This window comes from Erythrolamprus reginae, chromosome 1, assembly GCF_031021105.1.
Source record: "Erythrolamprus reginae isolate rEryReg1 chromosome 1, rEryReg1.hap1, whole genome shotgun sequence".
Classification (NCBI taxonomy): Eukaryota; Metazoa; Chordata; class Lepidosauria; order Squamata; family Dipsadidae; genus Erythrolamprus; species Erythrolamprus reginae.
In genome coordinates this window covers 180,748,932-180,893,110 of record NC_091950.1, presented here as the reverse complement: position 1 = coordinate 180,893,110, position 144,179 = coordinate 180,748,932, and the positions used below count along the sequence as shown (strand labels likewise).

Sequence of the window (144,179 nt, the reverse complement as noted above, 5' to 3'; positions counted from 1 at the left end):
GGACTACTTGTATTGGTAGTTGATCATCAGAGTCTACTTTAAGTAAGCTCTTCTGCAAGTATTTTACTTGTTTGTTTCCTAGAGGAGTAATACCTACTGAGAAGGTGTTGGGTGTACTGAGGAGTAATTAAACAGAGGTTGGGTGGCTAGGAGGAAAACCTTGTTGAACAAGCTTTGCATTTATCAGATCTAGCCGTGCCTCTGTAAATAAGGACTAGTAAATTACTGATAATTGCCAACTCTTTTTCCTTGCGCTTCCCACAGCTCAGCAGCTACTACTACTTTTTAAGAGCAGCCTTTAAAAAAAAAAAAATCCACCTAACTTTTGATAGCCTCCCCCTTCTAGAAAGCCAATTCTGCCTATGAGTCATGGATCAATGGTCTGTTAGGAACTTAACAATGCTGTACACCCTGTTTCAGCAGGGCTAGGATGGGCCGGAGCAAAGGGATAAACTGGTCAGCCACCCCCACTATCAGGTTCCTACCCGGTAGGGGCCACACTGCACACTGGTAGCGAAAAGGAGCTGCTACGCATCTCTGTGTCTCCGGCATGTGTGCGTGTATGTCCTTGTGAGATTTTGCTTCTGGACGTGCACAGAAAGCAAAATCTTGTGAGGAGACCTTGAGCTTTTTTGGAGCAGGGGAGCGCAGCTATCGTATAACAGACACTTATTTATTTATTTGTTGGTTGGTTGGTTGGTTGGTTGGTTGGTTGGTTGGTTCATTCATTCATTCATTCATTCATTTATTTCTTTGAGTTGAAAGGGACCTTGCAGGTCATCAAGTCCAATCCCCTGCTTAAGCAGGAAATCCTACAGCAACCCAGCCAAATGACAATCCAATCTCCTCTTGAAAATGTCCAAAGTTGGGGAGTTCACAACCTCCGCTGGCAGGCCGTTCCACTGGTTGACCGCTCTTACCGTCAGGAAGTCTTTCCTTATTTCTAGGTTAAATCTCTCCTTGGTCAGTTTCCAACCGTTGTTCCTCGTCTGCCCCTTTGGTGCCTTGGTGCCCTGAAAAACAGCGTGACCCCTTCCTTTCTGTGACAACCCCTCAAGTACCTGTAGACTGCTATCATGTCCCCCCTGGCCCTTCTTTTCTCTAGGCAATCCATGCCCAGTTCCAGCATATTATTATTATTATTATTATTATTATTATTATTATTATTATTATTATTATTAAAATTTGTATGCTGCCCCTCTCCGCAGACTCCTCATTGCAATGGTAGCAGCAGTAAGTAGCAAACACCGGCTGGCCATCCCCAACAGGCAAGCTCCTATTCACAGGTGAAAGAGGTCTGTTTTAAATCCAGCTGAGGGATCTTTGGTGCTCTGCAAACTTGGTTGTTTTCTTGCAAAACTTTTATTACCCAAAGTAGCTACTCAACCAAGCTCAGAGAATACCAAAGACCCATGAGTTGCAAATATTCCCATTTATTGGTTAAATCCAGCTTGCAGACCTCTCTTTTTTTAAACAGTTACTAAATATTCCAGGCAGATATGAAAAAGAAAAATTAATTTAAAAACCAATATGCGCCAGCTAAGAGTAGATCATTCTGTCAGTTCAGATTGTATTAATTAAGCAAGTGTCACTGTGGTTCGCATGGGAGAAAATGACAAGGAAATATAGAAGACAAATTCCCACTTTCTCTGTATTATAAAGCTGGTATCTTTGGCATTTGCAGAAGAGTGCCCAAAGCAAGCACAAATTACGAACTTGGGGTAGTTGGATTCTTGCCTTCTCTCAAACCAAAGCAGTAGCAATAGTACTTTAAGTGGTCTATATTACACCCAACAATTTGAGTCCTCATTTTACCGACCTCAGAAGGATGGAAAGCTGAGTCAACCTTGAGCCTGGTCAGATTCAAACCGCCCAATTGCAGTCAGCTGGCAGTCAGCAGATATAGTCTGCAGTACTCCATTCTCACCACTGCGCCACTTAAAACCAAGGCCTTTTCCTGAAAGACAATAACTAAGAAAAAAAGGAATAACTGTTGTGATATGAAATTTCTTAAAGAGAATGATTCCGCAACCATCCCAAAAGACTTGTAATCTTGTATTACAGGCCATATTTCAACGGAGAGTATTCCTTCAGTTCCCAATTTTTTTTTGAATGAGGCACATTACTTAGATCCATTCATAAATGCTGGATTTTATTTTAATAATAGTGCACTGCTTGCCTCCTTCACTTGATGACTGATGCTTCCTGCCTCTGCTCTTTTTCAATCAGCCTTTACCAAGCATGACTCAAAGCTGTGACACTTTCATCTAAACAGCTTGAACATTCCTCCTGCTTGTATCTGGAATGTCTCCAGAATTGAACCTGGCAGGACTTCCAGTAATGATGAAGAGATTCTTCTAGAACCATCCAACTACCACTACACTGGCAAAACATCAATGAAAGCAAGGTTTACGTTGCCTCCACAATGTGTGAATCATTAGCAAGTACAGTGGTACCTCAAGATACAAACCCCTCATCTTACGAACAACCCGAGATACGAACCCGGGGTTCAGAAAATTTTTGCCTCTTCTTATGAACTTTTTTCGTCTTACGAACGCCAAACCCGAACTTCCGGGTTCGGCATTTGGGAGGCCGCTGGGAAGCCCCGCCGCCTGGCTGTCACCTTTCAAAACAGCCGGGGAGCTTCTCGGAGGCCTCCCGAATGCCGAACCCGGAAGTTCGGGTTTGGCGTTTGGCTTTGGGAGGCTGCTGGGAAGCCCCCCGGCTGTTTTAAAAGGTGACAGCCGGGCGGCGCGGCTTCTCAGCAGCCTCCCGAACCCGAACCTTTGCCGAACTTCCGGGTTTGGTATTCGGGAGGCCGCTGGGAAGCCCTGCAGCCCGGCTGTCACCTTTTAAAACAGCCGGGGGCTTCCCAGCAGCCTCCTGAACACCGAACCCGGAAGTTCGGGTTTGGCGTTCGGCTTCGGGAGGCTGCTGGGAAGCCCCCCCAGCTGTTTTAAAAGGTGACAGCCGGGCGGAGGCATTTTTTTTGCGGTTCCCCCCCCCTGCACGGATTAATGGATTTTACATTGTTTCCTATGGGAAACAATGTTTCGTCTTACAAACTTTTCATCTTATGAACCTCCCCCGGAACCAATTAAGTTTGTAAGACGAGGTATTACTGTATATGGACCATGTTTTTGTGCTTCCCACTATTGGCAAGATGGTATCATTTTCTAGTTCAGTGCTTCAAACGTCTTTTAGACAAGTGGAATTAATGTCTTTAGAGCTGTGGTGGCACAGTGGTTAGAATGCAGTATTGCAGGCTAACTCTGCCAACAGTCAGTAGTTCAATCCTGCCAAGGTTGGAAAAATGAGGACTTAGATTGTTGGGGTCAGTATTCTGATTCTGTAAACCACTTAGAGAAGGCTGTAAATCACTGAAACTGTATATAAGTCCAAGTGTTGTTGCTTTGGTGTTGGACGTATCATCTCCACCTACCAACTTACTTCTTTCATGATGTGGTATAGAAGAAGAATCACCTAGTGTCCTACTTTCTGTCTTTATTCTTCTTATGGAAATTTTATATTGTTGTAAGCCACCCTGAGTCCCTCGGGATTGGGTGGTATAGAAGTCAAATTAATTAAATAAATAAATAAATAATTTCTTTCTCTGCTATATACAGTAGTACCTCTAGATACGAGCTGCTCTACATGTGAGTATTTCAAGATACGAGCCACGAGGGGAGAGAAATTTCTGTTCTATTCCCGAGCTCAAATTCGGGATACGAGCCGAGCGTCCACTAGGTGGCGCAAGAATCCTTGCTTTTGGTTATCTCGGAGGGAAAAACAACTTGTTCCAGATACGAGTTGCCTTGAGATACAAGCTCCCTTATGGAACGAATTATGCTCGTATCTAGGGGTACTACTGTATTTAAAAGGGTTAAAGTTGGAATAACCAAAAACCCCTTAATATTATTTCCAGTGGTTCTGGAAAGTTCTGTGCCTTTTGATTGATCATATTAACTCAACTTTTTAATCTTTTGCTTTGCTGTTCACCTCTCTTTCCTTGGTTTTGTCCTGTTGTGCCAAGTAACTGATTTTGAGGTTTATGTTTAACAAACAAACAAAACCATATTTTTCTGCTAGCTGAGTTGAATCTATGCTTGCTCTGATTGAATGTAGAGATTCACTGGGAGCCATGCTGCAAATTTAACTGGAAACTGCCCACGGAGATTTTCAATCACTTATAATGTCTGCAGTGGCAGAGAATGGTTTTTTTCCCCCCATTTGTTAAAGTCTTTTAGACTTTTTCCTTACCATTCTGCTGAGTTCCTTTGTTAATGGATTATTCTTTAAAAGAATGTGTGGATTCTTTGTGTTTTAAAGTCCTTGAAGTTAAGATATTTCTGTTCACAATAAAAAATGGTGCTTAGACATTTAATACTTTTTACTTATTATTCAGATTTCATATTTTTAACCACCTATTTAAGGAGGGGCTCTGGGTGGTGAGCGAGGCCTGTACTGTACAATAAATACAATACAATTTTTAAAATTAATGATACTTTTTAATATAGTGTTATTACCTATACTTTGATATAGTTTATGGTCTAATATACTGGGCTGTATCATGGCTTCTTAACACACGTCATGTCATAGTTTATTACTAAAGTCACAAATGGGCGAGTTTGCACAATCTACAAAGCCTTACGAAGCTCAGTAGTGGGTTCCTACCAGTTTGGTAGGCAACTCTATTGTGATAGCAGTTGCCAGATTGTGCTATTTGTACATGACTGCTCCAATGACGGTCTGTCAGGTGATGCCATCTTTTTCCCTGAATTTCTTTTGCTTTTTTGCTTCCTGTGCACGCACAGAAGCAAAATCTCACGTGCATGAGATTTCAGCAATTTTTTGCTTCCATGCAACCTGCCGCTTCTTAAGCTATATTTACAAACCACAGTGGTTGGGTTATGGAATATGCTAAAGCAAAACCCAGCAAACCACAGTGTTCTGCCTGACTGGCTCAGCAATGTGTAATAGTCCAATGAAAAGAAATCAAACACACACGTGCTTTGCTAAGCAGCAAACTTGTATTAGATAAACAAAAATAGCTAACTCAAAAAACAGTTCTTAATGTCCGAAAAACAATGCAAGGCTTTCTTCAGCTGCATACAAAAAAAACCACAGGGAAAAACAAACAAAGACAACATGGAATGAACAAAGACGTTTCAGGAGTCCTTTTGAATCTTTGGAAGCGACCAGCAAGTCCCAGAGTTTTCACCTCCCACTTGTCTGACAAAGCTGGGTTGAAAACTCCAACGGCACAGAAACTTCGAAGCAGGAACCACAAAACAACACAGATAAACAGCCACAGTTTGCCTTGGCCCCTGTTGCCTTTTTTATCCCTTTAGCCCTCATTAAGGGAACCACACCCAGCCCAGGTGCTCCTATAATGACTTATAATACTTCTTAAAGCGATCCCTTCTTTGCAAAGCTCTTCGATTACGTAAATCAATATATTGCTCTGCAGACGAACTGAGTGAGGACAAACTGTCCGAGGGACTGCAGGCCAAATCCCCTGGGCTGTCTGCTGAATCCTCCTGGCTGGCTGCCACATCTTCCTGGCTGTCTGCTACATCTTCCTGGCTGTCTGCCACATCTTCCTGGCTGTCTGCCACATCTTCCTGGCTGTCAGCCAGGCTTTCACATTCACTTTGTACCACGTCTCTCCCATCTGTGGGAGCAATGGCTGGCCCAGGCCCAAACACAACACCACAGTATGTCTTTGCTGCTGCCCGGATGGGGAGGGGGAACACAGTGGGGTAGTGAAAATGGAGCTCCACCCCAGAGCACCCAATTTGCACTGAAAGATGTTGAAAGAAAATGCAGGGCATCCTGTATAAGCCCGCCAACAGTGTGGTAGTAAAAGAAATTGGTAGCCCTTCACTGGTGTTTGCTCAATATGGATGAACTCAGAAGTACACATCAGTCTATAAACCCAACCATCTTTTCTTTCCTACTCAGATATGGAAAAATGTTGCCACCTGGTGCTTAGGTGCCTGAATATAATTCTGTAACACTATCAGTGTTTGTGACGCCGTCTGCATGGGTTATCAAAGTTCAAGACAGTCTTCCTGCTCTCTAGAATATCCAAAGTCACTTCAATCAGCTGCCAATATTGGTAATTTTTGTGATATGGGGGAGTAGAGGAAGGGAGGGGTGGGGAGGGGAAATGAATACTTTGGAACCATTACTCTAGGAAGGAGGGATTTTTTAAAATTGAAGTCATAGGAAACTCTCCCACCTACTGATGAGTCTAATAAGAAAAAAATAAAAAATCAGAAAGAATAGTGTGTGGCTTGAACGCCTCCATCCATACTGTATGTATTATTCCACTGCTACAACCAGCCAGCCACCTACAAACAGCCTAACTTCTCTGAGTGGCTGGTGGCAACCATAGCAACTATTAGTTTAGATACCAGATCAGATTTTGTTCTCTGATTTCATCACTGTTAAATGGCTTAAAGACATTCCTCATTTAGGATTCCTCATTAAGGATGTGTGTGCCTCACCTTGCTAAAGGTGGCGGGCGGGAATGGCACCCAACAGTCGCAGATCTGATCAAAGGCATCAGACCTCCATTTTTGAGTTCTGGAACCATAATAAAATGGCAACAGGGAGACAAATAATGTTTCATATTCTTTCTCTCTCTCTCTCTCTCTCTCTCTCTCTCTCTCTCTCTCTCTCTCTCTCTCGTGTGTGTGTGTTAGTCTCTTTCTCCTTTTCTGCTTCACACCCACACAGACGGAAATCCCTGCTTCAGATTTTCTCACAAACAACTCTTCTGACTTCCACACCAGTTCTTGTCCGTGGGTTGACACTGCCTTTGTGATACATATGATTAACTTTAGAGCAGTGCTTCTCAAATAGTGGGGCAGGGGCCCCTGGGGTGCACGAAACGATGCCAGGGGGGCACGTGTGACCCCAGGGAATATGTGTGGTCCCTCTCAATTGATTCCCCTAACCAAAAACAGGCTCCACTTGGTTCTGTGGGACTTACCCCCAGGTAAGCCAATAGTTTTCTTGCAGCTTATAATAAGTAAAATAATAAATATTTAATATTTAATAAATATTAAAAAGTGCCACTATAATATTGTTTTTATCATTGTTGTGAGCCACCCCGAGTCTTCGGAGAGGGGTGGCATACATATCTAATTAATAATAATAATAATAATAATAATAATAATAATAATAATAATAATAACAACACTAAAATTCCATTGGGGCCCATATCAGAGAGTTGGGAGGGGGGTGCATAGTGTATACTTTTTCCTGGGGAGGGGGCATAACAAAAAATAATTGAGAAGCACTGCTTTAAAGCAAGACATTGTATGAAATAGGCCTATTATTATTGAATGTTTATTGGTTTTGAAACTTTTTGTACATGAGGATTCTGGATCTATTTCCCTCCTCTCTGTTAGTAAAAACCACAAATTGTGAAAGGCCGAGATTGTTAAATGAATTGTTCCTGATTTATTCAGTAGTTGCACTAGGAGGAGTGCCAGAATGGAAGCAAATATTTGACAAATGAATTTTTCCTGGTTCACACAGCCACATCTTCTTTGCCTCCCCATTATTATTCTATGCAAATCTAATCACTCATGAGAATATACTGGACAATGCCTCCTGTTCTTAAATAAACCCTTATCTTTTTTTTTCTTTTTTTTTTCTTTTTTGTACTTTTGGGCCACTCTTGACTCCTGGCAACTGTCTAGACAAGTCTCTGAAGTTTCTTTGGCAAGGTTTTTCAGAAGTGGTCTGCCATTGTCACCTTCCTAGGGATGAGAGTTAGTGATTGGCCCAAGGTCACCCAGCTGGATCACCCAGGACTAGAACTCCTCATCTTCCAGTTTCTAGTTTGCCTTTACTATTATACCAAAATAGCTCTTACCCTGATTTAAAGTATTGTTTCAAACCATTCATGGTATTCTTTTAAAAAAACTTCAAATCTCTTTAGAATCTGTACTTTATATGGAGACCAGATTTGCTACATTGATATGCTCTCTCAATCATGAAGAGAAGATGATAATAGGGAAAGATAATACTGTTTTTGTTTTAAATAGATTTACATTCCTGGAAAAGACACCAGGGAACAAAGATAAGGGGACTTTTTCATTCACACAGAATCAAAGCCAAGGTTTTCTTAAAGATAAGAGAATATGCCCTCAGGTATCCTGCAAACCCAAGATGAAAAGATCCCTAATGCTTATCAGTTCCAGGAGCAGATCCCTCATATCAAGCCAACTAGAAGCATTGTTGAAGACCAAGGAGATCCAATCTTAGCAATTTTAAGACCTATGGACTTCAATTCCCAGAATGAGGAATTCTGGGACTTGAAGTCCAAAAATCTTAAAAGTTGCCAAGTTTGGAGACTCCTGTTTTATAACATATGGAGCTCAGAAACAGGTGATGTCCCAAGAAATAATTAATGTGTGTTTGGCCACTTTTTGTATCATGGTAAAAACTTTCCCTCCACAATAAATGCTTCTTTAAAAAAAATATTGATTTTTATAATAAAATAATAGTAAAACAAATACACACAACACGAAAACAGTGCACAGTGAAATGTGCTTCTGCCACCCAACAACAATCATTCAATCCCTCCACCAAATGAGGGTGTACTGATTTATAATGTTTTAAAACCGGGAACATTAACATGTTTACAAAGTATAGAGTGATTCCAATTTGTTATTTATAACTCGATCTCGAATTCTACTGGCCATAAAACCTCTAACCCTATCCCATCTTTCCATCAGTTTTTCCACTTTATTTTCAATGATCATATTCATTTTTGTATCCATGATTTCAAATTGAATGTGTTCCACCATGTAACAATACCAACACAATAAAAGCTTCTTGACGATAGAGCAGCAAATAGTTGCCCATTCTTGGATCAGGCATTGCAAAGTTATGCTGACGATTGCTCAGAAGAGCACCAATTTAGGAATGTATCCTAAAATGAACTTTAAATGTATTTTGATAAGATGGTGAAAGCTAGCCAGTGCTGGAATTCTCTGCAAGAGACTCATGTAAGAAATAATGAACTGTGAAGTGGTACTTTGTCTTCTGACTCAGCATTGCTTTGGAGTTTTGGAAGCATCATTTTTGGATGAAAAATAGGATTCAGTTCCTGACCATCTGTGGCTATTTAATATTCCATGTTGTTTTTGAGTAGTGAGAGATAGCTTAGCAAAATGCCAGTATGGTTAATTATTAGCTTTCTGCCTACTTAAAACTTACAGACCCTTTAATGCAAGCTGAATTACGCTTGAGTTACAATGTTTCTTCCACAGCAAGAAATGATATATGATTAAAATAATTATTAAAGTAGTCATTGCTGTTGTTTAATGGGAAATTAGTTTAAAGAAAGGATAATTCTGGATGGGTAGCCCTAGCGCTTCCAGCTAAAAAAGATATTAGCTGGTGTTTGGGGGATTTTTTCTCCCTAAAGTAAATGGCTTATGTATTTATTTATTATTAGATTACATTACATATGCTTTGAATTTAATACTAAGTGACAATTGCCTGCATTAATATAATCCAAGGTTTAGGACTGGTTCTGCAGCACAATCCTGCAACTGTTTGGGGATTTGCAGACCAGTGCTATGTGTGTGCAGGAGAGACTTTTTTTTTGCCTTCGAATCCAACACTCTACACAGTCCCAAACGCACTACAAAGTCCATTTTGCAAATATGATTGCTGTCCATCCCCCCCCCCCCTGCCACCAGAATGATGATTTGTGTAGCTGTACTGAAGCATTATCATCTCATATTAATATATTAGCCTGTATAAACTTAGGGGGCATGCTGACTGGGAGATTTCTGAGAATTGAAATTCTCTTTCCCTTTACTGAGTATATGGCACTTTTCAGTTATATCTGATATGTTAATTTCCTAAGTTTAAAAAATCCTAAAATGTCACAAAATAAATCATCCCAATGTTATTAGGCTTGCTTCTAACAATAGTAAATCAACAATTAAAACTCCCACATTAAATGAGAATAATCAGAGTTATGGCAATTATATCATTGTTTTGTGGCTTCTTTATTTATTAAAATTACAGTCAAGGACTGAAAGAACATTTGTAGATCAAATAATGTAAAAAACAAAACCCAATGTTCTATTTTCCAAGTCATATTCTCTTATCCTCTACCATTATTTTACTATTTTTACTTTTATTTTTTATTTTATTATTATTTATTTTTACTTTTATTTTTTGAACGGGTCCAAAGACGGGCTACAATAATGGTGGAAGGTCTTAAGCATAAAACGTATCAGGAAAGACTTAATGAACTCAATCTGTATAGTCTGGAGGACAGAAGGAAAAGGGGGGACATGATCGAAACATTTAAATATGTCAAAGAGTTAAATAAGGTTCAGGAGGGAAGTGTTTTTAATAGGAAAGTGAACACAAGAACAAGGGATCACAATCTGAAGTTAGTTGGGGGAAAGATCAAAAGCAACATGAGAAAATATTATTTTACTTAAAGAGTAGTAGATACTTGGAACAAACTTCCAGCAGACGTGGTTAGTAAGTCCACAGTAACTGAATTTAAACATGCCTGGGATAAACATACTGTATATCCATCCTAAGATAAAATACAAAAAATAGTATAAGGGCAGACTAGATGGATCATGAGGTCTTTTTCTGCCATCAGTCTTCTATGTTTCTATGTTTCTACTTTTCTTTTACTTACACATTCTCTACTCAACTACCATTACTTTTAGTATTATGTGATTATACAAAATAGATTATTTATTTTGGAACTTTTCAGGTAGCAATCCTGATAAGTTTTGATCACATACATACAAAGGTGAGTCAAAAAGCAATGCCATTTTCTTTATTTCAGGTGAAGTTTTTGATAAGAATACCTGAATTTTTGCCCAGTTCTAAATGATTATATCATTTATGTTCCAAAATATCTTGTTTCTTACTTTTCAGGTTTATAGACTCGCAAGGAAAATTCAAAATGGCTGCCCCCTTAGAGTTGCGTCAACAACAAAGAGCAGTGATTGAATTCCTTGTTGCTGATCTTGAAAAGTGTGCATGTCCAGAGTTTGCATAGTCATTGTCAGAAAATGACAATATCTGTTGCAATGCAAACTCTGCCCTTTTATTGTGTTATGACATCATACACAAGTACGGGACATACTTGTATGCAAGTATACGTGTACACAAGTATGGGACACAAACTTGTGTATTAGTCTGGGACATACTTGTATACAACAGAAACAGACTTGGCATCATGATCTCTTGATTTTGTTAAAATTTGGGCTTGTTGCTAACTCCCTTGGGAAGAAGCCAGATGGGAGCCAGCAGGCAGCCTTATCACACTGTGTTGACAGAGTTAATGTCCTGACATTAATTGATCCCCTCTTCCACAATTCCAGTGGATAACTCTTGGTTATACGCTTATTAGGCAGCTTACTTCTGTTATGACAGTAATGAATGCTCCTCAGAGGCATATAAAAGGTCAAATTGAAGACAGATCACTCTAGGGAGTCTCATTCCATGTAGTTGCTCAGACCTGATGCCACATAATCAAATCAGGCATTTTACTCAATTGAAACCATTCAGCCTAATCCTATATACCCCATGTTTAATCAGAAGAATTGGAATTGGGGCTTATTTTGAAGTATTCACAGTATTTACTTTTGTGAATTTATGTCTGGGGAAGGCCTATATGCAGGTATCTATGTAGGTGTGTGTGTGTGTGTGTGTATGTGTGTGTGTGTACAGGGCCGCCGATAGACGGGTATTACTGGGAGGGGTGTACCGGGCCCCGGGAAATTGAATAATGGGGGGGGGCGGTGCTTCTCCTGCTGAGCCCAGCTGCTGCGGCTGGAGGCGCGCCCGCTCTAGTGTTCCTTTCGGCCGGCCGCCGCCTGTGCAAAGTTTGGCTGCGAACTCGGAAGCGCCATCCCGCCGGCTGGCTGGCTAGCTGCTGCCTGGCCCCCTCCCTCCCGGAGGAGGGTCTCCCTCCGCACCACCAGCGGCGCTCCCCCCGCCCGCCAGCCAGCCAGCCAAGCCCCGCGCCCACCGGAGCCGGCTCCTCGCTCTCCCCCCACCGCCCGCCGCGTTTGCAGGAGGTGGGGAGGATCGGGCGGCCCGCCAAGGCCAGGAGGGACGCCGCTGCCCCCCCTTCCCTCTCTCCGCCCGCCGCTGCGCCTCCTTGACGCCGAGAGGAAATGCCCCGGGCGGGGGAGGCCGGGGGGGCTCGGACCGGCCACGGAGCCAGGCCCCCTCCGCCCGAAAAGCCGCCGTGGAAAACCACGGAGAAGGCAGGCTAACTGAGGAGGGGGCTGCCAGGTGTGGGATCCCCCTCCCCTCTCCCCTCGCTAGAAAGCACATGGTTTGGTCAACAAGAAGGGAGAAGTGCCAAGGAGCCGTAAATAGGCCTCGCTCCGCCTGACCGATGCCAGGATCTTTCTTTCCCTTGTCACTCCCGCTTCACTGGCTGGGGAATTCTGGGAGTTAAAGTCCAGATATCTTCAAGTTGCCAAGGTTGGGAAACACTGGCCTATGGGACCGCCTCGCTTGGCGTGAAGCAGGAAATGATCCCCGGGGGATGGAGTGGCTTGGCGACTTAAAATAGTTTTAAAATGGCGGGGGGGGGGCAGACACTTAGGCTGTATGGGGCCCCAAAATTCCTGATGGTGGCCCTGTGTGTGTACGAGGGTGAGTCAAATAGTAATGCCATTTTATTTAGGACAGGTATAATTACCAACACAGGACAATGTAGCATACATCAAAATGAAGCTGGTCCTCTGTGGATCACATCCCTTTGTCTCAACTTAGACACCATTCCTCTCAATAGCAATGTTCCACCTTCGAAGGAGAGCATCTCTGTTTTGTAAAAAGAAGAGGATGATGGCCAGAACAGGGTTTATCGGCTACGCTCATAGTTCCCACCTTTTCATCATTCAGACGACAGGTCCACCTCCATACATTGCTATAATCTAAAGCCGTGTCCCCAAACACATTTTGTAATTGTCTGTGAATATTCACAGGCGTTTCCCGATCAGCAACAAGGAATTCAATCACTGCTCTTTGTTTTTGACGCAACTCTAAGGGGGCAGCCATTTTGAATTTTCCTTGCGAGTCTATAAACCTGAAAAGTAAGAAACAAAATATTTCAGAACATAAATGATATAACCATTTAGAACTGGGGAAAAATTCAGGTATTTTTTAATCAAAAACTTCACCTGAAATAAAGAAAATGGCATTACTTTTTGACTCACCTTTGTATGTATGTGATCAAAACTTTTCAGTTTTGCTACCTGAAAAGTTCCAAAATAAATAATCTATTTTGTATAATCACATAATACTAAAAGTAATGGTAGTTGAGTAGAGAATGTGTTAAGTAAAATAAAAGTAAAAAATAAAAATAAAAATACTAAAATAATAGTAGAGAATAAGAGAATGTGATTTGTAAAATAGAACATTGGGTTTTGTTTTGTTTTTTACATTATTTGATCTGCAAATGTTCTTTCAGTCCTTGACTATAGTCTTAATAAATAAAGAAGCCACAAAACAATTATATAATTGTCATAACTCTGATTATTCTAATTTACTGTGGGAGTTTTAATTGTTGATTTACTATTGTAAATCTGCTGGAAAACCTAGGCAGATTCAAGGTTAAATAAATGGAATAATTAAATAATCAGTAAACAAATTCTAGTCAGACGCAGGCCCTTCCTTTTTACCCATTATCAAAAGAGCCTTTGTACTACCTAGTCATCTGGAATTTACCTTTAAAAAAAATAATAATTACAGTACTAACAAAAAAAACCCTGTGCTATGCAAACTTTTGTCTGCATACCTTCAGAGTGAAAAGCAAACAGGAGGAGTGAAGATTCCTTCACCATACTTTGCTTTCCTGGAGAATAATATAACTTAACTCTAAAGCTAACTATCATGACATGTAAACTACAGTTAAGGCCCATTGGTTTAAAGCAAATCATGCAAACAAACTGTGGTTGGTTAATAGTAATTTCACCTATGGGTTTGTCTCAGGTAATGCAATAAACCCATCCCTGAAATTATGTCTGAGATGTACTGTATAAGGCTGCCTGACTTTCCTGTGACTCTGGATGGCAGACTTAATTAAAACAATTTAAAAATAACAAATGAAAGAACAACAGACATCCAGCAAAAAAACACACACACACAAGATGTGAAAATATCCACACATAAAGCCTGTGTCTTCTTTAGCCCAAGGCCTGGGTGAAGAGCCAAGTTTTACAAGTTCTTCGGAGTAAGATCAGGATGGGAGCTGAATACATTACAAGGATGATGTTTGATCCAGAGATCATGCAGTCAACCAAAAAAATCTGTTTCCTGGATCCCATCAGATGATAATCATTTTAACCAACAGCATCATCACTATTGACAAAGTACCAAATGGCTCTATATTATCTGCTCTTGTCCCTTATCTTGGCAAGGGAGCTCAACACAACAAGCACCCCTTATTTTAAGTTTTTCAAGAAAGCTTACAGGGCTGTTTTGGAGTCTAAAGCTATTCTGAGATAGATAGAATTCTTTATTGGCCTAGTGTGATTGGACACACAAGGAATTTGTCTTTGGTGCATATGCTCTCAGTCTACGTAAACGAAAATATACATTTGTCAAGAATCATGAGGTACAACACTTAATGATTGTCATAGGGTTCAAATAAGCAATCAGGAAACAATCAATATTAATATAAATCATAAGTATACAAGCAACAAGTTACAGTCATACAGTCATAAGTGGAAGGAGATGGATGAGAAAAACTAATAGTAATAATAATGCAGGCTTAGTGAATAGTTTGACAGTGGTGAGGGACTTATTTGTTTAGCAGAGTGATGGCATTCAGGAAAAAACCTGTTCTTGTGTCTAGTTGTCTTATCTTTATCTGGGAAATAAGACTAATACTTGATTTGGTTTGTCAGGTTTAAAAAAATATTAAAAAGGAGGAAGAGCAAGGAGTCTGCTGAGTACCAAGAGCAATATACATCAGGTCCTGGAACTCCTACACAGCACATCAGGATTCTAAGATTATTGAATTAATATTAGATACCATGTTGTGCTTTTCTAGGTATAGTGTCACAAGTAGGGTGTCCTTTTGCCTTTGTTAAATATGCTGATGCAGCCAGGCTACATATCTGAGAGATATTTATTGTAATTAAAATAACAATTCATTAAGTTAGCCACACAGTTACTCAGAGGTTGGCTCTTTCATCAGAGTTCTTGGCTTATGATAGTAAGATGATTCTGCTGTGCTGACTTTTGGCATTCCATATATCTTCTCTTAGTGCCTTATTATGAACTCAGTTTCCATGCAACTTAGCAATGCTATTTTCAATGCACAATGGTCCTTGTGGGGGAGAAATAACTACTTTTCCTGTCCCAGAACTCTAAAAAGCTCACACTAAAATTGGTGGTCCTCTAGATTATGATGTGTGGTAGTTTAATCATGTTTAGTTTAATCTCTTAAACTCTTACCTGAACTAAATTGTTATATAGGAGTCTTGTTGTTAATGCTTGTTAATACTTGTACTTTGTTAGTACAATTGGTAGAAGTAACAGAAGGATTCCAAAGTGATAGGTAAAAAGTTTCAATTTTTAAAAGTTCTCCACCTTTAAAAAAAAATCATTTCTGCAAGTAAAAAAATAGCACAAGGAGACAGAGTTCTTCCAGGAAGAAACTTATTTGGAACTTCTAGCTCTTTTGAATAACTATTCTATTTACTGTTTTCCCCCCCAATTATTTGGGCATCATAAAACAGTCAGCTTAATGCTTAATTTTGTGATTTTAGGCTTATCTATGGCTGAAACATGTGAGCCGTTTTAGGTTTTCTTCTCAGAACAGAGTCAATTTGAAATGTTCCAAAGCCTGTTTTATTCTGAACTTGAAGCAAAATATATTTCCTGTTTTGTGAACACGCCTAAAAATAATTGTTGCTAAAATATAAAGTCCTTTTGTCCAGGCAATTCGGAGGATTCATAAATCAACAATAACATATTATTATGTTAAGGATTTACTACTTTTATCTGGTTGAGGTTTAGGCTCCCGGAAACAATAGTGCTGTATTTGGGGGGGGGGGGGGGAGACACATGGTAAGGACATTGTAGTTGTTTAAGACAGTGATTTTCAACCTTTTTTGAGCCGCGGCACATTTTTTACATTTACAAAACCACGGGGCACATTGAGCGGGGGGGGGGGGAAGTTTGGACAAAAGAATTCTTTCTCTCCCTTCCTTTCGCTCTATTTCTCTCTCCCTCCCTTTCTTTTTTCTCTCTCTCCATACCTCTTTCTCTCTTCCTTCCTTCCTCTTTTTTGCTCTTTCTCCCTCCCTCCCTCCCTCCCTCTATCTTTCTCTCCCACCTTCTCTCCCTCTCTTTCTTTCTTTCTCTCTCTCTTTCTCTCTCTTTCTTTTTCTCTTTCTTGCTTTCTTTCTCTCTCTTGCTTTCTTTCTCTCTCTCTTGCTTTCTCTCTCTCACTTTCTTTCTTTCTCTCTTTCTTTCTCTCTCTCTTGTTTTCTTTCTCTCTCTGAGCTTCGCGGCACACTTGGCCATGTCTCACGGCACACTAGTGTGCCGCGGCACACTGGTTGAAAAACACTGGTTTAAGAACATAGGTAGTTGTTCTTAAACCTGCGTTCATCATTAACTATCCAGAAGCCCAACCGAGCTCCCAATGAAATGAACAGATGCTGCCTGACAGTCACAGTCAGTGAATCTTGAGCAATATTAGGACAGGAGTAAATTAATTCACTTTTCACGATATGGCTAAATTGGATGTTCTTTGCTGGCATGGATCAGAAGCAAATATGGCAATTAATTTGCATTCAGCTGTGCTCCTTGCCAGCAGGGCATTAATAATGTGTTTTAAAGTGAACTTTGGAACCTAAATGATTTTTCTGTTTGAGGAGACGATCAAGTGCAATGTTCAAATGCTAGATGGCAGAAGCAGTAGCCAAGGAAAGTATTTCCCCTAGCCAAATTGGAGGAGGTATGAGTGGAAGTAAGCCAAAAGAATCAGTGATGTATAAACATCCCATGGTTAGCTGGCTAGGTGGGGGAAATGCAGAATATATACAGGAGAAAACAAGGTGAGGACAATGGCATTCTGGTCAATGCCTTTCCCCCCCTGTTTCTTTTGGGGATTTGATTGTATATATCAGTGTTTCCCAACCTTGGCAACTTGAAGATATTTGGACTTCAACTCCTAGAATTCCACAGCCAGCGAATGCTGGCTGGGGAATTCTGGGAGTTGAAGTCCAGATATCTTCAAGTTGCCAAGGTTGGGAAACACTGGTATATATGCTGCAACTGATGTGGGATATTAATGCTACCAGTGTTTCTTATACAATCTGCTCCTGGCAAGGTAAAGTGAGAGCATGCAACATCCTTTCTGCCCAGAGAAGTCATGTTATCTTTAAAAATGGCCCGAACAGAACAGAATTTTTTATTGGTCAAGGGTGATTGGGAAACCCAAGGAATTTGTCTTTGGTGCAAATGCCCTCAATGTACATAAAAGAAAATATACATTTTGCTGAAAAATGCTTCTTTCCTATTACAGCTCTCCATCTCCATTTGTAGCAGCAAGCATTTGGGTGGGAGTGTTTTCATACGGCACAAATTATGACTCAGATGGTTCTAGGCAAAAAAAGTAATGTGCCCAAAGGTGACTCTCCCCAAATTTAACACAATATGAATCTGAATTACTCACGAATATTCACATGACATGAAAATATTTTCAATTAAAAACAATTACCAAGAACACAATAAGTTAGTTTGCACTGTGTAAATCGAATCTATCTATCTATCTATCTATCTATCTATCTATCTATCTATCTATCTATCTATCTATCTATCTATCTATCTATCCATCCATCCATCCATCCATCCATCCATCTATCTATCTATCTATCTATCTACCTATCTATCTATTTTTTTTTGTCCAATGCACAATAATACACAATGAAGGTTATAGAGATATAGTAGAGAAGAGATACGAGATATAGGAGAGACTATAGGACAGGGAACGGAAGGCATTCTAGTGCGCTTATGTACGCCCATTACTGACCTCTTAGGAATCTGGAGAGGTCAGCCATGGATAGTCTAAGGGTAAAATGTTGGGGGTTAGGGGATGACACTACAGAGTCCGGTAATGAGTTCCACGCTTCGACAACCCGATTACTAAAGTCATATTTTTTACAGTCAAGTTTGGAGCAGTTAATATTAAGCTTGAATCTGTTGTGTGCTCTTGTGTTGTTGTGGCTGAAGCTGAAGTAGTCTTTGACAGGCAGGACATTGCAGCATATGATATTGTGGGCAATACTTAGATCATGTTTAAGGCGTTGTAGTTCTAAGCTTTCAAGACCCAGGATTGTAAGTTTAGTTTTGTAGGGTATTCTGTTTCGAGTGGAGGAATGAAGGGCTCTACTTGTGAAGTATCTTTGAACATTTTCAGGGGTGTTAATCTCTGAGATGCGGTATGGGTTCCAAACAAATGAGCTGTATTCGAGGATGGGTCTGGCGAAAGTTTTGTAAACTCTGGTAAGTAGTGTGAGATTTCTAGAGCAGAAACTACGTAGCATTAGATTAACAATTCTTGAGGCCTTCTTAGCGATGTTGTTGCAGTGGGCTTTGGCACTTAGATCTTTAGTTATTAGTATTCCGAGGTCCTTGACCGAGTGGAGATTCTTTCCCAACCTTACTTTCCAAATACAGGTAGTCCTTACAACAGTTCACTTAGTGACTGTTCAAAGTTACAACAGCACTGAAAAAATGTGACTTTTGACCATTTTTCACAGTTATGACCTTTGCAGCATCTCCATGATGATGGGATCAAAATTCAGATGTTTGTCAACTGGTTCCTACTTACAACCGTAGCTGTGTCCCAAGGTCACCTTTTGCAACCTGTTGGCAAGCAAAGTCAATGGGGAAGCCAGATTCACCTTACAACCAGTTTACTAATTTATAAACTGCAATGATTCACTTAACAACAATTATGGCAAGAAAAGTCATAAAATTGGATAAACTCACTTGACAAATGAATTTGCTACTGAGATCAGAGGAAATACAGTAATCTTCAATGCAGTAGAAACTAAGCCTGTCCCTTAGTTCTCCTTAGTTTTCTTGCCTTAATCTCCACTAGATGAGGGTATGGAGTAAGATTAGCAAAATTATTAATATTTACTTCAACACCGAAGAGATAACATTTGCAGAAATGATTGTTGGGGAAGGAGAGGGAGAAATAGGCAGTTATTTTGTGGTACAGGGTAGGAAAGAAATGACACAATTGAACCAGTATGGTTCAATGAAATACAGCCCTTTTTTCAGTTTAAGACACATTTTAATTTTGGATATCATGGATATCAGCAACCATTTGACCATTTTCCACAAAATGGGTTCGACCAGACAGTAATTAAAAATCCACACTCCACATTTCTCGTTCATAGAAACATAGAAACATAGAAGACTGATGGCAGAAAAAGACCTCGTGGTCCATCTAGTCTGCCCTTATACTATTTTTTGTATTTTATCTTAGGATGGATATATGTTTATCCCAGGCATGTTTAAATTCAGTTACTGTGGATTTACCAACCAGGTCTGCTGGAAGCTTGTTCCAAGGATCTACTACTCTTTCAGTAAAATAATATTTTCTCATGTTGCTTTTGATCTTTCCCCCAACTAACTTCAGATTGTGTCCCCTTGTTCTTGTGTTCACTTCCCTATTAAAAACACTTCCCTCCTGAATCTTATTTAACCCTTTGACATATTTAAATGTTTTGACCCCTTTTCCTTCTGTCCTCTAGACTATACAGATTGAGTTCATTAAGTTTTCCTGATAGTTCTACGTGTTTTGGTTTAACACTGATTTTGTCTCCAATGATTGATATGGATATCCAAATGTGTGATTACTCACTGCTGCACACCTTTGGGAACTTTGTCAGTCATATGACCATCCCCCAGGTTTTTTTCACCATGCATCATCCAGTAAGTGGGATAAACACTTCCTCTTAATTTCAAACCCCACCCACCCCCATTTGCAAAACAGAATTGTGTCATAACTGATGAGGTAGTCTTGAAAACAAAGGAGAACAGTAAATAATTCACATTGTTTCATTAAAAGTTCAATAAATTAAATTATATCTGAATTAACAAAAGAAACGCCCCGTAGCAATGGGCCAAATGCCAAATAGCCACATTTTGTTCTAAGCTTTCAAGTAAGGATGGTAAAGGTAGATGAGTTTAGGCCCCACCTATATGTGCATAGCCATTATCTCAGCTTTTATAATGTAGACAACAACAATAACACCTTCTTCCTGGAAGAATAGAGTTGATTAAGCATTTGTAAAGTGGATTATCTTCAAAGGATATTGGCAAGGCTGTGGGATCCCAGAGTTGTAATTTTGCATCACTTTTGTCATTGATTTTCCAAATGCTACAAAGGGCTGCTGCCAAGAAACAGATGCCCTCTTACAATTCACATCAAAATCTAAATGAGTTACATTCCAGGGATGTGCATATCACAAAAGTGCTCTGCGGCCAAGGGTTCCTTCAATCCAAGCTTAAATCTCTCTGCAAAGTAACATAAAGAGCTCTTCAAAAAAGCCTTTCATCAATTATGTAATCCTTTCTTGATGATTACCAACCCTCCTTTCCCACTGCCCGCCAAAAGAAGCCCCAAATCACCAAGCTTCCCATTTTAATAATAAATTTTCTTTCTCAAAGAAAAGATTCTGTCACTTTAAAAACAATCAGTGCCCTGCTCCAGAAAACCAGAACAAAAAACACAAAAAGTGATTTTGCAGTTTGGGTTAAGTTACAAGGGAAGCAGAAATAAGCATTCATAAAGAAAATGTCTGCAGCTCAGAGAAGTCCTTTTTCCTCCTAAGTTTCTTTGAGTTCATTTGTTTGCTTTCCTATTCTTCTCTTTCCTCAGAAATCTCCAAGGCTGACATGAGGAGAAATAGGTAAGAAATGGCAGCCTACAGGTTACACATTATTGCTCCTAATTCTGCCATTCCTTTGTTCCAAAACTTCCTCCCTCCTCCCTCCCTTGCAAAATGTTCTGGGGGATTTTTGATTGTTTTTGTACAACATGTTGAAACTGAAGCAACTTATTGAAATGCAATGAATCAACATGGCAGCAAATCACACTGTTCAGCCTTGGTCACAGACTATTTTGAATGCTACAAAAGAGATATGAGTGAGAAAGAGAGAGGGGGGGAGTGAGTGAGTAAATCAGATGTCAGCAAGTATGTTTGGCAATCCTACTGGGCATCTTGCACCTTTTTGGCAATTTATAAGATGACAGCAAGTACAAAGTATGGACATTATTGAAAAGAACATCACATTGTCTATGTTCCACATCTCTTTCTCTCTCTCTCTCCCACCTCTCTCTCACCTATCCATTTGTTTCTTACTATGTTTTCACTAATTCAGCTGTCACAGAATGAAAGTAGAAGGTACTGATGGTTAGAGTTGTATCGATCTCAATAAATCTGGGCCAATGTTTGTTTGCTTTTTTAAAAAATAGAGACTATTGGTTTGATTTATCCCAAAGAATTGTATCTACCAGGAGATATACCAAAATATTTCAGTATAAACTTGCATAAATGTTTAGATCCTTTAGAAAAAACTAATTACACTATTTTAAATATTACATTTCCAGCTGAATAGATTCTCATATGTCAATTAGATCACCTTTCTTTTTATTCTTTCCAACCCAATGCAATGTTGTTGTTGGCGGGCTACAATGTAAATTTCTCAGGAATCCATCTGGTTGCCACAGGATAACTCTTCAAAAACTAAAAAGAATTGGACCATATTTTGTGTGGGAGGAGAAGCCAGCCTGGAAAAAAAAAGGTTCAGGTTCAAAACTGGTTGGGTTTTGATGCTTGGGAGAATTCTGGGGAGAATTCCAGAAAAACTCCCTAAAGGCATCTCTATGGAAAAGGCTGCTAGATTATGGCTGGGAATATTGCTGACTATTCCATCCTAAGACACTCCTCCATCCACTTCTGATCACATAACCCAGAGTAGAATGTACACAGAGTAGAATGTACACAATATATAAGGAGAAAGAGGAGCACTTACACAATTTTATACATTATTCAGAAGAGGGAAAATAACTCAGATACCACCATGGGCATTGCTAACACAGGCATTTGGGGGTGGGGGACATTCCAGAAGCTATATACTGCTTGTGTTTGCCACATTGTTTATGCTATTAGGATTATAGGCCCGGCCATGTCTTTTCACAGAAGTTGTATGGTTAATGATCACTTTCAACTGAAATCTAAAATGATCAAGACAATTTAATGCGAGAAGAGGACCAACTTGTTCATGAAACGTTGGCACCAGATCCCATTAAAATAGTAAAAGTAGAAGGTGAGAGTGGCATTGTAGATATTCTCCACCATGAAGATTTTAGAAACAAGATCCTAAATCCTGTAGTTTTCTTGGCAAGATTTCATGGCTGGCCATTTGTTGTTTCATAGGGTTGAGAGAGAGAGAGAGACTAGTCCAAAGTCCTTTGCACCTTAGGTATAATGAATTCATGGTCTTTTGGTTCTCCACCTAATGCCTTAAGCACCCAACTAAACTGGCTCTTTAGGTTATTTCTCATTTAAAAAATAATATATCTATTAGAATAAGTCCAGAAAATTGAATAAAAGAAAAATCAAAACAGAGATTTTGGAGAAAAATATCTTATAAGACACTGCATTAGCAGAACACAGTTGCCTTTCAAAATCTAGTGTGAGATTTTGCTTGTACCATTGTTTGCTTTTGTCACAGGAATCATTAAAATGTTTACCTCTCGCTCCTTCCCCCATTTTCGTATTCTATTATCCCAGAAAACAACTCTCTGCGGGAGCTTTTAGCTCTACAGTTGAGGTTTTCCACCATTCTTTTCTTTCACAGAACTCTGTACATTTCATTCATAAAATCCAACCTTTCATTCTAATCATATGGTGCATACTTCTTATATCCTAGTATTCTAAGGAAGTGGTGCTTCATACCATGAATTACTGAGAGGAGGCAGAATCTGTATGTTTTGCCATCTTTAGCAGAAATAGTATTCTTTGGGAATTATTTATCTTTTGAAAAGAACCATTATTGGCAACTCAACTTGTGCCATGGTCTATGAAGTGGCTCAGGAATAATTTACTATTAGTACAGTTTCTAAGAGACCCGTCCAAGTGCTCTTAAGAGGCAGTATTCTTATTGAGTTCAGGAGTGCTAAAGCAAGAATTATTAAGTGGAGGCTATTTGAATTCATTGGGGGATGCCAATTTTGAAAAAGCAAAGAGATGTTCCTGTGAAGAACTTGCAACTTGAGTACAAAAAGGGAGACTTGGGTATAACACAATTGTACAATGAATGCATTGTAGTTTATGCTTTTGGAACTGTTCAAAGGTATACCTCAATGTGGTAAAGTCCTCTGTTTTGCACATAGAAGAACAAACCCCCCCGAAAAAGTATTTGTTAGAAATGATTTAGTAGCAAGTAATAATAATAAACTGAATTATCATGGGATCTTCCCACCCATGTGATCATTGTACTTATTTTAAGTGAAAGCACTTGTTAAATATACAACAAGCCCCCCCCCCCCCCCCAGCATCTAGACAATGGACAAAGATATTATTTAAAATAGTATATTCCAGCCCTGGCAATTTTATGTTATGTGGATTCAATGTGCGGTGGGTTGCTCCCAATTTGGCGAACCAATAGCAGTGGTTGCAGTAGGCTTCATCCATCTGCCCGGGATGCTTCTGTGCATGCATAGAAGCATCACACACAACTGCACATGCAAACCAGTAACAATGGGTTTTAGAACCTACTACTGACTTCAGTTCCCAGAATTCCCCAGTGCACATGGGCATTGGTAAGAATTTTAGGAATTGGAGGGAGCACATCTTAAAGTTGCAATGATTGGGAAATCTTATCTGAAAGAGTTCCTCATATGCAAGAGGATAGGATAGAATAAAAATTGGAAAAACAGGGAACAAAGTTCTAAGATGGAATTGATGTGTACTAATTACAGGAACAATAGAGATTCTAGGGGGGAAAGCCTATGAAAATTTTAGAGTAGATAAACAAAACAAGAATACTGTATAAAATAATGCATTCATCAAGAAAGTAGGATATACAGGTAATCCTCAATTTATAACCATTTATTTAGCAATCACTGGAAGTAACCATAGCACTAAAAAGGCATCTACAACTGATCCTTGCATTTATGACCACTACAATATCTCCATGGTCACATGATCAAAATTTGGGCATTAGAAACCAGCCAGAGGTGGGTTCCTGCTGGTGTAGTCTGGTCGGCCTGACAATGATGCAATTTTGGCACGATGACTCCAGTGCTGTCTGCTTGATTGCGCGTGTCACCATGTTTTTCCCCAAAATTTTCAATCAATTTTTGGCTCTCTGTGCATGCGCAGAAGCCAAATTGCACAAGATGTGCGTGCGTGCATGAGCATAGCCAGTGCAAGCAAAATATTGCGATGCACACTGGTAGGAGGAGCTAAGCAACCCGCCTCTGAAACCGGCATGTATTTTTGATAGTTGCAGCACCCTGAAGTTGTTTATTATTATTATTATTGTTGTTGTTATTGTTGTTGTTATTGTTGTTGTTGTTATTTAGATTTGTATGCCGCCCTTCTCCGAAGACTGTATGTTTTGCATACAGTCATGTGATTGTCCTTTATGAGCTTCTCAGACAGTATCCAATAAGCAAAGTTAATGGGAGAAGCTGGATCTACGTAAGGACATGATTCACTTAACAATTGTGACAAAAAAGTTTATAAAATTGGGCAAGACTCACTTAACAAGTATCTTGCTCAGCAACATAAATTCTGGTCCCAATTGTGGTCATTGCTTGAGAACTTCCTATATGTATGTGTGTGTGTATATGTGGTGCATATACAGTGAAGAGCTACCAAAATTATTATTACCACACTGTGGGCATGACTTATACAGGAAGCCCTGCAAATTGGGTGCTCTGGGGTGGAGCTCCATTTTTGCTACCCCACTGCATTCCCCCCCCCCCTTGTCCAGGCAGCACCTCACCCCTGTGTATATATATGTGTGTGTGTGTGTGTGTGTGTGTGCGTGTATGTATGTCTGTATGCACGCACACACATACACAATCCTTATAAATAAAAGTCTTTATAAATAGAAGAACACTGATATCCCTAAATCTGCTGAAGATGTTACCTAGCCTGGTAACAAAGCGTTCAGACTCCAACCCACAAGCTCAGAGAATGAACCTTTACCCTCATCCTACACAACTTACATATATTCACCGCTATTGCAGAAAAAAAAAATATAGGTCTGAGGAAATTCACAGAAAAACAATGAAACTAATGTTTAAAATTATAGGCAGCATAAATAAAGTGAATTGATAAGCAGAGTGATACACAATAATTGATGGGAATAGAAAACTGCATATAGAAGAGGTAAGAGAGTAGCCCATGATATAACAGGAAAATATTAATTTTTTGTTTTCACATGAATTTTCTTGTATTCTTCTTATAAGTTCAACATGCATGTCATGTTTGCCTTTACACTACAGATGAACCAATGACAATATCCCAAGAATTTATATGGATGAGACTATGATAGAAGTGTACTATAAATCAGGACATATAAGAAAACCAGAGGAAATTCTGCAGACAAGTATTTAATGGGAGAGAGAAAAGACATCCCATTGTCAGTTACAATAAATGAAGTGTTATAATAAAAGACATTTACAGTATTAAGAAAGGGAAGAAAATTGATAGCCACTAAAATAGCTTAATCCCCAGAGGACTAAATGAAGACATTTAATATGCCAATTTGAATCCTGGATGTTTTTCCTCCATCCCAACTCCCAAACTTCTCCTAAGTATTTACCACAATAACATGGTTATCTGTACTTTCCCCCAGGCTTATTATTTTGTTCAGCCAGATATATTAAATTCAACTCCCTTTGAAAAATAGAAAATTCCCTTTTTCATGTTAGTCCATCATTAACATTGAAACAGCTGTTCCTTTTCAAGGCAAGTTTGCTAAGTAAAAGTATTGCCTAAAATAAACCTTTTATCTCTTGCTTTATTCTTAATTAGAAAAAAGAGCAAAACTTATTAAACAGTTGTAGAAATTGTGGGTTTGGATTGTTTTAGATGATAAGAATATAGTAACAAAAAAATGAAGCAAAATGTTTTGGAAGCGTCAGTTTAATCAGCTTAATTTTTCGGCCTTAAAGGTGGACTCACTGGTGTGAATCAGCTTTACGTTTTTCTACAAGTAGAATAAAATACTGTACTTTTTATTTATTATTTATCTTTTATAATTTTTTGACAATGTTACGTGAAAATATTTTTTCCAGGGATGAAATTACATCCATCATTAATATTGCTTGCTTTAAAAACAAAACAAAACAAAAAAAACCCTTGCTTGGAGCTCTAGCACAAGATTATTTCCTACTAGCATTTGACTGAGTCTCCCCCTTCACGTCCCGCCATTTTGTGTTTGGGTTTGAGTGCTTGTACTTTTTTCCTTCTAATGTTCAACACGCGTGAATTTGTAGGTTGCATGTTCACACTTCGGCAGGCAAAACCTCGAGTCCTAGGAGATATTTTCTTGGAAGTGAGACAATATCTATCTATCCACCCACTCTTTCTCTTTTGTTTCCAGTCACGACCTGCTCCTATTCTGGAGCGACAGACTGTCTCACTCCCAAGAAAACATACCCTAGAACTCGGGTGAACATACAAGCTACTAATTCACACGCGCGCGCGTGTGTGTATATATGTATATATTTAAACAAGTCACAAGAGGCTTCGTGGAAAAGACCCAGACCGCCAGACACCCACCCCTCCCGCCTCAAAAAAGCACCGGCGGCGCTGGGGCAAAAACAGAACGTCCCTCCCCCGCTCCCACGCGTGTGGGCGGGTCGCGTCGCGCGGGGAAGAGGATGCGGTGCCCCTTCGTCCCTGCAGGGGGCGAGGCGTGGCGGCTTAGGCGGCGCCTGGATTTGCGCCGGGAGGAAATGATGTGCCTGCCGCCTGGCTCATTCCAGCTCCCGAAGCCCATTGGCAGAAGAGGGAGCAGCCACTTCCTCCTCTTTCTCTCTCTCACACACATATATACACACACACTGCAGCTGGATTCCCGGCTGAGTAGCCCCTCCTCCCCCCCTCCCGTCGGAGTCTGCCTTGTGTCGACTCGCCCGGCTGCTCGCTGGGAACTTTGCGGTCGGCTCAACCTTCCCCCCTTTTGCCAACTTTTCCTCCGTCGCCACTCGACGGGAAGTTCTTCTCCCGCCTTGGCGCCGCCGCCGCGGGTAGAGCTCGGATCCCGCCGCAGGTGGGAGGCGGCCCGCTTGGGGCAAAGATGCGGTCGGGGGACTGATTAGGAGCGCGGGGCTCCGGGTTTGGCCGCCGCCGCCAGCGCTGCAGAGCACCTCGGAGCGGAGCGGTGGTCGGCGCCGCTGCGGCAAATCGGCGGAGGAGGAATTCTCGATGCTGCCGCTGCTGTTTCTGTATGCTGCTCCTCCTTTAAACTGCGCCTGAAGCTCCCGCGCCGCCCGCTCGGCTGCCTTTTTTTTTTTTTTTGCCTTTGTCTGTTAACAGGGCGAGAGGTGAGTGGATCTCTCTGTCTGGGAGAGAAATGGCTCTCTTGGCTCCCCCCCCCCAAAAAAAAAACACCGGGCAGCTTTCTCTCTCTCTCCTCCGGGTCTTCAAACGAGGGGCTTTCTCCTCCATCCCCCCACCCGCACTCCTTCTCTTCCTCCTCGGGGGGGGGGGGCAACCTACCTTTCCAAACGGGGGAGAGATCGGTCGATTTTCCTGGTTTAACCTTGGTCTTAAATTCCTCCCCCTCCCCCCAACCTTTCTTGTCTGGACGGGAATCTTTTTTAAAAAAATATTTTTTAAAAAAATGCACACAGCGATCGGAAAGGGAACCCGTGTGGGTTGCTCGAAATAAAATGATAAACTATAATACAAGCAAGCTCTCAGACATGGGCGTTTCGGACGTGCCTTTACAGTTCTCCGAGCCAAAGGGGGTGGAATAAAAAGCGGCAGCAGCTCGTAAACTAATGCTGCCATCTGTATGTCCTGCTTCCAGCGGTGGCTTTGGAAAACTTTAGGAGATGAAGAGATGGAAGTGGTGGGGGGGGGGGGGAGGTAGAGACATCTTTTTAATCGCTTCAGGGAGGCCGCCTTCCCTGAAAGTGGGGTTGGTGGGGGAGGAGAGGCTGTGTAGAGAGGAAGGAGAATCTGTATAAACTTTCCTTGGCTCCCTCCTCTGGCTGGCGTCTTCAGGAGCATCAAAGGAAGGAATTGCCCACGGGGCAAGCTGTGGTTACAGATGTTACTCATTACCCTGCCAAGTTGAAACCCGCCTCCTCTGTGCTGTAACTCTTGTAGTAGGGAGGGAAGGGGTTTGTTTGGGAAAGTCAGCTGTGCAAAATGAAAAGGTGATGGCTAGTTTTGATGGGAAGGAACAAAGGAAGGAAGGAAGAAGGAAAGGAAAGAATTCTTTATTGGCCAAGTGTGATTGGACACACAAGGAATTTGTCTTGGTGCATATGCTCTCAGCGTACATAAAAGAAAAAGATACATTTGTCAAGACTCATGTGGTACAACACTTAATGATTGTCATAGGGGTCTAATAAGCAATGAAGAAACAATCAATATTAATAAAAAATCTTAGGATACAAGCAACAAGTTACAGCCATTACAGAAAGAAAGAAAGAAAGAAAGAAAGAAAGAAAGAAAGAAAGAAAGAAAGAAAGAAAGGGAAATCTTGTTACCTAACACCTGTCTGGCTTGTGAGATTCCCTGTGCCTATAAAGCAGAGGTCCTTCAAACTTGGCAATTTTAAGACTTGTGGACTTCAACTCCCAGAATTCGCCAGCCAAGCTATGCTATGAGTTGAAGTCCACAAGTTGCCGAGTTCGGGGACCCTCTACTTAAAGGATCAGGGGAAAGAAAGAAAGAACAAGTTGGGACTATTGTTTGTTTGCTTGGATTCTCATTTCTCTATGTCGGGATGTGCAATTGTCATAAAAAATAAAATAAAGTTGGAATGTGACTGGCAGACTTGGCTTGTCCTATGGTGAGGCTAACCAATTTTTTCAAACGTCAGAGCAATGGTGGGTATTTAATCCATTCTCTGAAGTTCATTTTTTGGTTGAAACAGCCCTTTGTTAAAAGTAATTTGGATTGCTGTCTTCGGGCTACAAACACATGCTTTTTGATTCGTTACAGAAATAGTTATGCCAGCCTGATTTCCTGGGCAGAATCCTTTTCTAGCGTTCCTTCATTTAAACTGAGATCTGAAATACTTTTGATCTCAAGAGAAATAGCTGTGCAAGTCTATTCCAGATGCTGTCATTGAGTTCTGAAGGCTTTCGTAGTAGTGGGATTCACAACACATCACATAATGCAAAGATGTAGAATGCTTGGGTTTGGTTCAGTGGGTGATATGTATTCCAGAGGGCATAATGGCTCAGTAGTTAAAGATGATGCTGAACTTCTCAGGTGGAAAGCTGCTAACCTGGGTTCAAGACCCAAGTGCAGCATACTTTGGGGTGAGTTCCTGTAAGTTGTTTCAACTCCTGCCCAAAACCATGCAAATGCGAGCAGATTAATAGGTACCCCCTTTGGTGGGAAAGTAACAGTATTCTGTCCACTCCAATGTATAGTCATGCTGGTCACATGACCATGGAAAAAGTTTCCTGTACAATGCTGGCACCTTCAGATAAGAAATGGTGATGAGCACCACTCCCTAGAGCAGCAGTTGGCTCTTCTTTGACATGTGGATTATTGGCTCAGGAATTCTGGGAGTTGAAGTCCACAACTCATAGAAGAGCCAGCTGTGCCTACCCCTGCACTAGTGTCAGATATGATTGACCAGAGGAAAACTTCATCCAATGCTTATAACCATTGCTCATAATGCATGATGTGAACAAGGACATTCCCCGACCCTGACAGCTGGAGACCATGCATGCAGCTTTACTTGTGCAAGTGGCGGGCTGGCAGGCATTCCTGCACATGTGCGCTGACCCATTGTTCATGCAAGTTCAGCTGTGCATGCACACTGGCCTGCCATTCATGTAAGGTCTGCATGCATGTGCACTGTCCCACCACTCGCACATTCAGTTCTCCCCCCACACTGGCTCACCAAGCAGCAAAGGTTGGGAATCACTGCAATAAACCATGGTTAAGTGCTACCTGTCCTATATCTGAGGTTAATGCACCATTTTTCATAGTAGCTAACAGTTTTGTGTAATGGTTAAGGCAGCAGACTCAGAAAGTGGTAGATCCATAATAGATCCATGAGTTCTAGACCTCCTTAGGCACAAAGCTAGCTCTCTCCAATAGGAAGGAGGCCATGGCAAATTGTAGGGACTTGTCTAGGTCAGGGATTGGCTCTTTTGTGACTTGTGGACTTCAACTCCCAGAATTCCTGAGCCAATCATGCTAGCTCAGGAATTCTGGGAGTTGAAGTTCACATGTCATAGAAAAGCCAAGTTTGCCTACACCTAGTCTAGGCAGTCGCTAAGAGTCAACATTAATCTGAAGGCACAACACCACTCACCACATGTTTAAGCTGAATTTGAAAATTAAGGGAGACTAGGATAGATCTATTTCGGCCTTATTTTGGCCTCATCAGCTAGCCATACCCACTGGGACTTGAACATGTATGTATGTATGTATGTATGTATGTATGTATGTAGAATGATGAACACACACCCTCCCAAAGCAAAGTGTATTCTGGCCATTCTAAAGGTTATGAATTTCCATCAGTTCTGAATGTTTCTTTTTCTTTTCCATGTCTCTTGTTCTAGTTTAAAAGTGAGGTGAACATTTTGTTGACAAACACTAAATAAATTATCTCTGTATGTTTGTGTGTGTGTGTTTGTGTGTGTGTGTGTGTGTGTAGGTAGAGGATATATAAAGTGCTCCTTACTCTTAGCATTGTTTTCTGTATGGTTGCAACATCATTCGCTTCTGGACAAAAAACTTGATAGCGTACTGAGGACATTCCTGTCTTTTACCCTTAGTGGCTTTCAAAAAGTTTGTCATAGCTGCTGCCTTTGCTAAACCCTTTAATGGAACAATCAGTTGCTGCGGAGTATAATTTGAGTCTTTTATTTTGTAGGTTGATGGGTTTTATTTTATATATTTATTTTTGTATTTATATGTTGGAACTGACTTGCTCAGAAAAGTTCAGGTTTTTTTGACTGATGGTTGAAGATCACATGACAAAAGGAAATATACATACTCATACATACATACATGTGTACAGTGCTACCTCTACTTAAGAACACCTCTACTTAAGAACTTTTCTAGATAAGAACTTGGTGTTCAAGATTTTTTTGCCTCTACTTAAGAACCATTTTCTACTTAAGAACCTGAGCTGGAAAAAATCTCCCAGGAAATTTGAGAGGGGCACAAAGGCCTGGCCAGTTTCCTGCCATTCCCTCTTCAATCCCGGCCATCTCGGGCGGCCAGAGGAGCCTTTTGGTGGTGCTTCAGGAGGCTTTGGCAGTCCAGAGCGAACGAAGCATTTTCCTTTCTCTGGGCGCTTGGACAGGGAATAAACCTCTGCCAGCGCCCAGGGAAACGAAATGCTCCCTTCGCTCTGGGCAGCCAAGGAGTCACCACAGTGAAGGACAAGCGCCGGCTACAAAGCCAGTGAGCGAGAGGAGAGGGGAGCCCTTCAACATGGGAAGGAAGAGGCAGCAGGTAGTAGCAGCAGCAGCCAGTGTATGGGAAGCAGTGTATGGGAGGCAGCCTCATGCTGGGTGTATTGGAGGTGCGTGCCTCAGAGTCCCTCTTTTTTTTTAAGCCTTAAAGTTTTGGATTTTTTTGATTCCCCTTACCTCACCTTCTTCCTTCAGCAGAGACTCTCCTCCTCTTCCTCCTCCTTCTCCCACCCAAATTCTGAGCTTTTATTTCTTTCCTAATGGGTTTGCACACATTATTTGCTTTTACATCAATTCCTTAAGAACGTTTCTACTTAAGAACCTGATCATGGAACAAATTAAGTTCTTAAGTAGAGGTACCACTCTATATCCATGTGTATGTTTGTGTGTGTGTGTGCTGCATATTTTTATTTGGGTTACATAAAAAGGAAAGTCAGTTAGTGATAAGGAGTTTGTGAATTAAGGATTCAAATTCCAAAACGGCTAGTTTGAGGATTCCAAAGAACCATATTCTGGAATTGTTGGGGTCCTGAGTTCAGATCAAATTGGGATATATTGTTCTACATTGCTTGGAGTGTCCTTATAGCTTGCAGTTAACTTCTGTTCTTAAAATTTCTCTAAGTCAGGGGTGTCAAACTCGATTTCATTGGGGGCCGCATCAAGGTTGTCTTTGACCTTGGGGTGCCAGGATGGGCTTGGCTAGCTCTACATCACTGGTGTCAGGGGTGCCTGTGGTGGCCCAAGTGCTCTGCTAGTGAAAATGGGCTCTCAAGCTCATGTTTTTGGCTGCAATGGCTTCCTGCAACTTTCTGCCAGCAAAAATGTGAAGCATCATGGGCTGGTCCATTGCTATTTCCAGAGTGGCCCTGTGGGCCAAATCTAAGCACTCCATTGGCCGAATCTGCCCCCCCCCCCCCAGGCTTTGAGATTGATACACCTGCTGTAAGCTATGGAGACTTTTAAGAATACCGTACATTAGCCAATATTCCAGTAGACTTGAAATTTTAGGCTTGGATAACCTTGAACTACCCCGTTTACATTCTGACCTAAGTTTAGTACACAAGATCATCTACCTTAATGTCCTACTTATTAAGGACTACTGTACTTTAATTTGGACCGCAGTAACACAGGAGCTATCAATGGGTACAAATGTAATCCGCTCTAATCTTGATTGCAGAGTCTACGGAGAGGGGCGGCATACAAATCTAATTAATACAAATTAATTAATAAATAAAATACGACTTCTGCAATAGAGTAATAAATGTCTGGAACACTTTACCTGATCCTGTTGTTACTTTCTCTAACCCCCATACTTTGTACCTGTCTATCATGGACCGTATACATTTCTTAAGAGGTCCCTAAGGGGGCATGCATAAGTGTACCAACGGGCCTCCCTTCCCTGTCCTACTGTACCCAGTTGTATGTATTCATTTTATGTGTTTATGGCTATGTTTTGCTTCTTTATATCTATTTATTTGTGCCATTTTTTCATTGTGATCTGTTTTCTTGTACTTGTTGACAAATTAATTAATTAATAAAAATAAAAATAATAGCAGAGCTAAGTTCTCTCCTTCTTGCTGCTACCATGTGAAGGTGAGTTAACTCCTGATGTAGGAGGTAGGTGAATTTTGGACAGGGAATTTAGAGGTCATGGCTTATATATAATCTTTTTGTGTGTTCTCTGTACATTGTGTCTTTTTCAGGTAGATTGTTAGCAACTGCACTTTACAGTATCTGTGCTGGTAAGGTTTCAGACATTTGGGGTGTACTGCTTTGTCTGAAGTTACCTGTATTTGCTGAATGCAGAAATGTTATAGTGACTGTGCATTAGGAAGAAAATTATGGCCATGGCAATTTCCCCCCCCTACTGTTAGGGGTTGTGTTCTGGAGTGATTCTATTATGTTTTCTCTTTGCTGGGCTAATTTCTGCGATTATTTGTGCAGACTGGCTGTAAAAGAAAAGTATACCCAACTTGTTTACTCTAGGAATGTTTAAATATTTACAGACCTTAAAAAAACCCTTTTAGTCAATGTAGTTATAGTTTGAGCAGTAGACAGCAGTCAGCATGGGCTGCTGTTTCACTTACTTTTATGGCCTGATGATGAAACGCAAGAGGCTTATTTTATGTTACCATTGTTCCCTGTGGCAGAGCACTTAAAATGTTTCAGGTTTTGTTCTGTGGGATCACAAAGCACTTCAAAATGTTTCACTGTAACAATCAAACTCCCTTGATACAAGTTTGTACCAACACTCCCCCCGCTCCCCGGTTTAACATACCTGAAGTGGGATTGCATATCATTGATTCATTTGGCCTCTTCATAGATCAGTGGTTCTCAACCTTTCTAATGTCACAACCCCTTAATGCAGTTCCTCATGTTGTGGTGACCCCCAACCAAAAGTCTAGCGGCATTTCGCCCAACAGAACTTTAAACTGATTGGCAGGAAAGTCAAAAGGACACCCCCACTAAATTCCTGATTGGTCGGATTGTAAATATATATTTGCTGATGAGGTCAGAATAAGGCCGAAATAGATCTATCCTAGTCTCCCTTAATTTTCAAATTCGCTCAAAAAATAAAGGGAACACTTAAAACAACACAATATAACTCCAAGTAAATCAAACCTCTATGAAATCAAACTGTCCACTTAGGAAGCAACACTGATTGACATGCTTCACATGCTGTTGTGCACATTCAACTTTGTATAGAACAAAGTATTCAATGAAAACATTTCATTCATTCATATCTAGGATATGTTATTTGAGTGTTCCTTTTATTTTTTTGAGCAGTATATTAGTTAAAACAATTAAAATCTCATAATAAAAACCAATAATACAATAAAACAGTAATGACATAAAAAAAACCCATACATACTTGCAATCAACCTAATTCATGTTCTTGCAATCAACCTAATATGTTCCAAGACGCCAGAATAGAAGCTTTAGTTCCTAACACCATGGGAAATTTGTCTTTTCCCATGGTCTCAGGCGACCCCTGTGAAATGCTTGTTCGACCCCCAAAGGGGTCCCGACCCCCAGGTTGAGAACGACTGTCATAGATAGATCACCAGCAGTAGGCAATTGAAAAATTTCTTTGCACTTACATAGTAATTGTTTTTGCTGAATCTGCATTTGAAGAATGTATTCTAGAGCACTTAGCGCAATGATAGTGAACCTTTTTTGGTTTGCATGCCAAAAGGGGTGTGTGTGCATGTGTGCCCACACTCATAATTCCATACGCCCCTCCATGCATGTGTGCCCTCTACCCTGATGGCACACCTGTTTTTTGCTTTCCCCAGGCTTCAGAGCCTTTCTAGAAGCCTGGGGAGGGTGAAAATGGCCTCCTGCCTCAGAGGTCCTCCAGAGGCCAGAAACGTTCCGTTTGCTGACTTTCAGTTGAATTGGAAGTTCCATTTTTTTGCTCTTGCCAGGCTTCAGAGCCTTTCTAGGAGCCCGGGGAGGTTGAAAACGCCCCCCCCCCCTCCCCAGCCTCTGGAGGCCACTTGTTGGGAAATGAACCATTTCTGCCCTCTGGAGGGCCTCCAGTGGGGGAAATACAAGTTCTCATAGCCCAAGTTGGAATGCATATGTCCTAAATATGAAATGGGAACAAACCTTTGGACTTTCAAGTACAGTGGTACTTCTACTTATGAACTTAATTTGTTCTGTGACCAGGTTCTTAAGTAGAAAAGTTTGTAAGAAGAAGCCATCTTTCCCATAGGAATCAATGTAAAAGCAAATAATGTGTGGGTTGTGGAAACCACAGGGAGGGTGGAGGCCCTGTTTCCTCCCAGGAGATTCCTAGAGAGGCTCCACAGAGGCTTCTCCCCGCCTTTTCTGGCCCTGTTTTCTCCCAGGAGATTCCTAGAGAGGCCCCACAGAGGCTTCTCCCCGCCTTTTCCGGCCCTGTTTCCTCCCAGGAGACTCCTAGAGAGGCCCCACGGAGGCTTCTCTCTGCCTTTTCCATTTCCAGTTTCGGAGGCTCAGGTTTGTAAGTGGAAAATGGTTCTTGAGAAGAGGCAAAAAAAATCTTGAAACACCCGGTTCTTATCTAGAAAAGTTCGTAAGTAGAGGTGTTTGTAGGTAGAGGTACCACTGTATACTGGTATTGCTAAGTTTGTGTTGGCGAACCAATGGCATGTGTGCCATAAGTAGCAAACAGAGCCATATTGTTGGGCATGCGAGCTCAGGTCTGGCACATGTGTATGCTGGCAGCTGATTTTCGAGCGTTCTGGGCCCAGGAATCAGGAAACAGCCTGTTTTCAGCCTCTGGAGGGTGTGGGGAAGGCCTGTTTTTTTGCTCTCCCTAAGCTCCAGAGCCTTTCTAGGAGCTTGGAGAGTGCAAAAATGGCCTCCTTTAAACTTTTCATTGTAGTTTGAGTCATAGAGTAGTTGCAGTAAGGGTGTGTTGAGCTTATATTTTGCCCTTTAGAGCAGTGTTTCCCAATCTTGGCAACTTGAAGATATTTAGACTTCAACTCCCAGAATCCCCCAGCCAGCATTCGCTGGGGGATTCTGGGAGCTGAAGTCCAAATATCTCCAAGTTGCCAAGGTTGGGAAACACTGCTTTAGAGAACATGTATGGAATATCTCTGAGGTTTATCTCTAAATCAATGTATGTGTTCCAAAGTAGATTGGATTCAGGTTGCTTTATAATTTTGAAATTAATACTTTTTCAGCTAGGGCAACGGCTCGTGTGCCAGCAGATATGGCTGCATGTGCCACATGGGGCACCCGTGCCATAGGTTCACCATCACTGTCCTAAAACAAACCATGTCTTATTTATTACCCTCCCTTGAGCACATACTGAGTTTTTTATCCATGTTAATTTGTGCTGAAATCTATTTCGTGGTGTCATACCTTTCTGATCCGATGGATGTTTGATATTACTGGATATGATGATGAGAAAAGAAAATGACAAATTTAACAAGAACTGGTTGTGTGGCCTCATCTCTCAGTCATTTTCTCAATTCCCGCCAAGAGTTACTACGGGCAGTTTCAGTAACTGCTTTAAGCAAGAACCTTCCCTGAAGAGGTTCTTGCCAGGTCTCAGCTTTCAATGCTGTTTCATCACACTGAGAAGCTTACAAATGTCTGAGTCATATACCTGAGCACAAACACTGAGGCCTCACTTTTATTTGCTCTTTCGCTCTTGAATTAAATGTTTTGAGTAGGAATACCGTATGCTGCCTGCTTCAGGATTGCAGAGCCTACTTCAGAAAGGAAATGTTGCTGGATTTCTGGAAGTGGTAGCTTTCTTTGCATTCCAACTCTTGCCTCTTAGGATAGAAATGTGTAAAAATCTACAGAATTTAAGAAAGCAATTTCCAATAGTTCGTTTCCCCTTTTCTTTTGATATGAAATTACAAAGTGTGTAGAGATCTTCAATATTTACTTGAAATAACAAATGATATATTTTTTAAAATCTCTAAAAATATACAATATCAGTTAAAACATCTAAGCAGTATGAGGGAAACCTTTAAAACTTATACCAAAATGAGGAAACATCCAAAGTCAATTACTGTTCGTTTTAAAATAAGTTTCTTTTATTTACACAAACATTAAAAACATTGGACACTTTGTGATCATCCTGTTTGGTCATTTCATTGTATAATATTTACAGAAAAATAAATATTATTGCTCAATATACATTGCTTTTATTTTTTTGTCTTGCATATGTATCCCTCGTCATTGTTTATTTATATCCGAACCTTCTTTCAATTTCCCTTTTTCAAATTTTTACATTCTATTTTTTTGATTGTCTTTTCTTTCTATCCACTGATAAAATTTATCCCATATTGCATAGTATTCTGTCTCCCCCTTGTCCTTCATTTCCAATGATAGTTCATCAATTTCTGCCCACGTCAATATTTTCTCTATTATTTCTTCGTCCGGTGCAGTTTTCTCATTTTTCTAAAATTGTGCATATATCAGTTATTGTTATATGTAGAATTAAGTATATTTGTGCTTTTTCATTTTTTTTAAAAAAAAATCCTAATACTGTAGAAACAGTTCTGGTTTCATTTCTGAGTCCTTACTTATCATCTCTTCTAGCCAAATCTTAAACTGATTCCAAAAATTTCCTTGCTTTATTACACAGCCATCACAATGGTATTAAGAGCCTGTCACCATTTTACATTTCCAACATTGTGCTAAAAGGTTTTTTTATCCATTTTTGCTACCTTCCTTGGTGGAATGTGCCACTTGTAGAACATTTTGTATAGATTTTTTAACAGGTTGCAGCAAAAGTCAATTTTCTAAGCACTGTTTTTTTCATTACTAAAACTTTTGAAGATGATATTGTTTTACCATTGTTTAAAAACTAATGATGTGGGGGTCTAATTTCTTTGAGATGCCATTACCCCTAGGATTATTTTCAGTATCATAAGCCTCCAGATCAGTGGTTCTCCGTACTGAAGGAGCGGGTCCAGCAGTCACATGGGTTGCTCATGTCCAATCCGGTGGAACTGAGCCTAGTGTTAAAAAAGCTTGCTGGATCCGCCCCTTCCCCAGAATTCGCTCAGTTCGCATATCCTGCGGTTGTATTGTGATAGCTCGTTCAACATTCTAACACCTTCCCTTCGATCTTTCCTTCAAAAGTAGTAAGAATTGTTTATCCTTATTTGTTTACTTGCACTAATAGCGCCAGCCGTTTGTGGCTCGGCTTTTTTCCTTTGGGAGAAGTTGCGGTTTCGTTTTCCCCCGGCTGTTTTGCCGTTTACGATCCCCGCTGCCGCTTGTGGATTCCTTTAATCCTTTGGCCTGGAGGTCTTGGTGCAAGTATTGCTTCATTGATTTATTATAGTATTATTGTTAAAGGGCTTAAGAAATACCTCCTGCGGAGTGAGACGCTTGTTTTAGTCTCCTGGACTTAGTCGATCGCTTCCCCTTTAAGAATTCTATTACGGAGCGATTTTTCGGCGCGAAGGCCTTCGCGCCCTTTTTAAATTTAGGCCTCTCGTGTTGGCCTTCTGCCAGCCGCGTAGGCCTCAGTCCACCGCTTGGATCCCGGAGTGGGCTTTGGGACGCTCAGGCTTAATTCTCCACCGGCTAAGCCTCCAACCAGAGTGCCTTGGTTACTTTAATTAAAGTTTAGGGAGGCTGGCCACGCTGTATTTGGGGACACGAACTCTGGGTTTGCCCAGATTGCCCTCAAGTCTCAGCAGCTCCGAGGCCTCGGAGCAGGATCCATTCCTCTTGGGAAGTCTTTGAAATTCTTCTCCCTAATTATTCAGTTATTGGCTCAGCCTTGTCTTCTGTTAATTGTCAGACTATGGCTACTTTTCCCAAGAGAGGCACCACTCAAGGTCCCAGAGAGGCCAGGCCTACAGGCGATGAGATTACCAGTATCCCCCAGGCCTCAACCTCCTCTTCTTCAGGGGCCCGCCCCTCGACCAAAGTCACCAGGGCCGAGAAGAGAAGGGACCTAGCCCTACAAAAAATCCATGACAAATCAGCAAAGCGTTTGAAAGTACAGGCCCAAGTACTCAGTAGTCATGACCCCCCAGAGGCTTCTAATCTGCCTTCTTCTGGGGTCACTGTGTTATCTCTGGATGAGCCAAACCTAGACAGACCCCAACCTAACCTATGGGGAGTAGTTCCAGAGGAACCAGATATTATTGAAGATTCCTCCCAGCCAGGATCCTCCCAGGCCTTCAGGGATTCTTCTGCCATTCCTGCTGATATTTCTAGTTTACCTCCTGAATTCCAATCTATTTTTTCTGTGTTATCCAAGGCCATTGATGCTAAACTCTCTACCATCAATGCGCTTCCCTTACCTCCTCCTCCTCCTCGTCCCTCCCGCCCCTTGGGTTCTTCCCCAACGGTTAGAGCTCCTATTCAGGATGAATCAGATTCCTCTCAGGACGAATATGAGGATATGGAGGAGGATGAGGATCCCTCTCAAGGCCTCTCAGATGATGAGGAATCCCAAATAAAGGTTCCTTCTCCAATTACTATTTTTCCCTCTCAATTGTTCAAATCTCTCCTCCTCAAAGCTAGAATTTCTACGGGATTGGCGGCCCAGGTGAAACAGGCCTCCACATCCACTGATCCCCCGGAGGAGAATTTACCTTACTTCACAGAGGAACAGGAGGATAATGAGGTAATTCCTATGCCTAAATTGTTTAAAGATGCCTTACTTAAGCAGTGGGATTTCCCAGCCTCTGGGCTCAATCCCACAACCAAGGACAAAAAGTTGTACAAACTCTCCTCTTCCTATGAGGAGCTCCTTTCCTTTCCTAAACCGGATGAACCTGTCAAGATCCTTCACTCGGCGGCTGCTGTGCCAGGCGAAGCAGAGGAAGTCCTCCGCCCAGAGGACAAGCGGATTGAACAGATGCTCAAAAGAGGATTCACCGCAGATTCCTGGGCCATTAAAAGTTCTGCAGCGGCTTCCTTTTTCTCCAGAGCCATGCTTCTGTGGCTTCGCCAACTTCAACAGCATATTCCTCCCGATGACTTGAGAGGTCAACAAGACTTCAACAAGGTCTTTGCAGCTGCTCAGTACGTGGCTGATGCCACTTTACAATCTACTAGATTTTCTGCTAAGTCTATTGCAGCTTCTACAACGGCAAGAAGACTCCTATGGCTTCGCCCTTGGCAAGCAGGAGTACGTCAGAAGTGGCAGTTATCTCTGGGACCCTTAAAGCGCGACCTTCTTTTCGGGGATCTTCTGGATCCACTCCTCACGGAAACCACGGACAAGAAGAAAGTATTGGGTCCAACCACCAAAAAGGCTACCAAAACGCAGTCCTTTCGTCGCCCAGGGCGTCAGCAAGATCAAGCGGCTTCCTATCAGAGATCTCCAGGTCAGTATTCCCCCCGCTTTCGTTCCCAAGGTAGGAACTCCAGGGGCAGAGGTTTTCGCTTCCAAAGGGGAGCGTCCTCTAACAGGGCTTCAAAAAAACCTAGATGGTAGTTTTTCCTCGATTCCCATAGGTGGCCGTCTAGCCCATTTCGCCTCTAATTGGCGTCTCACCTCCAAGGACCCCTGGGTCATTGACACTGTTCAAACAGGCCTTCTTTTAGAATTTACTTCTCCCCCCCCGAAACGTTTTATTTCCTGCCCTTCTCCCAGGTCCTCCTCAGATTGTAACCGTATGGAGGAGGCCATTTCCCACTTATTGTCCATCAGAGCCATTCAACCGGTTCCCCCCGGTCAGAAGGGTCTAGGTTTTTATTCCATCCTATTTATGGTTCCAAAATCCTCCGGAGGTTGGAGAGCTATTTTGGATTTAAAGAAGCTGAACCTATTCATCAAATATAGGAAGTTTAAGATGCACTCCTTATCATCCATTTTGGCCGCCATCCACCCGGGAGATTTCATGGTCTCTTTAGACCTCACTGAGGCCTACCTCCATATTCCTATAGCCAAATGCCACAGAAAATTTCTACGTTTCTCCTTTCAGGGCAGGCATTTCCAGTATAGGGCGATGCCATTTGGCCTTTCCTCGGCCCCTCGGGTCTTTACAAAGCTCTTGGGGTCTCTGGCGGCCTATATCCGGGCGTCTCCCATCCACATTTTATGTTACCTTGATGATATTTTGATTCATGGGAACTCCCTAGAGAAAGTGAAAACAGACCTTTCTGTCACCATGTCAGTTCTACAGGACCATGGTTTTTCCATCAACTTTGACAAAAGTCATCTCCAACCTTCCACATCCATTTTACACCTGGGATCCGTTATTAATTCAGAATCCTCCCAGGTCTTTCTCTCTCCTGAGAGAAAAATCAGTATAGGGGAGTTAATTTCATGCATTTTATCTCAACCTTCAGTTTCCATAGTATCCCTGTCTTCCCTTTTGGGGAAGATGGTGTCATGCATAGGCATCATTCCCTGGGCTCGCCTTCATGCTAGGGAACTACAGTGGCTCCTATTACCCTTTCAGAGATCGGGGCACAGCAACTCAAGCCGTCGCATTGTCATTCCACCAATTGTTCGCAGATCCTTCAAGTGGTGGAAGTCTCCGGCCATGGACAAAGGATCCCCTTTCAGGTGGCCGGATCAATTTGTCATCACCACAGACGCCAGTCTATCGGGATGGGGCGCCCACGCCCAGGGGATGATAGCCCAGGGCACGTGGTCCCCGGAGGAAGCTTCCAAGCCAATCAATTGGCTAGAGTTAAGAGCCGTCTCCCTGGCTCTGAAGCAATTCTCTCCTCGCATCCCCAACCGGCACGTTCTCATTCTCACCGACAACATCGCCACGAAAAGCCATATCTGCAGACAGGGGGGCACGAGATCCAAGGCCCTCATGAGGGAGGCCCTCAAGTTAGGCCTTTGGGCGGAAAAACATCTTCGGTCGCTCCTAGCCGACCACATCTCGGGGAGCCTCAACGTCCAGGCGGATTGGCTATCTCGAGCAACGATAGACCCCGGAGAGTGGAATCTCCATCAGGACCTGTTCCATCAAATCAGCCTCAGATTCGGCCTACCAGTTCTGGATCTCTTCGCGACCAATGCGAACGCCCAACTCCCTCGCTTTTTTTCCAGATTTCCATCCCCGGGAGCGGAAGCAATCAATGCCCTCCGGAGCCCATGGCCTCCAGGCCTACTCTACGCATTCCCTCCAATTCCAATTCTCCCGGACGTGATTCACAAGGTCCTCACCGAGAGGGCCCGAGTAATCCTAATCGCCCCTCATTGGCCCCGCCGGCCCTGGTTCGCGGATCTCCAACAGTTGTCCGTCCAGGACCCTTGGCGACTCCCCGTTTCGGGGGATATGCTGCGGCAGGGGGCCTCATTCCATCCAGACCCGGAGTGGTTCCACCTCACCGCCTGGCTGTTATCAGGAGAGACCTAGAACTGCGTGGACACGACCCCGATACAGTGGAGGTCATCTTAAAGGCCAGAAGGGGTTCGACCAATCGAATCTACGACCATACGTGGTCCAAGTTTCACCAGTGGTGTCTACAGGAGGGTCTCTCTCCCCTGTGCATCCCCATACACAGGATCATTTCCTTCCTTATGCAAGGTTTCCATAAAGGACTTTCCACCAGCACCCTCCGGCGTCATCTGGCGGCCATTTCCTCTGTCCTAGCGGGGCCCCGCAGACAGCCTCTCCGTTCCTTTCCAGAAGTTCAGGAATTCCTCAAGGGTATAACCAACCTCAGACCTTCCAAGGTCCACAGGTATCCATCCTGGGATTTGCCACGGGTTCTCCATTCCCTCACGCAGGCACCATACGAACCCTTAAAATCGGCGTCCCTCAGGTACCTATCCTTTAAGGTGGCATTCCTGGTGGCTATTACCTCTGCCCGACGCATTTCGGAGTTGGCTGCCCTCTCAATCAGGCAGGACCTCTGCCAATTTCATCAGGACAAGGTAGTCTTGCGACTGGACCCCACCTTCTTACCCAAGGTCAGTTCCATGTTCCACAGGACCCAGGATATTGTCTTACCTTCCTTCTGCCTCCAACGGGACCACCCCTTAGCAATTAGATGGCACACCCTGGATCTCATTAGAGCGCTGAGGATCTATATCCAACGCACAGGACCCTTTCGGAGGTCGGAAGCACTTTTTATAGCCTATCATCCCAGAGTCATGGGGGCCAAAGTGTCTTCTACAGTGATAGGCCGTTGGATCAGAGGGACTATATCTAAGGCCTACGAATCGGCCGCCCTCTCAGTTCCAAGGAACATCACAGCGCATTCCACCAGGAGCGCAGCCACCTCGGCTGCTTGGGCGACTCAAGCCCCGTTGGAGGAGGTCTGCAAAGCAGCCACTTGGGCCTCGCCAAATTCCTTCATCAGGCACTACAAAATTGATTCTTACGCCTCAGCGGACGCTGCCTTCGGCAGAAGGGTACTCCAATCCGTTATCTCTCACGATAGCAATCTAATCCCACCCTAGGGACCATCTATTGGGTATGTCCCATGTGACTGCTGGACCCGCTCCTTCAGTACGGAGAATAGGCGTTGATTGCTTACCTGAACGCCTCTTCTCGTACGGTGAGCGGGTACAGCAGTCACTTCCCGCCCTTGTATGTGTCTTCTTTACCTTCCTATAACCTTTCTTCCTCTAACAATGAGAGTTGAACACTACAGAGCTTCACAGCTGAGCCTAGTCTATGGATTCGCGAATTCTGGGGAAGGGGCGGATCCAGCAAGCTTTTTTAACACTAGGCTCAGTTCCACCGGATTGGACATGAGCAACCCATGTGACTGCTGTACCCGCTCACCGTACGAGAAGAGGCGTTCAGGTAAGCAATCAACGCCTATTCTCAACCTTTCTAAGGTCGCGACCCCTTAATACGGTTCCTCGCGTTGTGGTGACCCCCAACCATAAGTCTAGTGCCAATTCTCCCAACAGAGTTTTGAGCTGATTGGCAGGAAGGTCAGAGAGACGCCCCCACTGTAAACACCTGATTGGTCAGATTGTAAAAATATGTTCCAAAATGCCAGAATAGAAGCTTTAGTTCCTAATACCAGGAGAAATTTTGTCTTTTCCCAGGGTCTCACGCGACCCCCGTGAAATGGTCATTCGACCCCCAAAGGGGTCCCGACCCTCAGGTTGAGAACCATTGCTCCAGATTTTCCCAACTGGCACAATAGATTTATCAATGCAGTATCCACACATAGTCTTAAAAGACTGACTGAAATTCATGGCTATTTGTACAGTTTAAAAATTCTGTTAGCGTTAAGCAGTTCTTTTGGCCATGTGACATTTTCGAAATTATTTTTTTAATGTTCAACTGACTCTGGTATATTGATTTCTCCCCCCCCAACCCCCCTCCCCCGCTGTACATTTACAACTTCACAACCGACCTGGGTGGTTTGATGGTTGCACATCCTATGCCTGAGATATTTTGATATTTAATTTTATTCAGATATGAGTTATGGTTGGCTGTCGTAGCTTCATTATCTGTTTTTCAGTTGCCACATGCAGTTACTGTTACACAATTTAAGGCTGTATTTTTTTGCCTTTGCAGAACTGGGATGGGTGTGGCCTACACATGATTCATCTGGTCCACAGGTTGCGGTTTTTTACACCCCTAAAGTGAATGAATTTCTTCCCTGAGAATGGTCACCAGTATGGTCATCAAATATTTAAAATTAAATCAGTTTGCTCCTTTCCCTGTTTTTTTGACTGTTCTATAGTATTACATCTACAGTAATACCCCGGTTATTGCGTCCCCGACCATTGCGAACAGGGTAATTTGCGATTTTTCAACCCGGAAGTCAAAACACCATCTGCGCATGTGTGCCCTTTTTTTCTATGGGCACGCATGCGTAGATGGCGCCCGGCAGATCAGCTGCTGGGCGGCTTCCCTGGGTCTTCCCCCTCTTGCTGGCGGGAGGGCGAGCAGCGGGCATCAGCAAGGAGTTTCCCCACCGCCCACGCAAACTCCTCGCTGCCGCCCGCCCTTCGCCCGCCCACGCCGTTCATTCTCGCCGCTTTCGAGCTGAGTCCTGAAGCGAATTCGCTCCGGGACTCAGCTCGAAAGCGGCGACAGCCAGCGCGGAGAAGCCGTTCGCTGGCGCTGGCTGTCGGCGCTTTTGAGCTGAGTCCCGGAGCGAATTCGCTCCGGGACTCAGCTCGAAAGCGGCGACAGCCAGCACGGAGAAGCCGTTCGCTGGCGCTGGCTGTCGGCGCTTTCGAGCTGAGTCCCGGAGTGAATTCGCTCCGGGACTCAGCTCGAAAGCGGCGACAGCCAGCGCGGAGAAGCCGTTCGCTGGCGCTGGCTGTCGCCGCTTTCGAGCTGAGTCCCGGAGCGAATTCGCTCCGGGACTCAGCTCAAAAGCGCCGACAGCCAGCGCGGAGAAGCCGTTCGCTGGCGCTGGCTGTCGCCGCTTTCGAGCTGAGTCCCGGAGCGAATTCGCTCCGGGACTCAGCTCAAAAGCGCCGACAGCCAGCGCCAGCGAACGGCTTCTCCGCGCTGGCTGTCGCCGCTTTCGAGCTGAGTCCCGGAGCGAATTCGCTCCGGGACTCAGCTCGAAAGCGCCGACAGCCAGCGCGGCGTGGCTGTTTTAAAATGTCGCCGCCGGCATGGGGGGCTTGCCAGCACCCCCTGGACCCTCAACCCGGGTTTGGGGGGCTGCTAGGAAGCCCCCCATGCCGGCGGCGACATTTTAAAACAGCCGCGCCGCCCCCAATCTTCGGCTCCTCGCTAGCGCTGCGGGAGTAAAAACACCATCTGCACATGCGCAGATGGTGTTTTTACTTCCGCAGCGCTACTTCGCGAAAACCCGCTCGTTGCGGGGGGTCCTGGAACGGAACCCTCGCAACGAGCGGGGGATCACTGTATTCTGGTTCTGAGATAGGGAGGAATAGTGAACTGGGCAGGTCATTGAATTTGCTTTTTTTATATCTTAAGTTCTCAGGAGGCACTCCTTGTACAAACATTATGTTCATCCAAATATTCATACTCAAGAATAGTCTCTAATATTAATAATATGTTCTTATAGGGTATGTATAGACTAGGCTTGATGCCTAGGTGAATTTTTCTGCGTTGAGAATGTAGATGGGAAAAGTTCGATTTGATTTGACAGTATACTAATTCTAACTGGCTAATGAACAAAGTAAATATATCTGGGTACACCCAATAAACTAAGCTGTAAGTTGTAACTTGTCAGCTATTGGTGGTTGACCTTAGATAAAATACTAAGCCCAAATCCATCATGTCATGCAGTATTTGCCTGTGCTCTTTTGGGATGATGAGGTTTCTACTTTCTAGTACATTTGAAAGGCACGGATTTGTGAAAAACTGTAGTTGGACAAGAAGATGAGTAATGCTTGGGTATTTTTGATTGGCACATGACAACAAAAATAGAAAAACTACTAATCATTTGATGTCAGCAGTTTAAATTGAAGAGATAAGCATCAGTGATAATGCTTTATTGTGTGTAGAGGTCCATTGTTCTCTCTTTTAAATTACTATCTCTTAATAGGGGACTAAAACATCTGTTAATTACTGCAACTTGTCTTGTTTACTTAGCTGTTTTTGGGGTCCTGGATTTGAAAATCAGTCTATCTGAATGCAACTAATTAACAGGATTTAGCAAGGAAGAAGCTTTTCTACATGGGAAGGCAGGAATCTGGCTTATTTTAAGAAATGGAACTAGGTTGGTGTAGTGGTGTAGACACCAGGCTAGAAAGCAGGAGACTATGTGTTGTAGTCCTGCCTTAGGCATAAGAGCCCTGCTGGGTAATTTCAGGCCAGTCACCCTCAATCCAATTCACCTCACAAGATGGTGGTTGTGGGGAAAAGAGGAGGTTAAAGGAATATTAAATTAAGTTAAGTTTATTAGATTTGTATGCCGCCCCTCTCCGAAGAATCGGGGCGGCATAAATTGCCTTGTTATAAAACAATAAAGGGATTGAAAAAAAACAACTCTGTAAAACTATAGCTGGAGATACTTGTGGAAAAAATTATGCCTTTGCTTTTAAAAAAAAAATTCAAAAGAAAAATGAAAAACTTGAATCTAGCCGAGCTGCTCTTCCATTCAAATGAGAGGAAAAAAATCAGCTTTTTTCCTATCAATGTACTTAGAAACAATTTTTTTTTCACCTAAGAACAATAAAATGAGTTATCTTTCTCCCCCCTTCAAAAAAAAAAAGCCAGGGTGAGTTTTAATCAACTGCATGAATTATCAACTCCCTTTTCTCTTAATGTAAAGAGTTATGTACAGCTATGCTAACGGGAATTAATTTATAGGCAACTTAATAAAGTAATTGCACTCTTGCAAATTCTTTTGTGGCTTTTGTTGGGAACCTGATGAAAAGTGTTTAGATATAGCAACCTGATGATCTAAAATGAGGTGAGCTGCTTATTTGATTATTGATGGTGTTTGTTTTGTGGCCAGATGGGTACTGATTTATATCACGTAGTGTTAACATTGCACTGTTTTCACACATTAATCATTCAAAATTTTATAGGTCATATGCAGCCTTCACAAAGCTTGAAATGTCAACTTAAATGCAAACCACCTGTGACATAGGATGTTAAACAAGTCACCTGGACAGTCTTTTTCTGTATTGTGTAATCGAGATTCTGTTATACAGTGGTACCTCAAGATACGAACCCCTCGTCTTACGAACAACTCGTGATACGAACCTGGGGTTCAGAAAAATTTTGCCTCTTCTTATGAACTTTTTTCGAGTTACGAACCGGCGTTCGGAGACTGCTGGGAAGCCGCGCAGCTGTTTTAAAAGGTGACAGCCGGGCGGCGGGGCTTCCCAGAAGCCTCCCGAACGCCGGTTCGTAACTCGAACAAAGTTCGTAAGAAGAGGCAAAATTTTGCTGAACCCCGGGTTCGGTTCAGGAGGTTGCTGGGAAGCCCCCCAGGCCGGCTGCAACCTTTTAAAACACCCGCGCCGCTTCCCAGCTGTCTCCCGAAGCCGAACGCGGAAGTTCGGCTTTAGCGTTTGGCTTCAGGAGACATCTGCGAAGCGGCGCGGGTGTTTTAAAAGGTCGCAGCCGGCCTGGGGGGCTTGCCAGCACCCCCCGAACCCGCAAAGTATTTTTTAATTAATATTTTTGAAAAACCGTGGTATAGACATTTCGCGAAGTTCGAACCCGCGAAAATCGAGGGAACACTGTACTGCATTTTCTATTGCAAATGTGACTACAGAACTGTCTTTTGTGAACTAAGATTAAATATTGGATCCCACTTTGACATGGAGAGGGTCCTTTTCTCTTAATCATAGCTTTGGCTCTAACAGCTGCTGATATTGTATGGCGGAACTGTGCAGAGCAGTGTTAGAAGCAGACTAAAAGTGTGCTGAGACATCCTTTTTTGCAAATACAAACATGTTATTGTATTGACGTTGGTTAATTTTGCTTCCATAGAGCTGAACTGGTGGTGAGAACAGGCCTGAAGGCCTTGTCTGAATTATAGCTATAAAAGTGAGTCATGAGATCAAGTTTCAACACAGCTTCCTAGCTCTCTGCGGAGACTGCTGCTGAGCAACTAAAATGTGTAGAGCCGTAGAGCCTCTAAAGAGATTTGCTAAACTTTTTTTGTGCTGTGCGTGCACTTTCTTCCCACTTCAGTCTGTTGTAGCAGTCAGTTGTATTATGTCTGGAACCCTTGGCTCTCTTCATAGTATGTTTATTCAGTTTAATCCTCTGAGCAGATTTGGAATCTAAGTGTATGCCATTAAAAGTGAATGGCAGGTACCTCAGAATTGATTGGAAAGGTTGAAATGAGGTGGGGGAAAGGCTCGCTTGGAAGATGGTACATATGTCTTCTGCCTTTTTTGTTTCTCTTTAAAGACTTCCCTTTTACAGAAGGAACAATGATTGTTGTTGACTTTTTAAAATTATTTCCTCCACCAAATAATTTGCGTTATAGAAACATTCTGGATTTGTTTGAACATTTGACCCGAAGTAGATCAGAATCTACTTGATGTGATCTACTTTTAAAATAAAAACAAATATAGACATTAATTATTTGTGCTCTTTTCAGAAAACTCCGAAGGAACTGTTGGGAACGGCCATGAAAAATTCATAATCTTTGTTTGGGCCTTAGTACTGTAGTTAGATCTTGAGGGGCTATTTTGCAGGGTGGATCTTCCAATAAGAAAACAAAAAACATGCCAGAACATCTTTCATCTGAAGGTGCTCATTTGGATTAGACCTGATCTTTTTTTATGGTGAGCCAAGCAGTTTTCCAAGTAAATCCACAATTCTGGGGAACACTGAAGGGGGGGCGGGGGGGGGGGCTAAAGAAAAGTTTGGACAAAAAAAATATCTCTTCCTCCATTTCACTCTATTTCTCCCTCCCTCTTTCTCTCTCTTCCTTCCTTCCCTTCTTTCTCTCCATCCCTCTTTCTTTCTCTCTTTTTTGCTCTCTTTCTCTCTCTCCCTCCTTCCCTCCCTCTATGTCTTTCCCTCTCCTTCCTTCCCCCCTTTCTTTCTCTCTCTCTCTTGCTTTCTTTCCCTCTCTTTCTCTTGCTTTCTTTCTCTCATTCTCTCTCCCCTCCTTTTTCTCTCTCTTTCTCTCTCGTTCACCACGCCAGCAACAGAGAGAAAAAGAAAGAGCGAGAGAGAGCCGGAGAGAGAGTGGAGTGCGCAGCAGCCATCAGCCTCCTCGCCCTCCCAGACGTCCCCAGCGCCCGGCCTCGCGCCGCCTCCCGTTAGCCCGGCCGAAAGCCACACAGTCCCGGACTCCCGGATCACTCGCTTCTCCGGCCAGCGCGGCGCTTTCCTGGGCAGATGGCTTTGCTGACCAGAGAAGCGAGCGATCCGGGAGTCCGGGACTGTGTGGCTTTGCGCCATGAAGAGAAAACGGCAGCAGGGAAAAGTCGGCCGTTTTCTCTTCATGGCGCAAAGCCACACAGTCCCGGACTCCCGGATTGCTCGCCCCAAGGCAGGAGGCGGGGGCGGAGGAGAGTGGGCGGATCGGGCGGGCAATGGGGCAGGGCGGAGAAGCCAGGGGTGCGTTTGGCCGGAGGCACCGTGGGGAGGCAGGGGCAGGGAGGTGCGGCAGTAGGTGCCTCCGGCCAAACGCACCCCTGGCTTCTCCGCCCTGCCCCATTGCCCGCCCGATCCGCCCACTCTCCTCCTTCGCCGCCTCCTGCCTTGGGGCGAGCATTCCAGGAGTCCGGGACTGTGTGGCTTTGCGCCATGAAGAGAAAACGGCCGACTTTTCCCTGCTGCCGTTTTCTCTTCATGGCGCAAAGCCACACAGTCCCGGACTCCCGGATCGCTCGCTTCTCCGGTCACCTACTGCCGCACCTCCCTGCCCCTGCCTCCCCACGGTGCCTCCGGCCAAACGCGCCCCTGGCTTCTCCGCCCTGCCCCATTGCCCGCCCGATCCGCCCACTCTCCTCCGCTGCCTCTCGCTGCGGCACACCTGACGGTGTCTTGCGGCACACTAGTGTGCCACGGCACACCGGTTGGGAAACGCTGCTTTAGAGTGCTATTCTTGCTATTGCGTTTGCAAGTATTGAACCCAACTACAAGCTCAGCAAACCTATGCTTGAAAAGGGTGCAATATTTCGGCTATTTTGACTGTGTGCCTTAGTTAGTATGAAAAACACTTTCTCACTAGATCAAACCTTTGCATGTGAAGTGGTGATGTAAAAGAGACTGTCTTTTTTATTATCTGGACAGACCCTTTCCGGGTTACTTTTAGATTTGCAATTAGATTGGCGATTCTGAAGAAGGGAAGGGTTGGTTAAAATGTTTCAAGATGGGGTTGTTTTTGTTCTGGATATAACAGAGAGAGAACGAGAGAGAAAACAAAGCCGGGAATATAAGTGGATTGGGGGGTAGGAGGGAGGGGAAGTTGTAGGACACATGTGGGAGAGTAGTGGGGTATACCATCCTGAGATGTTGGCAGCAACTAAATAACAGTTTTTAAGACCATCAATAAAGCCATCCTTCTGAATCATAAGGACACTTTTTTCCCTATCTGCTCATGTCAGCACCAGGGGACTGTTCTTGATACTTAGGTCATTGGCCTGCATTGTCTAATATTGTCATATCTCACAAACCAAGGATGACACAGGGAGTTACCGGTACATCTGGGTAGCTTCTTTATTATTCTTTGCCTACAGACAGAATCTTGCCAGACTAAAACAACTATCTACATAATATAGACATTTTAGTTAACTCTGGAAGTACACTTTATGAACTACTAGGGGGAGTTGTCTTTGCTTCTCCTAGCCTACCTTCTCCTAGCCTCTCCTGCCTCTTTGCCCTCTCAAAAGCACTTTCTCCCTCCTAGGACTCCAGACTACATACCACAAGTAGGATAATTCTGTATTGTTCAAACACCCCTCATAAAACTGTGGGGAGATCTTTTGGAGCTGTGGAGTAAAATGCCATAAGTTCTGCAACTCTCATGTCATTATATTACATTCCTAGGAAACAATAAGAATCCTTGAATGTTGCTTAAGTTCTGTAATGAGTTGGACGAAGAAGAACATTCCTTAATTAAATTCAAACAATATGGAAATGCTGGGGGTAAATAGGATATTAAACCTCAGGGAATTGAGGTTCAGCAGCTGGTTGCAGTCTTGTGAAAGTGCAGGTCCACAATGAGGGAATGTTCCTTCACCTTCTGGATTTGCAAATGATGTGAGCAATGTGTTTGCTTAATTAAGTGCCAGTTGAAGCCATTCATGATGACAATAGGATTTTGGTGATGATTAGTCAGTTATCTCCTTACATCCTGCAAAATACCCTATGTGTGTCTAAAAAAAGGTGACTGGTGCATGATGTGAGAAAGGGGCTTGTCAAGAAAAGGTGCATAGATCACATTGTGCTTGTACTGACAGATTTCCACTACACACCAGTTGGTATTACAGTACTAGTCCTCAACTTACAACAGTTCATTCAATGACTATGTGCATGCATGGGGATGGGGGAAGATTGTGTGCATGTGCAGAGGGCAGTGCAGGGTGTGTGTGCATGCATGTGGGGGAGGGAATGGGTGTGGGGATTTGCGCATGTGCTAGCACACGCACACACACACACTTTTGGCATGCGAACCAAAAAAGGTTCGCCATCACTGGTCTAAACTGTCTTCACATCTTAGATCTGCAGAAGTGGCACTTCTGAAGATGCCATAATTGTTCACGGCTCATTCTTGTAGTACATCAGTCTCCTATATAAATGTTCCAGAAAATCTGCAAAGAGGCATCTGTTCCACCAGACTCTTAACTGTTAATTTATTTTAGTGTTCATTTTATTATTGTTTTTAATTTTCTATATACCGTTTGCTAGCTGCGGTTAACTGCTGTTAGTTGCCTTTTAAAATTTCTATTTTATTTTTATTGTTGTTAATGAATTCAGAAAGCAGAAAGAAAAAAAATAAGGCAAGACGGAAAAGAAAAATGGCATATATCAGGGGTTCTCAAACTCCTGTCCGTGGACTGGCACTGGGCCGTGGCATGCCAGAAACAGGCCATGCAAACAACAAGGCCCCATCTGCAGAATAAAAGCAGCATGCAAAACCATGTCCCCTCGGGTCCACGGAAAAACCTCTCCAGAGAACCGGACCCAGGAGCCCACAGGTTTGGGGGCCACTGGTATAAATTCATAAATGATAGGAGCCAGTTTTGTCAAGTGGTTAAGAGTAGAAACTGAAACTCAGCATTTTAGTTCCACCTTTGGTTTAAAAGTACAGTAATACCTTGTCTTACGAACCTAATTGGTTCCCGGGGGAGGTTCGTAAGGCGAAAAGTTCATAAGACGAAACATTGTTTCCCATAGGAAACAATGTAAAATGAATTAATGCGTGAAAGGAAAAAAAACGCAAAAAAACGCCGCCGCCCGGCTGTCACCTTTTGAAACAGCCGGGCGCTTCTCAGCATTCTCCCAATGCCGAATCCGGAAGTTCGGCAAAAGTTTGGGTTCAGGTGGCCGCCGAGAAGCCCCGCTGCCCGGCTGTCGCCTTTTGAAACAGCCGGGGGGTTTCTTGGCGTCCTCCCGAACTCGACCGCCAAACCCGAACTTTGCCAAACTTCCGGGTTTGGCGTTCGGGAGGCTGCCGAAAAGCCCCGCCACCCGGCTGTCGTCTTTTGAAACAGCCGGGGGGTTTCTCGGCGGCCTCCCAAACGCCGAACCCGGAAGTTCGGGTTTGGCATTCAGGTTCGGGAGGATGTCAAGAACCCCCCCGGCTGTTTCAAAAAGCGACAACCAAGCGGTGGGGCTTCTCGGCGGCCACCCGAACCTGAACTTTTGCCGAACGTCTGGGTTTGGCATTCGGGAGGCCGCCGAGAAGCCCCGCGGCCCAGTTGTCATCTTTTGAAACAGCCGGGGGGGGGGGGGGGGCTTCTTGGCGGCCTCCTGAATGCCGAATCCGGAAGTTCAGGTTTGGCGTTCGCGTTCAGGAGGATGCTGAGAAGCCCCGCCGCCCGGCTGTTAGCTTTTCAAAAGAGCCACGGAGCTGTCGGGCTGGTCAGGAGGCTGGAAAGGAGGTGGGGAATCCCAATAGGGAATTCCATGGGCGGAGCTTTGACGTCACAAAGATGTCCTTCCTGGAGTCCACGTTTTGGACGGCCAGGAAGGACCTCTTTGTTAGATTGCAACACTGCGATTTACTTGAGCTAACTGCTAGCTGTAGTTCCACAGTTCAAATCTCACCACCAGCTCAAGGTTGACTCAGTCTTCCATCCTTCTGAGGTGGGTAAAATGAGGACCCAGATTGTTGGGGGCATTAGGTTGATTCTGTAAACCGTTTAGAGAGGGCTAAATCTCTAAATGCTATTGCTAAATGCTGTTGCTACCTCAGTTTCAAATAGCTTGCCTGTGAAGGAGGGAGTTCCTGTACATTTAGGATTTGTAGTAAAGACAGGGGCCTGCCTGCCTTGTATGTCGTATGGAGTGAGATACAGCATGCCTTGAATTGATGCTGTGGTTCCGATTGTCTTCTTCTCAATTCATTATTTTGCTGTAAGCTGCTCATAATTGCTTCAAAACAACACAGGTGGCGAATAAATGTAATACATACATAACATACATATGTACATACATACATACATGGCTGCTCTTTCTTGGAAAACCGCATTGGTGTTAAATACACCCACAATTTCTTGTTGACTGTGGCTAGCTGCATGCATAGCTTCTCTATTCCGTATTGATTCTACAGAGGCCCTGAGGTTTGATTTTGATAGAAATGACACCGGAGACAGCTGTCTGTTAAGGCTGGTCATGCATGCTAGCTTCATTGATGAGAAAGATGTCTGGCGCCAGGATACACATTAATAATAATATTTCAGTAAAGGGCTCTTTAATTTCCTCTTATTAAGCTCCCTGACATGCTAGTCAGCATTCAAAGGCTTTCAGCTCCTCCCTCTCAAACACTTCTGTCCGTAATGTTGGTGTTGAAGACGGAAGTATTATATTTATCTCTCTGTTTTGAAAGGAGGACAAAAAAGACAGCATATTTTGAGACTCTTATCAAGAGCTAAAAGGGAAATAAGAGTTTCATTAAAAATCTAGCTAGCCAGCAGGAAACATGTTTATCTAATCATTTGTTTATGTGGAAAAGAATAAAAGTTTTGTTCCCTCTAAGCAAGTGCAATATTTTTTCCCCTTTTCCTCTCGAGGATTGCTATACTTCCAGATGTTGTTTGGATTCTTGATAATGAATAGGGGAATTTTTTTTTAATGATAATAACAGAGTCAGACTGGCTGGTTCTGTTTTGTCAGGGAAATAGAGAGATAAAAACTCCATTAATGGTGTGTGCTTTGCCTAAGTAACTAATAAAACAATGCCTTCTTCACTGGAAATATATCCAGAGATTGGCAGAGATCAGTGCCAAGAGCATAAAGTGACAGCTGGACAGGCTGATGTTGTCTTTGTGAGGCAAAAATGATGGGTGTGAAGAGAAGGTTGTTAATGATGTAAGAACTTTGCAAGTTTTTCGGTACAACCTTTTTCTATCCTATTGGTTAACTAGTTATTAGTGCTATCACTATATATATATATATAGGTATTCCTCGACTTATGACCAAAATTAAGTCCAGAACATCTGAGACCAGGCAAGGTGGTGACTGATGCCTAATTGTATGCCCCCCCCCCCCCACGGTTCAATGAAATCATGCAGCCATTAAGTAAATCCATTGACTTTGTTTGTCAGAAGATGATTGGGAAGATCAGAGATGGTGAATATATGACCCAGGGGCACTGCAAAACTCATAAGTGCATGTCAGTTGCCAAGCACCCAAATTTTGATCATATGACCAGGGCATGCAACAATGGTCATAAGTGTCTTCCTAGATCCACAGCTGAGATTGGATCAACATCTGTCAGCTGTGGCTAGGGGGGAATCCTAGCACAAGTCTGTTTGCGCACCAATTGTGGCCCTACCTGGGCCAGGAGGCACTTTGCACGGTTACTCATGCTCTTATCACCTCACGGCTCAACTATTGCAATGCGCTCTACATGGGGCTACCCCTGAAAAGTGTTCAGAGACTTTAATTGGTCCGGAATGCAGCCGCACGAACTATCGTGGGTGCACCTAGGTACACATACATATCACAGCAATACTCCGTGAGCTGCACTGGCTCCCAATCAATCTCCGGACGCAATACAAGGTATTGATTATCATCTATAAAGCCCTACATGGCTTAGGGCCAGACTATCTTCTGGACCATCTTCTGCCGCATAGCTCCCAGTGACCGATAAGGGCCCACAGACTTGGCCTTCTCCGGATCCCACCATTTAAAGAATGTTGGATGAAGGGGCTGCTGGGAAGGGCCTTCTCTGTGGCGGTTCTGGCTCTCTGGAACCAGCTCCCTCTGGAGACCTATATCCTTCCCACCCTACTGGTTCTCCTGAGGCCATTGATTGCATCTGATACTGTCCAGATCCGGTCATGAGTGATATTGAAAGATACTGTATGTGTGGTTTTATTAGAGTTCTAATTAAGTATTTTAAATTGCTTTTTATGTTGTTTTTTGTTGGAAGCTGTTCAGACTCCTTTGGGAGTTGGGCAGCATGTAAGTTTGATAAACAAACAAACAGATGTGAGGAACAGATGTAAGGTCTCCTTTTCATAAAAAAAGACATGCCACTGTAACTTTCAATGGTTGCTTTCACAGGACTAGACTCAAAAGTTGGAAAACATCTTCTTCCAACCTGTATCTGATTAGCCTGTTAGATAACAGTCTGTAACCTCCTTCAAAGAATCGTCACCCTGTAATGGATTGATTTTAGAATAGCAATAGCACTTAGACTTATATACACAGCCAGTTTGTGGCAAAAATGGGCCCTTTTGGGGATCCTAAGCTCTCTGCGCATTGCATTTTCGCCCTCCCCAGATGTACTCTGCAGGCCAAAAATGGACATGTTTTTGGCAAAAACAGGGCATACGGAGCACTGCAGGGTGCTTCTGGGGACCAGGGATTTGTATTTGTAGATTAGATTTGTATGCCGCCCCGAGTCTTCGGAGAGGGGCAGCATACAAATCTAATAAATAAATAAACAAACAAACAAACACATACATACATACATACATAACATGCGGAGGCCAAAAACTCTTTCTTGTTTTCCTCCTGTAAATTTGGGTGTGTCTTATAAGTCTGAAAAATACGGTAAATCCAATTCTGCTTAGCTGTTTGAGGATCAGCCATCAAAATAATCTTAGATACATCAGTACCAATCTGTATTTAGATTTATGAACTTCCATTAAAAAATCTTGGAACAGTTGCTAAACCACAATGGGTTAGGCTTGGAACATCATCTGAACCCAGGCCATTAAAGGATTCTACCAAGATTAATCACAGTCTATCACCATTATTATTATTATTATTATTTGGATTTGTATGCCGCCCCTCTCCGAAGACTCGGGGCGGCTCACAACAAGTGTAAAACAAATCATAAATAATTCAATTAATTAAAATATTTAAAGATTTAAAAAAACCCATATACTAACAGACACACACACAGGCATACCATGTATAAATTAAATGCTTGTGCATTAAACCATCACATGGCAGGTGGCCCAAACAAGGAAAGGGGAGTTAGCTTATTGTGTAGTTTCCCTTCTCTCCAGACCAATAGATTGGAATTAATAATGGTGTAAAATATGGGGCGTTTCTATTTCAGTACTGCTTCTACTCATAGTTTTTCTCCACCACGTGCACAATTAGTGTCAATTCCAATTAGACCCCCTTAATTTGGAGAATGTTAAGGAATATGCAGAGTGATCCCTGAGTTATCAAGGATACACATGTGTAAAGGAAACGTGGAATCCTAGCAGATATCCAATAGATAGTCAGGAGATATGAATAATGGTTCAGTCATACAAACCAGCTATATTAAAGCATATAAAACAGTATTTACTGTAGCAAATATTGTAGTCAAGTTAAACAGTCCAGTCATACACAGTCAAATCAGTCAATAACTCTCAATATTACAAGCCTTATTTATACAGCTTACAAATACATAAACCATCATTGAACGCATAGTTCTTACTATAGCAGTCAGCAATACCAAACAGAAATAACAGAGACAGAGAGAGACAAAGTCATGCTTCTGGCTCTCTCTTAATGGAATTTCCAACACTAACTCTTAAAGCTATAGTGCTTCAATACATACAAGCATCCATTGTTAGCTTATTTGTATGTAAGTACGTATGTAGCCTGTTTATTGTCTTTTGGGGACAGTATTGCTTTCTCCCCACCCCCCAAAAAGGCACATTGGCCTTTTTTTTAAACCAGAAAAACTGCAAGTTGTCTTTATTTCCTTCCTTTTGTGTGAGGATTAAGATTTCCCAAGTAATTTTGAAATATGGGAAGAAATTATCAGAACTGGACAGGAACTTTCTATATTTTGAAGGCTGCTTCAAGGTTGTTTCCCTGTCAAAATTACAAGGCAATTTCCTTCATAATGGAAGAAAAAACATAATTTTATTGGTTTTTCCAAAAGCTGCTACAGTTCTAAGATAAAAAGGAAATGAAAAAGCACACATTGATTTCTGGGATGACGTCATATTGGATAAGTGATAAGTGATAAGTTGTTATTGTATGCTTTGTCCCACAGTCAAAACCCAAGGAATTGAATAAAATATCAATACAAATAATTGTAATAAAAACATAGAGAAGAAGAACTGCTTTTTGTTATCTGTTCCTAGATCCTAAATCTAATCAAGACTAAAATGACAACTAAAACATTTATTTACTTACAATTTAAGTAATATAGGACTTAGTTTTGTTCAAAAGTTTTTAAAGGTCTACCTTGAAAAGAGCTGATAACTTCATGAACAAAATTCATGTAGAAATGCTTACTGATTTATATCTCCTTGCAGTGTGACAACTCATAATGGCACATACAATATAAGGAAAAATTAAAGCATTTATATGGTATCTATGGTTGCTAAGAGTTGTTGGCACGTAATGATACATTTAAAATTACACTAATCAAAACCAATCCACACCAAGATATTAAGATCAAAACATATTTTGATCATTTAAGTATGAAATTTATATTTATATTAAACATCAATATGGATCTAAAATATGGGCAATATACAGCATCAGTGGAAGCCTCTCCAAAATATCTCAGTTGCCATATTAAATTGAATGTGAAAATGTTTTGATTCAATATAAACACATCAACTGAGATATTTTGGTTTTCCCCCCCAATTTTTTTCCATTTTGTTTTCAACTGAGATATTTTGGAGAGACTTCTATGACATGCTATGTACTGCCCGTATTTTATATCATAGAATTCTTTATTCTTTATTGGCCAAGCGTAATTGGACACACAAGGAATTTGTCTTTGGTGCATGTGCTCTCAGTGTACATAAAAGAAAATATGCATTTGTCAAGAATCATGATTGTCATAGGGGTCAAATAAGCAATGAAGAAACAATCCATTAATAAAAAATCTGGAGGATACAAGCAACACGTTTCAGTCATACAGTCGTAAGTGGGAGGAGATGGGTGATAGGAATGATGAGAAAAAAAATAGTACTAATAATAGTGCAGATTTAGTAAATAGTTTGACAGTGTTGAGGGAATTATTTGTTTAGCAATGGAAGTATGAATGGAAGTATCTGTATAGATATTTGTCATTTATCTGTCATACTTAGTTGAGTGTCTTCAACTTCCTAGGGCAGTGATGGCAAACCAAAGGTGGCACTTGGAGCCATATTTGCTGGCACACAAACCATTGGCTTAGCTCAGCTCCAGCATGGCCAGCTGATTTTTGGCTCGCATGGAGGCTCTGGGAGGGCATTTTCGGTTTCTGGAGGGACCCTGGTGGGAACGGGGGAGACGTTTTTGCCTTCTCCGTACTGAAGGAGTGGGTCCAGCAGTCACATGGGTTGCTCCTGTCCAATCCGGTGGAACTGAGCCTAGTATTAAAAAAGACTGCTGGATCCGCCCCTTCCCCAGAATTCGCTCAGTTCGCATCCTCGGATGTTGTGTGAATGCTCGTTCCTCTCTATAAAACACCTTCCCTTCGATCTCTCTTCAATAGCAAGTAAGTTTTTTCCATTACTTAGCTTGCCGGCAGTTTCTTTCTCAGCCCTACAGGGCTTTGAGTTGGGGGAGAAGTTAGCGGCTCAGCCATTCGCGGTTTTTTCCCTCCGTGCTGCAGCCGCGGCCGTTTTGTTAATTCCGGCCTTGGAGGTCCTGCCGAGAGCAAGCTTTATTCTTTCGACTAAAAATAATTAAGGGCTATTTACCTCCCGCGGTGTGGGACTTGATTTGTCTCCCGGGCTTAGTCGCTCCTATTTCAAATAACGGAGCAGTTATTTTGGCGCCAAGGCTCTGACGCCCAGTAAGTTGCACTTTCGGTTCTGCCCTAAGGGGTCGGCCATTAGTGCCTACAGCCCGCCGCCTGACCCTGGAGTCGTCGCTGTGAGTTCCCTCGGGCCTATTCTCCACGGAAGTGGCCTCCAACCAGTGTGCCTTGGTTTTTCTTAAAGTTAAGTTAGCGAGGCCTGCCACGCTGCACTTAAGGACATGAACTCTTGGTACCGTCCAGGATTGCCTCTTAAGGCGCAGCAGCTCCTGAGCCTAGGAGCAGGGTCACCTATCCTCTTGGGAATTCCACAAAATAATTCTTCTCCCCCCTATTTTTATTGGCTCAAGCCTTGTCTTCTGTAATTGCTCAGACTATGGCTTCCCTTCCCAAGAGAGGCACTACCAAAGGTTCCTAAGAGGTGAGGCCTACTGGTAATCCTTCTGAGCTTCCCCAGGCCTCTTCCTCCTCTTTCTCAGGCTCTCAACCTTTAGCCAAGCCCACTAGGGCTGAGAAGAGAAGGGACCTAGCCCTACAAAAAATAATGATAAATCAGCCTAACGTTTTAAGGTGCAGGCCCAAATGCATATCAACCCTACCTCCCGGAGGCCTCTAACCTGCCTCCCTCCTGGGTACCTGGGCTATCCCTGGATGAGCCAAACCTAAATCCACCCCTATCTAACCTATGGGGTTTTAGGTCCAGAGGAGCCAGTTATTACCGAGGATTTCCCCCAGCAGAACCTGTTCAGGGCCTCAGGGATCCTCAGGCTTTTCCGGCTGATATTTCTTCCTTGCCTCCGGAGTTTCAGTCTATCTTGACTATTCTGACTAACACTATTGATGCTAGACTCTCATCTTTAAATGTACCCCCTCTGTCTCATCCTTCCTCTCGCTCCTCCCGTCCCGTGAGTTTTTCTCCTTCCTACAGAGCCCCAGTCATGGAGGCCTCTGACTCCTCTCAGGAAGAGGATGAGGACGTGGATGCAGAAGAGGATGATGACCCTTTCAACGTCTGTCGGAGGATGAGGAATCTCAGATTAAGATTCCAGCCCCAGCTGCTATTTTCCCTTCGCAGCTTTCAAATCCCTCCTGCTAAAAGCTAGAGTATCTACGGGGCTAGCCGGGCAAGAGAAGCAAGCTACTCCTTCCACAGACCCTCCAGAGGATAATCCTCCTTACTTCATGGAGGAACAGGAAGACAATGAGGTAATTCCTAGGCCCAAGTTGTTTAAGGATGCCTTGCTTCATCAGTGGGACCCCCCAACCATAGGCTTCACTCCCACTTCCAAGGACAAGAAGCTCCTATGAGGAACTCCTAACTTGTCCCAGGCCAGATGAATCAGTGAAGACGCTCCACTCAACTGCTGCCATGCCTGGCGAGGCAGAGGAGGTCCTCCGGCCAGAGGACAAACGACTTGATCAAATGCTCAAAAGAAGTCTTCTTGCAGACTCATGGGCCATTAAGAGTGCTGCTGCGGCATCCTCCTTTTCCAGAGCTATGCTCTTAGGGCTTCGTCAGCCCCAACTACACCTGCCCCCAGATGACTTACGGGGCCAACAGGATTTCAACAAAATCTTCGCAGCTACCCAATATATAGCAGAGGCTACTCTCCAATCTTCCAGATTTGCAGCCAGGTCAGTAGCAGCCTCCACAACGGCCAGAAGGCTTCTATGGCTCCGCCCTTGGCAGGCGGGGGCAAGACAGAAATGGCAGTTAGCTATGAGTCCACTGAAACGTAACCTCCTCTTCGGAGATCTTCTGGAACCTCTCCTTACGGAAAACGCAGACAAGAAATAGGTCTTGGGACCTACCACCAAGAAGGCCCCGAAACCGCAGTCTTTTCGGCGCACCGGGCGTCAGCAGGCTCAAGGCTTCGCTTTTCGCAAGAGCCCAGGTCAGTATTCCCCTCGCTTTCGATCCCAAACTAGAACCTCCAGGGGTAGAGGGTCCCGCTATCACAGAGGATCCTCTTCTACCAGAATTTCCAAAAGAACCAGATGGTAAGTTTCTCACCCGCCTTCGGGCGGTCGCCTAGCCTGGTTCTCTTCCGCCTGGCTCCGCTCTTGTAAGGACCCCTGGTTCATTGACTCAGTGGAAAGGGGCCTAAGGTTAGAGTTTATTTCTTCTCCTCCTAACCGTTTTATTTCTTGTTCCTCTCCCAGTTCCTCTCCATCTCGTATTCGAATGGAGGAGGCTATTTCTCATTGTTGACATTAGAGCTATTCAATCGGTCCCCTCTCTCCAGAGAGGTTTAGGCTTCTATTCCACCCTCCTTATGGTCCCCAAGACTTCTGGAGGCTGGAGAGCCATCTTGGACCTAAAGAAATTAAACCGCTTCATTAAATTTAGTAAATTCAAAATACACTCATTTTACCAGCTCTTCTTCGAGGAGTCTTTATGGTGTCTCTAGATCTCACTGAGGTCTACCTCCATATTCCCATTGCCAAGGTCCATAGGAGATTTATGCGCTTAGCCTTCAAAGCAGGCATTTTCAGTATAGGGCTATGCCTTTTGGGCTCTCCTCAGCTCCCAGAGTTTTCACTAAACCTTTGGGATCCTTGGCGGCTCATATCCGAGCCTTTCCCTTTCATTTTTTATGTTATTTAAATGACATTTTTAATTCATAGTAATTCCAGAGCTGGTGTAGCTGCAGACCTCTCCTCTACCATGTAGGTTCTACAGAACCATGGTTTTTTTCCATAAACCTTAACAAGAGTCATCTTGATCCATCCTCTTCCATCCTGCATCTGGGGCCTATCATTAATTCTGAGATATCCCAGGTTTTCTTCTCCTCTGAGAGAAAACGCAGCCTTTGGATCTCATTGCTCGCATCCTGCCCCAGCAATCTACCTCCATTGCCACCCTATCTTCCCTTTTGGGTTAATGGTGTCATGTCTTGGTATTGTCCCCTGGTCCTGTCTTCTCGCCAGGGTCCTTCAGGGGCTTCTATTACCATTCCAGAGTTCGGGCCACAGTATCTCGAATCGTCGCCTCACCATTCCACCGACGGTTCGCAGACCCCTCAAGTGGTGGACTTATCCAGCCCTAGACAAGGGATCTTCCTTCCGGTGCCCCGACCAGTTTGTAGTCACCACAGATGCCAGCCTCTCGGGCTGGGGAGCCCACGCCCAGGGTCTTTTAGCTCAGGGCACTTAGTCACCGGAGGAGGCTTCCAGGCCCACCAATTGGCTAGAATTAAGAGCCGTGTCTCTAGCTCCAAAACAATCCCAGTCTCACACTCCAACCAGCATGTGCTGATTTTCACCGACAATCTAGTCACCAAAAGCTATATTGGCAGACACGGAGACTCTAGATCCAAGGCCCTCATGAGGGAGGCCCTGAAGTTAGGCCTTTGGGCAGAGAAGAATCTCCAGTCGCTTCTAGTCGACCTCATCTCGGGGAGTCTCAACGTCCAAGCGGACTGGCTCTCGCGAGCGACCTTAGATCCAGGCGAGTGGAATCTCCATCAGTCACTATTCCACCAAATCTGCCTCAGGTTCGGCCATCCAGGGTTGGATCTATAGGCGGCCAAAGCCAATGCCCAGATCCCTCGCTTCATCCCCAGGTTCCCGTCTCCGGGAGCAGAGGCAATCAATGCTCTCAGGAGCCCTTGGCCTCCAGATCTATTGTATGCCTTCCCTCCAATTCCAATTCTGCCAGACGTGATCAACAAAATCCTCCTGGAGACGGCCCGAGTAATTCTGATTGCCCCTCACGGGTCTCGCAGACCATGATTCGCGGACCTCCAACAACGGTCCGTCCAGGACCCCTGGCGACTCCCAGTTCGGAGGATAGGTTGTGACAGGGGGCCTCCTTCCATCCGGACCTGAGTGGTCCCAACTCATCGCCTGGCTATTATCCGGAGGGACTTAGACCTGCGAGGGTTTGACCCGGACTCAGTGGAAATCATCCTGAAGTCTAGAAGAGGGTCTACCAAGGATCTACGACCATTCTTGGTCCAAATTCCATCAGGGTGTTCGCAGGAGGGTCTTTCTCCCCTGTGTCTTCCCATCCACAGGATAATCACCTTCCTCGGGAAAGGTTTTCCACCAGGGCCTCTCTACCAGCTCCATCCGCCGACTCCTGGCTGTCATTTCTTCCGTCTTGGCGGGGCCTCGCAGGCAGCCCCTCTGCTCCCTCCCAGAAATCCAAGAATTTCTAAGGGGAGTGGCCACCTCAGGCCTTCTAAAATCCACAGATATCCTACCTGGGTCTTGCCACGGGTTCTCTACTCTCTTTCTCAGACACCTTACGAACCCCTGAACTCTGCGTCCCTCAGGTACCTATCCTTTAAGATAGCATTCCTGGTGGCGATTACATCCGCCCGACGCATATCTGAGTTGGCAGCCCTTCTCTCAGAGTTTCACCTGGACAAGGTGGTTCTGTGTCTGGACCCCACCTTTCTACCAAAGGTTAGTTCCATGTCTCACAGATCTCAGGATATCATATTACCTTCCTTCTGTCTCCAACGAGAGCATCTCCTGGCTACTAGATGGCACACTCTGAATCTCCCTAGAGCGCCAAAGGTTTATATCCAACGCACAAGATCCATCCGGAGGTCTGAAGCACTCTTCAGGGTCGACCATTCCAGATCCTTGGGATCCAGAGTGTCTTCTACAGTAATAGGTCGTTGGATCAGAGGGACCATCTCTAAGGCCTACGAGACAGCTTCCCTCTCTATTCCAAGGAATATTACAGCGCATTCCACCAGAAGCGCTGCCACATCTGCCGCCTGGGCGACTCAGGCTCCGTTGGAAGAAGTCTGCAAAGCAGCCACTTGGGCCTCATCAAATTCCTTCATGCAGCACTACAAAATCGATTCGTACGCTTCAGCGGACGCTGCCTTCGGCAGTAGAGTACTCCAATCCGTTATCTTTCACGATAGCAATGTACTCCCACCCTAGGGACCTATCTCTTGGGTATGTCCCATGTGACTGCTGGACCCACTCCTTCAGTACGGAGAATAGGCGTTGATTGCTTACCTGAACGCCTCTTCTCGTACGGTGAGTGGGTACAGCAGTCACTTCCCTCCCTATGTGTGGTCTTCTGTACCTTCTATTCTATTTTCTTATAACACATGAGAGTTGAACATTAAAGAGCTTCACTACTGAGCCTAGTCTACGGATTCGCGAATTCTGGGGAAGGGGCGGATCCAGCAGTCTTTTTTAATACTAGGCTCAGTTCCACCGGATTGGACAGGAGCAACCCATGTGACTGCTGTACCCACTCACCGTACGAGAAGAGGCGTTCAGGTAAGCAATCAACGCCTATTTTCTAGGCTCCAGGGAAGCCTCCGGAGGCTAGGGAGGGTGAAAAATGGGCCTACTGGGCACACCAGAAGTTGGGAAGTGGGCTGTTTCTGGCCTCCGGAGGGCTTCTGGGAGGCAGGGGAGGGAATTTTCGCCTTCTCCAGACATTGAATTATTGGTGTGGGCACTCACGCAGGCGCAATAGTGTGTGCACACACACTTTTGGCACCCAAGGGAAAAAAGGTTCGCCATCACTGTCCTAGGGGCTATTAAAGATGAAACCATCTTTAATAGCCCCTTCAAACCATTATGATGAGTAGTTCCTTTTTTCTTTGGCTCTCTTCACCTCTGAAAAATATGAAACCAGAATGGGTTTCTCTCTCTTTTTAAAATAAATTTTATATTTTTACTATATAAGGAAAAGAGCAACAGTTTCGCTGTCAATATAAAACTGTGTGTTGTCTGATAACAGTTAAATTGAGCAATAGTTTTAATAATGTTCATTAGTAGTGATCCTATAATACAGTATTATAGGGGATTTCCTCGCAAATGGCGACTCAAAGCTATAAAAACATATTAAAAAATAAAATTAAAAATTAAACGCTAAGCTTTTTGACACCAACCAAGGATGTAAAAGGCTTGGTAAGGATTTCTCCCCCTCCCCAATCAAGCTGCCCTTTCAAAATGCTTTGAACTTCATTAGCAGCAAGAGATTTATCAGTGATGTTGTGAAATCAGCTGGCTTGAAGCGGTTGATGGGAGTTTGTTTGTGATTCTGGTTATCTTTGTTAAAGATCTAGATCGGTTGATTAAGCGCAGCAGTGGCAATGAAAGACACAAGCAATAATTAGCCTGTTGAAAAATGGAGGTTCTCCTCTAAATTTTGGCAATACAAACTTGGGAGGTGGGGGCTTAAAAATGAAATTGGGCCTTATGGGGCCTGTGGATTGCCGTTCCTTTCTCTAAAAGATGAGTTCAGAATGAGCAGCTTGGGAACCACATGCCACCTACAATCCGCATCTGCAATTTTCAGAATGAACAAAATCACACATTTGTGCTTACGTTTTGTGTTGCCAGAGTTTTTCCTCTCCCCTTTGCATTTTGTGAAACGAAATGGTGGGCGGGGAGTCCTTAAACTTTGAACAGGGTCACTTTGGGTTCTTGTCCCACCCATTTTCGATGTCAAGCATTCAAACGTGATGGGATAGATCTGAAGATGGTTGACAGAGGTAACTTTGAGCCTAACCTCTCTTTGGAGAAGAGAAAATTCTGCAGTCTGAGCTTAATTGTAGAAGAGATTCTGTCTCATCTCGTTTTCCACTGCATCTCTGCTGAAAAGGGCACTGGTGGAGGAGCCTGTGATGATAGCCATAAGCTGTAAACAGGCTTGCATGTACACATGTATCCCTTCGTGTAAGAGGGATAGTGGAAGGAATTCTGGTGACATTGTGGCTTTTCACAATTAAAAAAAAAATAGCAGAAGTCAAATAAAGTAGTTCAAGAGACATATATAGCCTATGGTACCGTTTATTTAAAACATAGCTCCTCTTTGATCTGTCACTCTTTTATTTGTAAAAGGAAACAGTTCTTGGAGACAATATTGATCAGGTGATATATACTATTTTTGCCTTTGTTCCAGAAAAACCAAAGTTTTACTTCATGGCAAGAAGTAATATACTGCAACAGAAATTGCCCCCCAAACTGGGCAGAAGGAATCCTCATAAATTGTGACCTGAGAACCTTCGATCAATTTCTTTTGAAATGGGTTACGCGGCTCGCCGTTCAGTCCTGGGATTTATTCTTAAGTGAGTATATATAGAATGGTAACTTCATTAAGTAAACAATACGATGTGTCAGTCATAGGTAGGTAGGTAGCTATGTAGATAGGTAGAGGAAATTAATAGGATGTTAAATATAAAATGGGTACAAAGGAGATGGCATGCACGGAAGCAAAAAACATGAGTGCACCTGTGTCTCTGTGCAATCAGGCGGTAGGGAAAGCAAGTAGGATGCTTGGCTGCATAGCTAGAGGTATAACAAGCAGGAAGAGGGAGATTATGATCCCGCTATATAGAATGCTGGTGAGACCACATTTGGAATACTGTGTTCAGTTCTGGAGACCTCACCTACAAAAAGATATTGACAAAATTGAACGGGTCCAAAGACGGCTACAAGAATGGTGGAAGGTCTTAAGCATAAAACGTATCAGGAAAGACTTAATGAACTCAATCTGAATAGTCTGGAGGACAGAAGGAAAAGGGGGGACATGATCGAAACATTTAAATATATTAAAGGGTTAAATAAGGTCCAGGAAGGAAGTGTTTTTAATAGGAAAGTGAACACAAGAACAAGGGGACACAATCTGAAGTTAGTTGGGGGAAAGATCAAAAGCAACATGAGAAAATATTATTTTACTGAAAGAGTAGTAGATCCTTGGAACAAACTTCCAGCAGACGTGGTAGATAAATCCACAGTAACTGAATTTAAACATGCCTGGGATAAACATATATCCATCCTAAGATAAAATACAGAAAATAGTATAAGGGCAGACTAGATGGACCATGAGGTCTTTTTCTGCCATCAGACTTCTATGTTTCTATGTTTCTGTGTGTGATTTTGCTACCTGCACAGGTGCAGTAACAGAATTGCGCTGGACTCCGCTAGCACTCAGAGCCACAGAGGCGAGCACACGTCAGTGTTCCACCTTGGCAGCCCACCTCTGCATAGTACTATAATAAACAATAATTGACCACAGTTTAGGATTTAATATGTGCTTCTTCTCTGGTCTTTATTTCAACTTCAGCCACAGAATCCTAATGCAGTGGTACCTCTACTTAAGAACTTAATTCGTTCCGCGATCAAGCTCTTAAGTAGAAAAGTTTGTAAGTAGAAGCAATTTTTCCCATAGGAATCAATGTAAAAGCAAACATTGCATGCAAACCCATTAGGAAAGAAATAAAAGCTCAGAATTTGGGTGGGAGGAGGAAGAAGAGGAGGAAGGCAGTCGCTGCCCAGAGCGAAGGGAGTGTTTCTTTTCTCTGGTCGCTAGGAGAGGTTTATTCCCTCTCCAAGCTCCCAGAGAAAGGAAAATGCTTTGTTCGCTCTGGACTGCCAAAGCCTCCTTAGCCATCGAAAGGCTCTTCTGGCAGCCCAGAAAAGCCTGAGATGGCTGGGATTAAAGGGGGAATGGCAGCAAACTGGCCAGGCCTTCGTGCCACTCTCAAATTTCCTGGGAAATTTTCCCGGGCTTGGGTTCTTAAATAGAAAATGGTTCTTAAGAAGAGGCAAAAAAATCTTGAATACCCGATTCTTATCTAGAAAAGTTCTTAAGTAGAGGCGTTCTTAGGTAGAGGTACCACTGTATTCCTTCTTGCAGTGCCTCTTTTCTGTTTTTCCTGAACATGCAATTCAAGTTGGCCTTTAGGTTACCCCTATCAACATCGAAGGCTGATTAGAGCCTTTCAGGGGCAGAGCTTCAAAAGCCCTCAGTAAAGGGTCTTTATTCGGAGTTAAACCTGGAACCGTCTATGGTTTCTTATCTATTAAAGGAGTACATATTAGGGCTTAATGGATAAATAGGAACCTGACCAAGCATGTTGAAGTCTCTGGGTTGGCAGCAAGAATAGCCACAACCCGCTATTGGTATGCAGTCTCCCAGGGCATTTACAAAGATACCCCTCTCCTGTTTGCATATACTCAGATTCTTGCTTCTCCTGTCTCTTAACTTTGAGACGAAAGAGGATTGAACAAAAATTTATTGAGTGCTTGTTTCTTTATTATTAATGGTTCAGCCTGAAAGGCATATGCTGTCCACCTTTTTGACATCTGCATTTTCAGTTTTAAGACTGTTGTACCTCATATTCTTTATAAAATTGAATTTTAGTCCCATTTTTTTCAGCTTGCAAAAAGCTAGTGTTTTCCTCTAAAAGTCCTGCCTTGGATTTATGGCCAAGCTGTTAGAGAATCTTGTAACTATTGGTTCAGTAGGCAGTAGGGCTTAACAGTCATTTGGATTGTTTTACCTATATTTCATGGCAAAAGAAAAGTGGATGGATACCAGCAAGAGTTCCTACACGTTTGAGAAGTGAACAGCAGAAATTAATACATTTCTTTATGTATTGCATGTATGTTCTCATTCTAGGAACGTTTAGTACATTTCAGTTTATCCAAGGACTTTGCAAAAGTACTGAATCCTAGTTCAAATAACAAAATTAGGATAACTTTGCATAGGAATACAGGTGATGATAATCACAAGTATTGCTAATACAGTATTCCTTTTTCTTGTCTTGTATATCTATTTGCCTCTAAGCTTACTGACAACTAACAGGACAGAGCCAAATTATTTTATAGAGCAGCTTTAAAACAAGCGTACATATTTCTCCACCCTTTCTATTTTTCCCAGGAAACAAATTACCTCCAGAGACTTGGGGATGTTTGGCAGAAATTGACCAATCAAAGGGCTCAATATTTTTGTATTTTAAGCACGTGTGTAAAGATATAGTTGAGAGCATTCTTACACTCATATTTGTTAGGCAATTTTTCCCTTGGTGTTTGCTCGCTTTTGACTAAGTCCAGGCTGATAGGTTTTGTTGGAAGTAAAATAGATAGGTGTTTTGAAAGCTTTTAATGGAGTGTCCAAGGATTCCTTGTATTACAGGAAAGCTCAATACCTTCAGATTCTCTCATTTAAAATTGATTTGAGTTTTTTGTCTTTTTATTAAAAGTAATACTGATATAGGGGTTTGTTTAATGCAGAAGGATATAAAAGATGGGATGAGTATTATTTTTATGATACAGTAACGTCACTTTGAAATGTCTTCCCCATTCCTTACAGGAGGGAAGTTAGAAACATTGATGAAATGTTGGTATTATTAGTGGATTATTTTACTTGGATTCAGTCTGTGTAAAAATGTGCTTTATTTCATCCAGATCAGGAATGAGAAATTTATATTTTTGCAAATTTTGTATACCATTGTATAATACCTCTATATAGGACTCTCGGCTGGGCTTCCCAGCAGCTTCCCGAACCTGAACTTTTGCCGAACTTCCGGGTTTGGCGTTTGGGAGGCCGCTGGGAAGCCCCGCCGCCCGGCTGTCACCTTTTAAAACAGCCAGGGGGCTTCTCGGCGGCCTCCCGAACCTGAACTTTTGCCGAACTTCCGGGTTCGGTGTTCGGGAGGCCGCCGAGAAGCCCCGCCACCCGGCTGTCACCTTTTAAAACATCCGGGGGGCTTCTCGGCGGCCTCCCGAACGCCGAACCCAGAAGTTCGGGTTTGGCATTCGGGTTCAGGAGGACGCTGGGAAGCACCCCCGGCTGTTTCAAAAGGTGACAGCTAGGCGGCGGCGGTTTTTTGCGGGGGGGGGTGGGGGGGGTTCGTTGCATCGATTAATGGATTTTAAATTGTTTCCTATGGGAAACAATGTTTCATCTTACGAACTTTTCGTCTTACGAACCTCCCCCTGGAACCAATTAGGTTCGTAAGACGAGGTATTACTGTACTTCTCCTGCTTGGTATTGGGACTTTTCACGTTTACTTGTCCCACTTGCTTCTACATAGTACTTAGAATGATGGTCCTTCATATACAGCATTCTCAGCCACATTTTCATTGTCAGAACTCAAACCAAAAAAGTTAATTGTACATAAGCAAGACTGTTGTAACCACAATCTTGTATCCATCATGTAGCATAGCTGCGGTCCAGCTCAGTGCTGCTATGTGGACAAATTGCAAGCTTACAATTGAGCAGTCACTTCTGGGAAAATGAGATAGCTAAAGAGCAATCACAGCATAAGAGTATCTCCTCCTACAGAGTCTCTGCTCCTCGTCCTTGGTTTTTCATTCCCAGGTTCTTTTTCAAAACAAGGGATTTAACCTTCTGGCCTGTGCATTGTCCTATACCTGACAAGTTTACTGAAGATATTTTTTCACACTGTAGTCAACAAACGTCAAAGAGAAGTGTTGGTTGACCAGCGTCGCAGAGGTTGAGAAAGGAGACAGCCATCAAAATGCATGTGGCTGGGTTGTGTTTGCTGTGCAGCATTCACTAAATAAATCTCTTGTCCATGGTCAGTGTTAACCTTATACTTAGTGTGCCCAAAATGTATATCAAATGTAATTCTGAGACAAGAAGTTTGTCAGACAATGGTTGATATTAGAACATGGTTATTAATCTTTAATTACAGACTTAAATGCCATTTACTGTATTTTTCAGCGTATAAGACGCACCAGAGTATAGGGCACACCTTAATCTTGGGGGAGCAAAACAAGAAAAAACCAATTCTGGGCATTTAATTGGTATGGAAAATGATTTTCATGGGGGCAGATGAGGGACTTGGCACCGAAGGCTCCACTCCCAAAATGCCCCGACACCCCCCCCCCCCCAATCTTCCTTCCTATAGTTCTAGCCATTGAAAGCCTGGCTTTCTTGCAGCAAGGCCTGATAGAGAAGCATCAATTCAATCCCTCTGGACGCTGCCATCTCATAAACACACTGCCGGACTTCTGGGCAAGCTCCCGGCACCTTTGCAGAGAGCAACGTCCAAGTGATACAAGAGCCATAGAGATTCACGATTCTCCCACCTGATTCCTCAAATCGGGTTTCTTGAGATCTCGCTTGGGAGATTTTTATTTATTGATTTTGGTGGTGATGTGTGCTGAACTGCTGGGCAGTTTGTGCTGGAAGATCAAAGTTATTTCAACACCTTGATTACTGTTTCAGGCTTTGTGCACTCAGGTCAATCACTTTCCTCCCCATTCCAAAAATGGCTGCATGCCCCATTTTTGGAATGGGGAGAAATGTGTTTTTGGGCTGCAGCGCTGGCTGGAGCCACTCGTCCACCCATCCTCATTCCGAAAAGGGCCATGAGGAGGCAAAAAAAAAAGCATTGTGTTTCAGGCAGTGGGTGACTCTGGCCGGTGCAACAGCCGGAAACAACTTTCCTTCTCAATTCCAAAAACAGGGTGTGCAACCGGTGCTGCCTGCCGTCCGAAGCACTATGCTCTTTTTTTAAAATCTCCCCATGCTCCCTTTTTGAAATCGGGGAGAAAAGTGTTTCCAGGCATAAGTGCCACGATCCCTTCCGATTCCAAAAACAGAGTGTGCAGAGACCAAAACAGAGCGCTGCATTTCGAGCGGCAGGCAGCGTCGGGTGCATGCCCCATTTTTGGAATTGAGGAGGAAAGGGTTTTTGGGTGGCAGCGCTGACCAGAACTGCCTGTTACCCGATGTGATGAAAACACTTTCCTCCCCAGGTCAAGTTGCAAATCACCTTCCCTTATGCCTCCTGCGCAGCGCCCACTTTGCCTACCTTCCCCTGACCGCGAGTGGAAGTGAGGAACTCTGCTGCTTGGAACCGCCCCAAAAATGCAATGTGCAGAGGTTGAAAACCTCCAAAGGGTGGGGGCTGGCGGGCGGGTGGGGCTACATTCGGAATATAAGGGGCACCCAGTTCTGACCCTCTTTTGGGGAGTAAAAAAGGTGTGTCTTATATACTCGGAAAAATATGGTATTTACCAGCTGAGTTGATTCCATCTCTTCTTTCAGATTACTTGCATTAAAAACCTTTATAATATGGCCTCTCTTTGGATTTCACTCAGGCTAGGAGATTTATAATCATTGAAGCCCAAAATGAAAGAGAATTCATTCCAAATTCTGTCCAAAAACTTGGTTTAACTATGTAAGGTGGAAACCAGCCAACTACATCAACTCACTCATCATTCCAACCCAGCAAAGTTTCTTTTTCTGAGCCAGATGTAATAACCAGATACCCTCTCTGCTTATACACAGTACATTTAATAATAATTAATTTATTAGATTTGTATGCCGCCCCTCTCCGTAGATTCAGGGCGGCTCACAACAAAATAGTGACAGTGTAACAAATCTAATATTAAAAACATTCTAAAACCGAACATTGTAACCATACAACACAATCATATCATGCGTAAACTGAATAAGTCTGGGGGATATCTCAGTTCCCCCATGCCTGGTGACATAAGTGGGTCTTTAGTAACTTACATTTGGCACATCCATAATGAAGCCTTTCCTTATGTTGATGGTTCATGATGAGGCAGTGCTCCTTTTACAATGATATTTGAGGAAGACTCATCTTCCATTTCTTACTACAGACGATTGAATTATCCTGAGGAATTTCTTGTCATTTTTTCTCTTATCAAATAAGAAAAGCTGCTATCACCTTAAGGCAACAAAGTTCCATATTGCTGCTATGAATGTGCACAAACAATTGGTTATACTGCACATGACTGACATTCTCATAAGAACACAAGAAGAGCCATGCTGAATCAGGCCAAAGCCCATCGAGTCCAGCATTCTGTGTCATACAGTGGCCCACCAATTGTCCATGGGGATCTTGAGTAGAAAGAGAAGGCAAGACCCTCCATTTCCCCTAACAAATGGTACTCAAGGGAATCCTGCCTGCCTCAACCAACATAGAGGTGGCACATGGACATCCGTTTCAATAACTACGGATACACTTGCCATCCATGAATCATTCCTGGTTCATTTGTCTTTTGGTTCTGTGGATGCTTTGTTGGTTTTCTCCTCTCTTTTCTGCTGTAATTAGATCATGTAGGTTCTATTTTATTCAGTCATGATCAAATAAATATCTCACACTTAGTTCATCAAGCAGGCTCATTTGCATTGTAATCCCAGAGCAGCCTTTCCTCTATTCTATAAAGTAGCATTCATGGCTGCTCTTTTTCTGGCACTGTACACTGTGTCTCAAAATCTTGTTGTGACAGGAAAGTTACAGGAGGAGAATGATTAAACTTGCTGTTTAATCTTGTGATGTGGCAGAAGTTACAACATTAGGGCTCCCTAGAGATTCCATGTAAAGCGTCGTGAATTTTAAGGGCAAGTTAGAGAAAGTTGTTCACATGAAAGATTTCCAAGAATAAATAATCAAGTGCTCCTTATTATGAAAATGTACCGTTTATATGAAATGTTCCCCTTCTACATCCCAGGGCCTTTTGTTTTGTTTTTTTCTGGTTGGGGGGTGTTGTGGTTGGCTATGGCCCAGCTCCTGCCCCTGGGAATGTGGAGGTGGAGGCAGGGGAAACGTCAACATGTCCTAGGCCTGTTTTGTTGCCGGCAGAGTCAGGGAGTGCAGTTTCCTCGGAAGAAGAAGAAGGGGGGGTGACTTGGAAGAGGGGGGCTTGGCACACAGCCCAGGAAGCCGATCACCATTATCTTCGGTCGATTCGGATGAGGAAGTGTTAGACCCACGCAGGCGCAGACTTATGCATCGAAGATACCAATTGAGGAAATATTACAGGAGATAAGAGAGGCCACCTGTGTTTGGGTGGGGCTCCAGTAATTAGAGCTGCTGCTATAAATAGCAGCGTGCTAGTTTGACCGTTGTGGAAGATTATCTGATCGATCGTGCTGTTTCTGAACTTTGTTTGTGGATTTTTCACGCCTTTGACACCAAAGCAGAGTAAAGTGTGTGTGTGTGTTTCACTTTGTGGGAAGAAGGAGGGCCGTGACATTTCTTCACAGCTACTAGCTAAGTACTTAAGGACTGATTAAGGGACTTGTACAGCCGACAAGGTTGTTTTGGGGAAGAGTGCTCTTTGCAATACAAAAAGGGTGCTTTGCTTCTTTTGAATTTTGTGATAAAGGACATTGTTTTGAACTTTCAAACATGCGTGTGTGTCTGAAATTTGTACCCGTGAATTTTTGGGAGGCTTCTACCAGAGAGCCCGGCAGAATGGGGGGTGGGGGGAGAGTTTTCTTAGCAAATAAACAGAAAAAAAGAACACTCTATTTTCAGGTGCCAGGGAAGAATGAAGTAGCACATGCAGAGGCTGCATTGCAGCATTTAGATTTCTAAATGTGTTCTTGGCTTAGTCTATCATATTTGCAGATGGCCTACTCTCTGGGGATATGCTGCAACCTTTTTAAACTGGCTTCCCTCCTCCCATTACTATTCTTCTACAATTAGCTCGTTTGTTGTCTCCCAAGACATTATACTGCCTTTCCCTGCACAGATTTGTATTTTGTGGTGAACATATTTAATGAACAGCTGTGTATCTGAGTCACGCTGCAAATTATCCCTCCCTCCCCTCCCCTTTTCCCTCTCCGTCTTTAGCAATAAGGTAAAACTTCTCAGCTGAAGTGTAAATAAATTTGAATCAGTTTCCCCAGTGGGATACCATTGGGGAAACTGGAAAGAAAGGGTGGAATTGCAGCAATTGCATACATCAACTCAAAGCTTCTTCAAGTTGAGCTCAACTCGTAGTGTCTATACAGTGGTACCTCTACCTAAGAACACCTCTACTTACAAACTTTTCTAGATAAGAACCAGGTGTTCAAGATTTTTTGGGCTCTTCTCAAGAATTATTTTCCACTTACAAACTCCGAAACTGTAACTGGAAAAGGTAGGGAGAAGCCTCCGCGGGGCCTTTCTAGGAATCTCCTGAGTGGAGCGTCCGGAAAAGGCGTGGGGCCTCTCTAGGAATCTCCTGGGTGGAGCAGCTGGAAAAGGCATGGAGAAGTCTTCATGAGGCCTCTCTAGGAATCTCCTGGGTGGAGCAGCCGGAAAAGGCGTGGGGCCTCTCTAGGAATCTCCTGGGTGGAGCAGCTGGAAAACGCATGGAGAAGTCTTCATGAGGCCTCTCTAGGAATCTCCTGGGTGGAGCAGCCGGAAAAGGCATGGAGAAGTCTTCATGGGGCCTCTCTAGGAATCTCCTGGGTGGAGCGGCCAGAAAAGGTGGGGAGAAGTATTCATGGGGCCTCTCTAGGAATCTCCTGGGTGGAGCGGCCAGAAAAGGCGTGGAGAAGCCTTCATGGGGCCTCTCTAGGAATCTCCTGGGTGGAGCGGCCAGAAAAGGCGTGGAGAAGTCTTCATGGGGCCTCTCTAGGAATCTCCTGGGAGGAAACAGGGCCTCCACCCTCCCTGTGGTTTCCCAATCGCACGCAATGCTTTTACATTGATTCATATGGGAAAAATTGCTTCTTCTTACAAACTTTTCTACTTAAGAACCTGGTCATGGAACAAATTAAGTTCGTAAGTAGAGATACTACTGTATAATATAGCCGAATATATATTGGCCACAGTATAGGATAGGCTTGTCACTCCTTCAACTTCCCAGTATAAACTGCACCTAGGAACTTCTAAGTTATAACTCACTTTGAACCTGGTTTTCTTCTTCCTAGCCAGTATCCCTAGGTGCTGCCACTTGTGCTGAGTTGCATTCTCAGTAATTTTTTTTTCTTTTTGACGGCAAGAAGATTGGATGTATGATATTACAGTCTCCCCTAAGCACTCAGAACTAGAAGTTGTAACTGGTAATTTCTTGGAATGGATGTTTGTATGTGTGTAGAAATTCTACTGGCTAGAATTGCTCAGGTTTCTATTTATGGCAGCAGTCCTGTAAGTGTGAATGCAACACATTGTTAACACATTTTAAGTATCCTGCTGGCTAAAATAGCATGTCCTTCATTTATGGAGCAGCTATTCCGCCAGAACTCAAGAGTGTCTCAGGTTAAAGGATGTCATGGCACCTGATAAAAGTTGACTCGTGTGGGTAGAAAAGCTGCCTTTGCCCTTGTTGCCGCCTGCCATAATCTGTGTGCTTTAAGTTTGTTGCGTTACAGCCTGCAAGCATTGAAAATTTGAGGGGCTGAGTCCTGAAATGCTCTCTTGGCCAAGAAGAAAACATCTGGGCATTATCTTCAACAGATTATTTCTTGCCTTAAATATTCCCCAGCCATCATCACCCAAGGCATGAATATCTGCATTCCACCATGTGCAAATGCTTGGCTTAACAAGTTATTGATGCATCTAAATTGTTCACGGAGAGGGAGGAAGACCAATAAGCATTAGCTCGTCTTGCAAGAAAGGCAGCCTGTTATATATATATATATTTTGAAGAAGAACTCATTTGCTCTTTTCCAGGCTGGCTGTTTCTATTGCTATGCGTGCCTTCTTCTATGGGAGGGTGTAAAGAATTTTGGCCCCATAGATTTCAAGAAGCACAAGTTGCGCATGAAACAAGGGCTCTTGTAAAAGCATTAGAGAGTTATTATTAACATAATGGTGCAGACATCTGTAGAGTCAAATATGTCCTTCCGCAGTTTTGGGGGCGGGGGAAACTGAAGTTATAGGTATTTATTTTATTTTATTTTATTTTTTTATTTCATTTCATTTCATTTCATATTTCATTTCATTTTATTTTATATTTTATTTCATTTCATTTCTTTATTTTTATTTTATTTTATTTATTTTATATTATTTTATTATTTTATTATTTTATTATTTTATTTTATTTTATTTATTTTATATTTTATTTTATTTTTTTTATTTTTTTTTATTTATTTTATTTTATTTTATTTTTTTATTTTATTTATTTTATTTTATTTATTTTTTTATTTTTTTTATTTTATTTTATTAGATTTGTATGCCACCCCTCTCCGAGGATTTGGAGCGGCTCACAACCCATCCCATAAATAAATCCAGTGACAAAAGGGAGAAGCCTCTACATTTTTGTTTCCTTCTCTTCAGTTGGTTTTCCTGAGTATCTAGTTGTACTACTACAACCTTGCGAGCATTGAACCGAAGCCTTATCTAGAAATAGCATTGATTAGAAGCTATCAAATTTTCCTGCTCCTTTGTTCAAGGAGGCATCTTTTTTCTCTCCTTGACAGGAATGCATTGTTGTGGCATTTCCTTTGTTGCACTAAAATAGCTTTCCCTGACCCAGTGCTGTCTTGACATGTTGAATCACAGCTGTGACCGTCCCCAGGTAGTAATACAATATATCTGAAAAGCACCAGGTTGAGGAATGCTCTACTAGCTAATGTACACACAATGCTGGCTTAAATATTGCAAGTTACCTATGCCTGTGTACATTCTTGGAGTAAATGTGGAGTGTCAATTAGCTTTTTTGACTATCTATAGTTACCCATAAACTCACAAACATGCAGGGGTCTTGAACCATGGCAGATAAATGATTTGTAACATGAGAACACTTCAGAAGCCTGTAAGATTTTTCTGGGGGAGGTTTTCTTCCACAGACTTCGTGAATAGACCAGCAACCCTTAGAATCAAAGTTACAGGCAGCATCTTATGTCCTTATGCTTATTAAGTATCATTTTTGGAACAATTACATATTAAGCATACTTACTAAGGGGATAACCCATTCATTGTCCTGTAACAGAAATACCTTTAGGGTAAAGGATTCTCACAGTATGTATCTCATATTTTTATTTTGCGAAAAGACAATATAATTAAAAGTCTTGGTTCACGTTTTAGTAATCACAATTTTTTTAAAAAAATCTTTACAGATATGACATTGTGATTCATGTCAAACATGGAATGAAAAACAATATGTAGTGGGGTTTTTTTTTTAGAACAAGCATTATTATCTCCTCCGTATTTAAAGACTGCTAAAATGAATGTTAATTGCTTCATCTTTAATATGCAGAATGGGTTTTATATAATAATAAGCTCTATATTTTGATTATTCTCGTTGATAAAAGATGAAGCAGATGAATTTTATGTGAATATTTTCTCTTTCGGTAAATCCAGGCATGGAAGTTATTCTGTAGCATTTTGCAAAGGGCCTTCAAGAGCAGCAATTTCATACTGTTTTTGCAAAAGGTCCGATTAGCAGTGCTGTAAAAGGGGGCAGAAAGCTTAGTGGCACCTTAAAGACTGATTGCATAACCTTTTCTGGGCTAGAGTTCGCATCATCTAATGGTCTGACTGTATCTGGTATAGATGTCATTAGCAATGCAAAATAAATGGACGGCTTTACAGGAAATTCAGAAAGTTCAGGTCAAGGACACTTCAGTCCATAACAGTTTAAATTAAAATTCATTTTACTAGTCTCTAAAATGTGAAAGGAATGTTTGCGTAACTCTGGAACCATTTGCTTGGTGTGATTATATGATCCAGTAAAATGAATAAATGCCTTTTTTTAAAAAAAAAAAATGGTGTGTGTTGGGCAAAGGTGGTATGACTTGCTTGCTGACCTTTCTGGATTGCCTTTGTAATGTAGAGAAAAGAGCACTTAATAGGTAATAACAGCAATTAATAGTGATTACATTTAATCTTGAAAACAGCCTTTGCAAAGAAACCCAAAACCCTGCATACTTAAATAAACAAAAGTATAGAAGTTATAGTGTATTAGTAATTCTACATAAATGTAATCAAAATTGTATCTAGTAGTGATATATAGAATTCTTATTGGCCAAGTGTGATTGGATACACAAGGAATTTGTCTTGCATGTGCTCTCTGTGTACATAAAAGAAAAATATACATTTGTCAAGAATTATGTGGTACAACACTTAATGATTGTCATAGGGGTCAAATAAGCAATGAAGAAACAATATTAATATTAGGATACAAGCAACAAGGTAAAGTCATACAGTCCTAAGTGGGAGGAAAAGGATGATAGGAATGATGAGGAAAAAACTAGTAGAAATAGAAGTGCAGACTTAGTAAATAGTTGAGGGAATTATTTGTTTTGTAGAGTGATGGCGGTCGGGAAAATTGTGGAGTATGGTTGTTTGGAGAAAACTGGTGTCTAGCACAACATTAGGTACGTTTAGCTCACAAGTCCCTTCTAGTCAGGCCCAAAATACTAGGCCCAATCCAGCATCCTTTCCTGAGACAACTATTGTTATTATTCAATTGTGTTAAGATTTGTGCTAGAATTTACAACCTTAGAGGTAATATATACAGACAAAACTGGATAAAAGCATTTCAGGTGAAATTGTGGATTATCTATAAATGAGGGAAGATGATTTTATGAACATAAAAACTAGTTAAAACTATTAATTAATCCACATAATAAAACCAAGATTGTGAGATGTTAATGAAGATGCCATACATGTTGCAACTTGATGTCATACATGATGCAGTTTAGAATCTAGTCTGCATTATCTTAACTGTATAGTAACATTCTCTCAACTTTAGGGGTTAAATAAGGTAATTGTGTTGACAGTGGTATAAATCAGTGTTTCCCAACCGTGGCAACTTGAAGATATCTGGACTTCAACTCCCAGAATTCCCCAGCCAGCATTCGCTGGCTAGGGAATTCTGGGAGTTGAAGTCCAGATATCTTCAAGTTGCCATGGTTGGGAAACACTGGTATAGATAATGCTATTGACATATAGCTTAGAGAAAAATATAACTGCAAAGTTGAAAACAAAATAGGATAGAACTGCCTTATAAGGAATAGCTTGGAAGTTATAGGCCAGTGATGGCGAACCTATGACATGGGTGCCACAGGTGGCACGCAGAGCCATATCTGCTGGCACGCAAGTCATTGCCCTTAGCTCAGCTCCAACGTGCATGTGTGTGCCAGCCAGCTGATTTTTGGCTCACATAGAGGCTCTGGGGGACATTATTGGCTCCAGGGAAGCCTTTGGAGCATGGGGAGGACAAAACACGGGCCTACTGAGCCCACCAGAAGTTGGGAAAGAGGCTGTTTCTGGCCTCCAGACAGCCTCTGGGGTGGGTGGGGAAAGCTGTTTTGGCCCTCCCCGGGCACTGAATTATGGCTGTGGGCACTCACACATATACGATCGCATGCATGCAATTTCGGCACCCAAGGGAAAAAAGGTTCACCATCACTGTTATAGGCAATCTAACAACATTCCTTCTGCGGCCATAGCAGCTTCCAAACATCCAAAGTGCATTAAAAACTATGTAGAAATTGGGAGGATATTTTTTTGTGGGATTTAAGGGGAAAAAACATTAGAGACTTAACACACTTAAACCTCAGTTATCCTTCCAGAATGTGTCTCAGTACAACTCTAATGAGATTTACCACCCCAACTTCTAAAATGCTTCTTGGATTCAAGCCATTTCTTCATTCCAGTGCAGTCTAAGCCCTGCCTGTGCTACTCGAGGAGGTAGCCGGGTTGGCAGTGGGGTTCCCCAGACTTATTGTCTTGGGGGACTTTAACCTGCCGTCGCTCGGTGAAACCTCTGGACTGGCACAGGAGTTCATGGCCACCATGACAGCCATGGACCTGACCCAAGTAGTACAGGGTCCGACTCATGAGGGGGGGCATGCACCCGACATGATATTCCTCTCTGAGCAACTGAGTAATGGTCTGAGACTAAGGGGCTTAGAAGTGTTGCCTTTGTCATGGTCAGACCATTTTCTACTGCGGCTTGACTTCCTGGCTCCAATCCTTCCCCGCAGGGAGGCGGAACCGATTAAGCTGTTCCGCCCCAGATGCCTGATGGATCCAGAGGGCTTTCAGAAGGTGCTTGGGGTTATTCCAGATACACTCGTACACAGTTCGGCAGAGTCTCTGGCTGAGGCCTGGAACAAGGTTGCAGCGGAGGCTCTTGACCGCTATTGCGACCTCTCCGCGGCAGTAGACCCCGTAGAGCTCCATGGTTCAACGAGGAGCTCCGGGAGTTGAAACGCCAGAAGAGACGTCTAGAGAAGCGATGGAGGAAGAGTAAGTCCGAATCCGATCAAACACTTGTAAGAGCACATGTTAAGACTTACAAAGTGGCGCTCAAGGCGGCAAGATGCGCGTATCATTCCGCCTTGATTGCATCAGCGGAATCCCGCCCGGCCGCTCTGTTTAGGGTGACCCGCTCCCTTCTTAATCAGGGGGGAGTTGGGGAGCCCTTGCAGAGTAGTGCCGAGGATTTTAACACGTTTTTCGCTGATAAAATCGCTCGGATCCGAGCGGACCTCGACTCTAATTGGAATACAGAGTCGACTGACAACGAGTCAGTTGAGGTGACTGGGGCATGTACTTGTCCACCTGTCTGGGAAGAGTTTGATGTGGTGACACCTAATGAAGTGGACAAGGCCATTGGAGCTGTGAGTTCCGCCACCTGTTTACTGGATCCGTGTCCCTCCTGGCTGGTTTCGGCCAGCAGGGTGGTGACACGGAGCTGGGTCCAGGAGATGGTCAACGCTTCTTTGGGGAGGGGGTCCTTCCCGGATCCCTACAAGGAGGCACTTGTGTGCCCCCTCCTCAAGAAGCCTTCCCTGGACCCAGCCATTCTCAATAACTATCGACCAGTCTCCAATCTTCCCTTTATGGGGAAGGTTGTTGAGAAGGTGGTGGCGCTCCAGCTCCAGCGGTCCTTGGAAGAAGCCGATTATCTAGGTCCTCAGCAGTCAGGATTCAGGCCCGGCTACAGCACGGAAACTGCTTTGGTCGCGCTGATGGATGATCTCTGGCGGGCCCGGGACAGGGGTTTAACCTCTGTCCTGGTGCTTCTTGACCTCTCAGCGGCTTTTGATACCATCGACCATGGTATCCTTCTGCGCCGGCTGGAGGGGTTGGGAGAGGGAGGCACTGTCCTTCAGTGGTTCTCTTCCTACCTCTCTGGTCGGTCGCAGTTGGTGTTAGTGGGGGGTCAGAGGTCGACCTCTAGGTTACTCCCTTGTGGGGTGCCTCAGGGGTCGGTCCTCTCCCCCCTACTATTTAATATCTACATGAAACCGCTGGGTGAGATCATCCAAGGGCATGGGGTGAGGTATCATCAGTATGCAGATGATACCCAGCTTTACATCTCCACCCCTTGTCCAGTCGGCGAAGCAGTGGAAGTGATGTGCCGGTGCTTGGAGGCTGTTGGGGTCTGGATGGGTGTCAACAGACTCAAGCTCAACCCGGATAAGAAGGAGTGGCTGTGGGTTTTGCCTCCCAATTACAATTCCATCTGTCCATCCATCACCCTGGGGGGGGAGTCACTAACCCCCTCAGAGAGGGTTCGCAACTTGGGCGTCCCCCTTGATCCACAGCTCACATTAGAGAAACATCTTTCAGCTGTGGCGAGGGGGGCGTTTGCCCAGGTTCGCCTGGTGCACCAGTTGCGGCCCTATTTGGACCGGGAGTCACTGCTCACAGTCACTCATGCCCTCATCACCTCGAGGCTCGACTACTGTAATGCTCTCTACATGGGGCTACCTTTGAAAAGTGTTCGGAAACTTCAGATCGTGCAGAATGCAGCTGCGAGAGCTATCATGGGCTTTCCTAAATATGCCCATGTCACACCAACACTCCGCAGTCTGCATTGGTTGCCGATCAGTTTCCGGTCACAATTCAAAGTGTTGGTTATGACCTATAAAGCCCTTCATGGCACTGGACCAGAATATCTCCGGGACCGCCTTCTGCCGCACGAATCCCAGCGACCAGTTAGGTCCCACAGAGTTGGCCTTCTCCGGGTCTTGTCAACTAAACAATGTTGTTTGGCGGGACCCAGGGGAAGAGCCTTCTCTGTGGCGGCCCCAACCCTTTGGAACCAACTCCCCCCAGATATCAGAGTTGCCCCCACCCTCCTAGCCTTTCGTAAGGTCCTTAAGACCCACCTCTGTCGTCAGGCATGGGGGAATTGACATGTTCCCTCCCCCTAGGCTTATAGAATTTATGCATGGTACGCTAGTGTGTATGATTGGTTTTAATTTGTGGTGTTTTTAAAATTAATTTAAATATTGGATTTGTCTTACATTGTATTGCTATTGCTGTGAGCTGCCCCGAGTCTGCGGAGAGGGGCGGCATACAAATCTGATTAAACTGAAACTGAAACTAAGTCATCTTCTTCCCTGCAGAGGAAGGCTCAGTTTTCATTGACCCCCGAGGGTTGTGTTTTCTAGGGTTTGATGACTTTTTTAAAAATTTGCTTAATAATAATCTTTCTGGTTGTTTCATGTTTAGGTGAAAAGCAGTAGTGGAACCTGACTTCTTGGCTAACATTCTTGGCATCTGTGCAATTGATATGTGTTTTCAAAATTAACAGGCTTTCTTTTAAGGTCTATTTCTGCCTTGCTTGAAAATATATGCAGCATAGCAGCATATCCTGTGTTCTCTGAGCAAAATGGCAGCCGGCAAGAAATTTTGACATCTCTTCCAAAAGTTTCTTGGCAGAATTTCAACTGCCTAAACTGTTGGCTTATGCTAGACACTTTAGTGTAGTAGAGAGCTGGGCTCTATTTATTTTTAAGCATTATATATCAAGAACTGCTTGGCATTTGTCTCCCTAAGGGTATCATTTAAACAGCTTGTCTTGATCAATATAATAGCTTCCTGATAAAATGAATTACAAAATCTGTATTTTTGGCAGGCTAAGGCTGCAAATTTGTTCTTTCCTTTTGTTTTTGTTCCTGCAAGGTCTGTGCAGTAACCTAGCAGTGAAGACCTGGTTCGTATTTTTCTGGGTGCGTAAAGGCTACCATTAGTTAGAGTACATTTGGTTCAACAGTGATAATCATGTACGTAGCATTTCAGCAAAATATTCAAATGGCATATAATTAGCTAAAATACATGCAGCCCAAAGCATCTATGAATTAAATCGCATATTGCACAATTAGAATTTGGTAATATGATTTTCCCTCTCTTTTGCCCTTTCCCCACCTCTCCATTTTAGAGCATACAGATAGTCCTCCACCTATGACCACAATTGAGCCCAAAATTTCTGTGGCCAAGTGGGAGTTTGTTTAGTGAGTTTTGCCCCATTTGACCTTTCTTGTAGCAGTTGTTAAGTGAATTACTGCAGTTGTTAAGTTGTAAAACACTTCTTGTCAAATGAATCAGGCTTCCCCATTGATTTTGTGGTCAGAAGGTCGCAAAAGGTGGTCACATGACTTTGGGACACTGCAACTGTCATAAATCTGAGTCAGTTGCCAAGCATTTGAATTTTGATTATGTGACCATGGAGAGACTGCAATGATTGTAAGTGTGAAAAATGGTTGATTTTTTTCAGTGCTGTTGTAACTTCAAATGGTCACTAAACAGCGTTCCAAATAACATCCGAGAAATAAATCAGAGTCCAAGCCTTGGCTTTCTTCCAAGTTCCAATTTATTAGCAGAGTCATGTTGGCAACTAACTGTAGTCAAACCGGTACTAACTTTCCTACAGTTCCCCACCCACGTTAAGGTTCAGCCCTCGTCCCCACAACCACAACTTCATCACGTGGACCAGTCTGGTTGTCTGCAAGCCCATGGGACTCCTCCATATTTCCACTGGTATTGAACAAAGGATGACCTTGGACTTTCAAGAAGGAATTTGTTGTGGCTAGTAACTTTCCCTCTCATGCAACCACCCCTCCCAATTCCGACCATACTATTCTAATTGTGGCAGGCCAAAGTCTCTAGCTTCAAACAATGGCTTTGGCCTGACATTATTGTAAGTCAAAGACCACCTATATTTGACAAGATTCTGGGTACCTCATACTATAATAGTTACAGCATTCTTTCTCCCTAAAAAAACCTATTAATGTCAGTTCAAAATGTGATCTAAAATTACACTTTTAAAAAGGCCTAGCAAATTACCACATAAAACAATTTATTATGTCCAAGTTGATCGAAATCATCTTCTTTTCCCTTTTGTCCAAAATATTCCTGATATTTTGATGGATTCCAAAACCTTGCAATGTACTGTAATCAACATGCCTGCTTTATTCCCAGTGATAGTTAATGTAATTAGGGACCAAACTTGCCAGTTTGAACCCCAAATGCGGTAATTATAAAGCAAGCCCAGTTCACTGTCAGGAGATATCCCGGTGGGCCAACTTCCAGTCAGCATGAAATTGCAAACTGTTACATTATGGTCTGATAGGAATGATACTGCTGATTCCGGTGGGATGAGTACATTAGACCCCGTAGTGCAAAAAAGGGGGCAAAAAACCAGCCCAAACGAGAACGGATCATTTTGTCTTTTTAAAAAGTGAATAGTTTTGCTGCTATGTGATTTTCTAAAGGTAAAGTTTATCTGGTAAGAAAGGACTTTTTTTTTAGTTGGTCGAAGTATCAGCCTTTGCTTTGGAATCCTAATACAGTGGTACCTTGGTTCTCGACCACAATTCGTTCTAGAAGTGTGGTCGAGAACCGATTTGGTCAATACCGAATTAATTTATCCCATAGGAAATAATGGAAATGGATTTAATTGGTTCCCAGCCCCTGTTGACTTGCTGGGAACCAATTACATCTATTTTCTTTATTTCCTATGGGATAAAAAAATCTGAGGAGCTCTATAAACGCTCCAAGCTGCAGGAAGAGTGGAGGCGGCTGCAATCCCGGCAGCTTTGGGGGGCTCCTTTCCTCAGTGCTTCGTCTTGTTACAGTACCTGTAGGCAGCTGCACTAACTTTCTCCTTCCCGGCGGCGGCAACGACGGCAGCTTCCCTTCGAGGAGCAACAGCGCCGGGAACGTCACTTAATGAAGGGAAGCTGCTGGAGTGGCGGCAACTGCTGAGATGGCTCCGACGGCTTCCCTTCCTCACGTGACGTTCCCGGCGCTGGGAACGTCACGTGACGTCAGCTTGGAGCGCTTATAGAGCTCCTCAGCCCCCCGAAGCTGCCGGGATTGCAGCCGCCCCTGGCGGTAACATTTCGGATAATGAACAAAATTTTCTGTGGCTGTTCGGTATCCGAATTTTTGTTCGGATACTGAAGGACATTTTTGCTGAAAATTTTGTTCGGTATCCAAAATGTACGACAACCAAAGCGTTCAAGAACCGAGGTACCACTGTATTACACACTAAGCCTATTCAGTGGGGCCAGTTTGATTAAATGGATAAGTTGCCAGGCCATAAATTGGAAAATCATCAGTTCTGAGTGAGTTTGAGCCAGTCACTCTCACTCAGCCCTAATATGAAGGCAATGGCAACCACCTCCCAAATTTTGTCAAGAAACTGGGATTTGTCAGTTTTCAGGAATGAACATTAACTAAAAGTACACACACACACACACAGAGTCCACCCCCACCTCTGTTTACATTAACTGCTGTTAGGAATGGCTTGGAAAACCCACCGCCTCAAATTTGCAAGAGGGTTTCATATTTGTAAATGCACTATTTTGTAGACATTTGGCTGTTCTTACAAGGTTGTGTCTTTTGCCATTCCAGCCTCTTACAAGCTCTTCATGTTAGTCAAGCGATTGTTAAATGTACTTGGGAAAGTGCTCATGCAACAATGCAGAACTATCATATACAATTGGTACTCAGCTAGAGTATGCTTAGTTGTGATTTTTATTTTTAAAGCAAGAATCTTTTTCCTCTTTTTCTTTAGATCTACAATGATAAATGGACTTATGATTGTTCCTGTTCTTGTGATGATAGCTCTTCTTTCGTCGAGCAAGGCTGGTAAGTATTTGGGTTTCAGATCATATTTAGCAAAATACACTTCAGTATCACTGGTGTGTTTCTACAGGTTATATAGATTAAGTGAGAAGAACTCACTTCTTCAATTAGGTTGATTGCAAGTATGTATGGTATTTTTATGTTATTATTTCTTTATTTTATTGTTGATCTTTATTATTAGATTTTAACTGTTTTTATTGTTGTTGTATTTATTTCTACTCTCAGCCGCTCAGAATCCGTTTTAGAGTGAGTGGCATATAAATACAATAAATAAATAAATAAAATTAACTAACCCCACAGTTTAATATACTATACATGTACTGTATATCCTTTTCAGGGCTGATGTGTGTGTGTGTCTGCTCCAATTAGCAATTTAAGGTTGCAGGTTCCATGTTGTCTCAAATCCCTTTTGACTCTCTTTTTCCCGGGTTCATTATCATTTGAATTCCTGTGCTAAGCAGAAGGGTGGACTGGCTGGTCTAAAGGCAGACTGCTTCTTGTTCTGTATCCTGAAAAAGACAGAATTCCATTTCTGTTTCTAGATCAGTAAAAACAAAATGTTATTGGGAGCATACCTTAGATTTTGTGTGTGTTCGTCTCCTAACTACTATCAGATTTTTGTTCTGTCAGCAGAATTAGCCATGATCTCATTTTGGAACATAGTTAAGATTTAGCTCTTAGCAAGTTCTTGAAAAGTTAAGAGTGAGGAAATGATGGAAGCTTCACCAAGGATATGGAATGGCAAATGCAGTGTGGAGTTTGTCTATAGCAGTGGTTCTCAACCTTGGGGTTGGTACCCCTTTGGGGGTCAAACGACCATTTCACAGGGGTCGCCTAAGACCATGGGAAAAGACAAATTTCCAATAGTGTTAGCAACTAAAGCTTCTATTCTGGCATCTCGGAACATATTTTTACAATCCAACCAATCAGGCGTTTACAGGGGGGTGTCCCTCTGACCTCTTGCCAATCAGCTTAAAGATCTGTTGGAAGAATTGGCGCTAAATTTATAGTTGGGGGTCACCACAAGATGAGGAACTGTATTAAGGGGTCGCAGCATTAGAAAGGTTGAGAACCACTGGTCTATAGTATAAATGTTTATTTATTTAATTTATTTAAATGTTTTTTTATCTATTTACTGTACATGGTTGTTACCTAAAGGGTCCCGGTTCTCTCTGAACTTAGTTTTTTTTTTAGATATTTCATTATACCAATAGGTAAAATCATCAGTGATACTTTACTCCCTGCTAGGCCTGACTACATTACCTAGTTTGGTTAATGAAATGTCTTCAAGAAAACAACCAAGGGTATCCGAGTCGACCTTGAGCCAGTGAGATTTGAACTGCTGAACTGATGGCAGTCAGCACAATTAGCCTGCAATACCGTATTCTAACCACTGTGCCATAACGGCTCAGAGGGCCCCACAGTTCAACCCTGAAGTATAAATATTCTCCTTCATTGGTACTGTTGCTATTTGCCTAAAACTTAGGGATTGAAGGCACATGAAAACCCAATGAATTAATAAATTTGAGCTAGAACCCCTTTATGTCCTGCTGTGCTTCTTTTTCCTAAAAGAAATGGTTTGGGACAAAAAGGCAATGTCATTCAGCCCAGAAGAACTTGTCAGGTTATATAAATAGGTTATTGGCATAAACACTATTGTGCCATCAGTTAAATGTGTGGCCAAGACACAAAGCATGAGCAGTTTAGCTAAAGTTAATATAGGCGTAAAATTTAGTTTTTCCTTTTTCTCCAACAGTCCTTCATGTTTTGAGGGAGCTGTGTTTTGAGTATGACCATTCCTGTGGTATAAAATGAGTATGTTGTGTTTTCATATTCCCCTCCACCCTCTTTAAATTAGCGATAAGCTTTATTCCTTGAGTGCAGACTTGCTTTATTCTGAGCCGAACATAACTGAAAGTCTTTGATAGGGGAGGAATGTCTAGTGGGACCCATTGTTAAAACTTCCTTTTTATCTTGCTAGATTCCTGATATTTATAAGGTCAGGTATTACTTAACCCCAATAAGAGGGACCTTTTTGCTTGTTAAGAGTTCTCAGCCTTTAAAGTTGCAGTAGCCTAAGATTGCAAAAAGTAACTTCTGGGATGATTGGACAATGAAGATTTTTATTTACATTGAAGCTATCCATTAGAACAGTGGTTCTCAACCTTTCTAATGCCGTGATCCCTTAATACAGTTCCTCATATCGTGGTGACCCCCAACCATAAGTCTAGCGTCAATTCTCCCAACAGAGATTTAAGCTGATTTGCAGGAAGGTCAGAGGGACATCCCCACTGTCCACGCCTGATAGGTCGGATTGCAAAAATATGTTCCAAGGCGCCAGAATAGAAGCTTTAGTTCCTAACACCCTGGGGAATTTTTCTATTCCTTTGGTCTTAGGCGACCCCGTGAAAGGGTCGTCTGATGCCCAAAGGGGTCCCGACCCCCAGGTTGAGAACCACTGCATTAGACGTAACTTATAAAATAGAAACCAGTGTCTTCAGAAATCACTGCACAAATAGTCCTCAACTTACAACCATTTGTTTAGCAGCCCATCAGAGTTACAATGGTCGAAACAGAAGGGGGTTGTATAGCATGTTAATATAACATCTGCTGTGAGGATATCTCCCAGTTTGTCAGGCTGACCCACAGTTTTCACCATTATATTTTTAATGCCCTTTTCACAGATTAATATAGGCAAGCCTATCATACTGTTTTTAGACAGAATTTTTCTGCTGTATTTTGCTCTTTCCCTTTAACATATCACTTTCAATAAATGCAGATCAAAAACAAGTATTTGCCAGGATAGAAAACTTAAGCAAGAAAGCTACACTATTCAAATATACTGCAGAGTACTGCAAACTGTGTCACAGCATGACTGATAGAGTAATACATTTTCTAATGCCTGCTGTGTTATTTTGTGCAGCATTTGTTAGTTCAGATGGTGCATTAGAATAAGTCATGTTGCTATTTAAGCCTAATTCCATAGAGAAGAAACACTAAAATAAAGGTGGAATGCCTATTAAAGCCAGGGTTTTTTACACTTCCCTTCTCCCAAGTCAATTGCTTAAAGATATGGCCTGGTGTTCCTTTACAAGGAAAAAAAGGACAAGAAAAAATATAAAAACTTTGTCAGCTACAAAGCAGTTTGAAATACCCATTATTATAAATGATAATTTATTATGTTATGAAAAATATGAGAAATGTTGTGAAAGGATATAAGTGGCCACAGTGGAAAGAACACATTTTTAAAAATTTCTGTTTGAGGTTCTTTGAACGTATTAAATACTTTCAGAATTGTATTTCTCCGTACTGAAGGAGCGGGTCCAGCAGTCACATGGGTTGCTCATGTCCAATCCGGTGGAACTGAGCCTAGTATTAAAAAAGCTTGCCGGATCCGCCCCTTCCCCAGAATTCGCTCAGTTCGCATATCCTGCGGTTGTATTGTGATAGCTCGTTCAACATTCTAACACCTTCCCTTCGATCCTTTTCTTCAAAAGTAGTAAGATTTGTTTTATCATTATTATTTACTTGCACCAATAGCGCCAGCCGTTTGCGGCTCGGCTTTTTTCCTTTGGAGAAGTTGCGGTTTCGTTTCCCCCCGGCGGTTTTGCCGGTTACGATTCCTGCGGCCGCTTGTGGATTCTTCTAATCCTTTGGCCTGGAGGTCCTGGTGCAAGTATTAATCTATTGAATTATTGATTATTTATTGTATACAATATATTTAAGGGCTTAAGAAATACCTCCTGCGGAGTGAGACGCCTTCTAGTCTCCTGGACTTAGTCGATCGCTTCCCCTTTAAGAAATTTACGGGGCGATTTTTTCGGCGCGAAAGCCTTCGCGCCCTTTTTAAATCTAGGCCTCTCGTGTTGGCCTCCTGCCAGCCGCGTAGGCCTCAGTCCACCGCGTGGATCCCGGAGCGGGCCTTGGGGGTCCCAGGCTAAATTCTCCACCGGCTAAGCCTCCAACCAGAGTGCCTTGGTTTACTTAATTATAAAGTTTAGGGAGGCTGGCCCCGCTGGATTTGGGGGCACGAACTCTGGGTTTGCCCAGATTGTCCTCACGTTTCAGCAGCTTCGAGGCCTCGAAGCAGGATCCATTCCTCTTGGGAAGTCCTTGAAATTCTTCTCCTTATTATTCAGTTATTGGCTCAGCCTTGTCTTCTGTTAATTGTCAGACTATGGCTACTTTTCCCAAGAGAGGCACAACTAAAGGTCCCAGAGAGGCCAGGCCTACAGGCGATGAGATTACTAGTATCCCCCAGGCCTCTTCCTCCTCTTCTCCAGGGGCCCGCCCCTCGACCAAGGTCACCAGGGCCGAGAAGAGAAGGGACCTAGCCCTACAAAAAATCCATGACAAATCAGCAAAACGTTTGAAAGTGCAGGCCCAAGTAATCAGTAGTCAAGACCCACCAGAGGCTTCTAGTCTTCCTCCTTCTGGGGTCCCTGTGTTATCTCTGGATGAGCCAAACCTAGACAGACCCCAACCTAACCTATGGGGCATAGGTCCAGAGGAACCAGATATTATTGAAGATTCCCCCCAGCCAGGATCCTCCCAGGCCTTTAGGGATTCTTCTGCCATTTCTGCTGATATTTCCAGCTTACCTCCTGAGTTCCAGTCTATTTTTGCTGTGTTGTCCAAAGCCATTGATGCCAAACTCTCCACCATCAATGAGCTTCCCTTACCTCTTCCTCCTTCTCGCTCCTCCCGCCCCTTGGGTTCTCCCCCAGCGGTCAGAGCTCCTATGCAGGATGATTCAGATTCCTCCCAGGATGAATATGAGGATATAGAGGATGATGAGGATGCTTTTCAAGGCTTATCAGATGATGAGGAATCCCAAATAAAGGTTCCTCCTCCAATTACTATTTTTCCTTCTCAATTATTCAAATCTCTCCTCCTCAAAGCTAGAATTTCTACGGGATTAGCGGCCCAGGAGAAACAAGCCTCCACTTCCACTGATCCCCCGGAGGAGAATTTACCTTACTTCACAGAGGAACAGGAGGATAACGAGGTAATTCCTATGCCTAAGTTGTTTAAAGATGCTTTACTCAAACAGTGGGAATTTCCAGCCTCTGGCCTTAATCCCTCCACCAAGGACAGAAAGTTGTACAAACTTTCCTCTTCCTATGAAGAGCTTCTATCCTTTCCCAAACCGGATGAACCTGTCAAGATTCTTCACTCGGCAGCGGCTGTGCCAGGCGAGGCGGAGGAAGTCCTCCGCCCAGAGGACAAGCGCATTGAGCAAATGCTCAAAAGAGGATTCACCGCTGATTCCTGGGCCACTAAAAGCTCTGCAGCGGCTTCCTTTTTCTCCAGAGCCATGCTGCTGTGGCTTCGCCAACTTCAACAGCATATTCCTCCCGATGACTTGAGAGGTCAGCAAGACTTCAACAAGGTCTTTGCAGCTGCCCAGTACGTGGCTGATGCCACCTTGCAATCTACTAGATTTTCTGCTAAGTCTATTGCAGCTTCTACTACGGCAAGAAGACTCCTATGGATTCGCCCTTGGCAAGCGGGAGTTCGCCAAAAGTGGCAGTTATCCCAGGGTCCCTTAAAGCGCGACCTTCTCTTCGGTGATCTTCTGGATCCACTCCTCACGGAAACCACGGACAAGAAGAAAGTTTTGGGTCCAACCACAAAAAAGGCTACCAAAACGCAGTCCTTTCGTCGCCCAGGGCGCCAGCAAGATCAAGCGGCTTCCTACCAGAGATCTCCAGGTCAGTATTCCCCCCGCTTTCGTTCCCAAGGTAGGAACTCCAGGGGTAGAGGGTTTCGCTTCCAAAGGGGAGCTTCCTCTAACAGGGCTTCAAAGAAACCTAGATGGTAATCTTACCTCTATTCCCATAGGGGGTCGCCTAGCTCATTTCGCCTCTAATTGGCGTCTCACCTCCAAGGACCCTTGGGTCATTGACACTGTTCAAACAGGCCTTCTTTTAGAATTTATTTCTTCTCCCCCTAAACGTTTTATTTCCTGCCCTTCTCCCAGGTCATCCTCAGATTGTAACCGTATGGAGGAGGCCATTTCTCATCTATTGTCCATCAGAGCCATTCAACCGGTCCCTTCCGGTCAGAAGGGCCTAGGTTTTTACTCCATCCTATTTATGGTTCCAAAGTCCTCCGGAGGTTGGAGAGCTATTTTGGATTTAAAGAAACTAAATCTATTCATCAAATACAGGAAGTTTAAGATGCACTCCTTGTCTTCTATTTTGGCCGCCATTCACTCGGGAGATTTCATGGTCTCCTTAGACCTCACTGAGGCCTACCTTCACATTCCTATAGCCAAATGCCACAGAAAATTTTTACGTTTTTCCTTTCAAGGCAGGCATTTCCAGTATAGGGCAATGCCATTTGGCCTTTCCTCGGCCCCTCGGGTCTTTACAAAGCTCTTGGGGTCCCTGGCGGCCTATATCCGGGCGTTTCCCATCCACATTTTATGTTATCTTGATGATATTTTGATTCATGGGAACTCCCTAGAGAAAGTGAAAACAGACCTTTCTGTCACCATGTCAGTCCTTCAGGACCATGGATTTTCCATCAACTTTGATAAAAGCCACCTCCAACCTTCCACATCCATTTCTCACCTGGGATCCATTATTGATTCAGAATCCTCCCAGGTTTTTCTCTCTCCCGAGAGAAAACTCAGTATAGTGGAGTTAATTTCTAACATTTTATCTAATTCTTCAGTTTCCATAGTCACTCTATCTTCCCTTTTGGGGAAGATGGTGTCATGCATAGGCATCATTCCCTGGGCTCGCCTTCATGCTAGGGAACTCCAGTGGCTCCTGTTACCTTTTCAGAGATCAGGGCACAGCAACTCAAATCGACGCATTGTCATCCCACTGAGTGTTCGCAGATCCTTCAAGTGGTGGAAGTCTCCGGCCATGGACAGAGGATCCCCGTTCAGGTGCCCGGATCAATTTGTCATCACCACAGATGCCAGTCTATCGGGATGGGGCGCCCACGCCCAGGGGATGATAGCCCAGGGCACGTGGTCCCCGGAGGAAGCTTCCAGGCCAATCAATTGGCTAGAGTTAAGAGCCGTTTCCCTGGCTCTGAAGCATTTCTCTCCTCGCATTCCCAACCGGCACGTTCTCATTCTCACCGACAACATTGCCACGAAAAGCCATATTTGCAGACAGGGGGGCACGAGATCCAAGGCTCTCATGAGGGAGGCCCTCAAGTTGGGCCTTTGGGCGGAAAAACATCTCCAGTCGCTCCTAGCCGATCACATCTCGGGGAGTCTCAACGTCCAGGCGGATTGGCTATCCCGGGCAACGATAGACCCAGGAGAGTGGAACCTCCATCAAGACCTGTTCCATCAAATCACCCTCAGATTCGGCCTACCAATCCTGGATCTCTTCGCGACCAATGCGAACGCCCAACTCCCTCGCTTCTATTCCAGATTTCCATCCCCGGGAGCGGAAGCAATCAATGCCCTCCGGAGTCCATGGCCTCCAGGCCTACTCTACGCATTTCCTCCAATTCCAATCCTCCCGGACGTGATTCACAAGGTCCTCACCGAGAGGGCCCGAGTAATCCTAATCGCCCCTCACTGGCCCCGCCGGCCCTGGTTCGCGGATCTCCAACAGCTGTCCGTCCAGGACCCTTGGCGACTCCCCGTTTCGGGGGATATGCTGCGGCAGGGGGCCTCTTTCCATCCAGACCCGGAGTGGTTCCACCTCACCGCCTGGCTGTTATCAGGAGAGATTTAGAACTGCGTGGTCATGACCCCGATTCAGTGGAGGTCATTTTAAAGGCCAGAAGGGGTTCGACCAATCGAATCTACGACCACACGTGGTCCAAGTTTCACCAGTGGTGTCTACAGGAAGGTCTCTCCCCTCTGTGCATCCCCATACACAGAATAATTTCCTTCCTTATGCAAGGCTTCCATAAAGGACTTTCCACCAGCACCCTCCGGCGTCATCTGGCAGCCATTTCATCTGTCCTAGGGGGTCCCCGCAGACAGCCTCTCCGATCCTTCCCTGAAGTTCAGGAATTCCTCAAGGGCATAGCCAACCTCAGACCTTCCAAGGTCCACAGGTACCCATCCTGGGATTTGCCACGGGTTCTCCATTCCCTCACGCAGGCACCATACGAACCCCTAAAATCGGCGTCCCTCAGGTACCTATCCTTTAAGGTAGCATTCCTGGTGGCTATTACCTCTGCCCGACGCATTTCGGAGCTGGCTGCCCTCTCAATCAGGCAGGACCTTTGTCAATTCCATCAGGACAAGGTAGTCTTGCGACTGGACCCCACCTTCTTACCCAAGGTCAGTTCCATGTTCCACAGATCTCAGGATATTGTCCTACCTTCCTTCTGCCTCCAACGAGACCATCCCTTGGCAATTAGATGGCACACCCTGGATCTCACCAGAGCGCTGAGAATCTATATCCAACGCACAGGACCCTTTCGGAGGTCAGAAGCACTTTTTGTAGCCTATCATCCCAGAGTCATGGGGGCCAAAGTGTCTTCAACAGTAATAGGCCGTTGGATCAGAGGGACTATATCTAAGGCCTATGAGTCGGCCTCCCTCTCAGTTCCAAGGAACATCACAGCGCATTCCACCAGGAGCGCAGCCACCTCGGCCGCTTGGGCGACTCAAGCCCCGTTGGAGGAGGTCTGCAAAGCAGCCACTTGGGCCTCGCCAAATTCCTTCATCAGGCACTACAAGATTGATTCTTACGCTTCAGCGGACGCTGCCTTCGGCAGAAGGGTACTCCAATCCGTTATCTCACACGATAGCAAGCTAATCCCACCCTAGGGACCATCTATTGGGTATGTCCCATGTGACTGCTGGACCCGCTCCTTCAGTACGGAGAATAGGCGTTGATTGCTTACCTGAACGCCTCTTCTCGTACGGTGAGCGGGTACAGCAGTCACTTCCCGCCCTTGTATGTGTCTTCTTTACCTTTCTATATCTTTCTTCCTCTAACAATGAGAGTTGAACACTACAGAGCTTCACAACTGAGCCTAGTCTATGGATTCGCGAATTCTGGGGAAGGGGCGGATCCGGCAAGCTTTTTTAATACTAGGCTCAGTTCCACCGGATTGGACATGAGCAACCCATGTGACTGCTGTACCCGCTCACCGTACGAGAAGAGGCGTTCAGGTAAGCAATCAACGCCTAGTTTCTGAAGACTGGCAAAGGGATATGGAAAATTCAGTGGTAGTGTGAGAAAGTTATATTTATGAAGCCAAATTATTAGCTTGGTCAGAGAGTTACAAATTCAAAAAAGTTGTGGAATAAGTCAAATATGCCTATGAACATCCAGAAAAGAGGCACAAAGCTGACAAGGCAACTTTGCATATTAGTTCCCTTTATATCAGTGATGGCGAACTTTTTTTCCCTCGGGTGCCGAAAGAGCATGTACACATGCTATCATGCATGCGTGAGTGCCCGCACCCATAACTCAATGCCTGGGAAGTGCGAAAACAGCTTCCCCAGGCCCCTGGAGGTCCTCTGGAGGCCAGAAACGGCCTGTTTCCCAACTTCTGATGGGCTCAGTAGCCTCATGTTTCACCCTCCCCAGGCTCCAAAGGCTTCCCTGGAGCCACGGGAGGGTAAAAAATGCCCCCCGATGCTCTCTGAAAGCCAAAAACGCCCTCCCAGAGCTTCTGTGCAAGCCAAAAACCAGCTGATCAGCACATACATGCACATTGGAGCTGAGCTAGGGCAACTCCCACAGAGTTGGCCTTCTCCGGGTCCCGTCAACTAAACAATGTCGTTTGGCGGGACCCAGGGGAAGAGCCTTCTCTGCCCCGACCCTTTGGAATCAACTCCCCCAGATATCAGAGTTGCCCCCACCCTCCTAGCCTTTCGTAAGCTCCTTAAAACCCACCTCTGTCGTCAGGCATGGGGAATTGACATGTTCCTTCCCCCTAGGCTTATAAAATTTGTGTATGGTATGCTAGTGTGTATGATTGGTTTTTAACTTGTGGTGTTCTTAAAATTAATTTAATATTGGATTTGTCTTGTATTGCTGTTGCTGTGAGCCGCCCCGAGTCTGCGGAGAGGGGCGGCATACAAATCTGATTAAACTAAACTAAACTAAACTAACGGCTCGTGTGCCAGCAGGTATGGCTCTGCGTGCCACTTGTGGTTCACCATCACTGCTTTATATGAGATTGCGGGTTGTGAGTCCCTTCTTATGAGGTTGGACCTAGGGATACAGGTTGACTTGTTGCTCACGTACCTGCCTCCCAGCTGCATGTCAACAGCCCTGCCTGTGCTGCTTGAGGAGTTAGCCAGGTTGGCGGTGGAGTCCCCTAGACTTATTGTCTTGAGGGATTTTAACCTGCTGTCAGTCGGTGAACCCTCAGGGTTGGCGCAGGGGTTCATGGCCACCATGGCAACCATGACCTGACCCAAGTTGTTCAACCCATGAGAGGGGACAGTTGAGTAATGATCAGATATTAAGGGGCTTAGAAACGTTGTCATTGTCATGGTCAGATAATTTTCTACTGTGGCTTGATTTTAAGGCTCCAATCCTTCCCCGCAGGGAGGTGGAACCGATTAGGAGGTTCCGCCCCAGATGCCTGATGGATCCAGAAGGTTTTCAAAGGGCGCTTGGGGTTTTGCCAGATTCACTTGTCCACAGTTTGGCGGAGTCGCTTGCTGCAGCCTGGAATATGGCTGCGACGGAGGCTCTAGACAGAATTGTGCCTTTGCAACTTCTCTCTGGCAACAGACCCTGGAGGTCTCCTTGGTTTACCGAGGAGCTCCCGGGGAATGAAACGCCAGAAGAGAACTCTAGAGAAGCACTGGAGGAAGACCAGATCTGAATCTGACCGAACACTTGTAAAAGCTCATATTGAGATTTACAAAGTGGCAATCAGGTCGACAAGGCGTGCATACAATGTTGGCCTGATTGCGTCTGCAGAATCTCGCCTGGCCGCTCTGTTTAGGTTGACTCGCTCCCTTCTTAATCAGAGAGGAGTTGGGGAAACCTTGCAGGGTAGTGCGAAGGCTTTTAATAAATTTTTCACAAACAAAATCGCTCAGATCCGGACTGACCTTGACTCCAATTGGAGTGCAGAGTCGACTGACAACGAGTCAGTCGAGGTGACAGGGGCCCGTCTTAGTCCATCTGTTTGGAGCGAGTTTGACCTGGTGACACCTGATGAAGTGGACAAGGCCATTGGAGCTGTGAGTTCCGCCACCTGCTTGTTGGACCCGTGTCCCTTCTGGCTGCCTCCCTCCCTCCTTGGAGTTGGAGCGCCACCACCTTCTCAACAACCTTCCCCATAAAGGGAAGGTTGGAGACTGAACAATAGTTGTTAAGAATGGCTGGGTCCAGGGAAGGCTTCTTGAGGAGCGGGTGCACAAGTGCCTCCTTGTAAGGAGCCGGAAAGGACCCCCTCCCCAGAGAAGCGTTGACAATCTCCTGGACCCAGCTCTGTGTCACCTACCTGCTGGACGAAACCAGCCAAGAGGGACACGGATCCAGTAAACAGGTGGCGGAACTCACAGCTCCAGTGGCCTTGTCCACTTCATCAGTTGTCACCAGATCAAACTCTTCCCAGACAGATGGACAAGTACGAGCCCCAGTCACCTCCACTGATTCATTGTCAGTCGACTCTGTTAGCCAATCGGAGTCGAGGTCCGCCCGGATCCGAGCGACTTTATCAGTGAAAAATGTGTTAAGTCCTCGGCACTACTCTGCAAGGGCTCCCCAACTCTCCCCTGATTAAGAAGGGAGTGGGTCACCCTAAACAGAGCGGCCAGGCGAGATTCCGCTGATGCAATCAAGGCGGCATGATACGTGCATCTTGCCACCTTGAACACCACTTATGTCTTAATAAACGCTCTTACAGATATTCGATCGGATTCAGACTTACTCTTCCTCCATCGCTTCTCTAGACGTGTCTTCTGACATTTCAACTCATTGAACCATGGAGCTCTACGGGGTCTAGCACCACGGAGAGGTCGCAACGGCGCAATCCGGTCAAGAGCCTCCGCTGCAGCCTTGTTCCAGGCCTCAGCAAGAGATTCTGCCGAACTGTGGACGAGTGCATCTGGAATAACCCGAAGCGCCCTCTGAATGCCCTCTGGGTCCATCAGACGTCTGGGGCAGAACCACCTAGTTGGTTCCGCCTCCCTGCGGGGAAGGATTGGAGCCAGGAAGTCAAGCCGCAATAGAAAATGGTCTGACCATGACAAAGGCAACACTTCTAAGTCCCTTAGTCTCACACCATTACTCAATTGCTCAGAGAGGAATACCATGTCGGGTGTGTGCCCCCCCTCGTGAGTCGGACCCTGTATTACTTGTGTCAGGTCCATGGCTGTCATGGTGGCCATGAACTCCTGCGCTCGCCCAGAGGTTTCGCCGAGCGATGGCAGGTTAAAGTTCCCCAAGACAATGAGTCTGGGGAACCTCACCGCCAACCCAGCTACCTCCTCGAGCAGCACAGGCAGAGCTGGGAGGCAGGTACGTGAGCAACAAGCCCACCGGAAGCCCTAAGTTCAACTTCACAAGTAGGGACTCACAACCCGCAATCTCTGGAGCAACGAGTCTACGCAAGCAAAGGTTCTCCCTGGCTATAATAGCCACTCCTCCCCCCCTTCCCTGGGGTCGAGGCTGATGCAGTACCTGGAACCCAGCTGGGCAAATTTCAGAGAGAGGAACTCCTCCCTCTGGGCCCAGCCAGGTTTCAGTCACACATGCCAAGTCGGCCTCCTCATCCAGGATTAATCCCGGATGAGGAGAGATTTATTTACCACCGACCAGGCATTGAGTTGCAGCAGCCTGAGCCCAGGGCCAGAATTACACTCGATACCAGTATCCTGAGTTGAGCTGAAGGAACCGGAATGTGGGATCGCTATTAAACAACGATCCCTCATTCCCCTGGAACGGCTAGTTCTGTGGCTCCCGCCATATCTGCCTCTCCCCAGCAGCACTGTGATATTTCGGCCCTCTGCCACCCCAGAGATAAGTGCCCCCTCTCCTCCTGCCTGTCTAACGCCAGGTGGGCCAAATGTATCATACATATCATTCCCATTCAACTCATACATTCCTTCCATCCATCCGATGAAAGCCTTAAGTATGATTGCTGAATGTTTGGTTAATAAGTTATATTTTTTTGGTTAATCTTCTCTTTTAATTGTTTTTAAATTGTAGTATTAATTGGATCATATTATTGTTCTGTTTTTATATGCTGTGAGCCACGCCGAGTCCTCGGAGAGGGGCGGCATACAAATCCAATTAAATAATTAAATAAATAAATAAACAAACAAACAAATAAATATCTTTCCAAAGTTCACCTTGATTTTTCTATACAAACATAATGAAATGCAACAATGGTAATAGAGCCATGATTTACATTACTGAAATCTGAAACAAATAAATATCTTTCCAAAGTTCACCTTGATTTTTCTATACAAACATAATGAAATGCAACAATGGTAATAGAGCCATGATTTACATTACTGAAATCTGAAATCCACTGAAACGATCAGAATAACCATTTATACCCTCAAATAGGGTAAGAAATTAGGGGAATGATGTGATGTCAAGGTAATGTAAAATATATTATATTAATAGAATCAAATAGACTTTTTGGAATACCCATCAATTCCACTGTAAAAACTGCTTACAGTTAAAAAAAAATACAGGCAACCCTCCTGGAAAGTGTTAAAAATATTTAAACCTGTGAATTGCTAAACCAGATCTGGAGTGCTAGCTGTTCCTGATGTTGCTGAGCAGCAACATCCAGAAGCCACAGCAAGAGGGACCAGGAGTTGCTGTAGTTCAGCTACAGCGAGATGTAGCAAGTTCCCCATTCTTGTGCTTAAAAAGTAACAGGAGTCCAGAAAATGAAGGGGCTTGCATGATTTACACATATAAAGCAATTTCTTAGGTGTATGAACATGTCATGGAAATGTTCCTATAAAAAAAATATATCAAAATTTCTTGATACCAAAGAAGAGAATATTTGTAGCTCAGGGTTGTTCTGGGCACTCTCTAAGCGTGGTTCTTTTCTTGCAAACATTTCATTACCTAACTAGATAATATTGTCAGTGCTAGAAGGGAATGTGGCTGACCATTCCCTTCTCTCTTCTAGCAAACCCCACTCCGCTGTAGTATTGATGATGTTATCTAGTTGGATAATGAAATGTCTGCAAGAAAACAACCAAGTTTATACAGTAACAAGGACCTCCACATTATCTGAATCATTAGAAAGATATTAAAGACTGAAAAAAATGTAATTTGTTGCCTCTGCCCTATAAACTTTTAAAAAGCTTATTTGTTAAGATGGGTGGCATCCTCAGAGAGGTAGAGCAGAGAAGAATCCGTTTCCCTGTAAGGAATGCTTGTTCATATTTTCTGGGGGAGGGCGGGGGGAGTGGAATGGGAAAGACCATAAAATATTACTAAAATTGGTTTTGTTTGGACATCCATAAGTTAGCTAAACTCTTTTTGTGGGGATAGTCTTCCAAATGAAGAAATCAAGTAAGATGAAAAACAATGAATAGCTCAATACTAGCATCAAAGTGATAAGTATCAGAAAAGATAATAATGCAGAATTATTTCAGATTTGGGGGGGGGGGTAATTAAGCAGTGCTTCAGGGGGCAAAATGTATATTCTGAGCCTTGATTAGTCCTTCTGTGGTTATTTTTTCCGACAATTACTGCTTTCAGTATCTGATAACCTGCAGGATAAATCCAGAATACATTTTTGTTGTTGTTTTACCACTACAATGTTAGTGATTACTTCCATTTACAGTATTAACATTTCTGTGTTCCACCTTTCTTAATAAGGAGACGTAAAGACGTGCTACATTTTGTCAGATTCAGCAGTATATTGCTCCATTAAAAATATCTTTTAAAGCTTCATTCTAATCAATAACTCCATAATTATTGGCTGGGAAAAAGCAATGCTCCTAAATATAATATACCAAACATTTTTTTTTATCAATAAGCCAACTTGTAATAACAAATTATGCAAAGCAATGAGGTTTTATATCTGTGAAATGTGCTAAACGTATCAGGTTTATTTCCATTTGTTCCTCCATAAAGACTTCCAGATATTCTCCCCACACCCAGCTCCAGCATTTCTTGAAATTTTACATCTCTGCTGAAGGGGAGGTGTTGGCATCCCGTAAACTCAGCCTTTTTAATAGGGGAGAGAAAGATTTCAATATTCATATCAAAGCCCCCTCACCAGATGGTACAGCCAGGATTTGTTGGCCCTCAGGCTACTCTGGCGGTATCTTAAGGGTTATCTGGTTGCATTTGTGCAAGTGGTGGCCTATGTGCCTGCAGGTTGCACAAATGGAGCTTCACATATGAACACGAGCACCTGCCGCTTGTCTGGTGCAGGGGTTGGGGGCCTCTGATTTAAAGAAAACAAATAGGTTTAGATTTTTTGAAGTAGTTCTCCTTGTAAGTCGTGTCCAACTCTAAGGAGTCGTGGTCACTTCTGATTCACAGCTGAAGATCCAGTGTTGTCTGAAGATGTTTCTGTGGTCATGTGATTGGCATGACTAAGCTCTGAAGGTGCACAGAACGCTGTTAACCCACCCACTGAAGGGGTGCCTACTTACTTGCAATTACCTGCTATTGAACTGCTAGGTGGGCAGGAGTTGGGGCAAGTAAGGGGAGTTCACTCCATCATGTGGTATGTGGGCCTTGAACTGTTGACCTTGTGGTCAACAAGTCTAGCGTCTTTAACAGCTTGGCCACCATTGCCCCCAGGTTTGGATTAAGGAGGGAAATTTCTGCAGGCTCAGAAGTCATGTCAGTCTTTGCTTGGCTTAGAAACTTTGCCAGACTCCCAACACTGGACCTTAATGGAAAAGGTAAAGGATTTAAACCCTTAAACTCCCAAACTTCTGAAAAACTCAAAAATTTGCTGCAAAATCTATGCACCCTAGATCTCAGTGAACTTCATTCATTTTAATGTTCATTCAGCATGATTCACTCCAGCGAATCCTTGGGTTATGAATGTAATTGTCAGGCTCCATTACATTTGTAATTCGAGGACCACCTTGTTAATGTATGAGCAGAGTAATCCTTGTTTACCAAGGTTGTGCACATACAGAAACATTTAGATTGAGATTAGTTGTGAATAACTACTCAGCCACACACTGATATACTGACTTGAATTAAAGTTTATTTTGAGAAATAACATATTCAGATAAACAGTCTAAAGTCATATACATAATAAGTCAGAATAACAATCCAAATATTACCAAGTACAAAGTCAGTTGTTTTTGTCATAATAAACAAAGATATCAGATTTTAGCCAATAATACATAACTGCAATACCGAGAGATTGCAGAGAAAATGCAGAGCAAACCTAACAGTGAGTAGCCATTAACAGTGAGTAGCCAGGCAAAGAGAAACAGAGAAACAGAGAGGGTGACTCAGAGAAATAAGGTATGAACTCTAGCTCCCTCTTGTGGAGGTCTGCAACACCTGCAGCCAATATATTGCCAACCCAACAGTTATGGACAGAGTCTTAACATACCTGTACTCCAATAGAGAATATTTGTAGCTCAAGGTTGAAATATGGAGTCCTTGGCACTCTCTAAGCTTGGTTGTTTGCTTGCAGATGTTTCATTGCCCAACTCCTAGTTGGATAACAAAATGTCTACAAGCAAACAACCAAGTTCCGAGAACACCAAGGCCCCCAAATTTGATTGTTTATTGACAACTCAGATTTGTTTTGAAGTTGTTTAAAATACTAAGTATGGAATCACAGTCAGGAAATAAAACATGTGCCAGAACTGAAAATTGGGGTCCATGCCATGAATTATTTTTAGATGCTGTTTTATGTAATTAGCTCTGTTTTTGCTTCATAACCATATGTTCTTTTTCCTCAAGTTTAAAACTGTATAGCTTTGATTATATATAAATACACAGACATGCATAGATATTGATGCAGATAGTGTAAGTTTCTATTGCTTTGCCAACAAGGCACCTTGCAGAATAAATTTCACTGTTTCCAAACGTAGCTTAGCACTCATTTGATAAAAATATAATTTTGCTAATTACCAATTAGTTTCAATCTGTACATAACGCAACTCCTGCATATCTCCAGAACATCAGATGTATAGGTTCATTGAGTGATCAATGGAACACTTCTAAGGCACAGGATCCATACTTACATTCCTGTTCCCTCTGTCCCTCTTCCCCAAAGATCTGAAAGCACTATTTCATGGGACAATTTCTCTTCCCTTCCCTTCTCCCCTCCCCTTCTCTTCCCCTCTCTCTTCTCCACTTCCCCTTCCCCCTCCTCTCTCACACAAAAGTAGGTGTTTTTTTTCAGCAGATGCCCAGAAGGCTGGGATTCTCAAGAAGTCAGCATATTTTGGTTGTCACAAAAGATGATCAAATGATTGTTTGGCAGCATTGTTTTATTTTTAGACCTACTTGGGAGGTATTTATTTCATGTTCTGCTTCATATGCCAAGTACTGTTGTCTTTCCTTGACAATGATGTATGTAAGTGAGTGGATAAGGAGTGTCATTTAGGGCTACGTCTTGCATGTTTTGTGCCCTATTCCAAGGGTGCCAGGTGGATGCATTCTGTCTTCTCCATGCTGTTTGCTTGATTATATTTAGATGAATTTAATTCCTTCCTCCTGATATGAATGTTTGTGTGTGTGTTTGCTTTTAATAATGGGTTTTTTAGTGTTTTTAAATTATTAGATTTGTTTTTTACACTGTTCTTGTTATTGTTGTGAGCCACCCCGAGTCTACGGAGAGGGGCGGCATACAAATCTAATAAATAATAATAATAATAATAATAATAATAATAATAATAATAATAATGGAGAGAGAGAGAGAAAAATGAGAGACGGGTGCGCCCCCCCCCCAAGACTGGCTCGGCTCCTCTGGCCTCTGCCTCCAGCAGCGTTTGTAAACACAACCCTTCCTGCGAGGAAAAGGAGACGAGCCTCAATCCCTGCCTCGCCACCTCCTCGCTGACAGTAATGGCAAATTGACATAGGCAGAGCCCAGAGGAGCTGAGCAGAGTCCCGTTGGGGGGGGGGTGCGCACCCGCCTCTCGCTTTTCTCTCTCCCTACCAAAAGAGTGCCTGCCGCAAAAAGAGCGGCTCTCGGCATGTCCCCCTCTTTTCCCGGAAAGTAATTGGGGTGGCTTATTGGGGGGGGAGAGTATATTTCAGCGCATGCGCTGTAAAGTTTAATTGGCCTTATCATGTGGACATGTATTATTTTCAGGGAAACATGGTACATGAATAATTAGATATGCATTCCCTTTACTATAGGTTTCCAGTAAAATCTCCAGTAAAAATATTTCTGGTTTTAAGTAAATGTGTTGTTTTATTATCTTTTCCATCCGCTTATGTATTTTTATCCAGTATTTTTTTGCTTCTACGCCTGTCTACCACATATGATAATAAGACCCAGATACCAACATTTAACTGACTTATTTTATAGTAGACATCCATATATATATATATATATATATATATATATATATATATATATATATATATATAATGTATGTATGTATGTATGTATGTATGTATGTATGTATGTATGTATGTATATAACTGGATGTCTACTATAAAATATACTATATATATGGCCGAAATGGTGCCATCCTAGTCTCCCTTAATTTTAAAATTTCAGCAAAAAAACATGTGACATATATGTATGTATGTATGCATGTATATTATTCACATACAATATGATGGGATCAGATTTGGCATATGCTTGGAGTATTGTTTAAACATAGACAATTGTGATTTATGATCAAACATTAAAATGAATTTTAGACATTAGGCCTAATAAGATGGGACATTTTGCTTTTGCATCAGGAAAATTGAAAGAATTTGTACGATATTCCCTTGCCTATTGATATTTTACTGTTACTGAATTCTATACCTTTGATGGAAAATCTGAAGCAAAGAAATCTAGCAAGCAATAGATACCTCTCCTTAGTTGTCCTTGACCACATGTCATATTATACCATGGTATGATTAAGGATAGCTTGTTGAGTAAACCTCAGTTGACCATGAGTTCAAGTCCTGCATTAGCCATGAAAGCCAGCTGGGTGACTTTGGTCCGGTGACTCTCTCTCAATCAACCGGCCTCCCAGAATTATTGTTTTGGGGAAAATGGGAAGAGGAAGATGTGTTGGATATGTCTTGTGTTATTCGTAAAAACAAATAAACGAATAAAAATAAATGCATTGGGTTTACACATATATTAAATTCTGAACAGTGGTTTGCAAACCTCTAGCTGACCTCCTAGCTCATGCTGAGCCAAAGCCAAGCAAAGCAAAGCACATTTTGGCGTAACATGGTGTCTGTTTAATTTAACCCTAAAATGTGAACTCCACAGAGCATACACAAATGCTGAACAGTTTGCATTTTCATGGAATTCTAATGCTCTACACCCAAAGGTGGGCTGCTATGGTGGAACGGTGATGTGTGCTCGCCCCTGTGGCTCTGAGTGCTAGCGGAGTCCAGCGCAATTACGCTACTGCAGCTGGGCGCAGGTGCAGTAGTGTAATTGCGCTGGACTCCCCTAGCACTCAGAGCCACAGGGGCGAGCACACCATTCCACCTTAGCAGCCCACCTCTGCCTATACCTGAACCAAGGGGGAGAAATGGATTCTGCAAAATGTCCACAAAACTGATGATATGGCTTGATGAAATGATTCAGAGTGTACGCAGGCAGGTGGCTTCATAAAATGGTCCGTTTCCTCTTCTCTACAGACGACAAGCTAAAATACGAATGTGTGTGTGAAGGCACATCGTGTGTGAACGGAGTCCGCTGCAGAGGACATAGGTGCTTCTCCTCCTTGAGCATCAATAATGGACAAAGAGTTTATCAGAAGGGCTGCTTCCAAGTTTATGAGCAGGGGAAGATGACATGCAAAACTCCTCCGTCCTCAGATCAAGCTGTGGAATGCTGTCAAGGGGACCTGTGCAACCTCAACATCACGGCAGAGCTACCAACGAAAGGTGAGACTTTTTTGCTCCATTGTTAAAGAGACCTCAGAGAGGGAAACCTCTTTCCTGTTTAGTCTTTCATTGTTCGTTCAACAACCTTCATAGGAGATCCAAGATCTGCATGCTTGCTCAGAGCACAAATGAGTTTGGGCAGCGTTCCTGCTTCCTGCCCACACAAGGCTGATAAGGAGGATTTTAAAAAAAACAACCACAAGCCTTTGCTATAAATGGCTTGTGAATGGTCACAACCCCTAATTTACATATATTGATGAGTAATGCTGAGTTGCAAATTTAGAACACAATCACATGTGTTTATTGAGAGCAATAAACAACTGGAGCAGAAACAAGGTAGCTTCATCTATGATATTTTTAAATTATTGTTTGTTGATCAAACAAAAAACAAAAAAAAATATAGAAGCCACTTTTTTCTATCAAGAAAAGGAAAGTTGCCCACCTCTTGATTTGAGTAAAAGCTTCAAGCGTCTAAGCAGGAGCCTGGTGATCAGCATAACTGACAAGGAAGACTTTGATCTTATAATGGATGTTGTTACAAACTCCAGGATTAGCAGAATATCTAGAGAGAATGACTTTGTACTTTTCGTTTGCTTGCTTGCTTTATTTTCTCACTGATAGTACTGTAACTCCTCATTGCACCAGGTTTGCCACTACTGTATGTGAATTTGAGTATTCATGGGGAATTTTTGTACATCACTTTGCCCTCTACTGTCAAAACCCAGAGTACCCTTTTCCAGAGAGCAACAGGAAAACAACATATGGTTTTTATTTCTCCTTTCTCAGTGTTCTTCCATTGCAAGGGGAGACATCTGCGCTTGGGCTCCCCTTCTTCTTTTTAATCTTGTTCTTAGATATGGAGTGACAAACTTAATTTCATTGAAGGCCACATTGGGGTTGTGTTTGACCTTGGCGGGGGCATGGCTAGCTCAATGTCAATAGTATCAGGGTGCCTGTGCTGGTCCAAGCGCTCTGCCAGTGAAAACGGGCTACTGAGCTGTCTTTTTGGCTGTGACGGCTGTCTGCAACCGTCTGCCAGGGAAAGAGGCACAGTGGGCCAGATCTAAGCACCCCGTGGGTCAGATCCAGCCTTTGCTGTTTCTAGGGTGGCCCTATGGGCCAGATATAAGCACCCCGTGGTTTGACACCCCGTCTTACACCATGTTTCTCAAAAGCCATCTCCATCAAGCTTTCGCCTAATCATATTTTTGGTGTTGTTTCTCTTTGTGAAGGGCATCCATCTCAAGGGGAAGCCGGAGGTTACACCATGGAAATGCTTGTCATTTTCATACTGGCTCCCATTATGGTGCTGATCGTATTTACGGCAGCAACAGTGCTGATCGTCAGAAAGATTCGGCAGCGCCGTATGGAAAGGCTGAATTCAAGGGACGCAGAATATGGCACAATTGAAGGGCTCATAGCCTCAAATGTTGGCGACAACACATTGGCAGTAAGTAATCCTTGTCTTGTGATCTTTTGCTAAGCATCTAATAACACTCCTACATTTTTCTTTCTAATCGGATTGCCTGAAATGTGATTTGTACAATACAGAGCGCTCTTTCATATTGCCTGTACAGAACAGTGTCAGAACCAAACACAGGAAAGCTGTCAAGATGGAGGAAGATTTGGGGGAGACAGATGGATTCCTCATTAAGTAGTTCTTGCTCAAGCCTAACATCAAGGGCTATTCCAAGGGCTATATTGGCACTGCCCTGCATGACTTAGAAGAAAAACAGGTTCTTACTTATGAACCCGTTTTCCAAGTATACCCACTCTTCCCTAAGTGAGAACCTCAGTTAGCAACCATTTATAAATACCATGGTGATAAAGGATTCATTTTCCAACCAAAGTTGCACATTTACAGCCAAATTGACAGCAACACACATTACAGTGTGATTAATGCTAGTGTAGCTGTATGAGAAAACTTTATCTAAATAAGTAAAAAGAATAAGATAGATAGATAGATAGATAGATAGATAGATAGATAGATAGATAGATAGATAGATAGATAGATAGATGATAGATGATAGATGATAGATGATAGATAGATAGATTGATAGATAGATAGATAGATAGATAGATAGATGATAGATAGATTGATAGATAGATAGATAGATAGATAGATAGATAGATAGATAGATAAATAGATTAATAGTTAGATAGAATAAAAATAGAAAAATAAATAAAAAATCAGTAGCGAACACATGCACACACACCATGTTCACTTGTCGACCATTTAGCTTAATGACTTGGTCAGTAAATGAGGAGTGTACATAGAGTTAAAAGCTGCCTAAGGGAAGTAGTACAACTTTCACTGATTGGGATTGTACAGTTAATACAGATTATAAGTCTGGGTTAATGGTATATAGCAGTGATGGCAAATCTTTTTTTCCTCAGGTGCCGAAAGAGTAGTTATTGGCACTATTGCACACGTGTGAGTGCCCACACCCATAATTCAATCCTTGGGGTGGGTAAAAACAGCTACTGCTGCCCTCTGGAGCCCGGAAATGGCCTGTTTCCCAACTTCTGATGGGCCCAGTAGGTTTGTGTTTTACCCTCCCCAGGCTCCAAAAACACCCTCCCTCATCCCCTCAGTGGCTCGCTGGAAGCCAAAAATACCCTCCCAGAGCCTCTGTGCAAGCCCAAAATCAGCTGGCCAGCATACACATGCACGCTGGAGCTGACCAAGGCAGCAGCTTGTGTGCCAGCAGATATGGCTCTGCATGCCACCTGTGGCACCCATGCCATAGGTTCACCATCACTGGTATATAGCCTTGTTTTAAAATAAATAAATAAAATCATAGCGCGCTTTAATGGGATAACACAGTACCTATAGGATGCAGAGGCAAACTTTCAATTTCCGCAGCACCCCAAGCCACAAGCTGTCAAATCTAATTGAGCCTGGCTATTGGGTTGACCCAAACCGGCCTGCATTTGGGATTGCAACAAGGACTCTATCGTGAAATAATGACGGTGGTGGTGGTGGAAGTGTCATTAGAACTGATGGAAAGTCTATGAAAACAATTTAATTAATTTTGATTGTTCTCTGGTTGCCCTTGGAGCTCCATGTGGGAATTAGAAAGAATCATCTACGAAAGCAAGGAAATAAAACTGATATTGTTGGTACAGTCTTGGTTCAATTGAAAAACACTTGGGTTTTTACATGCTTGTATTAGATATGTGGCCTATGTCTTTTTGAACTATGAACCTGTGTGCTGCCTGTGGGAACAACACCTGTGACATGCCAGGTAGAGTTTGGCCTACAGGAGGATATTTGCTCTTTTTTATTGAGGGTGGGGAGGAGCAAAAAAATCTGCAGCTATTTACATAACTCCCTGGAAAGCCTCCAACATGTTACTTTAAAGCACCCTTCAAGCTGGGCCACTTGGACACAAGAGTGGGTGAAACCAACATTGCATATTTGGTTATAAATGGAAAAAGAAAGCTCTCTAGGTCTTGGTGAAATGCCTTTTCTGGATTTTGTCTTAATATTTTTTATATTGCAAAGGGTGAGGAGTCTGTTACAAATCTCCAGATTATGTCAGTCCCAACAATAATCAGAGTGGCCGGCATTGATATTATTGCCAAATACCAATGCCCACCACTCTGATTTATAGTTGGGACTGACATAATCTGGGGATTTGTAACAGACTCCTCCCCCCACCTCTTGCAATATAAGAAATATTAAAAGAAAACCCAGAAAAGGCATTTCACCAAAACCTTCAGGGTGCTCACCCTGATATAGGATAATGAAGGATAGATCCATTGCAATCGGGTGGGTTCCTCCTAGTTTGGATTGGTTCACCTGAACTGGTAGTGGCCTGCTGGTGACATCAGTGACATCACTAAGGGATTGGTCAATGCTGGTCCATGGGCGCCGCCATCTTTTTTTATTATTTATTTTATTTTGCTTTATTTTTGATTTTTTTTTTTCCTTTTTGGGCATGCACAGAAGCCGAGTTCCGGCACTTTGCATGCGGTTGCTATCTTTCTTTCGGCATTGTTTGATGCCGTTTTTTAAATTTTTCATTACTGCACATGCGTGCAAAGCATGCGCATGCCCACGCGGCACAGGAGAGAGGGAACAAATGGGTAGCGAGATAAGTTGGGAACCCACCCCTGATTGCAACTGTTATTTTGTTATACAATATTTTTGAGAAACATGTTGGATTTTTGGCTACTGAAAGGAATTGCGGATGAAGGAAAATTAGAATTTCTAGTGACTTTGCTTTTTTTCATTGCTTTACCCTCCCTCTTGATTTGGCTTACCTTCCAAAACTTCCCATCAGGTGGCTCCATTCCGCTTCGACTGTCTCTTCAAGCCAAGCTTCGCTACGGAAAAAAACCCTGCAATGAAAGACAACAATACAGTTAGTAATTCCAAGCAGGTTCAATCCTTGCTCCCCCTTTCCACCCACCCCCACCTTCCCTTCCCTCCAGGGATTTTTGTTTTGGGGGCTGTATTTGGGTGCGGGGAATTTAAGCGCCGACTTCACTCGATACACTGAGCGCAGCACAACCAAAAGGCTCCTGCCTTTTTGGCGAAAATGCAATTGAACATTATTAGAGATACGCAGTTTGACACTCACTCTCTCTTCCCCCTCAACACTGTCTTCTACAATAGCACTGCGCGCAGGGCTAATTTTTCTTCTTAAGTTGGCTTCGTATAAGCTCTGTTTACCTCACGGAGATCGCACGAGCACTCCCGTTGGCGCCAGCCCTGCAAGCCCCGAACGCAACATTATAGCATCACTTGGCAACGCTAATTTGACCTGGGCCCAATCCATATCCTGGAAGCTTGCTCAGGTGGGCCCAGACTTCCTGCGCTCCTCTCACAGTAAATTTCTCTAGCTTGCTTGGGGCGAAGAGGAGATCTGTTTATTAGGCCTCTATTGGGGATTGCCAGCCCAGAGATTATCTTCTTTCTTCCCTCATGGCAAACAGAGAGCCTAGTCAGGATCCCTCGGAGGAGTCCTCGGAGAGGGGCGGCATACAAATCTAATAAATAATAATAATAATAATCATCATCATCATCATCTCTCGGGTGGGAAACACAGCAAAAAAACTAATAGGCTCACAGATGAGAATGAGGCTAGAGAATCACCCTCACATTCCAATAGAGCTCAAGATTCTACCACGGCCTCCTTCAGAGCCACTATATAAGCTGAGAAAAGGTGAGATAAGACTTTACAAAAAATATTTGAGCGCTCTGCCAAGCGCCAGAAGGTTTCGTCTGTAAACACAAGGAAGGCCCCACCTCCTCAGGAAACCCAGTCAGAAACTGGGGGAAATCATCTGACATTGGATGATCCCAATTGGTCCAGATCTCAGCCTAACCTTTGGGATGATTCAGAACCTTCTAGACTTTTAGGTTCCCCCCAACCCAGTGGGGAATGAGATCAGACTTTACCCCAGATTCCTTCCCAATCCTTTCCTCTGGATCAGTCTAATTTCCAGACAATGATAATAGCTGCTCTTCAACAGGCAATTAAAGCAAGCATGCAATCTTTCACACTTCCAACAACTTCTACATCTGCTTCATCTCAGGCCAAGTCTAAACCAAAAGTAGCTTCCACCACTTCTAGGATGCAGGCCCGACTCCTGATGAATCCTCAGAGGAGGAAGGAGAGGAAGGAGAACCAATCAGAGAGGCTTCTTTTCTAGACCTATCTGAAGATGAGGAAACTTCGTCTGACCTACCAGCTCCATCTTCTCTATTCCCACCAGAATTATTCAAGTCTTTACTATTCAAAGCAAAGGTGGCAGTGGGCCTTGATGTTCCCCCTCCTTCAAACTCATCTATCGATAAGAATGCAGATCCACTGTTCTTGGAGTCCAAACAGGAGATGGATGTATTGCGGGTCCCATCCTTCCTCCAAAGACAAACATTTCTTTAGTGTTGCCACCAAGCTTACTGATTTTCTCAGTTCCGTCAGTGGATGAAGCAATCAAGGCTCTCCACTCCATGGCGGCAGTACCTCGGGATGCAGTAGAACTAATGAAATCAGATTATTGTAGACTGGAGCAGATGCTAAAGAAGGCATACCAAGTTACAGCGTAGTCCATCAAGGCCTCCTCTACATTGTCATTCTTTGTGAGGACCACCTGGATCTGGCTCCACCAGATATAAGATCACATTCCATCCAACAACCTGAGAACTCAGCAGAATTTAAACAAAATATTTGCCGCTGTTCAATTTCTTGCAGATGCTATGCTCCAGACCTCCTGCTTCTGTACGAAGGCAATTGCCTCTTCCTTAGTGGCCAGGTGACTGCACTGACGCCACCAGTGGCAAGTATGCTCCCACCGCAAATGGCACCTCGCCATGGGTCCCATCAAGGGCAAGGCCCTCTTCGGCGAGATACTGGACCCACTCCTCATGGAGTCTGCAGACAAATGGAAGATACTTCCTCAGGTTACTAGATGGGGCACTGCGAGATCTACGTCATCTTACCGCAGGCCCTTTTGACAGAGTGACCACAGTTTTTACTCCCACCAAACTCCAGGTCAGTATTTCCCCTGCTCAAGGGCTCAGACAGACAGGGGTGTGGGGGGGTGGGGCAGGAGAAGGCAATTTCATGGCCAGCCCACAGGGGGTGCTGCTTTCAGGACTTTCAAACACTCTAGATGGTAGTGACCCTGAAATTCCTACTGGGGGACAGTTTCTACCCAGCCTGGCAATCCAGCACACAGGATTTTTGGGTCCTCTCTACAATCCATTTCGGCTTGTCTTTAAATTTTATCTCCATTCCCCCAAGCTCCTTTGTTGTCTGCCCAGCTCCCGGGACTCCCTCTAAAGGTGGCACAGTGGGTAGGGTGCAGTACTGCAGGCCACTAAAGCTGACTGCTAGATCTCAAATCTCATCACCGGCTCAGGTTGACTCAGCCTTCCATCCTTCCGAGGTGGGTAAAATGAGGACTCAGATTGTGGGGGCAATATGCTGGCTCTGTTAAAAAGTGCTATTGCTAACATGTTGAAGGCCGCCCTGAGTCTAAGGACAAGGGTGGCATTAAAAAAATTGAATAAATAAATGTCACTTGATGGATCAAGCGATCTTCCACCTGCTTTCCATCAGGGTGATTCATTGAGTTCCTGTCTGGGAGCAAGGATCAGGGTTCTACTTGATCTTGTTTGTAGTCCCTAAGGCCTCGGGGGAATGGAGAGCCATCCTGGACTTAAATTGTTTGAATTTCTACACTAAATACAGGTATTTTAAAATGTATTCCCTAGCCTCAATTTTGGCATCACTTCACAGGGATGGTTACATTGCCTCCTGGGATCTTATTTAGGCTTACCTCCACATTCTTATTTTAAAACACCATAGATGTTTTCTCCACTTCTATTACAACGGAGAACATTTCCAATACAGGTCCATGCCCTTTGGATTCTCCTCAGTCCCCAGAGTTTTTACTAAAATGTTAGCGGTTCTCATGGCTCACAACAGGTCAATTCCGATTCATATACAATGCTAAATTAGATGATATTCTAGTTCATGCCCCCTCCAAAGAGCAGGCAGTCGCTCATCTCCAAATTGCTATGGACTTACTTGAACACCATGGTTTTTGCATTAATTTGGTCAAAAGCCAGTTGTCCCCTTTCAGTTCCATTTTGCATTTGGGAGGCCACATTGACTATACTCAGTGCAGGTTCTTTCTCTCTCAAGACAGGCAGGATAGTATCCATCAGTTAGTTAGTGAGGTTCAGAGAAGGAAAAGAGTCCTTATACCTCAATTGGCTACCCAACTAGGAAAGATGATTTTCTGCATAGGGATCACCCCTTGGGCCCACCTTTATTCAAGGGACCTTCACTTCAGTGGCTACTCTTACCTCTACAGAAATCCAGATGAAGCAACTCTCCTCGCAAGATTCTGATTCCAAATCAAGTACTTTGATTCCTCTCATGGTGGCGTTCTTCAGCCATCTTCAGGGGCTCACTCTTCAAAATTCCTCAGCAGTGAACCGTGACAACAGATACCAGCCTATCGGGCTGGGGGGCTCACAGTCCAAGTCTCCAACATTCAACACCCTGTCATTCACAGGTATCCTATGTGGGACCTGCCTCCTGTTCTGTCCTCCATAACCAAGGCTCCATACGAACCACTTAAAGAGAATCTCAGAGTTCTTCATCAGAGATGATTTATGCATCTTCCATATGGACATGGTTATATTACGTTTGCACCCGGCCTTCTTACCGAAGGTGATTCTACCTACCATCAGACACAGGAGTTGGTGCTGCCATCATTCTGTTCTGGTCCCGTGCACCAGCTTGATCACAGATGGCATACCCTGGACATGAGGAGATCAGATCAGAAGCTCTCTTTGTTGCGCTCCACCCTCGCTCCCTTGGAACAAAGGTTTTGTCTATTACTGTTGGACGCTCGATCATGGGTACAATCTCCAAAGCCTACGAATTAGCGTCTCTTCAACCACCAGCTGGCATAACTGTGCATTCCACCTGCAGTGATGTCACTTTGGCGGCTTGGGCTACACAAGTGCCATTGAATGAAGTTTGTCGAGCAGCCACCTGGTCCTCTCCTAATTCATTCATAAAACAATACAAAATTGATACTTAAGCATCTGCCGATGAAAGCATTTGATTGTAGGGTTTTCCAAAAGGTGGTGGAACATGATTTGTGATCTTGCTATACAAAATTCCCACCCTATTGGGACACCTAGCTTTGGTATGTCCCACGTGAATACTGTCTCCACCCCCAGGATGGAGAATAGGTGTTGGAAACATACCTGATATGCCTCTTCTCATCTGTGATGGAGACAGTATTCATTTCCCTCCCTATTCGTGTTTCTCTTTTTTTTTTGGGGGGGGGGGGTGTCTGTTGTCTCCTTTCTTTTTCCTTTTTCTGTGTTTTCTTTCCCGGTCAGGAGTTTGTTTTTTGATAGCCAATAAAAGTCAAGTCAAGTCTTCGAATTTGCAAAATCTGGGGAAGCAAGGCGTATCCAGCTGTGTGCAAAAAGATTTGACTTGGTCCTTCGTTCTGATAGGCCGAGGACAACCCACGTGAATACTGTATGATAAGAGGTGTATCAGGTATGTTTCCAATGCCTAGTCTGTGATGGAGCCCAATATATTTTACTTCCAGATGAATCAGCTATAGTCATCATGAAAGGCCTAGTGGAGAAGAAAGGTCATCGCTGAAATTCACCAATGATGTGGGGAGGGGAGGGGCCAGGCACCATGGTGGGATGGGAGTTTTCCGCGCTCCGTGGGAACCCAAAATTCCCATCACCTGGAGGTGTGTGGTTCCTATGGAACTGACCCCAGAACTGCCCTGAAGGGGCGGGGTGAAGAGGAACACCGTCAGGATGTGTCCGGGGTCAGCATACCCCGCAGGCATCTGACACAGAGCCCTTGACCGATGGTGGTGAAAGTTGGCTTAGGAACAAGTTTCTCCAGCCGTTTTAGCCACAGTGGCCACGCAACACAAAAATGGATTGTCTTCTTTGATGGACATCATCTGGAGAGCGAAAACTTAAGCACTGTGCAGGAGAGACGGAGGTGGTGGAATTGTAATAAGGTTGGTGATTTTTGCTGATAGAAGTGACTTTTAAAGCAACTTAAAACTTAAAGGGGAAAGAACAAACGGACCGGAAATAAAATGGTGGCTGTAATAGCAAATGGAGATGAGAGATTTAAAACAACAAAAAAAGAACTAACTGAAGCATCAGACTATTAGATATTGTAATAAGAACTGAATTGAAAACAAGCGGGGGGGGGACTTTTTAGAGAAGGTGGACTTACCTTTTACTGGAAAAGAAAAGGGAAAAAATCAAACCAGAAGAAACAAAGTGCCATCTGAGGGGTGGAGGAATCGAGGTTGTGGAATTTTCTATGCTGGACGATTTGAAACTGTGGGCATAGTTCCCTCTAAGCTGAGCAGTGAGCAATCGCTCACTTAAAAATCATCATCAACTCAGAGTTTTCCAAACCTGCCCAGAAGCCGAGAGGGAAAGAGTGAGAGGGAAGGAGAGAGAGAGGAAGAGAGGAAGAGAGAGAAACAGATAGAAAAAAGAGAGGAAGGAAAAGAGAAAGAAAAAGAATGGGAGTAAGGAAGAGAGAAAGAAAATCAAAATCTAGTTTGAAACTAGCTCAACTATTTAAGTGGCATTTTGATATGGATAGAGTTGCCCTATTATGAGCTCACTGTTATAGACACACAGTACAGTATTTTATTTTGAAATTCTCTGAGGCAAAACAGGGTGGGTTTTTATTTGTTTGTTTGTTTGTTTGTTTATTATTTCTGTGCCGCCCAGTCCCGAAGGGACTGCCGCTCAGACACTATACTTTTCCGCCCTCCCCCCCAAAAAAAAATTAGAGGGAACACTGACTGTGGGTTTATAAATTCTGGTGTCATACTGAATGCAGATTTATTAACTGGACTATATTAAAATTGTGTTGAAACTGTGTAACTGGCCATTGAGATTTGATAAACATGGAAGAAATTGAACAGGTGGAAATAATAGAAATCTTTATTGACTTATTAAATGACTCAAAAACAAGATGGGGGATAGAAACAAAAGTACTGGCTAGAAGTTTAATCTAAGCATAACTAAATGAAATCCGAAAGGAATTAAAAACAAAAGAGAAGATTATAGAAGGGGAAGTTACAGAAGGAACCTCTGAGATATGTGAGAAAGAAGGAGAGACTGTTGGAAATAAAATAAAATCTATGGACTATTGTAATGAATTTTTAAAAGATGATGAATATCATGATGACCATGATTTTGAAAGTAATGAACATATTGATAATAATTATGAATTTATTGAATGTATTGAAAATAGTAGTGAAGGGGGAAAAGTAGATAGTAAAAAGGGGGGGACTGATAACTTTGCCAACAAGGAACAAAGAAGTTTAGTAGGAGTGTGAAGAGGAATAGGAGAAAAGAATAGTCAGAGAGATAAAAAGAGCAGAAAAATAGACAAAAAAAGGAAAAGAACAGGAAAAGAAAGAAGATAAGAAGTTAAGGTTATGGGAATGCAGAAAATTCAAATATAAAAGACAGTGTTGAAAAATTAAAAGAAAATGAATGAAGAGGGTTAATATACTATGGATTGTTTCTAGTAGTTCTTTCTTATTTTATTTTTAATTTTAAATATGAGTTTCAATTCATGGATCACAATGTACTCTTTCTAGTATATTATTTGAGTAATATAAGTATTTTTGAAAGGTAAAATATAATGTTGATAAATGATTAAATGATTTAAAATAAGACAATGAAAGCAATAATGTAACAACACAAGGGATTTTGAAATTTGAAGTATATGATAAGACTTAGAATGACTATTATGACACTATGTTAAGAATTCTGTTTTGCTTTTATGCATGAGAGATATTGTGAGATAAAACCCGTGGAAATGGAAATGGTTTTTTTTTCAAGCAGAAGTTGTTTAAATGGGAAAATTTGATATTCACTGCATATAAAGTTTGAACTAAAGAAGGGATGTAGGATAATTATATGAAATTTGTCTTTTCCCATGGTCTTAGGCGACCCCTGTGAAATGGTCATTCGACCCTTGAAGGGGTCCCGACCCCCAGGTTGAGAATTACTAATCTAAAGGGTGGGAACTAACTTGAAGTGTAGCAGTGGGCCCAGAACCTCAAGAGTTTGCCGATTTCATGGAAGGAATACAGAGCCATCTAACAATAATGCTTTTTACCACAGATATATATTTTTAATCCTGTAGAGGCAGTTTTCCTCTTGTAGCAACTTTATGTGATCATAGTTGGCTGTTAAAAGCAGCAAACAGGTAGTGTTTCCATAGTTACTGTAAGGTATCTCAGAAGTATATCCTTAAGGGAATAGATTAAACAGTGTACACAGTCACATTTCTTTGGGTCAGGGTATATTCTGTTTAATGAGGACCAGGGAGCCACAATGACTGTCTAGGGAAAAAGGCTTGCTCTGGGAATTGAACATTTGATTTCCTCCCTATTCCCAGCAGATTCCTGCTCCAGTATATTTCTCTTTTTCACGCCATAGCTAATCCTACTGATACCCTTCCTTTCTAAGAAGGCAGCAATGTATGTGTTTGGAAGTAGGGAATGAAAGAAAGCATTACAGGCAGCAGCTAGCAGGTGAAGGAGAAACATGGCTGAAAGAAAATCTCTGCAAAATCTATTGTCACAGGAACGGAACAATCTAGAAAGTTCTGGAATGTTCCATGTGTGCTTGATTGATCTGGCCAACACTCCATTTTGAGGGTGATCTGGCAATTTCCAGAAGTTTGAAACTTTTACATAGTTTCTCCATTTCTGAGAAAGTGTGAACACTATAAATGCTTTTGATTGTGAAGCTTCTAGAAAATCGCCAAGTGAATCCATTACAAATTGGGGTGTCCAAATTGGCATTGCGCATAGTCGGTATTCCCCCCCCCACTTACCACTTGTGAAGAGGAATTCTGTTTGAAGAGAAGATAAATTTTGGAGACGATAATGTAGCCCATGAGAGTATGTACATTGCATTTCTAGGAATCAGCAGTGGAATGCAAGTAGTCCTTCACTTACAGCCACAATTGAGACCAGAATTTCCATTCTAAAGTGCGGTAGTTGTTAAGTGAGTCCTGGCCAGATTTATGACCTTTTTTGCCTGGTTGGTAAGCAAATCATTACTGTTGTTAATAATAATTAATAATAATAATAATAATAATAATTTATTAGATTTGTATGCCGCCCCTCTCCGAAGACTTGGGCGGCTCACAACAACAATAAACAATGCAGTACAAATCGAATAATTAAAATTATAGCTAAAACCCCACTATCGTTTAAAAACAGTCAGGATCATGTCCTGTTGACTTTTCTTGTTAGAAGCTGGTTGGGAAGGTCACAAAATGAAATCACATGCCTCTAGTTGCCAAGAGTCCAAATTTTCATCGATGCCTTTGTAACTTTGAATAGTCACTAAACATAATGGTTTATCGTGATTGAACTAAATGAGCCTGGGCAAAAATTGTCTCTAGAGTTTCCTTGCTAGGTTCATTTGGCAGCCAGTTATCCAAATGAAGTTCTAATGTTGTGCGATGGTTGTTGCTGTTAGCTATCATCTACTTTTAGTTCAGACTGCAGCAAAACAAGGAGAGTGGATAATCTATATCAGTAATGGTGAACCCATGACATGTGTGCCACAGTTGGCACATGGAGCCATATTTGCCAGCATGCGAGCCATTGCCCGAGCTCAGCTCCAACATGCATGTATGCGCTAGCCAGCTGATTTTCAGCTCGCACAGAGGCTCTGGGAGGGCAGTTTCAGTTTCTGGAGGGCCTCCAGGGGGATGGTGTAGGGCGTTTTTGCCCTCCTCAGGCTCCAGGGAAGCCTCTGGAGCCTGGAGAGGGTGAAAAATAGGTCTACCGAGCCCACCAGAAGTTGGGAATTTGGTCATTTCCTGCCTCCAGAGGGCCTCCAGGGAGCAGTGGGAGCCATTTTCGCCCTCCACAGGCATTGAATTATGAGTGTGGGCACTCACACATGCGCAATAGCACACACATACTTGCTTTCAGCACCTGCAGCAAAAAAGTTTCACCATCACTGATCTCTATCTATCTATCTTATCTATCTATCTATCTATTGATCGATCGACCGACCGACCGACCTACCTACCTACCTACCTACCTACCTACCTCTGTATCTATCAATCCATCAATGGCTACATCTATGTATGTTCCACCATAATTCTGAAATTCCTCGAGCAATTTCAACCAAACTTAGTACACAGATGACTTACTATCTAGATATGATGGGGATAAGATACCCCTAGCACCCCCGGGGGGTGATCTTTCAGAATAACAGTCTTGCTCTGTACATTGAGCTTAGCTCAGCGGCCGTGCTCTAAACGCTCAGCCTAGCTCAGAGCTTTTCTGAAGAGGCCAAGGCCTCCCTCACACAGTAGGCCTATGAAGGAAGCCTGATTAGGCTAGTACAGAGGCCTTTGACTGAGTGTGCCTTGACCTAAGGGGATCACTCGCCCCCAACTCACTGTGGTGGCCCAATCTTCCAGAGAACAGCTTTGGCCTGTATTCCCACTATCATCCTTTGCCCCAACTCAGGCCCAGTCTTCCCTCACACAGTAGGCCTACAAAGCGAAAGGAGCCTGATTAAGCCAGTAGAGAGGGCTTTGATTGAGCGCGCCACGGCCTAAATGGTTCGCCCATCCCCATCTCGCCATGGTGGCTTGTGTTTCTGGGATCGTCCTTTGCCCCAAAGGATGGGACCACCCCAACCGAGGCGAAACACACATAGAGGCCAGAAAGGAGACCCAGCCTATTTCAGTAGGGGTAGAAGAGGTGCAGCATGGGCCAGCTCAGGGATTTATGTTCCAGTCCCAGGCGCAGTTTGAGGAAATAGTAAAATGGGTGTTGGCAGAGGAGGGGTGGCGCTTCTAAATCCCCCAGCTGTCCATAGGTTCCATAGCTGGGATTTGAACAAGGTGCTTATCCTTTTAAAATCCTGTATATAAAAGTGCTGTGCTTTGACACTGTAGATATAATCCATTCCTTTTTGGGTCTGCTACAAGATTGGGATAAATAAATACCTGGCATTGGCTGGGCAATCAGCTAATTTTGAATAAAAAGAGCAAGATTTCTAGAAAATTAAGAGAAAGGACTTAAAGTTTTTGAATTCAAGGCCAAGGCAGCTAAAGCAAATCTCTGATTTCTACGAAAGTACTTATGCATTTTAAGTAAGGTTTGGTCTCATTCCACAAAGCAATATCAAATATGTAGGATGGCTAAATGAACATTATTACTTTTATCATTACTTCAAGATCTTAAGGTTGCCTACTAAGTATGTCCTCAAACAGTATGTCAAGCAGAGTATTCTCCTGAATAGAGTATGGGCAGAAAGATATTGACCGATTTGTAGTAAACCAGTGGTGATGTCGCAGCCAGTTCTGTTGGTGCCAGTCTGTGGCCGCCACCATATTTTTCCCTTATTTTTTCCTGGTTTTTGCTTCTGCGCATGCTCAGAAGCCGTGTTTTCAGCACTTTTTGTACACTATCTTTTTTAGGGGTAGGGTTGCTTTTTTTCTATTTTTTGCTGGGTTTTGCTTATTTTATTTATGCTTATTTTATTTGTTTGTTTGTCCAATATACAATACATATTGAAGCGAATAGACATGTAGTAAGAAAAGGATAGAAGAAAAGATCTAAAAATAGGGGAGAAGTTATATGAAAGGAAGAAAAGATACATGAGATAAAGAAGAGACAATTGGACAGGGGACGAAAGGCACACGGGCGCACTTATGTACGCCCTTGCTTGAAGCACCCCCGCATGGTCATGCCGGGTGGGAGGAAGCAAACCAGCAGCGAGGTAAGTTAGAACTCACCCCTGCAGTTTGGAGAATGTTTTTGCATACTCCTTGATCCTGTGCCATTCTTTAAATAGAGGAAGGCTTTCTCTCCTTTCCTGCTTTGCTTTCAAATAAATTGCTTGGCTGCCACCTTGTGGCTATGTCATTAGGACTTAAAATAATGTACATGGTTTATGTGACATAAGGTTGAGTCAATACTTTCTCCAGTTCTGACCTGACAATTTTTCAAAAGCATTTATCAAAATGCTAAACTCAAAATGTTTTTTGAGCCATCACGTCTAGTCTAGTGAGAATTTTTTTTAAACAGCTTTTTATGCATACCAGATTAATATTTAGGCTTTGACAGCTTTAAACAAATCTAATGAAAAGAATGACATCCAGGGATAACATTCCTTTCAGGGCTTCCGTATGGATATTTCTTCAGGACAAAAAAATCACTGGGCAATACACAATAGTCATTGAAATTCATTGCATCTCTTCTGTCTGGCAGACCTAAATCGAAATCTGACAACTGGGTGGTTATTAAAGCAAGCCCAAGTCTTCTTTTATATGTATTGAATGAATTTATTATCGTACATGCTTGAGGATTTAGCAAGATTGTTCATTGGACTTTGAGATGAGGGTCTTAATTTATTTCCTAGCAAAGGATAATTGTATAAAACACATTTAGATTGGTATGAAGAGTTGTGCACAGCTCAGAATGCAAAATAGGGGAAAAATACTGCCTAAAGGTTTGGCAAAATACTTAAAGGCATTTGGGGGTGGGGGAAGCACAAAATGTAGAAAGTGAAGTAGCACAGTAATTGGAAGTGGGTGGGTATTGAGTTAAATGAGAATATTTGGCAGGCTGGCTTTACCCGTTGAATAAAATGACAATCACAACAAAACATTTGAAGGCCTTGCATAACTTGTTTTTGAGACATTTAAAATGGAATAACATGAAAAATTTAGTAACATATTTATGCTGAAGATACGTGGGTTCGGGGGCAGACAATTTTCATCAGTGGTGGGTGTGAAAAAAATGGAAGCATATTGAAAGGAGGCGGTTGATATCATGAAAAGATTCACTACGTGCGCTGTCACCATAGTGCCTAAAATTGCTTCTTGGATATATCAATGATACAGCAACAAATATATATACACACACACACAGATAAACACATGCCAGAAATAGTCAAAATGTCTCCCTAAGAATACAAATGTCTTCTTTAACAATCAAGTTACATTTACCATTAATGATTTAGATGAATAGAAGGTAGACTTTACTAACTTCGGTAAAGTAATTCATAGCAATATATTGATGTCATTTAGTTTTTCTTTATATATAGTATGAAAAGAAATAATTTTACAGCTGTTCCACTTTCATAAATTTAGCTTGGTATGTAAAGTAGGTAGATTGGGTGGATGGATGGATGGGTGGATGGGTGGATGGATGGATGGGTGGGTGGATGGATGGATGGATGGATGGATAGATAGATAGATATGAGAGAGAGAGAGAGAGAGAGAGAGAGATAGATAGATAGATAGATAGATAGATAGATAGATAGGAGAGAGATAGAGATAGGTAGGTGGGTAGGTAGGTAGGTGGGTAGGTAGGTGGATAGATGGATGGATGGATGGATAGATAGATAGATAGATAGAGATAGATAGATAGATAGATAGATAGATACACACACACACACACACACACACACACACACACACACAGATCTGGCTTATTGAAAATCTGCAGCCTCTTAAGGTTGTCTGGAAATGTGAGGAGCTCCACTGAAGCTTCATAATAATTCTTAGACCATAAAAGGGATTATTGGTTGCTTCCAGCAATTTTTGAAGCATGTTTATGCAGGAGATGAGCAGGCTGCATGTTTTGCTTTTATAGTATGGTTTTGTTAATGATTCTTAGTATATGTATTATGTTGAAATTCATATTAAACTGTAATATGACACAGCAACATTGCCTTATTTACATTCTGACATAAATATACAGACTGTAACTTGTGTGTGTGATGCATACCTCTATAGATTTACATGTTTAAATTTCATTATAGAACCTCTATGTCAGTGTTTCTCAACCTTGGCGGTTTGAAGATGGGTGGACTTCAACTCCCAGAATTCCCCAACCAGCAAGGCTGGCTGGGGAATTCTGGGAGTTGAAGTCCACCCCTCTTTAAACTGCCAAGGTTGAGAAACACTGCTCTATGTGTATCCCCAAACTAATGAGACTGATCAGTGTTTTTATGATCTTAAAATTGTATTAAATAGGAAGGGCTTACAGAAATTGCATTCAAAATCTGAATAAACAATTGGAAAGAGTTATATTTCATTATTATCTATACCTAGCATCCACGAAAGGCAACTGTGTTCTATTTGGCAGATTTCTAATAAAATACAATAAGTCTGTAATATTCTACAGTTTCAATAGTAATATAGTTTGAGTTTTGGAATATCTGGAAATATCAAACTTCCCTTTCATTTAAGAAAGATCACTATTTTCGGTGGTGGTGGTGAGAAATTGGCAGTGAATTCAAAATTTGGTAAGCAGGAAATGAAAACTGTATACCTCCAATGGACTTAAAATCCAGGAGCCAGAGGGAATAAAATGTGATCAAATTGTGAGTGCTTCAGTGTTACAGTGTTGGGACCACATGATCTTCATTTTCAATGTTCTGTAACAATTTCCCAGCCAATCTTGCAATCCTTTGCTCCCTCCAGCACCCCACAGCAGCCATTTAATGTCTGCTGGGAAAGGGGGAAGAGATGAACTGGGAAGAAGGAATCTCCCCTCAGCCTTCCTGGTCCATGCCACACATGACTTGTACCAACCCCCTGCGTCTTCCCTGATTTGTGCTTCCACCACCATCCCCTGCCTTCTTTGACTCCTGCAGAAACTTTGGCATTCCCCCAAAGAACCCTTCTGACCCATGCTGTCCTTCTTCCCTGACCCACAGAGCAACTCTTGCTCACCCTCATGCATCCTTCCACCCCCGTGGAATTTCCCTGACCAACACAACACCTATTGGCACACCCCCTAACTCCATCCCCAACCCAGGTCATCCCCCCACACAGTATTCCTAGTCTGCATGGTACTTAGAAACATAGAAGTCTGACGGCAGAAAAAGGCCTCATGATCCATCTAGTCTGCCCTTATACTATTTCCTGTATTATTATCTTAGGATGGATATATGTTTATCCCAGGCATGTTTAAATTCAGTTACTGTGGATTTACCAACCACGTCTGCTGGAAGTTTGTTCCAAGGATCTACTACTCTTTCAGTAAAATAATATTTTCTCACGTTGCTTTTGATCTTTCCCCCAACTAACTTCAGATTGTGTCCCCTTGTTCTTGTGTTCACTTTTCACCATAAACCCAAATACCACCACTTTTCCCACCCCATGCCATTTCTGACTGGCATGGCAACTCTCACACCTGTGACTCCCACATATCTTTCTTGACCCGTGCCCTCTCCTTGCTCACCTTTCCTGGCTCGCACAGCGTGTCTTGCACATCTCTGCAAGACTCTTTCCAACTGATACCACCCACCTTCATCTCCTCCCCAACCCACTTGTTTCCTCCCCCACTCAGCAGCAGCCATTTACCTGGCTCCTGACCTTGGGTTTTCTATTTCCTGTTGACTTCCTGCTGGGAGGGAGGAAGGTTAGTTCTGATGTTTCCTGCTAGCTTCTCACGAGGAAACTCATTGGGGAAGCCATTTGGAAATTGTTCCCGCTCTCACTGCTTTTTTGCCAACACTTGCCCCCATTCTGTTTCTATAGAATGGAAATATCTCTGAAAAGTTAACCCAATGGATTAACAGGTTGTCAAGAGTAGGCTATAACCTAGACATGTCTGCCCGTCCATCCTAGTGCTAAATGCTCTTAACTGGTAATATTATTTTCATGCCTGTCCAATTAAAAAAGGTTGCATAAAGAGATAGAATGGCACGAATGCTTGTTTCCATTGCAACGAATCCCCTAATAATGTTTGTTATTTCTACACAGGACCTGTTGGACCATTCCTGTACCTCTGGGAGCGGATCAGGGTTGCCTTTCCTAGTACAAAGAACAGTGGCTCGGCAGATTACCCTGTTGGAGTGCGTAGGTTAGTCATCGTTTGATTTGTTCATCAAGAATAGCTCTATGATCAGTGGGACTTGGATAAATGTTAAAGCAGTAATAATAATAATAATAATAATAATAATAATAATAATAATAATAATAATAATAATAATAACAACAACAACAACAACAACAAAACAACAATAAAATAATAATAATATTTTATTATTGTTATTATTATTATTATTAATATTATTATTATTATTATTTATTAGACTTATATGCCGCCCCTCTCCAAGGACTTGGAGCAGCTCACAACAAATAATAAAAATACAAATCTAATATTAAAAACAGTTATTAAAAACCCATTATTAAAAAAAAGCAGTCATACATCCAGACAAACCATGCATAAAATAAGACAGCTAGGGGTATATCAATTTCCCCAAGCCTGGTGACATAGGTGGGTTGTCAAGAGCTTGTGGAAGGCAAGGAGGGTTGGGGCAGTCCTAATCTCTGGGGGGAGTTGATTCCAGAGGGCCGGATTCCCAGATTCATCCCAGATTCCCAATTATTCAATTCTACCCCCCCCCCCACACCTTTATCTTAAGGAAGATTGTTCTAAATCAGTGGTTCCCAACCTTCCTAATGCCATGACCCTTTAATACAGTTCCTCATGTTGTGCTGACCACCAACCATACAATAATAAATTTATTAGGAAACTCAGGTGGGTTCTAAATTACTTCGTTGCCGGTTCACTTCCACCTGCACTGTGTGACCGCACATGCACTTTGCGCGTGCATGCATACACAGTGCCAGAATTTTGTTTTTTAAAAATTGCGCACACACGCACACGAAAACAAGATGGTGACACATGCACAGTGCCGGAAAGTTGGCTTCTGTGCATGCTCAGAAGTTCCTATGGTACAGATATATTTTTTGCAGTAATCTATTTGCATGTGGGTGGACCCACCTGAAGACGGATAAAGGAGCAGTGTCTCAGTTCCTAAGATCACCTGAAATATATTTTTTCCGATGGTCTTAGGTGACCCCTGTGAAAAGGTCAGTTGAACTCTAAAGGGGTCACAACCCACAGGTTGAGAACCGCTGTTCTAGATGAATATAGGTCAGGGGGTGGCAAAGTTGGCTCTTCTATGACATGTGGACTTCAATTCCCAGAATTCCTGAGCTAGCATGATTGGCTCAGGAATTCTGGGAGCTAAAGTCCACAAGTCATAGAAGAGCCAACTTTGCCTACGCCTGATATGGTGGGTCAGTTTTATTTTTCTCAAAGAGAGTGGATCCAAATGGTGGACTTGTGCCATTTTGAGTTGCTTTATAAGGCTACCCAGAAAAAAAAGCAGAACATTTTTTCCCCCGTCTCTGCTTTTTCTGAATGGGAAGTATTTGGAATTAAGTCTTTTTTTAAAAAAAACAAACCTGTCAAAATTCAGCCTTAAGGCGGAAAAGTGACAAAAAGGAATCTACTGAGTATTGTTTTTCTTTGCTGTTATGTATTTTAATTTTTGTATTTAGGATGTAATTATTCTAGTTGATATTGCTCGCTGCCCAGAGCCACTAGCTGAGATTGATATCTTTACAAATTGATTAACTAAATTCAGACTATCTCCCAGGTTAAGAACGAGATCCATTTACATAGAATTTGTATGTAAGTCAGGTACATTGTAAAAAACATAAAAAGCAATTAAAACAATATAAAATTGTCCATAAATATATATGGTCATTGAATAAAATTATGGCCATGGGATTAATATAGCCAAGAAACGAGATCTGTAACACACTCCATGCCTGGATATATAACAAATCGTCAGAAATGTAACCAAAGGCCAGCAGGGTTGGAGTCCTCCTGATTTCTGAAGATCAGGATGTTCCTGAGGGCAAAGACTTCAGCAGGGAAGGCATGTTTACTGACCCCCAGCGAACCCACTCCTTGACTTAGGGGATCTGCAAAATGCCCATCCTCCTGGACTCAATTGAACAGAGAGAAATGGCTTGGAGAAGACAGTTCCTTAGGTAACCATGTGCCAAGCCATGAAGGGCTTTAAAGGTAAGAACAAGCACCCAGAAACACGCTGGAAGCCAATGCAATTCAGGTAGCAGTGGTGTTACACGTTTCAAATATCTGACAGCTTTTACTTATAACCCGTGCAGCTGCTTTCTGCACCAAGTGAGGCTTCCTAATGCCCTCAAGGGTAGCCCCATAAGATGTTTGGTGAGTAGAAATTGCCAAATGCATTCTTCCTCCTCTGTAATTTTCCTGGTGCAAATAAGGCTATTTCTGCCACTTTCAAGAATGAAAGGAGTCTTCAGGGTTTAATCATGGGAGTAGCTATTCCAGTGGGTTTTCCAAAAGGCAGCGCTCATGAGAGCCACTCAAAGGGTTACCCATTTCCTGTTTTAATAATGTTTTCATTTTTTCAGGTTTTGGTAGGTTGTTACTAAATATAACAAACAAACACTAAAACTTGCAATTAACTAGGGGGGACACACCATTTTAAAAGGACAAGTCTTAAAGAAGAATTTTTTAAAATATTCTTTTGGTTTTAACAGGTTGAATATGTGTAGTATAAGGAATTGATGATTCTTAAAGTGATCTTAGCTAGCTTTTTAAATATATGCACTGCACTCACCTATATCTAAACATATTAGGAAATGGCTGCAGCTCTGTAAAGGTTTGGAACTTCGCCTTTTCCTAAGATAGACAGCATCTGTTTTTAGAAACTAAATGGTTAGCCTGTATTACGTTTCTATTTTTGGATAGGAAGTCTCGTCTGGGTATTAGGAATTCCTCATAGGGTTGTCACGTGTCTCTTTTCCTAGAAACACATCTGTTGTTGAGGAACATGTGCCAAATATGAAGAAATGGGAGACTCCACTCAGATATATGTTTCTGAGAAATAGAGCAGGTGGCACTGCACTGAATTAAACTTGTTTGGGTTGACCAGGGATTCTCTATATCAGGGCCTCCAACCTTGACCACTTTAAAACTTGTGGACTTCAACTCCCAGAATTCCCCAGCCAGCATATGCTGGCTGGGGAATTCTGGGAGTTGAAGTCCACAAGTCTTTAAATGAATGGGTATATTCTTTTGTATAATCTTCACTGGTATCTTATTAAGAAGTGTCTCCAGGTATCTCCATTGGACAAGGCAGATTATACAGGTAGTCCTAATGATCACAATTGAGCCCAAAATTTCTGTTGCTAAGTGAGACATTTGTTAACTGAGTTTTGCCCCATTTTGTGACTTTTTTGCCACATTTGTTAAGTGAATCACTGCAGTTATTAAATTAGTAACAGGGCCGTTAAGTGAATCTGGTTCTCCCTTTGACATTGTCAGAGGTTACAAAGGGGGAATCATGCGACCTCGTCATAAATGTGAGTCAGTCGTCAAGGATCCGAATGTAACTCATGTGATGACACAACAACCATTAAGTGTGAACAATGGTCACAAGTCACTTTTCAGTGCCATTGTAATTTCAAATGGTCACTAAGTGATCTGTTTTAAATCAAGGACTATCTGGGTGTGTTTGTATGTGAAATATTTGCTTTGCATCTATCACACATAAACTCAGAATGACTTCCCATTCTAGTTAGATAAGCCATGTCAAAGTTTGGGTTTTCTATATTGCTGCTATGAAGATCCAGAAAAGAAAGGAAAGGGGAGGGGGGGAGGGAAGGAAAGAAGGGGGAGAGAGAGAGAGACAAAGGAGGGAAGGAAAGAAAGAAAGAAGTGGCAGTCTCAAAAATACAATCCATATTCCATGCCTTTCCCATTAGACAATCATTTATTTCTAGTCAAAATACTTTTTTATAGATGGGCAAATTTTTTTCATGGTCGTTGAGGTCAAATATACTGACTCTATAAACCACTTAGAGGGGGCTGTAATACACTGTGAAGTGGTATATAAGTCTAAGTGCTCATACTCTGATTTATTTGATCTCTGGGTTAAAAGTCAACTACTAAAAGTGACTTAATTTGTTTCTGACCCAGTTCTAACCCCGATGATACCATCATTTTTATTCATGGGATAGGGTGCATACCAATTCACCCCTCTTTTCTAGGGGGTGTTAATTAAGTCCCTGCAAAGTTGAGAATCCCTGCCATAAGGAGATGGTAGAGATTCAGACGTCCCCTCAGTCCAGCAGCGTAACCTTTGAAAGTTCATAAATATGGATGTAGAATACAATTTCTGGTTTCGGCGATAAGCCAAAAAAACTTTTATTTGAATGAAGAGCTGTTGATAAAAATCTCTTTTGTTTATGCTTTCTAGGGAAAGGCCGATATGGAGAAGTCTGGCGAGGACAATGGCAAGGAGAGAACATTGCTGTCAAGATCTTTTCTTCCCGAGATGAAAAGTCCTGGTTCAGAGAAACAGAATTATACAATACCGTGTTGCTGAGGCACGAAAATATTTTAGGTGGGGAAAAGAAGAATGGCATTGCTTGGGAATGTAGATGGATGGGGAGAGTTCTGTGAATGGACTGAGAGCCCAAATCTGCCGAGACTATCCAACTCAGCCTTTGCTTTAGTCCTTCTTGAAGAAATAGAAAAGTAAAGTTAATTGCTGAAATAAAAGAAAGGCTAGACCCAATAATAGAGATTAACTTTTACTTTAGCAGCAATATATTCTTCAGCCTGATCACCCCAGAAAGCAATTAAATCTGCCACTTTATACACATTTGTATGATTATACAAATTTTTAAAAAGCTGACTTGCAATGGAATAAAGCATTTAGGCTGCAAATAAGCTGGAGTATGTTGGTTGCCATAAAAATGCCAAATAGACTTATCGACTGTGTTTGCCAGGTGGCACTCAAATGAACTGCGGCGTTTCAAAGGCGGACCTTTTAAACCCAGATTCAAGGTCTGTATTTTATCCTTTGCAGACATTATCTTCCCTTTATTTAATAAGCTACAGATATTTGGACGATAGAGTAGTAGAATGTCTTCTCCAAATCATTAGAGATAAGTGGATGGATGAAAAATCAGAATTTAATCGTAGGCAAGCTGTGCTGTTGAATGGATGCCAGTTTTAGTCCCATCTCAATTCAGACCTGATCCTTCCAGGCTTTTTGCCTGTCTGCAGTTGTCTTTTGGCATTCTTTGGCGCTGATGTGTCATGTAAAGCAGGGGTCCCCAACCACCGGGCCGCGGACCAGTACCGGGCCGCGGAGCATGTTGCACTGGTCCGTGGAGTCAGCAGCTGCCGGCCCTCATGCCGCCACCCCCTCCCTCCAGCGCTTCGCCTCCCGCCGGGCAAGAGGCCTCGGGAGGCAGGTTCTGCCGGCCACAGGACGATGGACGGGACAGAGGGGCGGGAAGGACCGAGAGGCTCAAGCCTCTTTTGGCTTCTGCCGCGGGGCGCTTTTGCGTTTTTGGCTGGGGGGAGGCAGGAGGGCCAGCCTGACCCCCTCTCCAGCGCTTAGCTCCCGCTGGGCAAGAGGGCTTGGGAGGCAGGTTCTGCCGGCCACAGGGCGATGGCGGGAAAGAGGGGCGGGGAGGAACAGCACCCCCATGCTTAATCCCGCCCCCAACCACACCCCTTTCCGCCCCCACCGGGCCATAGAAAAATTGTCTTGCTGAAACTGGTCCCTGGTGGAAAAAACGTTGGGGACCACTAATGTAAAGCAATGGATCTTCACTAAACCCACTGCATGGTTTAGCCCGGTATATAGAGGCAAGAGGAGGATGAGTGCAAGGGCAGACAGCTAAGCCTTGGACCAATAGGCGGGGAGAGTTGCAATGGTATGTTGCTGAGGGCAGCAGAGATAAGATGGACTTTATGGTGCTGAGTTAATGGTTACATCTGTTGGGAGCTATTTGTATAGAATACAGTATGTATTGAAATGCTTTCTGTACAGTTTTTCCCCATATTTCAGTGTGGCGGTGCCTAAAGCTAATCTATATTTACTTCAATAGCTACTTGATAGTGTTGGGGGAAGCATTCAAGTGCTTCTCTGTTATATGAGACCTTCGGTGCATCTGGTAGATTTATTAAATGTGCCTGTTATCCTCCCATCTTTGTTTCCACATTTGGAATACTGTGCTCAGTTCTGGAGACCTCACCTACAAAAAGATATTGACAAAATTGAACGGGTCCAAAGATGGGCTACAAGAATGGTCTTAAGCATAAAATGTATCAGGAAAGACTTAATGAACTCAATCTGTATAGTCTGGAGGACAGAAGGAAAAGGGGGGACATGATCGAAACATTTAAATATGTTAAAGGGTTAAATAAGGTTCAGGAGGGGTGTTTTTAATAGGAAAGTGAATACAAGAACAAGGGGTCACAATCTGAAGTTATTTGGGGGAAAGATCAAAAGCAACATGAGAAAATATTATTTTACTGAAAGAGTAGTAGATCCTTGGAAAAAACTTCCAGCAGACGTGGTAGATAAATCCACAGTAACTGAATTTAAACATGCCTGGGATAAACATATATCCATCCTAAGATAAAATACAAGAAATAGTATAAGGGCAGACTAGATGGATCATGAGGTCTTTTTCTGCCGTCAATCTTCTATGTTTCTATGTTTCTATGTTAATGTAGTGGTCTTTCTAATGAAGGAATGTAACTAGTAGAACTGGTGCTATAGTTTCCGTTGTCAATATAGGAAGACTTTTCATCAAGGTATTTTGCCCCAAGTTTTAAATCCAGCTCGGTATCTTATTCTTCTAGTCTACACAGGCCTTTTCTCATTTCTGGGAAATACTTTGACTGTGTTGCCAACTGAGCACTTCAGCAAATGTAAGAGTTGGCTGAGTTGGGTAGTCTATGTGACTGTTTTGGTGCAAAGAACAGCTCCCCACACAAGTTGTAGGTGCTAGGAAAAAAATGCTCTTGGGTTTCTGCCAGGGGAGATGAGCTCCAAGTTCTAGCATTTAAAGTAGGTTAATACATCATTCTGTAGATCTCAGATTCAATTCAGAAGAAGTGCTTCAGAGCCCCCAGGAGGATTTGGCTCTGAATTCATTGCTACACAGGCCATCTTGGAAAGCGAAGCAGCTTCTTCAATGAGTCACAAGCATTTGGTTTATTCATACTCCTCCAGTTTCCAAAGAATCTTTTGCAAACTGATCCCAAAGCATTGCACATGGTGATGATCATTTAGCGCAGGAATTGCTCACTTGAAAAGGAGAGGAATCATACAGGTAGTCCTCAGTTACAACTGCAATTGAGCCTACAATTTCTCTTGCTAAGTGAGACATTTGCTAAGTGACAACTTTTCTTGCCAAAGTTTTTAAGTGAATCCTTGCAGTTATTAAGTTAGTAACCTGACTGTTAAGTGAATTTGGCTTCCCCCATTGACTTTGCTTATCAGAAAGTCACAAAAGTTGATCATGTGACCCTGGGACACCGCAACCGTCATGAACACGAACCAGTCGCCAAGCACCAAATTGTGATCACCATCACAGGGGTGCCGCAACGGTCATAAATGTGAAAAAAATGGTCATAAGTCACCTTTTTTTCAGTGCTGTTGTAACTTTGAACGGTCACTAAATCAACTGTTGTAAGTCAAGGACTACCTGTACTGATGAAAAGAGCAAGAAATTGCAATATTTTGAGTATTTTCAGCCCTAACTAGTGGAGAACATTTAATACTTTTTTAAAAAAAAAGTTTGTTCAGGGAATGATAGAATTTGCCTTTCTTATTTAAAATAGTCTGCATTCAGTTCTTACTGGTTTTAGGGATAATGGGGAATTATGCAGTTTGGGGAAAATTTAAATCAGGGTTCATCAACCTGGTGGTCTGGAGATGTTTTGGAATTCTGTCCCTCATCATTGACCATATTGGCTTCATTAGATGGGAACTAAAGTCCAACTCATTGGGGTCCAAGGTTACTTACCCCTGCTTTGTATGATGAGGGCCATTATATGAAGAAGGAAATATCTGATATCTTGCCTTTCTTAGGAATGACCCTTTCCCTTTCAGGTTTTATTGCTTCAGACATGACATCGCGGAATTCCAGCACTCAGTTGTGGCTAATCACACACTACCATGAAATGGGCTCGCTCTACGACTACCTGCAACTGACAACATTGGACACTGTGAGCTGCTTAAGGATAGTTTTGTCCATAGCTAGTGGCCTTGCTCATTTGCACATTGAGATATTTGGGACCCAAGGAAAACCTGCCATTGCTCACCGGGACTTGAAGAGTAAAAACATCTTGGTTAAGAAAAACGGGCAGTGTTGCATTGCAGACCTAGGTAAGTAGCTTCGTGTTTTCATTATCACATGGTCAACATGAGTAGTTTATTGCTGAGAGAGTACCTAGGTTGCCAAACCAACGAACCAGCTAGCCAAAAACTATGGAAGATAAAAAAGGAAAAGCAAGATCCAGTGCAACAATAACATATATAACATATGTAAAGCTAAATTCCAAATATTCATAGGCTTTGAAGAGGATTAAATATTATAATGATGCTACATGATTCATGTAATGGATCAAGTATATACACTGCTCAAATAAATGAAGGGAACACTTAAACAACACAATATAACTCCAAGTAAATCAAACTTCTATGAAATCAAACTGTCCACTTAGGAAGCAACACTGATTGACAATCATTTTCACATGCTGTTGTGCACATTCAACTTTGTACAGAACAAAGTATTCAATGAGAATATTTCATTCATTCAGATCTATGATGTGTTATTTGAGTGCTCCCTTTATTTTTTTGAGCAGTGTATATTGAAGAAATGTCATTCGTGCATCCCTTGGTGTCACACTATAGCAAGCTAGGAAGATTCAGCATCCACTAGAGGGCACTTGGCATCCAAACGTTTTGCTGCTCCTCAATATATCTTGTACTATTTTCTGAATGCAGAACTCTGCCACAAGAGACTTCTTTCTCAATCTGATATCCTCTAGGTGTGTTGGACCTCAACCCCTTGAATTTCCTTCCAGCATTTTATATGGCAATAATAAATTACTGTTGAAAGAGCCCTGTGCTAGCTTCCTTAAAGCATGTAACAACGCAGCATGCAATGTTGATCCAGGTTTAGGATTATTAAAAGAGACTTAAAAGAATATTAAAAGAGGCAACGTTACAGACTCTCTCCCTTCCTGCTGATTACTTTAAGATCATATTTTTTTGTTTTCTTTTATCACAGTAAAGTGTTGCATACAGATCAGTAATTGTAGTTAAAATTCATCATGGTTGTTGAAAACAAACCAATTGTAGTTTGGAATTTGCTTATTTTTGCATGCAAATGCGAGTAGATTAATAGCTACCACTTCGGTGGGAAGCTATTAGCATTCTGTGCACCTTTGACATATAGCCCATGCTGGCTACCTAACCATAGAAAATGTCTTTGGACGTTGCTGGCTTCCTTGTCCTAGAAACGGAGATGAGCACCGTGCCCTAGAATCTGACACGACTGACAGGAAAATCTTTATCTTTTTTTTTTACTATGTTATTTAGAGTTTGAGTTGTGTAGTAAATATGGTTTTAATTTCAAAGGGAAAGTAAAGAAAATTGAAACTTTTTATAACCACTTGATGGTATATAAGCTCAAGGCTTGCTTAAATTTCTTTCCAAAGTAGTGACTGGCTGAGTACCTGAGGGCTATTCAATTGCTGCTGCATGTGGTGTTATTTTTCTGTTTTTCCAGAAAGAGTCTGTTTTCTAGATGGTAAACTCTTAACTATAATTCTGAAGTGTATGTGACGCAGTAAGCCAACACCTTCAAGATTTTTTTGCTTCCTAAATACTCTGTTTCCCCAAAAATAAGACATATCTTAATAATAAGCCCAATCAGACTTTTGAGTGTATGGCAATAAGGCCAAGCACTTATTTCAAGGTCTTATTTTCAAGAAAACGTGATATTGCAGATCTCATTTAAAAGAAAAGGGAGGCACTTCACAACAATTCTTCCCTTTGTGATTACAGGTCTCTCCGTCATGCATTCTCAAAGTACCAATCAGCTGGATGTTGGGAACAACCCCCGTGTAGGTACCAAGCGCTATATGGCCCCAGAAGTCCTAGATGAAACAATTCAGGTGGACTGCTTTGACTCCTACAAAAGAGTTGATATTTGGGCGTTTGGACTGGTCCTCTGGGAAGTAGCCAGGCGCATGGTTAGCAATGGTAGGTAAATGTGAATTTAGTTCAGCCTATAAAGTTTAAAACCTTCATCTTGCTTTTCCACTTAATGTCCAGATCAAACAGCTGGAACCACTTGTGTAAACAGATAGTTTATTGTTGATCGCCCCTATTATAAGAATGTCACCAGACTGTCTACGTTCCCTTGTGAAATGGTAGATATAGGCCTAAAGATTTGACCTCAGACATTTCCTCCCCTGCATAGACTCTAAGTTGCAATCTCCCTTTACTCCTCTGGCAGCTGGTGGTTCCACCACACTTAGCTGGTTATCAAGATAAAATAGTCTGAAAATATATATGCTACCAAATAGCCAGAAGAATCAAAATTTTTAAAAAATAAACTAAAGGAGGGAAAACAAAGGGGGAATGAAATACAAATCTTTATTTTTACACCTGAAAACTGAAGGAGTTGGAATGAGTAACCCAGGCAGCAAGAAATTCCACGAAGCTCAAGGATTCCTTCTCCTTTCCACAAGGATGAAAAAAGCTTCCCTGGAACAAATATTAGGGTTTCACCAAGAAGCTCTCCAGCTTTTACAGGCCAAATTCATGTGGAAGCAAGAAATATTGCAAGGCTTTTCTATGGAATCTTGGGGTTCTGTGAGAACTTCTTCCATGAGAGACTAGGGCAACAATTGTTATTTAAACAACAGCAGCAACAATCATTGTTAGTTTATTGAGGTACTGTGGCAGATAAAGAGAGATCTAGAATGATGCCTTATCAAGTGCACATGGAAAAAGAAAAAAAATACATAAATTGATAAATTGCTCTTAAGTCTCTCAGCTGGGGCAGCTTTCTTGGACCAGGAAGTACTGAAACATAGAAGATTGACAGCAGAAAAAGACCTCGTGGTCCATCTAGTCTGCCCTTATACTATTTCTTGTATTTTATCTTAGGATGGATATATGTTTATCCCAGGCATGTTTAAATTCAGTTACTGTGGATTTACCAACCACATCTGCTTGAAGTTTGTTACAAGCATCTACAACTCTTTCAGTAAAATAATATTTTCTCACGTTACTTCTAATCTTTCCCCCAACTAACCTCAGATTGTGTCCCCTTGTTCTTATGTTCACTTTCCTATTAAAACACTTATCTCCTGAATCTTATTTAACCCTTTAACATATTTAAATGTTTTGATAATGTCCCCCCTTTCCCTTCTGTCCTCCAGACTATACAGATTGAGTTCATTAAATTTTTCCTGATAAATTTTATGCTTAAGACCTTCCACCAGTCTTTGGACCCGTTCAATTTTGTCAATATCTTTTTGTAGGTGAGGTCTCCAGAACTGAACACAGTATACCAAATGTGGTCTCACCAGCGCTCTATACAGCAGAATCACAATCTCCCTATGTCTGAAGATAATGACTCAGCTGCTATCCATCAGTAGCCATAAGTGCAGAGGACACCCCATCCCAAGTCAAAGAGTTATTAATATTAACATGGGGTTATTAAAATTCCACCAAGAAGCAACACCAGAATTAACCAAGGGCCTTGATGATAAACCACACAGTAGTAGCTAGTAAAATACCTGCTTTGTTATAGGCAGTTGTGATCAACCTATTCTGGACTTCAGACTTGTTTTGTTGGGGAAGTGTACAATTAATTTTACACTGACTTCATCCTTTTCTTATAAAAGCATTGTCCCACCCTGTCCAGCAACTTCTGAATCCATGCTAGCTAGTTTGGGTCTAGATAGTTAGTGCCAAATGTGTGAAAGCATAAAGAAATGCTTTCCAAATCTGTAATAATTTTGCTGCTTTGCCATATGTATGATTTGTTTTCTGTACATGTACATGTTTACAGAGTCAAAACTTTTTTCTAGTCCAAGGGGAGAACTGGTTGATTTAATGCTTTGGTTGTATTGTGCTCTTAGGATTTAATTTCACAATATCAGTGAGATGTCACAAACGCTTCCAATTGGCAAAGTTTAATCTCTTGGTAAAAATACATGAACTTTGTGTTGCTAATGAACATCTTAAATATATAATGGGGCAATATAACATATCCCTTGTGTTTCCGATCACAGGTATAGTTGAAGACTACAAACCTCCATTTTATGATGTTGTTCCTAACGATCCTAGTTTTGAAGACATGAGAAAAGTAGTTTGTGTGGATCAGCAGAGGCCAAATATTCCCAACAGATGGTTTTCAGACCCTGTAAGTGCAGTTGCTGAAATGGGTTGATATATTTTCTACTCAATCAACTGTTAAAAATTGTTAAAACCATCTGCTGTTTAGACTGTAGGCCAAACTAGATGTGGCAGCAGTAATTACATTTGTTTAATCATCCATCTTTCCCATTCATAATACAGCAGGAGGTGGCCATATTTTTACAATAAAATAGGCATATGGGCAAAGGAGCTGAACCTCTCACCTTTGAAATCTATACACCTGTAGCACTTTTACTTTGGTCTAGTCTAGAGGCTATCTGAAATACGAGAGATTTGGGTGAAAGTGCAAAGAATGCGAGGAAGTATTATCCGCAGTTCTCACTTCTGGTACTTGCCAGTCTGTTTGTATTGAAATTGGCAAAAAAGGATCCATATGAAAAATCATTGTAGAAACAACTGTTCTACTTAAGGTTAAGTACTAAAAGAGAAGAATTTTCAAGCTAAATAATCTCTTAAGAAAAACTTTAAAAAGCTTTTAGAGATTTTATTGAAAAAACCTGTTTGTTTGTTTTTTAAAAAAAACATTGTTGCTTCTCCCACTATAAAATATGATTAACAAGTTCTTGATATAATCAGCAGAGACCTGTAGCCTAATATAGCCTAGGACCAGTGGTGGTTTGCTGGTGGTTTGGATCGGTTCTTTAGAACCAGTAGTGGAAATTTACCACCACTTTCCAAAACTGTAACTATGACCGGCGGTCCACGCTCCCGAATTGGTCCTCTGCTCGCTGCAGCTTGCAAATAAACCCCTCTTCCCATGTGCAAATGCTTCTGCACATGTGCAGAGGGTCATTTCTGGGTGTTTTGCATGATAGGATGGGAGCATGCGAGTGAAGCAAGCGGGTCTGCAGAGAGGGGCGGCATACAAATCCAATAAATAATAATAATGTGTGCAAAATTCACACTTCCATTGCGATACAAACCGATAGGGAAGGTAAGTGGAGCCCACCTCTGCCTAGGACTGCATAATAGTTTTACCCTAAATATTTACAATTTCTAGAGTGCAAACAGAATATACTTATCTAAGGTCAGGTAGGGGGCTTTCCATTGAGTTGGCCCTGCAGACCGAAATGAAGGCATAATCCATTGGGCAGAAGACAGGAAGATCTTGATCCTAGATCAGGACTTAATTTGTCAACCAAAGATGAAGCTGTTATAAAAGCCTTGAACTTTTGCTCCAACCACTAGTTGGTCCTGAGGCCACAGAACTAAAGGAAGTATGCTTTACAGCAATTAAGGGCTGTTCAGTTATAGGACTGTCTGGCTTCTGTATATCTGTGTGCAACTCTTCCCGTTTTGCATCTTCTCTTCCTAGCAATGACCTCTTTCCCCCTTTCCCATAGCATTAATGCTTTTAGAAGCTCTTTGGAGAGGCAATTTGATACTCAGGGATAGCTGAAGACTCCATTATTGCTTCTTTGCTTTAAATGTTGAAGAAACTTTTAAAATTAAAATGTTTTTTAATGAGTAATGTAGGTAGAAAATGTGGAAGACCAAAGAAAGAAAGAAGCTTTTAGATTGGTACTGAACAAAAAAAAGGACACTTGTAAAGTTCTCAACAAGTTTGAATTATTTTTCCATAGGGCAAATAGGTCAGGCCACTTAGCTTTCTTTTAAAAAGAGCAAGAGAGCATTCTTGTTCTTCCTGATTGTACCTTCCAGTTCAATATGAACTTGGGGGAAAACTGCTTTTTAATATCATCATGTCTTATAGTGGGATTGGTGTGTACTAAGCGGGGTGAATTGAATTGAATTGATCAAGTGTGATTAGTCACACAAGGAATTAGAAACAGCCACGAGCAACCACTGATTGATTGTTTGTGTGTGAATTAGCTTCAGTGTGGATCAGACCTTTGTTTATTGAAATGATTACTAAACATACAAAAAATAGTTTAGGCTGCTTTTCTGTATATCGTTTGGTCAGCAATTATTTTCCATGCTGCAAACAGAGCAGTGATAATCAATGTGGGTTGGAGTAGTACCATCAAGATATTCTACTCTGAATATATATCTCTGTGCTTACCTTTTCAGACATTAAGTTCACTTGCTAAGCTCATGAAAGAATGCTGGTACCACAATCCATCGGCAAGATTAACAGCTTTGCGTATCAAAAAGACGTTGACCAAAATTGATAGTTCACTGGACAAGCTCAAATCTGACTGTTGATTAAAAAAAAAAAGCCAGAATGCTGGCAAACACAAAAAAGGACCTACAACTTGCTGGGATTTGGTTCCAAGTGGCTTCAGGCATCGGCAAGGTTGTATCCCCAAACCAGCCATTTGAGAGGAAACAGAGCCATGTGAATCTTAATCAGCGCCTGCCATGGCATTTTTGCAAATGGCCAATCATGATAGTCTTCAAGCTGAATCTCTGGTGGCCTGTGGAAGAAAAAGACAAAGGAGTCCCAAGACAAAATCGGGGCATTAGAACCATGGCTTTTAATTTTTTTTAAATTCAAAACAAAAAAAGCAGAATCTTAATTATTTGATGCTCCCAACTTCAACACATGGAACTGGACAATTTCAAGCCACACTTTTGCCTGAGTGTCTCTTCTTTGTTGCACTAAGGGATTCCTTGCATTCCTTCCTTGCACTGTTACAGTTTAATTTTAAGGAACTGACTTGCCAAAAACAGGACTGGCTTTGTACACCTTGATCTATGTTTTTGGATATTAGGAAATCAGTTTGGGCAACTGAAGCCCTTAACTGATTCTTCTTCTTTCTCTTTTTATTTTGTTAAGCTGCATTTTACATATGTGTACTGTTTACAGTAAGGCTGGACACTAGGAATTGTTGATGAAGAAACCTGCAGATTTTATTTATTACTGGTGCATTTAAGAGTTTTTAAAAACTGAGAAAAATGCATACAGTTAAAGTTTATTTTTATGTAGCTTCTATCACTTACACTCTTTCATAATATCATATAATCGGAATTGATTCTGTTTTTTCCCGTTGATGAATCATTTAGACATTTTAATCACATTTTTAAGTGCTTCACATTTTATATGTTTATGGTCTGTAACATATATTTTCGGTTCAAAATATGCAAAACATTTATATATATATATATATAAATATAAATATATATCTAAATATAAAACCATTACTCAAATTATGTCATATTTAGTACCATTGATTTAGAAGAACGGATTAGCAAAGCAAAAGAGCAAATAATAGTTCATAAGAAAGTGCTGCTTCCTCCATCCCCCAATTTATATATAATGAGCATTTAAATGTGGCAAGGAAGAAATTGTTTTAATTTGCTCCCCCCCCCCAATTAAGTAACTGCTTGTATAAATGAAAGAGAATATTTCCCAGTAAAACAAAAGGGAAGTATTCTGCTAGTGCCTCCTGTACTTAAAGTGAAGGTGGTGTACTTAAATAGAAGCATCACCAAAACACACATATATACAGTATATATATGTGTGCATGTGGGTGATTCCTATCTTAGACTGAGCTTTGCTTGAAAATCTGTCATACATTTTGGCCTACGTGATGGAAGAGACATCTTGAGGTTTGGCATGCTGGAACTGTCCCTCAGATGGGAGTGGGGGCGGGTGCCAACATTGGATATTCATTCTGAGACCTCATAATGGGTTATTGAATGATGTATTGATAAAATATGATGTCTTCTGGTTTTGATATCAAGTTTCCCAAGTAAACAACTTTGATTCTAGTGCCTTGTTTTGTACTATAGTTACTCTCCTTTGAAGCTTTCCGAGTGAAAAACCTTCAAACATTAAACCAGGACAATGTCTGGAAAAAATGACTAGAGAGGGTTACCAAAAAAAAGGACAGGACATCTGAGGCTTCCATTATCTCTTGTCTTACCTATATGCTTAAATGGCAATTTTTAGGGAATGTATACAAGGTTTGGTTTGGACAACTACCATATATGCTCAGTGAAATACTGTACTCCTGTTTTTACTAAACAGAGACATCACTATCATTCATATACTGTAGTATTGGATAGACATACCATGATTTGTTAGGATTTATTCGCATCCCCTATGCCAGTGATGGCAAACCTTTTTTCCCCTTGGGTGCTGAAAGATCATGCACCCTCGTCATCGTGCATGCGTGAGTGCCCACACCCATAATTCAATGCCTGGAGAGGGCAAAAACAGCTTCCCCTGCCCTCTAGAGGCCAAAACAGCCTGTTTCCCAACTTCTGGTGGGCCCAGTAGACTCGTGTTTTGCCCTCTCCAGGCTCTAAAGGCTTCCCTGGAACCGGGGGAGGATAAAAAAAAACCTCCCCCATCCCCCCCCAGAGACTCTCTGGAAGCCAAAAATGCCCTCCGAGAGCCTCCATGTGAGCCAAAAATCAACTGGCCAGCATACACATGCATGTTGGAGCTGAGCTAGGGCAACGGCTCGCGTGCCAGCAGATATGGCTCCGCGTACCACCTGTGGCACCCGTGCCATAAGTTCGCCATCACTGCCCTATGCAATTCAGATTTTCAGATGTTATTTTTGCAGGGCAGAATTTTGCCAGGTGATATCAAAAGCAGCATTTGAATTGATTGTAGGTAGGCACTAATTCCCCACCTCAAAAATTCCCTGCTTGCAGAAAAGTAGTTCAATCATTTCTTCCTCAAATTTTAATACCAGAAACTACATATAAGGGGCAACGTATATGTAAGTAAAGAGTAATACAGGAAAGAACCCATAAAAATGGTGTTTGATATCCTACTTCCTAAGCTTTCTATAGTTCGATAAGCAGCTTGGTATTTTCTATGAGAATTTTAACTTTTCCAATTAATTTTTATTTGTTTAAATGTTTGGTGACAACCCACATTTTTACCAATTTTTGGTAAAAAATTACTAATTATCAATTTTTAACAAACTCCATTTAATAATGATGAACATTTCCACGAGGACTGGTTATCCAATTAATAAATACTCATCCTTTAACTTCTTGTATGGCTATTTTACAATACTTAACAGACTGGTGGGTTTAATGCATCCATTATTTCTGACTTGCAACTTCACTTTAATAATTTATAATACACAAATTACTCTTGGATATATTTTTTCATGTACTCCTAAAATGAAGAGGATTACAATGAAGGTGGCACATTTACATAAATGTGGAAAATATCTTGCTACAGAAAGAATGTGTTTGAAATCATATATCTGGAATGAAAGTACATAACACATTTCAAATTTGAAACATTTTAAGGTGGAAATACTGCTTTGCAGAAGGAAAACATGCTTAGGGAAAATTAAGTAGTTGCCCGAAACTTTCCAAAGCAAATAGACTAGTGTGTCTCTCACAGGGGAAATTAATATGTCATTATTTTCAAGATGCCAAACAAACATATCATTCTACGTACCAAAGTCCAAAGTTCATTCCCTAAGCAGGCTGGAGCATGTGGC

The 144,179-nt window shown here is 42.7% G+C and overlaps 1 protein-coding gene across 6 annotated transcripts; it reads left to right on the top strand.

Moving 5' to 3' along the window:
• Positions 1-26,555: 26,555 nt before the first annotated feature.
• Positions 26,556-142,476, top strand: ACVR1 (activin A receptor type 1). Of its 6 annotated transcripts, XM_070731551.1 has the most exons (13): positions 26,556-27,631; positions 66,747-66,912; positions 84,220-84,266; positions 87,116-87,189; positions 106,875-107,123; positions 108,356-108,573; positions 111,413-111,493; positions 126,443-126,542; positions 130,789-130,935; positions 134,452-134,727; positions 136,414-136,611; positions 138,657-138,787; positions 140,833-142,476. In XM_070731551.1, exons 4-13 carry the CDS (start codon positions 87,123-87,125, stop codon positions 140,965-140,967), a joined length of 1,602 nt encoding a protein of 533 aa, XP_070587652.1. In that variant the 5' UTR covers positions 26,556-27,631; positions 66,747-66,912; positions 84,220-84,266; positions 87,116-87,122; the 3' UTR covers positions 140,968-142,476. The 6 variants fall into 6 exon arrangements, with proteins under 6 accessions (XP_070587652.1, XP_070587650.1, XP_070587653.1 ...); XM_070731549.1 differs by lacking the exon at positions 84,220-84,266; XM_070731550.1 differs by lacking the exons at positions 26,556-27,631; positions 84,220-84,266 and adding an exon at positions 49,286-49,304.
• Positions 142,477-144,179: the final 1,703 nt, after the last annotated feature.

What these genes read in the sequence shown, in the direction of transcription:
- ACVR1 (XM_070731549.1), top strand. Translation starts at nt 66,869, where the DNA reads ATGGGTTACGCGGCTCGCCGTTCAGTCCTGGGATTTATTCTTAA. An exon ending in TACCCTGTTGGAGTGCGTAG is followed by an intron (nt 126,543 to 130,788) that starts GTTAGTCATCGT and finishes TATGCTTTCTAG; the next exon opens with GGAAAGGCCGATATGGAGAA. An exon ending in CAGGCGCATGGTTAGCAATG is followed by an intron (nt 136,612 to 138,656) that starts GTAGGTAAATGT and finishes TTCCGATCACAG; the next exon opens with GTATAGTTGAAGACTACAAA.